We start from the raw sequence: 144,179 nt of genomic DNA on the forward strand, positions 1-144,179 counted from the left end.
GAAGCCTTATTATATCTTGTGAATCGGCCATGTACCACAAGCCGGATCACTCAATGGCTTCTACTGGTATAAGAATTCAATTTCAAAATCGTGGTGAGAAAAGGAGCTCAACATTTCATTGTCAATCACATGTCACGATTAAGGATAGGAGAAGAGCTGAGAGGAATAGAAGATGACCTACTAGATGCCCCATTATTTTAAATAGACGCTATGCCAGACTGGTGTGCAAACATCATTGGGTACTTAATGGCAAGAAGACCACCTCCAAAAATGAAGGCAGTGGATGCCAGAAAACTAATTCTAAAAGTTGCACCCTATCAACTCATTGCAAGGCAACTATACAAGATGGGCAAGGACAAGGTTTTAAGGAGATGTGTGATGCCACATGAGATCATGCCAATCCTTAGCGAAGCACATCAAGGCATTGCAAGTGGACATTTCCAAGGTGAAGCAACAACAAGAAAAGTCCTCGTAGGATACGGTGGTCGACACTCTGGGCAAATGCCTATGAATATGTCTAAAGCTATGATGTATGCCAATGGACAACTAAAGCACAACACAAGAACTTAAATCCCCTAACAACAATTGTTTCACAAAAACCATTTGAAAAATGGGGGATTGATTTTGTGGGTCCCATCCATCTAGCAGCAAAGGGAACATAGGCACGCTACATCATTGTGGCCACCACTGATTACTTTAACAAATGGATTGAAGTAGTTAGAAAGGCAGATGCCAGAAGCATAGCAAGATTCTTGTACGAGAACGTGATTACCCGATTTGGATGTCCCATTGAAATTGTGTTAGATAAAGGCACACATTTTGTCAATGAGGTCATCCAAGAACTCTTGTTTGGCTTTATGTGGTGATCCACAGAAAGAGCACACCTTACTACCCCCAAGGGAATGGACAAGATGAATCCACCAACAAAATATTATGCATTGTCCTCAGTAAGGTAGTAGAACCAAAGCATTCTAATTGGGTAGAGAAACTAAATGCAGCCTTATGGGCATTCCGAACCACACTCAAGGTTAGCACAAGAAATACACCTTTTCAATTGGTGTATGGCCTTGAAGTTGTGGTTCCATTGGAATTTGTAATACCCAATCTACGCATTGCAGTACTAGAATATATGGGAGATCATGCATTGTTGAAAGAAAGGCTCTACCAATTAGAGAAGCATACAGAGACCATATTAGTTGCCTACCATGCCATAACAACAAAAAAATGAAGAAGGAAGGCATGGTTTGCTAGAAACCTCAAAGGCAAAGACATCAAGGAAGGTGACCTAGTTTTGTTGTACAATACCAAAGTCCATAAGGGCAAGCTTAAATTTCTAGGTCAAGGACCTTATACAATCAAAAAAATGAGCCCCATCAGAGGTGTGCTACTAGAAACACTAGATGGAGTCCCACACAACAATAAACAAGAGCCGACTGAAGTGCTACTACATCAACATGCAAGCCATCCCCAAAAATAATGAATATTTAGGGGCCCCAAGTCTTCCATAGTTATGACCAGATTGTATCAGGAGCACTCACTAGCATATGTACAACTTTGCACATATAGGTAGTATCAATTGATTTCAACCTAGGGCTTAGAGGTGATGACTGAGTCCTAGCTACCTTATGATTCCCTTAGTGAATTAAGCATATAGGAGGAATGCTCACCTCACTAGCCATGTATAGTGCACCCACACGTTTTGAGCACCACGAATAAATTTCACAAATAAAAGCCCCAAGAGATACTTGTTTTGATCCACACACAAGGAAGACTCATCACAAAAATAGTAAAATGCATTAGCAACTCACAAAAGAAACAGGCGCTCTTAGCACATGCCACTATATTGGCATTATCAAACTGAGACCTGATTCATGTGTGCAATGCCAGGGTGAAGACAGTCCAATAAGATGGCAAAAAGGCCTACAACACCATCAACAAAGCAGCACCATGCTAAACAACCCAAGCCTCAACCTCAATAGCCCTTCTCAAATCACTATCCCAAAGAAGGACACGATCCAGAATCACCAACCTAGAGGTCAGCACCAAAACGGCCACAGCTAGTGGTTATGGACAGTGATACTAATGAGCAAATAAATCCAACATGCCAAGAAGATATGCCACAGAACCTAAGGATCCTAGAATGAGGAGAAATTGAGGCAAAGCAATCGACTATGCAGAATGCAGGTGCAAAACACCTTGATGACCAAACCAACAAAGAGCTAGCAACAGATGACACAATATAGTTTATATGGCCATGAGTCTCAGCGTTCGCCATGTCACCCGATGCTTATAACTTCTTGTAGTCAAAGTGTCTAGGAATTCTTTTTGAGAAGCTAAAATACTTCTTACCAACACCTGCTATGACAGAATACATTTGTCAATTCATAACATCATATAAAAGCAGAGCATTGGAGAAAGATAAGTACGGCACAATAACATATAAAGAAAAGCCCTTATAGATCTACCTCAGTAGATCGACTATGTAGGAGGCTTTCTCATTTCTAGAGGCACAAGAAGAATATCCAAAGAAACATTTGGATGCAAGATTGTTGTCTTAGATTCAGGATTTATTCCCGCCTAACACAAAGTCACAAAGTAAGGGAGTACGCCATGATATGATTTTGGATCCATATGCAAAGAGGCAACTAAGTTTTTGGTTGACATTTTCAATCATACGGGAGTTAGAAAAAATTATATGTCAAAACTACAAGACTGTGGGCTCAACAAATATCCTTATTGCTAGCCAATTATGTATTAACTACACATAATGGCAAAAGCTACATTTCCCATCTATTAGCCATAATAATTGGGTTTGCAATAGAGCAAGAGGAATACTCTATAGCCCTCTCAACACAAGATATAGAGGACTTTGAAACATTAATATTATCTCCAGAATGGGAATTAGGCCCTCCACCTACTCTCAATGCAAATAACATAAATGGGCAACAATCTGAACAGATTCCAGAGAATGACAATGTGGAACTCTACCAAAGAATCCTGCAACTCAGTTCAATCCTACTCTCACAACAAAACGAGCCGAGCGTGGAAATCCAAGAGGATACCATGCCACATAATGACTTTGCAAGTGAGCTAAATGGTATGTCTTTCTCTAAGAATCAAAAGTCACCAACATTGATGACTCCATGACTCTAGAGTCACAACCCCCAAATGTCTCCAGTGGCACCATACAACAGACTGCTATTCAAGAAATAGATCAAAATTGGGCACATGGGAGTCGATTGTATGTCCAATACAAGCAAGGCCATAGCACATTCCAGATCATACAACATCACAACCAAGAGTTACAACAATGGTCTCAATTATTTGCTACCATGGCATCAGATGAGCAAGTAAGAGAAATGGAAAGGCAAATGCTCCCATCACTCCAAACCAAGTTGCAAGTGCTGAGCCTGAAATTATTAAGCTTAAGGAAAGCATTGTAGAACAAATACAGTAATAGCTCCTTGTGCAAAATGCTCTAGCAGAAAGTAGAAAGGATGCCCTACAAGCCATGGTTTCTCTCCAAGAAAAACACCTACAACTATCTGATGCCTTAAACAAAAAGGAAAAGGTCGAGTTATCCCTCTCCCAAATGCAAGTCACTTATGATGATATCAAGAAGAAAATGGTGCACTTAAATGAAAGATTTAAAGAGGATCAACTCCATCCCACAATAGACACAAACAATAAGTTGCAGAACAGCCTCAAAGAAGGTAAACGTCAAATTCAAGCACTAGAGAAGGAATGCATGGCATCAAGAGAGATACTTGTGAACACCAAAGTAGAACTGGATGCTCAAGAGCAAGAGATACTCCAACTCCACGTGCTTTATGATCAATTTCCAAGGCATCCAAAAGTAGCTCAACAATTCAATAGTCTAAAGCTTGCATAAACCTCCACTAGGTAAGTATAAAGACAAGTTCATAAAGTGGCAAAATCAAAAGGCAATAATTTCCAAGTTGGAACTTCAACTACTAGGTCAAGCCAATGACGATGTGGAGGGGTTAGCACATGATCTTTTGCTACAGGGCATCACTACATTATCCCAAGAGTTTGTTGTAGTCCTCCAGCAAGGGTATCACCTTGAAGAAAGAATATGCATACAGTGGAAACACTTGCAAATCAAGTTGTTACATGCAATATCTAGTCTTGATTAGACCAAACCAATAAGCACAAAGACTCTTTGAGATCTATGCCAGCAGATGGATGAAGATGAGAAGAATGTGTTCTGTCTCTCAGTGCATGCAAATCTCATACGGTTAAAGGTTGATGCAATACTACTATATGAATGCTTGATGGGAAGCCCCCCTTTTCGAGTAGTAGCCGACCTCCTACCCTTCAACAATCACCAGCAACTTCCATGAGATATAACTCCTCAAAAAAATACAACATTAAAGTTGTCAATGCCTACCAAAAGCGACAAAGATCTACCAAAGGAATATGTGGTCTACCTTTAATCTAATCTCCCCTATCTTGCCACTCTCCACCTCCCTAATTCCAGTACTATCCTCCACACCTTCCCTAGAAATCCATGCTAACCCATATTCCTTGCCATGCTTCTTTGCCCATGCCTCTCAACACTATCGCTAATCCAAGAATCTAACTCCTATCATCGAGTTACACCTAACTTTTTTCCAACACTTGACAATCCATCCCTTCAAGACGATCGAGTTGCTACATCCATTTGCCCTGTGCTCCCTCCAAGTTACACCAACATCCATACTTCTACCTTCTCAAATTCACTACTTGCTTTGACCTCAAGCTTTTCCTCTATGACCTCTTCCTCTCCCCCACGACCACATATTCCTCCGATCTCCCTTGAGTTTTCAATGGTAGACACCATTAATGATTCCATCAACGAGCTTCAAGAATTGGATAATCCAATTTGCACACCCACACGAGAGTTGCAACAAGATACAGATAGGATTCCCATGCCTAGTAATCCCAGTGGTTATTTTTGGAGGAAATACCCAAACATGCAGTCAAGAGGAGGATGGGACCTCTCTAGAATTTCAATGAGTATCCACTAAGCACAAATCACTCCAGACATCAGCATCAAACTGGAGCCACAACCTGTGCTTGGCATAGACCAAAGCTACTCAATGAAAAGTACCTCCTTGAATACTTACAAGCTCCACCTTCCTTTTGCATGCATCCCACTTTTGATGCAGTACCCCATCGCTATTGGTGGGATGCCAATCATCATGATCCAGATAGTGCAGATGCTCCTCGGAATTGGTTGTTAATTAATAGAAACTCTAAAATCAAATGAATAAGCCATGAAACACTCATCAGAGCCTTGGACAAACATGCATCAATTATGCAAGGAAGTTATGACAAAACACTCAACGAATGTACAAAATATAGTGAAGCCTTAGCAGTAATCTTGGAGGTATCCCTCACATTAATGACCATTTTTCCAACCTCAGCTTCAATCCAAATCAACAGATAGATGCTCAAACAACAAGTCACCTATTTCAAAGGCCATATCTCTTCAAGGGTGTTATGTGTGTTTGTTTGAAGAAACGGTTGACACTAACTTCTTAAAAACTGAGCAAGCAATCTATGGTGTTTATAGATTACAAGGAAAAAATCAACAACAAGCTCGCTCCATCTATCACCGCTGCTATCTTTACCATACTCATTGGTAAATACAACCACACCACAACATTGTCTGTAGACTTATCTAGCACTTGATGATGGGTAATCAAATCGGTCCAAGGGAGTCGACCCTATGGAAACAAGGGCCAGAAGTGCAGTCTAGATCAACAACTATGAGAGCATTGTGTGTGTAGACTAGTGGCAAAGCTCTGCTTGTAATATCTTGAGCCTGAAAGATGGTATGATGAATCTTAAAGGATCAGGATAGCCAAAATCCTTTCTAGAAAAGATCCAATCATACTTGCAAATTTAGGATCTAGAGAGAGAAATACTAAATATAGAGAGAGAAAGACAAAAAGCCTACATGTTTTGAGGTCCCTCCACTATGTGTAGAGACCCAAAAGGTCCCCCCACTTTGTGTAGAGACCCAAAAGGTCCCCCCACTTTGTGTACAAACCCAAAAGGTTCCCCCCAAATGTGGAGGGACTCCTATCCAAAAGGTCTCCTACAAAAGAGGTCCCACCACGAAGGTACCTACGAATTGTGACCAACTTGTATAAATATGTCTCAACAGAATAAAGCTCCCACTCTTTGGGGTTCAGTGTTCAAGCTCACTATTGTGTTCATGTGATTGATCTCCATTTCATCCATGCTCTCTTACACTATCGTGTTCTAGCATGCCCTTACCCTTGCAATCCCTACCCTTGTACTCCCTCCTCCTGCTCCCTCCTTCTCCATCTCCTCCTCCCTCTTGCTCCACCCTCCTCCTCCATCCTCCTCTCTCCTCATCCACCCTCCTCCCTCCTTCTCCATCTCCTCCTCCCTCCTCCTCCCTCTTGCTCCATCCTCCTCCTCCATCCTCCTCCTCCCTCCTCCCTCCTCCTCCCTCTTCCTCCACCCTCCTCCTCCACCCTACTCCTCCTCCCTCCTCCTTCTCCTCCTTCTCCCTCTCCTCCTCCCTCCTCCTCCTCCTCCTTCTCCCTCTCCTCCTCCCTCCTCCACCCTCTTCCCTCCTCATCCTCCATCGTCTCTCCTCCCTCCTCCTTTCTCCTCCCTCCTCCTCCCCCCTCCTCTCTCCCCCCTCTTCCTCCTTCTTCCTTGTCCCTCCTCCTCAACCCTTACCCCTTGAAACCACAAAGGAGACTAGCTCTCCACTCCTCAACCTTCGACTCCTCCTAAACCCTGCAACCCCGTCTGAACCATGGAGCTCCTAGATAGCTCCCTCAACCCTGTCCCCTTTTCGAACCCTAAAATCCCCTTCTAAACCCTTGAACTCCCATGGAGGCAATAGCCTCCATCAATCATTATGATCGAGCCCTCTTTCTCATCCACACGTGCATGAGATCTACTTTCCATGCTTTAGCCTACACCTCTCGCCGAAACATGACCCGAGGACCTATGCTACTCTTGTGAACACCTATGATAGAATGAGCAACGACACGACTGTAGGTGACCAACACCCTCAGAACTTGCACTTGAGAGAAACAGTGGCAAATAGAGGGCATGATGTTGACGGTGACCAACTTGCTCATGGTCGGTAGTAGGCTAGATTTGGCTTGTTTCATTGGAGAAGGAAGGGGGCTTGCCCATTCTTGCTCTTGTAGCTCCATAACTTGGTTGTACTCGGGAACCAAACCTATTGAAGATCCCCGTTAATAAGTTGGGCTAATATTTTGACAGTGATGATGCCAATGCAATGCTCCCAATTACCTACCAAAGTAAGAATGCCACAATAATGCTGGATGGAGGAGATGTCATGTTAGCATTATCACTAAACAATGCTAGGCTAAATGAGAAAGGCTTGTGATTGAAAACACTAACCTGGTTGTCAAATTAGCTAATGAAGAAACAACCCAACCAGTATGGGTTTAAGGGACATTAAGATTAAAACCTGTGGCCTCACCTACCATGTTTGGTTTGTTCTAATGGATTTCCATGGGTAGCTAGATGGTTCTGATGTCATTTTGAGAAGACCCTTCATGTGTGCTACTAGTAGGTCTAGCTCATGATTGGTCATCAAATAGGATCTATTTTCATAAGGATGATCAAATTGTTCGAGTCAACCTCCAAACATGGAAGGCCCACCCCCTAACCAACAACTTATTTTTCGTTGGCTGAGTTGGATACTACCCATAAAACTACCTCCCTGAATGTATTCCAAGCATGCAACGAGAAGGACTTGGGTGAGGATCTGAGACCGAACACTGGTATGCTCTGCTACCAGAGCCTAAGTTCTCACAGAACTAGATGCATCCTCGCTACAATAGATTTGGTTGAGAGGGCAAGGAAGAAAATGGCGGCCCACGATCCCTAGGTGCCTAGGATCACAGTTCCTTTATATATGATTAACATCCTCAGGGCAGCAAAAGAGGTCCATGGGATATGGAAAGTGAAAATGGATCTTCATTGGTTGAGGTATGTGGGTGCCATCACTCATTGCACACCATGAGTTCTCGACTAAATTGGGGAGCCAAGACGGATAGAATTAAGGCTCCCCTAGGATCCTTAAAATAAGAGGAAATGTTCCTACATATAGCTGAGCCCCTATTGGAAGTTGATTCTCCACCACAATAGGATAAGGCTCCAAAAGCCAAAACCCCCAAGACTCCTTCTCCAAAGAAGCAGCCCTCACTGAAGGTCTTGGAAGGCGAAGAATAAGAGGAGGTTGATTTTTGTCAGGTTCCCAACCACTTCAAGGCATATACAATCCAACACGGCAAGATACTCATGAGCAAGCCAAGCAAGCTTCAAAAGAAGGGAAGCATCAAGGGTATGATGGTTTGGTTAAGGTCAAGGAAGTGGACCTTGCCTCAGATAGCAAAGACCCTAAACCAGTCTATATAGCCAATGACCTCTCCCCCAATTAGTGGATGAAGCTATTATTACCCTCCTACAGAAGTTGTAGGATTGCTTTGCTTGGAAACATATTGACATGAAGGGTGTGCTGCTCGAGGTCGTACAACACACAATCCCCATGATGGATGACGTAAGATCAGTGTGGCAGAGATCCTACCTGATGAATATGAAGTACATGACGATCATTCAGGAAGATATTCAAAAATTTATTGATGCAGGATTCATCTATGAGATTGAGCATATAGACTGGGTATCCCCAATAGTCAAAGCTGAAAAAAGAATGGAAAGGTTAGGGTATACATAGATCTCCAAAAAGTGAACATCGTGACTCATAAATACCACTACCCACTACCCTTTATAGAGCATATCCTGGAGAGAGTCACTCTATCAAGGCAGCCTGTAGCTTCCTAGATGGGTTCTCAAGATATAACCAAGTGTCCATCGTGCCACAAGATTAGCATAAAACTACCTTCGGCATGGAATGGAGAGTCTATGCTCCAAAGGTGATAAGGTAGATGCCAGAAGCACAATAAGGTTCTTGTACAAGAATGTGATCACCTGATTCGAATGTCCCATGGAAATTGTGTTAGATAGAGGCACACATTTTTTCAATGCGGTCATCCAAGCACTCTTGTCTAGCTTATGGTGATCCATAGAAAGACCTAGTATAACCCATTTTGGCATCTTTTAGTTTGCCCTTGCAAAGTATATCGGCTAGTCCAAGTTGGACTCATCTGGCTGTTCCGATACACACCCTATTGCGAGCTTTGAAGCATAAATATGGACATGAAAGATCAGGTACCAATTAGGTGCTCGCAAGCTAGGGGTTGAGGCCAAGACAAATTTGAGGGTTTCATAGGAGGTTCGACACTCTTCCGTCCAATAGAAGATGACCAGTAGTTTGTACAATGGGCAAGCAATCTCGAAATAATTGTAAATCTATGATAGTAGACCGTGTGCCTGGTGAAACATTGTACACAGTTTGCATTAGTGGGTGGGGGTGACTCGAGGATAAGTTTTATATTATTATAATCTGTGGAGATCCCATTCTTGGACACATGTCCTAAGATGACCCCGTGTTTAACCCAAAACTGTCACTTCAAGGGATTGAGGAAATCTGGTAGAGACAACAACTTTTGAACACCAGTCTCAGGTACTTGAGGTGATCATCCCAGTGGGAATGGACACACGGGTCATCTAGGAAAACCTCAAGGAAATCCCTTAGGTGTTCCTTGAATGCCATAATCACAAGGCTTTGGAATGTCACGGGAGCATTAGTGAACCCAAAAAGCTCGGCTTATTAATGCTCAAAAGTGTATCTTCTCCTCACTCACTGGCCTCATTGCTTCAGGACTCAAAGAAATAAAAAGCTGGAAATGCTAGTATTTATGGCAAGTGTCGAGTGGGACAATGACCCTGAAGAGGCCATAATAGAAGGTTACGGTGCAAACTTTGATTCGGATCTAGAAAAAAAAGCTGATAATGCCACATTGGAAAGCCAAGTATTTGAAAATGACTTGGCAATCTTGTAGCCACTCATGGCCATAGAATACCCCAAGATAGACCCTCCAGCACTAGCCAATAGCAATTGATCTAGGAAAAGAAGGAGGGTATGCAATGCCAGAAGGCCAAGATACAGCACTTTAATGAATTCAAAAGAATGCAAACCAAAATGGTGGAATTGTATCTGACTAAGCCACCTAAGTACCCAAATTTTGAATGGGATCCTAAAGGGCTTGAAGGTGCTTGTATGGCTAAAGAACCGCTCCTTAGGGGTGAAACTCCTATTGAAAATCCATCACTAGTGTCACAAAGCAAAAAACTTTGAAAGTTCAAACCCAATGTGAAAATGAAGAGTGAAATTGTGAATACTAACAAAAAAGAAGAGCAAGGGAACATAGCTGAATTGGACCAAACATCTTCCACCACATCCAGTGGAGCTAGTAGCAGCCACCCACAAGAAAGCACCTCAAATTGCCATAAAGCCCAAAGGGAAGTTCCTGATGATTACTTAAAAAACTACACCAGTGGAGAAGCAACAATATCAATGCCTAGGCGAGTCAAGGAATCAGAGCTCATAGAAACAGAAAATATTAAGGATACCCCAGTTTATGAAGGACTAGCCAAGACAAGGAAACTGAATCTTGCCTTGGACAAAGAAGAAGAAAATCATGTATACATAGGCAAACAACTCACTCTAGAAGAAAGAAAAGAATTAAAAGCATTGTTGATGGAATATAGAGATTGCATGGCTTGGTCCTACAAATAAATGAAAGGGATTTCCCTGAAGGTGTAGTAAATACCATACCAATAAGGGAAGGATCCAAACCGAAAGTATGCGGACCCTACAGGACAAATCCCAAGTATGGCACCTATGTCTATGAAAAACTAGAAAAATTACTAGATGCTGGTTTCATTTATGAGATCAAGCGTACCAATTGGGTGTCACCAATTGTGATTGTTCCTAAAAAAGACAAGAAGCTCAGAATATGTGTGAATCTCAAGAATGTCAATGCAACAACAATAAGAGATCACTATCCTTTAAAATTGACTAAAACAATTTTAGAAAGGGTAGTGGCGTTTGAAGTGTATAGCTTCTTGGATGTGTTCAATGGCTACAACCAAGTACAAATCGCACCTCAAGATCGAGAAAAGATAGCATTTGCCATGGACTGGGGCATTTCTGCATACAGAGTCATGCCATTCAGCTTATGCAATGCCCCATTTACTTTTCAAAGAGTCACGTACACTGCCTTTAAGGAATTTCTCAACAAGTTCCTACAAGTCGTACTCGACAACTTGTGCATACACTCAAGAAAAAGGATCACTTGAAATGCCTTGAAGAAGTACTAAAATAATACACGGAGTATGGAATCTCTTTGAATCCTCTAAAATGCCAATTCTTGGTCATACACGGGTTAGTCTTGGGACACGTAATCTCTCGACATGGGATTGCAACTGACATGAACAAAATAAAGATCACCATGGAACTTCCCCCCCCACTAAATGCCAAGGGAGTCCAAGTCTTCATGGGCCATGCCGAATACTATAGAAGGTTCATACTTACATATGCCATGATTGCAAGACCCCTATATAAGCTCCTAGTCAACTTTATTTGGACAAATGAATGCGAACAAGCATTCGAAACCCTCAAGTGGAGATTGATCATAACCCCTGTTCTAATGGCACCAAATTGGGACATAGAATTTCATGTACATACTGATGGTTCCAATTATGTAGTAGGGAGTGTGTTACGTCAACCTTGCAAACACAACAAAGACTACCCAATACACTTTGCAAGTAGACAGGTAAATGATACAGAGGTAAATTACACCACAACAGAAAGAGAAGCCTTGGCAATGATCTACAGCATGAAGAGATATTGACACTATCTATTGCCTACTGACTTTATCTCCTACTCAAATTGTCAAGCCTTATTATATCTTGTGAATTGGCCATGTACCACAGGCCAGATCACTCGATGGCTTCTACTACTACAAGAATCCAATTTCAAAATAATGGTGAGAAAAGGAGCTCAACATTTCATTGTCAAGCACATGTCATGGACATGAGAAGAGCCAGAATGAATAGAAGATGACCTACCAGATGCCGCATTATTTCAAATAGACATTGTGCTTGATTGCTGTGCAAACAGCATTGGGTACTTAATGGCAGGAACACCACCTCTTGAAATGAAAGTAGTGGATGCCAGAAAACTAATTCTAAAAGTTGCACCCTATCAACTCATTGCAGGGAAACTATACAAGATGGGCAAGGACTAGGTTTTAAGGAGATTTGTAATGCCACATGAGATCATGCCAGTCCTCAATGAAGCCCATGAGGGCATTGCGAGTGGACATTTTCAAAGGGAAGCAATAGCAAGAAAAGTCCTTTTCATAGGATACTGGTGGCAAGCTTTTGGGCCTATGAATATGTCAAAAGCTATGATCATCACAAGGACTTCAATCCCCTAACAACAGTCGTTGCAAAAAAACCATTTGAAAAATGGGAGATTGATTTTGTGGGTCCCATCCATCTAGCATCAAAGGGAACATAGGCACGCTACATCACATCAATTTTTGTTGACACATTGCCAACGATACCCAATGGCTTCATTTTAGTGTGCTCAGCTAGGCAGATGTTGAATGTGCACTTTTGCATTGGAGGCAGGACCCGTTTTTTATAAAGCTCTTTTGCTAAAATGTTTACACCGGCTCTGCGATCCACTATTGCAAGGTATTGGCCAAAGGCTTTATGCTCCAGTGGGATGGTTACATTTTTTATGTCATCCCTAGCACCAAATTTTACCGAAATAACCATTTCTTCATCTTTAGGTGGGGGGAACTATTGTGAAGATTCTATCCATCCCTTGAAACTCTCCCACATTATAGGGCAATTTCTCAGTAAGGTTCCAATTGGCATCGTGATGGAGCAGCTTATCAAACTAGCTAGTGCGGTACCATCCAATTGGGGATGTTTTGCATGTTGCTCCATTACCCTTTGGAAGTTGTTGGGATTAATCATTGTGTCAATGTTGGGTGATGAAGGTGCTCTAACCTTTGCCATTGCCATCGAGTCTGTCTCAAATTTCTCTTGCTCCTATTGTACCCATTACTTTAAGGCTTGATAACGAGCCTTCTTAGTTTCAACATTGGGGTATGCTTCCTTGGCTTCTTGGATGGCACTTTCCGTAGATGTGCTAGGCATCGTTTCACTGAGTTGTGGGATTGGCATGGTTTGTTTTGCATGGCTGTGATACCACACTTTGTATTGCCACATTGTGATTTTCCACACTTATCATCCCTAGGGGTACATTAGGTTTTACTTCCTTGGTTGGTGGAGGCTTTGCTCTTAGCAAGAAGTCCATGCAAGCATGCCCAACTCCGCATTCCCTGCACATAGGTTGGAATGTAACAGGGTTACCCTTGTGTGGGCATTACACTATGCAATGGTTTTCTCCACAACCAAAACACTTGATGGTGTTCAATATGTGGTGGTCGTTACTTGATTATCATACACCGGAATGAGTCCTCCTTTGGCACCATCCATGTAGTACATAGGGTATCATGTTTCATACTCATACTGTGGTTCTAGGTCTTCAGGTTGGGATTGTTGCAGCGGAACTACTGGAGCAAGATTGGGAGCTCGAGGTTTGTGGAGGATTGGGATTGTAAGAAACAATACAACGTCTGTGCTCAACAGATAATAGGATCTCATACGCAAGAGAGAAAAGCAGATAGTATGGAGAATCAAAAAATTTGATTACTATAGAATTGACACAATAGATGGTGCTGCCTCCCAGCCATGCACTCCTGTGAAAGAAGCTTCGATGGTGAGCTGGAAATAGTAGAAGACGGAGGCTGGATGCTAAGGAATCAGGGTTGCTGTAGCTAGTGATGAAATGGGCTTCACGGGCTTGCACTTACATAGCCACTAGTCATAGTCGGTTAGACCCAATGTGGTGACCGACCTAGTCCGTCCAAAACAATCGACTGGGGGTCGGTCCCGAAATAGGCCAGCGACCACACGATAGAACCGGTGCACAAAATAGAGCAACTAACCTATGGTCTCTGTTCGGCCCACAGCCATCCGAGATCATCTGGGACTCCAAACGGACCCCGCAACCTGAGAGTGGGTTGCCCCGGGAAATGCTCCGTCTACCCTCAGTGCGGTCAGTCAAGGGATGCCTTCCCACACTTGCATGTAGCCTAGTTGGCAGTGTGCCAAATCCATCTAGCCATCAGGCCACACATGGTCCCCATCTGGTGTGTAAACCAGGACCTACCAGATAACCGAGCTACTCAAATGCCTTCTCCTCGTATGGGGGGCTTACACGTAGAGTTAGCTGGTTCCCGTGTAGTTAAACAAGAGTGGAGCATTGATATCTAACAGGGATTCCTCATTAGTTAAGGCACTTGTGTCCTTTCACTTTGCTGGGAGGGGGTTGAGACGTGTCACTTGTGCATTAGGTGCTAGTGCTGGTTACACTGGGATTGGCGGTTGTTGGTATTGTTGGGGCCAAGGTTGTGCTACCCTCATATTATAGAAATAGGTATTTACATCATGCCCTACAACATTGCAAATGGGACACCATAACCATGGGGGCTAAGCCACTTCTGGTGGGTTTAGTCAATTCCTCAGGATTGGGCATTCATTGGTTGTATGCTTGTCCAATACAGTGTGGGCACCAAACATTTTCTCTCCATGGATATTGTTGTGCTGAGAGACACGCAACTTTTGCTCAATGGCCTATATCATTTCATCTTTTACTCTTAGGGCCATGGCTTCCACTCTGTCCTCGATAGTGCGATCCTTGTTGGAAGTGCTTATGTTCTTTGAAGATTTCTTGTCGTGATGACTTGATTTATAGCCATCACTATCACTATCAGAATAGGTCATGCCATCCTCAATGTCAATGTAGCTTCATGAGCGTCACTAAAATGTGCATAGCTGCTGACTTTTTCCATGTCCTTGCGAATCCATTTGAGATCCATTTACACTAGGCTCATTCTTAGCTCGCAAAAAGCATAACAGCTCGCCACCATGTATGGGAGACCTCCACACCTCCCATATACTATCTTCACAAGCAACCCAAGAAAAAGGGCTCAATAACCACAGAAGATCATTGAGCCCATTGCATTTGATTGCAAGCTCCATTCTTTGCTCAATTGTAGCCTCTTATATACCTCGGTTAGTAGCTAGCTATCTTGCTTAGGTTAGCAACTCATTGTAGCAAGTTTTCATGCCCAATTAACAACCCGTCAATTGTTGGCATAACTTGTTGCCAACTTCCATGCAAAGTTTTGTAGCCAACTTCCATGCTCAAGTAGTAGCAATTAATTATAGCTAGCTATCATGTTCAATTAAAACTAAGATATAGCCAACTATCCCACTCAACTAGTAGCCAATTGTAACCTCAGTGTAGCTAGCATGCATCTCGAGATAGCCTATCACAACTATCTTTCAAGATTTCATACTAAAATTTGTAGGGAACTTCCATGCTCACTTAGCAGTCTACCTATGGCTACTTGCAACCTCCTTATGTAGCCAGTAGAAGATTCAATTTGCAAGCCCAAAAAGGGATAAGATATGATTAAGAATATGAAAAAAGGGAACCTTAAAAAACATAACAATTATAAAAAGCTGCGTTAACATTCAAGACCTTCATAAAGAAATTTGCTTTAAGCTAGCTCAACATCAACTAAAAGTATCCTTCTAAATAAAGATTTGCTTATCAATATGGAATATATAGAATTTCTAGCAGGTATGTTTCTCACATTAGAACTTATAAATACTAATAATAATGCCATCAAAGCAACACTATATATAAACACTAAGTCACATTAACATAGATGTAAATCATTAAGCAAACACACATGCTCTATGTGTGTGTGTGTGTGTGTGTGTGCACTTTGTGTAGATATAAACACCATTACATACCCATTCTATATCTAGTAGAGACCACTTTGGAGAGAATTATCATGGACATGTTCCATAACAATTCTAAACTATCACTGTAATGACCATTTTCATAGATCTATGCAAAATTTCCTTATTACTAGACTACTTTAATGTCTAAGGAATTTTCAAGGCACTCAAACTATAATCATGCTAAAAACTTCAGGATCTTGTAAGACTCAGTCATAGCCACCTCTCGTCCCCAGTTAGGAGTGGTTGAAGTCAACTTTTATCCTTAGCTAGCAATCAATCATAGGTAGCTTTCATGGTTAGTCACCTCTTGTCCACAATTAGCTTTCATCCTCAGCTACTAGCAACCAATCTCAAGTAGCTTTCATGGTCAGTTTACTGCCAAGCTAGCAGTTAGTTGTTGCCAACTTTCATGCTAAGTTTTGCAACCAGCTTCCATGCTCAATTCATCCTTACCTCTCATCCTTTAGTTATTAGCAACCAATCGTGATGAGCTTAAATGGTCACTTAGCAACCAAGTTAGCAGTCAGTTGTTGCCAACTTTCATGCTAAGCTTTGTAGCCACCTTCCATGCTCAATTACAAATCTACCTATAGCCACTTGTTGGCTCCTTAACATTTAAAGGATGCAACATGGAACTTGATGTGAGTAAACTCGCACTATGTTTGTCTCTCTTTACAATGATAGACATTAGGAGTTGGGGGTCCATGTAGCTATTCAGATGTCAAATCTAAGAAGCAACATTGTGAAGATTTTTAGGCTCTTTAAAAAAATGAATCGTGAGTCTATGAGGTATGGCTTGATCGAAGGTGGATGAGGTGATATGTGAGACACTTTCTTGGGATTTGTGCCCAGGCTCAATGGAATGTGCTTTTTGCATGCTAAGGCTATGTTGAAGAGTCCAGCCAAGGAGCCTGAGAAAGAGAAGTCTCAGAAGGAGGAGTAGTAATCTTAGGTGGAGTAGTAATCTTAGCAGTCACCAAAAAGTCATTAGGGTTATTTTTAGCTTTGTCCAAGGAGGAGGCATGGAAAATCTTATGTGCGAATGTTGCTAGATGAGAGAACGACCTGACTAGGATGGATTTGAGGGAGAATATAAAGAAGCATAAGTCACTGTATGGCCTATAGCTTGGTGCCATTAAGCCAGAGATTGAGAAGTTGGTTAGGGGAGGTGTGTATCTTTCTTTTACTAGAAGAGTTCCTACAGTTGCAAGTTTTTTGGCATATGAATGTGAGGTAATTGCAAAATGAATGTTGGAATATTTTTGGGCAAAGGTTTCTTCTTGTCATGTTGTGTTTCCAAGGCTATTAGAGATGATATTCTTGGTCGTTCTTACATGTTCTAAAGGGAAAACATTGTCGGCAATTTTGTGGAGTCCTTCCTTTAGTATTGACAAACTTATATTTTGAGAATGTCTAGTTTGGATTGATTTTCTAGGGATGTTTGCATGGATGGGGATTCCATTGGAAATGGTGGTCAGTTCATTGGGGAGAGTGTTTGTTATTCCTTCATATCATCGAAAGGAGTTTAGTGCGAAATGTGCTTGGATACTCTGGGATCATGGGGAGGATACACCTGATTATGTTAATGTGCATATTTTTGAAGTGGTGGTGGTCACACAGAAGGTTAGTTTTGGTCATTCCTAGATGCTTCTTACTTCAACAAGAAGACAAGGCATTTTGCAAGTAGTTGTCCAACTCATGATGAGACTAAGAAGCTTGCAAGGAGAGATAAGATGGATGATGTGAGAGTGGAATTTTCGATGGCTTTAGCATCTATATTGACAACATGCAATCGATACGTTAGGTCTAAGGGGCCTCTACTACTGCTACTAATAAGAAGTTGCATGCTGCAGGAAATTCTCTAAGGACTGCAGAAAAGATGGGTGACAAGGGGAAACATGATCCATCGGAAAAGGCTATTGTATTATGGATGCTGGTTGGGAAGGATGATGTAGGTCGAAGTTCAGGATAAGTTGCTTATCAATTTGGGGCCTAAGTTTAATGTTGCCAAAAGATCCAAAAGAGGCTGGTAGTGTGGAATCAATGGTTCATTGTTTGCATGTTGAAAACCATGCGGAACTAATATCCAATGATATGGAAGAGGATGAACTTCCTGAGGCAAGTCATAGGAAAAGATTTTTGGAAGGAAAATCAAAGAATAAAAAGCCTTTTGAGGAGGGCAATGTCAATAGTCAAGTGGCCAAAGGTATGTTGAAAAGACTCAATAACGTGGTAAGGAATGCAAGGAGTGGAAAGGAGAATCGTTCTAACTTTCTTTGAGATGCATGCAAAGCATTGGCACAACGAAAAAGGCTCGTTAGTAGCAATGCCATTGTGTTCATGGAACTTAAAGGGTTGTTGCAATGGAAGCAAGCAAAAAGGCTGAATTTCAAACTTAAAAAAGATGTTCTCTGGATGTTTTACTACTTCAAGAGGTAAAATGTGGGAAGAATGACTCCCTCTAGTTTTTCTTCGTCATCTTGGATTTAGTGTCTTTGTGAATTCTCTTGTGGGAGGCAAATGTGGGGTGGCCATGTTAGTTAAAGGACCTCATTAATTGCCAGAGAGTTGTTTAGGGATCAGGTTAGAGTCTTTCTAAAGGTTACAATTGTTGTAGCGGGATTTAAAAATTCAAGGTGGTAAATGTCTATGTGACAAACTCTACAAGTGAGAGGGGGGATTGTTGGAGGGATCTGAAATTTTTTGCTTGTAGGTAATAAACTAACTTTGAGGAGGGGATTGAAACATGTAGAATCTTGTGAGCACAGGTCTCATCTTTGACAAGGGTTGGTTGGGATGGAGAAGCAATGGTCATAGATGGGAGGAGCTATGCTTAGATAAGGGGTTAGTTGATTGTGCGGAGTTAGACCTTGATTGTCTGAGCAATTTCTTTGGAATAATAGGAGAAAAGGGGGTGAATTTAGAGCAGGAAATATTGATTGGTCTACACATCCAAATAGGGGTGGTGGATGGCTCCTTCATTATATATATATATATAGGTTTTTGTGGTCTAATGACTTTTGCTTTAAAGTTTAGGCAATTTGGAAGGAGTGTAGGGAGGCGTTAGTTGACCCTTGTGATAGCTCATATGCTACTATAAGGGGTGTGTGTAAGCTTGCTAAGAAATGGGATTGGTAGTGGAAGTCAAAAAAGAAAGAATTGGAGGGCAGCTACCTAGTTTAGGGCCTCTTTGAAAGCTATTGTTGAAATGTCATCAGGAGATTGTAATTTCTTGCTGCAGCAGATTTTGAGGAAGCTGAATGGTTGGTGCAGGTTGAAGAGTCAAAATTGTGGCTGCATGTAGGTGATTATCATTTTGAGTTATTTTTGGAGTCCATTAGAAAGAAATATGTTCATGGATCTATGGAGTTGAATTGTGAGAGGTAGTAAGGGGTATGAAGAATATGAATTGTGGGAGGCACTAAGAAATATGAAGAAGAGTCTCCCAACCGGATGGTCTAACTATTGAGTTCTTTCTTTACTTTAAGCACTTGCATTTAGTTACTATGGCAAATACTACTGTGCAAAAAGGAAGATTCTTTGTTTGAGGATGTCAATGTCAACTCAAGAGAGAGAATAGATAGTGGATTGGGGACTAGATGCCCATTACCATTCTTAACATCTTGTATAAGGCGATTGCAAAAGCCCTTGCCATTAGGATAAGAGATACATGTATGAGAGTTCTGGATAGAAAGCAGAGTGGCGTCATCAGGTGGAGGGATATGTTGGAAAATAGATTAGTGTAAATGCACACGTGTTGAAGTGAGATACAGTGAGTGTTGTTTCTTGGCATATCCTATGCACTAAGATGTCTCATGTTCTCAGTTGGTGATTGCAAGTACATTGCGTTATTTATATAAGTTGTGTTATGCTATAGATAAACGTAGGTCTGTTTTTCGGCCCCATACCTTGGGCTAGACTATGGTGTTGTAGTGGCAAGGAGGATGAGATTATTTGGTTGTGACATTGGATAGGAACCGGCTAAAACGTGTGGGTGAGAATGTGCAGGGAAGGGGCAGCCGGGTATCTTGGCAGTGCGCCCAAGCTTGGGAGCAAACCAAAAAAATACAAACTGATGATGTGAGGAATCAGGGGAGCATAAGGGGATGATGATCAGAAGGTGGACAAATATATATATACGTGTGAAACTGAAGAGCCAAGGGAGCTGCAGTTGACTGGTGGCTATGGCGATGCCAATGGCAATGGCTATGGCGGCTGTAGCTCTTCCTTCGAATCCTCAATCCGCTACGCCCCCCCACTTCAACCATCTTCTTCCTCACCACCATTGCCTCATTCGTTGCTCTAACAATGGCGGCCCTTCCCTTCCTGATAAATCCGGCGCTGGTAAATCCTGGGTCAGCCCCGACTGGCTCACTTCCCTCTCCCGCTTGCTCCGCCCCCCTCTCGACAACTCTGGCATCCCCCTCGCCTCCGCCAACCTCGACGACGTCCAGGACTTGCTCGGTGGTGCCCTCTTCCTTCCCCTCTTCAAATGGATGCTCGATACCGGCCCCGTTTATCGCCTCGCCGCTGGTCCTCGAAACTTTGTCGTCATCGGTGATCCCGCCGCAGCGAAGCATGTGCTCAAAAATTACGGTAAATATGCCAAGGGCCTTGTTGCCGAGGTCTCAGAGTTCCTCTTCGGCTCCGGCTTTGCGATTGCCGAAGGACAGTTGTGGACGGTGCCTACTCTTTCCCAGCGCACACTATTGTGTGTTTTATCCATTCATTTTCGATGCTATCGCTAACCTTTCTTGCTTTGTCACATTAAGAAAGGAACTTAGAAAATGACGATCGGGATAGTTTATCAAACATTACTGCAACGTGAGAGGCATGCTCATGAAAACGTTCCCTCGATAAACTTTGGGTACATTTTGCGCCATGTCTAAGAGTCAAAGTTGTGCGATAAGTCAAGCTTGAGGTAGAGAGTCGAATACCTTCTAGAAGTCTTTGAAAAGCAACAATGTACTCTTTGTTTCTGGAATTTGGTCACCTCAATGATGGCCCTCAGGGTGAAGATGTGATCGAGTGTGGAAGGATTCTATTTCAAATATGCCTATCCCCTCACGCACAATCCCATGCTCTTAGCTTGGTCACGGATGCGTATCTCAAGAGATGGCCCATAAACTTTGGCCATTAAATATCCCACCATGATTGGTATTTACTTGTGTCCATGTGATCCCCTACCTTGTGAATGGGTATGATGGTGCTTGTGGTCCAAGAGGTCTTATGGCCTTTGCCAAAAGCTTCATTGAACAACATTGGAGCAAGTGTTTCCCACCGATGGTTTAGGAAGTTTGGTTGGACGCCCTCCCGATGTTGGAGAATAGGAGGGAATGAATCACTCAACCCTCCATCCAAGATCTCTCCCACTCTTCCACACACTCAACTCCGATAATTGATCACAGATGCAATAAACACTCACTCAGAGATAACTTAAACGGAGAGAGAGAAAGAGTGTATTCATCCACCGGATGGTGGGTAGAAACTGGCTCCAAGGGAGCAATACAAAACTCAGCCAAGTGCTGAGGAGAACTGATGGAACTCTCTCTGTCAAACTGAACGAGCTCTGAGTGCACAGCACAGCCTAGGAAGAAGGCTTTCTGTCCTGCACTGGATGCTGGAATGAAACAAGGAGTGGGCCTTTTATAGGCACTGCCCAGGCCCTCTAGGTTGGCCGACCAGCAGGGTCGGTACCCTGTCTGGTGGCCGACCAGACTGCCCTGGAAATCCGACCAGGGTTGGCCCTGGTCGGTGGCCCTGCCACAGGCCCCTATAAAAGGGTGCCCTGTGCAGCCAGTCCATGGGACTGTAGACGCCTCCAAGGATGCGTCAATTTTACGAGCAAAAACCTATGAGCAGGTTTATCCGAGCGTGTTTTTCAAGAGATTTTTAAAAATGTTTTTCTTTAGGAAACATGGTTTTTACACTTTTATTTTCACTAGAACTAGATCCCTTTATCATAAAAATATACAGACTAGTCACTCATTCATTTTTACACAACATAATTTTCTTATTTAGAGACATCCCTTTGTACCCCTGTTATTACCTTAAAAAAGTGTTGATTCCTTTAAGAAACATTCCTCATAATCACTCTCAATGTAATAATACTATGCATATATAATTACTTATTAACACATTTATATCATATGGCAATATCTTTTTAGTGTTTTTATAGCATATTTATGGACATGTTTCTAAAGAAGTTTAAATTACTATAAATAAGTATTAGCTTGGGCTTATATATCACTCTCATAAAATACATGTAATATTTAATACTATATATGGAAGATTTTCCAAAATATAACTTCATAGATGTGCTCAAATGGGGTGTTCCGATCAATTTGAGTGGTTGAATGACTATATTTGGACATTGGATATGAAAGTTATGTCACTTTTAAAAGTGTTGTCCTTGGGAGACTTGCTTCAAAGGGGTTTCGCTGGCGAAACTACCTGGATGGCTTGCTTCAATGAGTTTTCTTTGAAGAAACTCTTTCATGAAGATAGGTTGAGAGAGGGTTTTCAATGTCACCCCCTATTAAGTAAAAGTTGTAAGAAGGATCATAAGGGAATTTTCATAGAGAAGTCTACTCTACATGTGGGTTTCTTCAAAAGCCATCCCATTATGCTCTCACCATTCCTACAGATTCACCTAAAGATTATTGTATAAAATAGGCATTGCTATAGTACTTTGCATATTTCTAAGTGAAAGTATGTTTTCTTCTGATCGATTTTTGCCATATTTATGCATAGTTGGAAGCTTTTTTTTTCCTTCGCTCGGACGCTCGGAAGTTTTCGCTCAGAAAATGCTCGTCCCCCGCCTCCAAGGGAGGCACATGGCCCCCCAATTTCTCTGCTGTTGCAGGCAGCAACCAGCCCGTGTGTTGGTTGCCTATGATGTCAGCCCAGGTCTCTCTTTCCCAGCCCTCCTACCTCTCACTGCCCCTTGTCCCCTCAAATCGGGGGCTCACAGCCTCAATGTCACAATTGTGGGCCAATCCCCATGCGTTTGATGAGGTGCTCCATCTAAAATAGGGCAGCAAACCATGAGTACATGTGAGAAGCGCTGCTCCTTCCTCTGTCCTCTAGGGAAGGGAAGTTGCTGATGATATAATGGGGTTATATAGCCTTTGGTGTGCTAGTAGACTGTCCTAGAGCTGCACCAAATAGCTGATGAGGGATGGCATAGCCTATCCCTTGGTCTGTCCGAACCTAACCATCAAGTTGTGTGGAGTGACCTAGGTCAGACCGGCCTTGTCTAGGTTGGTTGTTCGGCTAGGCTGACCAGCATGACCCCAAAGGTCCCTGAAGTTTTGCTTGTATTACCTAAGATTTTGGCTTTAATATGCTGTCCAAAATAGCCCAAGATTTAAATATTTTGGAGATCTTCCACCTGGTGGACTTTGTGTTAAGCTTGGAGGGAGGTGGTTGGTGTGCCCACAATGCAGCATTGCCAGAGTCAAGTCAACATTTATCACTTAGGGACCCATTGCCTAACTTACATAATGAGGATCACAAATTTCTTATGGCTTGGATTTTGCACTCTTGATTTAGAGAAGCCCTCCCAAGCCATTGGGTTGGACTTGGTACCACTCAACCTTTAGACTGTTAGGAAAACCTAGCCTTTGTGGCTAGTCTAACATAGAGTTAGTCATCTCTATCAGCTAGATTTAGATTTAGATGCTCGTTTGGGAGAGACTAAAATGAAATCTTTTAAACTTCACAAGCAGCTGTAGCTTGAATGAAGGGATTTGGACTACTTTTTGATTAGCCTTCTCCTTAAGTGCTAGCCTTCGTCATGGCTGAGTTTACCCTTCACCTCCGGAGTGCCGACAGAAACTCAGTACGAAAACTTTGTATAAATGGATGCTCAAGTATGTGTGGGTGTGTGGATTGGTATGTGTGAGAGCATACTTTTATACCATGGTCTACACCCACTGTTGGGTGTTGATGACGTCAGTGGGGATGTCATAGTAGCTAGTCCCTGCTATGCGTGATGGAGTTTATGGTTTTCAATCTTATGAGTGACTATCGTGAGATTGAAACTGCACTATGTTGTGTTTTTAGAGGATGAGTTTGGGAATGTTCTTGGATTCATCTAGGTATATAACATAGAGTTAGTCATCTCTTGTATGTGCAGTATTAAGTGAGGGCTGCAATTTGGGTGTGCCTGCCCAGAGAGAGGAGTAGGATATTCATCCTTTCTCAGTGTATTTTCGCAAGTTAGGAGGGAGACGAGCTAGGGCACATATGTGAGGATTCCCTGCTGGAGTTCGGGCTTCGCGAGGCCAGGTTTGGAGGCTGGTAAGGGCTGCATTTGGCTGCCTCACCAGCCGGGGTTGGGGGCCACGCTTGGCCACCCAACTAGGCTGGGTACCATGACCAGCCTGGTCAGGTAGAGCCAATGGTCAACCAGAGCCAACCCATGTGGGTCAGGTGAGGTCAATCGTAGTCTAGGCAGGCAGGAGATCTCTTCCGAGGACATGGCCATCACGCATTTCATCCTAGTATTCAGCTTTCTACTCTTCTCTTATCACCACTGGGAGGTTGAACACTCTCACTTGGAAAGAGGTTGTGCCCATGGTGCTTGATCAAGAGGAATGTTTTGGGACCCTCTATAGGGCGGAGGTGCGGAGGCTTTGGCTGCCCTATAGAACAACCGATGGACCAGGAAGTGGAACTCTTCTTGATGGATTCTTCATCTTCTTTAGGAGGAGATGGGGTTGCCCTCAAAGTTGGTGACTCAAGGCAATAGATCCTTGACAGTGGTGCCTCTAGGCACACGGCTTTGTCCTTGGCAGAGTTCCAAGACTTTCGGTTGACCTTGGGCGACATGTTCATCAATGACAGGTCCACAATTCCAGCTCGTGAGAGGGAAGGCTCGAGATTCTGGATGGCAGAGGGGGGAAGCATTCCTCTAAGGAACCCTTATCGGTGACTTGTGGCATTTCAGATTTGGTCACTTGAACGTGGATGCACTTCAGTGAGCTGTCGGGGAGAACATGGTGGATGGCTTGCCTGATGTGGGCAGCAAGCAAGGGCATTGTAGTTCTTGTATCTGAGGGAAGCAACACACAGAGGCCGTTCTGAAGCAGGTTGATAGGCGGACTTCGAAACCACTAGAGATGGTTACACACGGATCTTTGTGGACCTATGCAGATTCAGACTCTATGTGGAGCTCTTTTCTACATGTTGCTGATTGATGATCTGAGCAGGTTCACATGGGTATATTTCTGGGCTCAGAAAGATTAGGCTTTTCCCCAGTTTTGAGAGTGGTGTTCTCTAGTTAAGAGAGAATACAGGCTGCTCGTGAAAGCACTCTGGCTGACTAAGGAGGTGAGTTCTGTTCACATGCTTTTGAAAGATTTTGTGCTGGAAAAAGCATCAGAAGGGAGCTTGCAAACACAGGTGCTCCATCTGAAAATGGAGTGGTTGAAAGGAGAAATAGGACCGTGGTGGAGATGGCACGAACAATAATGGAGCACCTTGATGTCTCGCATTCTCTTTAGGGGGAAGCATTGGCAATGGCAGTCCACACCATTAATCCTTCTCCAACGACTACTGTCTTGAAGGTAACTCCTTTTGAGGAATATTTTGGAAAAAAGTCTGATGGGTCTTATTTTATAGTGTTTGGTTGTGATGCTTATGTCCATATTCCCAACAATTAGAGGGGGAAGATGGATGCACATCCCAAAAGCAGGTATGTTGGGTGCAACTTGCAATCTACCGGTTACAGGTTATATGACCCAGTGAGGAGACAGATTGTGGTCAGCAGAGACCTGAACCTTTGATGAGTAGGTAACCAACTTCCATGGTTGAGGAGCCACAAGTTTCTTGGAGAGCCAAGTGATTATGAAGACCAAGCTATTGTTCCTGCCCCTTAGTGAGAGCGAGTACCAGAAGATGATCCAGAAGTTGATGTTGAGCCTTGAAGGAGGAGGCTCTCGGCTCCCTGGGTGGTTTACGTAGACCTTGCCTGATTTTGGAGTGATGGATATCCCTCCTGAGTGGCTCTAGGAGGGAGACACTGTGGATCACAATGTGGTAAAGAAAAGCCTCGGAGGAGACACCCGTGCAGGTGAACTATGCCTTGATGTCTCAGATCATGTGAGACAAGGAACAATTCTCGGCGGTGAATGTAGCGCTCTCTCAGGAGACATGGAAGAGAGCCATGCAGGTGGAGGTTGAGTCCATTGAGAAGAACAGGAACTGGTTCCACAACTTTTGCGACACACTGTAATAGGTGTCAAGTGGGTCTATAAGACCAAGAACACATCAAATGTAGCTGTTGACAAACACAAAGCACGAATTTGGGGCTAAAGGGTACGCACAATGCCAGATCTATCAGATTGACATTAAATCAGCCTTTTTGAATGGCAACCTTCACGAGACGGTATGTGGAATAGCCCCCAGGATTTGAAGTTCCAACTCAGAGGTGATGGTCTACAAGTTGAGGAAGGCAATGGCCTGAAGCAGGCACCTCGGGCACGGAATTAAAAGATTGATGCATTCTTTCTTCTGAAGGGTTTTACAGGTTAGTGCCAAATCCAAACTTGTATATCTTCCGGAAGATATGTCTGGTGGTCCTCATCATCTTGTATATTCCAACAGACTGGTCACCTCCCCACTTGTGAGCTCCCATATGTGGAGTGCATCGGGGGGGTGGACCATAGAGTAGTAATAGGCATGGGGCTGCCACATGGGCAGTACATGAGCTGTCATTTGGGCAGCAGAAAGAAAGAAAGAAAGTTTATTAAAGTCTTCGGGAGACCGTGAAGGTCTACGAGACTAAAGATAACTGATACAATGAGCATAACGGTGGCGGTCTCAAAACGGGCCAGCCAACCGTTTCTACAAAAAAGAGGTTATGAAAGATGGTGTGTCTAGTCCTGATACAAAAAATATGTGTCAACCTCCAGATGATACAAAAAAGAAGGGGGGGCACCAAACATGGGGCAGAGGGGGGAGATACGAAATATATGTGCAGGTGGTGATCGTCAGAGACCAATCATAGGGGGCCCGTCAAATGGGAGGCCGGAAAAAACCCTGCGATAGATGATTGGCCTCTGACGTCACGCGGCCTAGTCGAGCTCGATCGTCGGGGGCGCGGGTGGCCCTGTGGATGAGGGCAACGGTAACCTCGGTGGGGCGGGCAGAGAGCAGAGACGAGATGTCATGGACCCGGATGTGTGAGTTTGTCCGCTGGCGCAGCTGTCGTGGCTCTGGCTCTCGCTCACGTCTGCGTCGTCGGCTAGACTGAGGAGAGGTATCTTGTGATTGGAAGAAATCAGTGATGGGCCACTGGGTGTCCTCATGCTGTGTGCGCTGCACGTGTTGCCGTGCTCGGAGAGAGGTATCTCGGTGGCGAGTCATCTCATGTAAGAAAGCGGCTAGGCATCGCTGATCTGGGAACTGCAGCATGTGTGGGAGGGGGCCGAATCCGTCGCGGAAGAGGCAGTGGTACCGGCCTCGGATGGCATAATAGATAGGACATCTGAAAGCAAAGTGCTCCTCCGACTCGATCTCCTGCAAGTCGCAAAGTGGGCAAAGGCGGCCCTCTCATGGGATACCCTCTGTGCGTCCTCTCTCGATCCGTAATCGGTGTGACAAAACCCTAAACTGACCAAGGGAGATCCGGAGCGCATGTGGTAGATGAAGCTGTGTGTAACCCGGAGGTGTGATGAAGCCCTCCTGTGAGATCTGGAGGCAGTGTCGGTGGTAGAAGTCGAGCTTCACAAGAAGCTCGGAGTGAAGAAACCATGTCCGCCAGGTGTGGAGCTGGAGCAGATCCGCTCGAATGAGCCGGTTGACCTCCTGGTCAGTGGGGGAGAGGGGAGATGGTGGAGCGTCGAGGCTGTACTGAAAAGGAGGCAACCGGTCTAAGTCGAGGCCCAGTCGGGTGAACCAACTGGAAAGACGACTATACCAGCATCGCTGGTCCCCATCAACGGATAAGGCCATAGAGGAGGATAGGGCTAGCCAAGGTCGGCGGAGGAGCTGAAATCCCTGACTCTGTGGAGAGAAGTGATAGCTTGAAAAGCCGCATCAAGCTGTAGGGGTGAGGCGCCGAACATTGCTAGAATGATCTGGTGTGGTACCGATGGTTTGCTACGGATCATCCGAGCAAACATCAGTATCTGTAGGCACTCGACTCGAGCCCACTCTGTGTCTGAAAGGTCGGCTCCCCACCACGGGCTACCATACATGCCTGTTGGGCGGACCAAAGAATCAAAAGGGAGAGACTTGGTCCGTGGGTCCTGGAAGTGGGAGTGGTAGCACTGTCGCTCTAGCCTGGCAAGAGCGACGTAGCCCCGGCTGATCCTGGCCTACATGGCCGGGTGCATCGTGAAGATCGGGCTTGAGAAGACAACGCCCAAGTATGTGTAAGAGTCAACTATCTCAACAGGGTCGCCGGCGAAGAGGAACTGCTCTCGGTGCATAGTGGGTCTGGAAGTGTTGAAGATCATCACCTTGGTTTTCCCAAGGTTGACCTTCAAGTCATGTGTATCACAGAAGACCTGAAGTCCATCCAGGTGTCGCTGAAGACCAGTAGCAGAAGAGGATAGTAGTACTACATCGTCTGCGTATAGGAGAATCTGGATGACAGCCTCCGCAAGAGAGCAGCCTGCACCTCCGAGTGTCCTGATGGTGGTCTCGAGCTCGTCGATGTAGAGGCCAAATAGAGTCGGTGACAAGTGACATCCTTGTTTGACTCCGATAGTGCTCGTGATCTCTGGGGTCCAGCTGGTGCCAATCCTAACCTGGCCCGTCACCCACTCATAGAGAGCTACTACTGCCCAGATAACCTCCGAGTCATAGTCTAACTCCTGCAGGCGTCTGACGAGTCGGGCGCGGGGAACGGTGTCGAATGCCTTGCGGAAATCCACAAAGCAACAATATACTCTTCGTCTCCTGTGTCTGGCCTCCTCAATGATCCCTCTAAGTGTAAAAATGTGATCGTAAGTCGAGTGATCCGCCCTGAAGCCGGCCTGTCCGGATGCCTTGAGCCCCTGTACCTCTGCGTGAGCACTGACCTCGCCATCTAACACTGATGCATAGATCTTGGACATAACATGTCCAATCATGATGGTCCTGTAATTCCCTGGATCCATGGGATCTCCTGCTTTGTGGATGGGTGTGATAGTGTTCAGGATCCAGGCTCTGGGGAACCCGTGGCAGACAGCTTCATTGAATAGCGTTGCTAGGATGGGGGCTAGAGTTTTGATGCCATAGGCAACAAACTCTGTGCATAGGCCCTCATGATCCTTAGCTCAGCCGTTGTGAAGCTTAAGCATGGCGTGGGTGACTCCCTGGGTTGTGAAGAGGGTGCAAGAGGTGGGGCGGGGGGTGGCTGAGAGGTCGGGAGGAGGCTGATTAGGGATATCATAGAGTGTACGTGCGTAGGAGTGCTAGAGGGAAGTGTCTGTGAGGGGGGAGGGGGATCGGTGTTCTAGGAATTTCCTCTAGAAATCCTTGGAGTTGCTACTAAACAGAATGTTTAGTAGCGTATCCTCATTCTGGCGCAGAAAGGCTAGCTTCTTGCGACGGACTAGTCGACGATAATCCCTGATGAGACGTGGGTTGGCCCTAGCGTTTCGTTGGGTCGTGAGTCGGAGTGTGCGGCGTAATGCTTTACACTCGTCATCATACCAGCTATTGCAAGGGGTGGAGCCAGCGGGTGGAGGGCGGGTGGACCGAGTAGTGGAAGGAAAAATATGGCGGGCTGCATTGTGAAGGGAGTGGGTGATAAGGGTGGCTCGGTGATCTAGAGAGGGTATGGTGTCTATGTGTCTGAGGAGGGAGGCTAGGTGGGCTGAGTAATCAGGTGAGAGGTTATGATCAAAGTGTATATCATGATAGGTAGTGTAGTGCGGGGTGTGGCTGGGGGGGCCTCGGGGCGCAAGGATATGGAAGAACAGGTAAGTGTGGTCGGCTCCTGTGTTGGTAAGCTGAAAGGAAAGGAAAGAGTGGACACAAACTTGGAATACTTGCATTATAGAATGAAGAAGAGTGAGGTCCTTAAGTAGGCACCTCATACATGCTCACTGACATCACTGATGACTTCAGAGCTCCACAATCATCTCCTCAATCTGCTCCTAGATTCTCTCAATCATCCTATGTGGCTCTCCACCACCTAACTGTGCTTGTGGGCACCTAACTGTGCCTCTAGCACTCACACATACAAACCAAGGTGTGCCTAAGGCATACACCTTGAGATATCCCAACAAATCCCCCCTCAAGGGAATGCCTCAGGCTATGTCAAGGATACATCTAGTCTCATAGTTTCTCATGCCATCTCATGGTGGTCAAGGATAAATCTATGGCTAGGTTCTCATGCTAGCAAGGGTTCCCTTGGGTGTAAGGTAAACAAAAGGGATACAAAAAGACCTTCCAATGGTTATCTCCCCTGCATGTACATGCACACAATGTCTGCAGGAGGTACCATGGAACAAAACATACACATGGCCTACATCATAAGGTGACCAGAGGTGTTTACAAAGCACACAAAAAACACAATAGTTTATTTCATTCATTTTGGAGGACTATCCAAGCTGAGTACCTTGACATAAAAAGAGAGATCTGGAGCATACATAGAGATGTTTTAAAATGCATAATCTTCAAAGGATGCCTCATCTTGTGGAGGCTCATCAACTGAAAGTAGATTTGCATTTTCTGTCTTTGCTTTGGCTCTGCAAAACTTCTCATTATGGTTGTTCTTGCCACAGTGCTTGCATGGATTAATTTTGAAGCAGTCCTTTGAAAGGTGATTTGTCTTTCCACAGTGATTGCAAGGGGTATACTTGCCCTTATGGACTTTTACAGCATAAACAGTGTCATTGCCTTTCCTGAGCTCCATATGCCTTTCTTCTTCTTGGAGAGCAGAGATAATACCTTCAAGATTAGGATTAGGAAGATTTTTCAAAGTGGTAACTATGTGATCATAATCTTCAGGCATACTCTTAAGTAACACTGCCATAGCATCATCTGGAGTAATAGGAGAGTTGATAGAAGCTAATTGAGTCATAAGACTCCGCATATAGTTGACATGAGATGCTAAAGTAGTACCACTAGCCATCTTCAATTCAAAGAAAGAGATTTTAAGTGATAGTTTAGAGATGTGAGAGCTAGCACCAAAAATCATGTCAAGCTTCTGCCAAGCTTCTGAAGGAGACTCCAAGTCAGAGATATGGTGAATATAATCATCTCCTAAAGCAAGAGCAATGATACCATATGCTTTTTCTTCTCTAGCTGGATCCCTTGCCGGTCGTGTCGGAGTTGAGGATTCTCCAGCATTGGAGGCGGTAGAAGAAGCGGTAGGAGTCGGTTTGACAAGTCCCCATAAGTTCTCCCTCATTAATGCAAATTTCACCTTCATCTGCCATGTGTGGAAGCCCTTTCCATTGAACTTCTCTAGATTCAATAGGGTAGCCATGAGAGGGTCTAACCCAGATATTGGGCAGTGTCTATCTCTCTTACAAGGTAAAAAATAACTGAAAGGCTTCCAAAATATGAGCACTTGATGTAGCAAAGACTAGTGACCAATATTCAATCAATGATGCTTCTTCTTACATGCTTCATAATAGTGGCTAAAATGAATACTTTCCAATTAAAACCAGGTCTAGTAATTCAAAACAAAACTGAAGCCACACTTGTAGTGAAGTTATTGAAAGTTTCAAAAAAACAGAAATGCTAGAGTAGCAGTTTATGTAGCATCATCTTCAAAAACTTGTCCAAAATTGTCAAAACCAAAAGGCTGAACTTGGAGGGCTTGTAGCTCACTCTTCAAAGCAAGGAAAAGAGGGCTTTCTGAAGCAAAAGAAAGCTCATATACCAGAGAGGGTCCAGCACAGAGGTTGGACGAAATGGTGCGCACTTTTGCCCGGGGGAGTTGCTACAGGCTGAACTTGAGTTTTGACGATTTCTCCCTGATTTTGAGCTGAAAAATGGCTCAAAATCTTCGTCTTGAGGTCGCCCATCTACTCCTAAGAGGGCTCAGGCAATGGCGGAGCAGGCAGGGAGTATTGAGCAATAGAAGAAATGGCGAAAAATGCGCTGTTTGGGGAATGGCAGCCAACACAGACGTTTTTTCTTCAATTGCTTGCAGGTGGAAGTTCGCCCATACTAGAGGAGTTTCCAGCTGAGAGGGGTTGGGCAATGGTCGTTTGTAGGTGGAGAACCAAGCTCTCAAAGATTTTGGGAAGAAAGAGGAAAATGGAGAAGAAGAAGATGAAGAAGATGATGATGATGTGGCAGAAATGGGCTCAAGGGGGATCAAAGGGCTCTGATTCCATATTGGTAAGCTGAAAGGAAAGGAAAGAGTGGACACAAACTTGGAATACTTGCATTATAGAATGAAGAAGAGTGAGGTCCTTAAGTAGGCACGTCATACATGCTCACTGACATCACTGATGACTTCAGAGCTCCACAATCATCTCCTCAATCTACTCCTAGATTCTCTCAATCATCCTATGTGGCTCTCCACCACCTAATTGTGCTTGTGGGCACCTAACTGTGCCTCTAGCACTCACACATAGAAACCAAGGTGTGCCTGAGGCATACACCTTGAGATATCCCAACATCCTGGGGGTAAGATGCTGGAATATGGAAGCAAGAACTAGAAACTAGAAAACTAGAAGTGAAATAATAACAAGATTGAAAGACAAGAAGTACCTTGAGAAGAGTGTAGACAAGACACAAGCTAGATAGATAGATTGCAATGATGTGACCCATGAATATATGGGCCAAAGTACAAGACATAAAGCAAGAGTGCTTATGGGATAATTGTAGAGGTGTCACATGGCACACACAACTAGACTAGACTTAGACAAATGTAGACTAGGGAAATAGTACACTTAGTGTGCACTTATCTCCAACACCCTCCTTAAGTGGACACTAGGAGTAAGAAAGACAAGACTAGAAGACATGCATAAAGACTGATAGACTAAGAGACAAGATAGAAGACATGACAGACAAAGATCCTGAGACACCCCTCCTCAAGTGATATCCTCATATGGGTCCACAAGGGTAGGGACAAGATGGATCTAAAACAAAACACAGTTAGATTGATAGACAAATAGACAGACAGACAAGACTAGATAGACAGAAGACTGATTGTAGTCAAACAGAAAGACCAAGACACTAGAACCCTTTGACCTACATCATTGGTGGTCAAAGTGGTAGACAAGAAATAGAAGTAATCAGAAAGCCCACTTCTCATCATATGAGGAAGGAATAGCAGGATCAGCTGATGGAGATGTTGCAGCAACATGGGCTGAGGTAGATGCAGGGGTTGATGTAGAGGGTTTGGAGTAGCAGTCCCTCTCCCGGTGATTATCACGGCCACAAATGTGCATGGATGAGCCTTGAAATAGTCCTTCTCCATATGATTAGTTTTGCCACAATGGGTGCAAGGCTTTCTTACCTTAGAACTTCCTTTCTTTGCTAAAAATGCAGTGTCAGTTACCTTTCGTTGTTGAGTTCTTTCTTCCTCTTGGAGAGCATTGATGATACCTTCAAGAGAAGGATTATTGTGATACTTGAAGGTAGTGACAAGAGTATCATAGGTGTCAGGTAAGCTTTTGAGAAGCACAGCAATAGCAATATCTTCGGGGATGGGAGACTTTACTGATGCAAGCTGAACCATAAGACTGCGAAGATAATTGACATGAGAGGCTATAGTAGCTCCTTCTTGCATATGTAGATCAAAGAATGAGATCATAAGTGCAATCTTAGAGTTTTTAGATCGGGGTCCAAAAAGGGTATCCAAAGTGATCCATGCTTGAGGAGCAGACTGTATGTCGGAGATGTGATGAATGTAATCATCTCCAAGACCGAGCAAGATGATAGCATAGGCTTTGTCGCTCTTGGTAGTGACAGCTTGCTCAATGTCGGGATCTTTGGGAGCAGCATGGTGAACAATGTCCCAAAGACCTTCTTTCATAAGATGGCACTTAATTTTGATTTGCCAAGTATGAAAGTTGGACCCATTGAATTTGTCGATAGACATGAGAGAATGAGAGGAAGATGCCATGTGGGAAGGTCTTACCTCTTGCTAAGATGCAAGGGCAGTGTCTATTCCCTTACAATATTGCAAAAATAAATGAAAGGAGAGATCCAAGAAGCTGGTTCTCTCACCACTTTGTCAAGGCCATAGCATGTGACAGCCCATCGAAGCAGGAGGAACCAGCAAAAAAAAAGGAACTGCTCAGCAAACTGAAAGAGGCAATGCACAGTACCTTAATCCTAGGCAGAGGCAGAGGCGCAAAAAGGAGTGCGGTCCAGGAGGTGCAGGCAGCGCGAGCTCCAAGGCAATGCCGTAGGGAAGACGTGGGCAGCTCTCAGGCGATCTCCGTGCAGTCACGAACAGATGGCGCAGATCTCCGTGAAGATGGTGCAGATCGCGAACAGCAGCTGGAGAGGTGCGGCCTGTGCAGGTACGGATTCTGTACAGTCGTACGGACAGTCTTGACTGTACTTCGAAATGTTCATTCGTTGATGCAGGTGCAGGAGCGACAGCAAGAGCGGGAGCTACAGCAGTGCCAGATCTGTGCAGATCTGACGCGCAGATCTGGCAGAGAGCGGAACTGCGCAGCAGATCTGGCAGCGCAATGGCATGCAGATCTGGTGCGCAGATCTGGCAGAGAGCTGGCGGGCAGATCTGCAGCGGCAGCAGGAACGGCAGCAGCATGGCAGAGAGATGGCGGGCAGATCTGCAGCGGCAGCAGGAACGGCAGCAGCGTGGAGAAGACGGGCAGAAGATGAAGATGGCGACCAGCTGAGCGAGGGAGAAATCTGAGAAGAGGCAGCTATGGCTACAGCAGACTGAGGGGAGAGAAGAGGGATCAACCTTGCTCTGATACCATGCTGGAATATGGAAGCAAGAACTAGAAACTAGAAAACTAGAAGTGAAATAATAACAAGATTGAAAGACAAGAAGTACCTTGAGAAGAGTGTAGACAAGACACAAGCTAGATAGATAGATTGCAATGATGTGACCCATGAATATATGGGCCAAAGTACAAGACATAAAGCAAGAGTGCTTATGGGATAATTGTAGAGGTGCCACATGGCACACACTCAAGACACAAAGACTAGACTAGACTTAGACAAATGTAGACTAGGGAAATAGTACACTTAGTGTGCAGTTATCTCCAACATAAGAGTGCAGTGCGGAAGTCAGTGATTTGTGGAGCTAAAGCAGGAGATCCTAGAATGTAGTCGATGACACTGGCTCCTCCGCCATGTGGGAAACATGTGAAACCTGAGGAGACAGGCCACTGGTCTAGTCCATTGTAGATGACCAAATCATGTATATGTCCAAGGTCCAAAAGAGCTTGCCCATACGCAGTAACGGGAGCGCGACTGTCAGCCGAGGAGCGGGGGAAGCCTGAGTCCTCTGTGTCCACCTCAGGTAATAGGACCGGATCTGAGTGGAAGTCCAGGAGTGATGTTTGATGTGCACCTGTCCTTGCGTTGAAATCCCCAACTAGGAGGACCTCTCCGCGTCTGGAGAACTCCACAATGTCTGAGTAGAGATCTAGATAGGGGGATACCCCCGTATCCTCACGTAGCATCCGTGCGAAATGTGACTTCTCAGGAGGAAAGTAGCAGACTGCAATAAAGAGGTCGTGTGTGGAGGGGCGTCGAAATCGGAGCCATAGGTAACGGGCATGGACATCCTGTCTAACCATGGATATCAAGCTCGTGAGCGTTGAACGAAAGAGTACTGCAACTCCGCCTGATCCTCAGACCCCCCTAGTATATCTGGTCTCCTCACGGAATACTGACTCCTAGGTATAGCCACTGACCGAGGGGAGAGGGCGCTTGGGACTCTGATGTGTCTCTGTATAGAAAACGATGCCGCGTCCTGTGTATGACTCTGAGAAGTTCCCAGGGTCAGACCATAGGGTACCATTACAGTTCCATATGGTGCATGCCAAGGGTACTGTGTGCTGAGTCTGAATCTCATAGACCATGTCTCCCTATTTGGGGGGGGGAGTTTGCTACCGTGTTTGGAGTACCTAGTGGGGCTCGGTGGCGGGGACCAACTAATTGGCGGCCATCTCGGACGACAGCCCACTTCCCCTCTTGACGGGCTACATCTCGCTGCTGAAGCAAGGTGCGCCGCTCTTCCACCTGCATAGGTGTGAGATCCTCATCCATGAAGATAGTAGGGTGATCCCGTAGTGTAGCACGCTGCCTGAGTGTTGCAAGTCGAGCCTGAGTATCCCTGAATCGGATGATGAGTGGCTGTGGGCGCGTGGGGTCCCGTCTTGTGCGCCATGCATGCTCGATCCCATGCTCGGCGAGGCCGAGGGTAGAGGTCACGAACGTAGTCGTGTCCGCTAAGGGGTCCGCTAAGGGGGTGAGTGAATTTGCGCGGGGGATACCGCGTAATCGGATGTTGAGAGCCTTACTGGCCCTCTGTTCCTGCTCGGCGATGGTGGCTGAGATTGCTGCTTTGGGTGCCCGTCTCGCAACGTCCACCCATCTGGTAGCAAAGAGAAAGGTCAAGTACCTGGCATTGAAGATCCACCGTGGAGGGCACATTTGGCAAAAGGGCATCCGGCACATCTGGCAAAAGAGCATCCAGAAGCTGTCCATACATGGAAAGGACAGAAAAGCACAGGTCAGCAAATGTTTTGGGACTCTAGGGGCATGGAAATAAGGCAGGATCATGTCCAGGCCTGTCTGGGCCAGTGGCAGCCAGCCACGTGGCCAGGCAGGGGCAGCAAAAGGCCTGCGAATGAGCCCCCAGAGGGGATTAATAGGCAGCAGCAGGAAGTCGGCTGGTTGGGTCGGCCATAGGCAGGCTGCTGGGTCAATTGAGTTGGCGGAGGCCATTTGGGCGTCATAACATATACTTGGAGTAGCAAACCAAGAGTAGGAAGGAGCAGCAGGAGGACCATCCTTGGGTCTATACACAGGAGTTGAAGGAGACCTACAAGGGCTGTAGACTTAGCTCAAGGTGTTGCACACCTAGGCTGGCTTTCCGGACAGCAAGGTGGAAGAGATCCTTTCGACAAAGAGTCTACATGAGCTCAGTGGAGCACGCGGGCTCAGAGATCTAGAGGTGCCAGGCATATAGTAGGAGAACCTTTTGGTATTGTATCTTGTAAAGTTTGTGGACAGACGGAAATATATAAGAGTTGCTTCTATATTGTCTTTGAGCATAGTCTATTTGCTAGTCCGCACACACATGAATGTACACACATGGTTATGAAGCTTGATTCTACAGTGAAACGCTTCTGTTTGTAATTCTTGGGCTAATCTATTAGTGTTCCGCTTTTGCGGGATATCCTTCGGTGGGATTTCATTTTCTAACATATTTACGATCTCATATGTGGTAGGCAACCACGTGGCCCACATTGCCAGATGGGCTGCTTTGTCGTAGGAATTTGAGATGATAGATTTAGGTTTGCTCCACTTCTTCTTGGGTTTGGAGATTTGGCAAACCAAGTGGGGGTTCTTTGGATCACAACAGCTATACGTTTATGAGCTGTTGGCAGCCATACAAAAATGGAGAATTGTAACCCATCTCTTGTCCCATGGATCCCAACACTACACCATCCCAGCATGATCCTAGTGAGCAGGTGGCTGCTGCAATGTACAATAAACTTGTCGTGTTCCTTGATCTGGCTCCTTAACACCAGGGTGGACCTCAACTTTTCAGTGGGGCTGCTAAGATCCTTTATGCAAACACCACCGAAGACACATTGAGATGCGGGTGTGTGGATCCTTGGTATCTACAGGGTACGAGGGATCGTGGATTGTTTTATGTGGGAGGAACGGGAGTAAAACCCCATGATCCAGCTACAGGGACGGAGCGGTTTCAATTGGGGGGAGATCCAGAGACACACAAATCGACAACCAGCCACTGTTTTCCCCTTGGTTCAGCAGCCATTATGTGGAGCAGTAAGAAGCAGCCCACTGTGGCCTTGTCTTCCACAGAGGCAGAGTACTGGGCTGCATGTTTAGCAACCTGTGAGGTGGTCTGGCTTTGGAGACTACTAGGAGAAGTTGGGTTCCACACTGAGATCTGACTGCGACAATTAGAGGTGTATATCTATTGCGAGGAATGCGATGTTCCATGCCCGAACGAAGCACATTTAGATGCAGTTCACTTTGTCCATGAAAAGATTTTTGATGGGGATATCTTGCTAGACTTTAGTTCGATGAAGGACAATGCAGCGGACCTGTTTACCAAGCCTCTACCACAATAGCTGCTCTGTGAACATTCCAGCTCCCTTGGGCTGATTCAACATCCAGGAGCTGTTAGAGTTAGTCATCTCCTATATGTATCGTAGTGAGTGAGGGCTGCTGTGTTAGTCATCTCTTGTATGTGTACTAAGTGAGGGCTGCTATGTGGATGTATGCCCGCCTAGAGAGAGGCGTAGGATATTCATCCTTTCTCAGTGTATTTTCAAAGGGAGACGAGGCAGGGCATGTACGCGAGGATTTCCCGCTGGGCTTCACCAGGCCATGTTTGGAGGCTGCCGCCTCACGCCGGTGTTGGGGGCCACATGTGGCCACCCAATCAGGTTGGGTAACCCTGACCAACCTGGTCGGTAGAGACGCGACCCGACCCGACCCATGTGGGTCTGGTTAGGCCGACCAGCAAGTCAGCTAGTTGGCTGCATAAGTAGGCCGACCAGCAAGGGGACCCTGTTAGAAAATAACCCAACAGAGGGTACACGCAGCGGAAATAATGCCCAGGAGCTCACACAGTGTGCGGTGTGGGTGTGGAATCACAAACTTCTTTACTTATGTGCATTCAATAGGTGTGCAGACTCATCAATAGACAATGAACCAAACTAGATAGAGAAACCACCAAATAATATATTTCCGTCCACAAATATGGACACAATACAAAATAGACAGATCCAGAGTCCCACCAATGGTGTGGTCCTCTGATCTTACCACAAGGTCCTTCTCCTATCTGCTGGCTATCTCTAGACTAGAGTCCGCGTGCTCCACCTTGAGCGTAAGTAAACTTTTAGTCTAGAATGATGTTCTCCACCTTGCTGTCTGGAAACCAGTCTAGGTGGGCAGCTTCCTGCAAGCTAAGTCTGCAGCACAAGGTACTTCTTTCTCCTCCTGGCTGTAGGCCCAAAGGTAGCCCTGCTGCTGCTCCTTCTGCTGGTGGAATTGCTGCCCCAGATGATGATAAAATGAGGCCTGAATGGCCTCCTTATATAGGCCCCAAGGGGGGGCTGATAAAAACCGACCAGCCTGTTACAGACTGGCCGACCAGACTGGCCGACCAGTCTGTAGCTGGTCCAGCCCTATAAGGCACACAAGTCAGGCTTTTTATGGCCCAAACTTTCCAGGGCTTTTGGCCCTCCATTCAAGGCAAATATGCAGCCTATAAAAGGCCTGCCACCTGCCCACTGACAGTCACATTCCTTGCTGCAGATCTGAGCCTGCACTCCCTGCCATGTCTGCACCTCTGCAAACAGTGCGCCTCCATGTCCTAGATCCTTCGCAATCTGTCCCAGATTGTCTTGCTTCTGCTCCGGGCTTGTTCCAGCTCTAAGGCTCCTGCCTGAGCTCCGTACGCCAGCCGTACAGCAGGCATCTGTATTCTGCCATCCTTCCGTACTTTCCTGGCCCTCTGTCCTGCCCTTAGCAGTTCTAGATGTGCTGCCCTCATGCCAGCCATGATGCTGTCTATGTGGCAGCCCCTTTCTCTCTTTTCCTGTTGGGTACTGCCCTAGGTCTCCCTCCCCCATGCTCTCCTCATATGGGGGCTTACAGATGGGGAGGTGACCTTTCCAACAGACCCTCCCCTATATATATCCCTCCTTGCGCCCTTGTTGTATCATTCACGTGGAGTTTTTTCTCAGCATTATCAGCAGAGTTTTTTTCCTGACTCCTGTGTCGAGTCTTTCCACGCTACGGGATTTTAGATTGTTAAGGTGTGCAAAATGGAAGGATCTAGAGAGGTGAAGGAATGCTGTAATTCAAAGGTTTTGACTATGTGTCCACAAGATAGAACTCACAAAACACCAAACTCAGAGATAGACAATGGTAGAGCAGTTCCCAAAATGCCTCAGAATATATTGCAGAAATCTGAGTCGAACAAGCTTCACCTGGAGCCCTTTGCTGCCCTAGATTCTCTGTGGTGAGCACAAAATTTGCTCCTACTTCAGCCTCTTGTATTGTCAAGTGTCCCAAAGTCTGCTCTCGTATCAGGTGAGATCAAACCATGGATTATGGGGCATCTTTTCAGATGGGGAGCGGGCTGTAGAGCGACTCGTTGGAAAAGTCCTAGTGGCGGCATCCTAGACCACCGAGACCAAAGTGTTTGAAACATATGCAAGGTTTGCGTCATCTCCAAGGTGGGTTAGGAGCTCATGTGACAAGTGGCTCATATACACTGCATCCAAGGCATGATCAAAGTGTATTTGGACATGGGTGGGAACCGACTGATCCTGTCTACTGGCGTGGTGGTCAATATGCTAAATGCCAAATAGGAGTGGTCCGCGCCAATTGTGGGATAAGGGACCATGAGGTCTTGTACATGTGTCACAAAGGCTGGGGAGCCCATTAGGTAATCCACTGTGCTCGTCCGCGTCCATGTGGAAAGCAGTGAGTCCCAGATGATGGTCGTCTGAGAAGGCCGTTATATATGATCAGGTCGTTCACTACTCCCATCTCCAGTAGGTGTCAGCCATATACCGCGACGTGTGCATCCTTTGAATGTCTCACTATCCCGAGCTTTGTTGGGTCAATCTCCGGCAGTCTAAGAGGGCCATCTCCAAAGTCAAGCAGATTAACTTGTCTGCTCCCCGTTTGTGCATTGAAGTCACCTAATTGGAGGATCTCCCCTTGCCTAGAGAACTCCGTGATGTCATCATCATATTGTGCACTTCTGTGGTGACCTCAATGGCACATGATGATTTATTTGGAGGAAAGTAGCATACCACAATGAAAATTGCCCTTGCTTGTTGTGGTTGTAGCCGGACCAACATGTGTTGTGTGTGCTTCTCTCTATGCATCATAGATATGAGCGATTGCAGATGTGATTTGAAGAGGAAAGCTACTCCCCTAGACCTCGGACTCTAGCTTCTCTCCTCAATGTCTTGCTATATGCTGACTCCCATGTGTGTCCTGTTACTGTAGGTACCCCTCTCTCTGGACTCTCGTATGTCTCTTTCTAAAAAATGATATCTCTATCAGTGTATGTCTCTGAAAAGCCTCCCGGATCAGACCAAAGGGTGCCATTACAATTCCACATATCTATCGTTACTCTGCTTTGTGGCACAATCCTATCAGTCCAACACCGTCATATGCTGCCAGCATCTCTATCTTCCCTTTCCTCCCTTTCTGCCCTCTTCCTTATGATGACTTTGCATCTATATAAACATTTCCCTTCTTGTCTTGTTGGAAATAGAGGATAGAATCACTCACACCTCACTTCCTCTCTAGATCATACAACACTCAGAAAAGTGAAAGAGAGAGAGGCCAAAACTCAGATATATTCCCCCACAACGGTGGGCAACAAAAGATCAAGAGAGAGCGTGTACAAACAGCCTGAGTGCTGTCCAAAAGATGCCGAGTCTCTTCCTCTCCTTGTGCGCTTGCCTGTGTGCAAGGCTTGATTTGGCCGACCAGGGAGTCAGCTCCCTGCCCTAGATCCCGACCTGCCAGCCTACCAACCGACATGACAGGTCGGCCTTTGCTGGCTGGTCAGGCCGGCTCAGGTCTTCTGGCCTATAAAAGGGTCCATAAGCAGGGCTTATGGGCTGCTGCCGCAGCTGCCTAGTCTGCCCGTGCGCAGGTCCAGGGGCGCCTTGAACAGCGCGCCATCTTGCTGCTGCTGCACGGGCTGCCAAACAGGTCTGTCTTGTTTCCTTTTCTTCTTCCCTACCCCCCACGGTCTCCTGCTCCCTTGTCCCCTCAAATCGGGGGTTCACAGGTGGGGCAGTGACCTTCTAACACCCCCTCTCAATGTCACAACTCTGGGCCAATCCCCATGCGTCGAATGAGGTGCTCCAGCTGCTCCCTGGGAAGCGTCTTCGTGAAGACATCTGAGATGATGTCGGAGGTTGGGTAGTATATCAACTCTATGACTTCTTCGTCGATGAGTTCTTGAACAAAGTGGTAGTGGACCTCGATGTGCTTCGTCCGTGTGTGGAACACCGGATTGTTGGCGATCGCTATGCAACTATGGTTGTGGCACATAACTGGAGTTGCATCTTCTTGGGCCACATTCATGTCCTCCAAGATCCACCTGAGCCACAATGCTTCATTGCCGCTGTAGAGGCAGCCCTGTACTCCGTCTCTATAGATGAAAGGGCGACAGTAGGTTGTTTCTTACTCAGCCATGACACGGCTCATGATGAGAGTAAGAAACAATATCCAGAGGTCGATCTTCGGGTATCAATGTCCCCTGCCCAATCACTATCACGGAAACCTCCCAACTCGATGCCTTTGGTTTAAGTTATGCCGTAGGTGTTGGTACCCTTCAAATACCTTAGCACCCTCATACCTGCGTCCCAATGAGCCTTCTTGGGTGTGGCGGAGAACTGACAGAGAAATCCAACTGCGAAGGAGATGTCAGGTCGAGTATTGGTGAGGTAAAGCAAACTCCCCACCAAGCGTCGATATAGTAATGAATGAGTTGGCTCAGATGGATCACGCACACTCAGCTTCAAACCAGTCTCCATGGGAGTCACTGCAGCTTTGCAATTTTCCATCTCAAAGCGTTTGAGCAGTTTAGTGCAATACTTCTCTTGTGAAATAAAGATATTGCTCTTTCCTTGTTTCACCTTAATTCCAAGGAAGTAGTGAAGTATGCCTAAGTCAGTCATCTCGAACTCCTCCATAAGAAGTCTATTGACTTGAGCAATCTTCTTCCTACGATCCCAATAATGATGAGGTCATCCACATATAGAATCAATACCAGCCGCAAATCCCCCTCTGTGTCGAGATAGAGATTTGACTTTGATGGACTCCGTTGAAGCCCCATCTTTAGGAAGAAGACATCTATCCGTTGGTACCAAGCTCGGTGGCTTGTTTCAGCCCGTATAAGGCCTTCTTCAGTTTGCAGACTTTTGATGGGGATCGTGAAGTCTGAAATCCTGGTGGCTGTGCCACATATACGTCCTCCAAGTTACCATTCAAAAATGTGGACTTGACGTCCATCTAAAAAATAGGCAACCTATGATGAGCAGCCAAGGCAATGACTGTCCGAATAGTCACCATCCTAGCTGTGGGAGCAAAGGTCTCGTGGAAGTCAAGCCCTTACCAATCTTGCTTTGTATTTGTCCAAGCTCCCATCTGACTTGAACTTAAGCTTGTACACCCATTTAGTCCTGATGACCTTCCGCTTGGTTGGTTTGGGAACTAAATCCCAGGTGTCATTTTTCAAAATGGCTTCCATCTCAACCTTCATGGCTTCCTGCCATTTTGGTATATCCTTCGCTTCCAGGAAGGAACGGGGCTCAGCAAGTTGAGCTACTAAAGCGAAGTTCACGGAGGGAGTTTGCATGTTTCTTTGAGACCGCTGCACTCCGGAACTGCTCTTGGGTATGTCCGTGACGAAGGTACTTTGGATGAAGTTGACTTGGGAGCTGGCTCTAGAATGGCATGCTCCTCCTCCTCTTCCTCCTCCTCCGGATCTTCAGTTTGCTCCATCTCGCGGATGGTGACTTTGGGTGGGGGTAACGCTAGAAGTTCTGGAACCTCCTTGGCAGGCTGTGGCTCGGTTTCTTCAAAGATACACATCCCTGTTGATAAAAATCTTCTTGTCTGGGTCGAGTAGGCGGTAGGCCTTGGACTCTTCGCTATATCCCATAAAGATACATCTCCGGCTGTGGGGATTCAGCTTTGTTCGCTCATCTTTGTGTACATGCACAAATGCTTTAGAACCAAAAACCCTCAGATGAGAAATGATGGGCTTCTTACCATAATAAGCTTCGTATGGAGTCTTGCCGTCAACAGCCTTGGTCTTGGTTCTGTTGAGGATGTGAATGGCAGTATTCACGGCTTCACCCCAATAGGCTTTCGAGAGATTCCGCCCTCGCAACATGGTCAACCCTGTCTTTGTGACGGTCCTGTGTTTCCTCTCAGCAACTCCATTCTGTTGAGATGTGCGAGCTGTCTCTTGATCCCTTGCTTCTTGCAGAATCCATTGAACTCGGTCGAAGTGAACTCCCCCCCTCTGTCGTTGCGGAAGGCTTTGATTACCTCCATGCTCTCCTCTACCTGGGCCTTTCAGACTTTGAATTTCTCGAAAGTGTGAGATTTCTAGGCCAGGCAAAATACCCATGTTATGCGTCTGAAATCATCAACAAGTAAGAGAGAATACCGCGAACCTGCGAATGAATTTGTCGACATTGGGCCGCAGATGTCGGCGTGAACCAACTTGAGCAGCTTCTTGGCCCGTGATGAGGCCTCCTGTGGGAACCTATCCCTATGTTGCTTGCCTTCCACGCAAGCCCTATAGACATGATCATTGCCTGCTATTGGTGGAAGTTCATCCAACATCTTTGTCTTCTGCATCTCGGAGAGAGTGCCATAGTTGACATGACCGAACCACTCGTGCCATAATATGGATCTTCCATGGTCCTCGTGCACCACCAGAGCATTGAGCCGATATAGCCCATGCTCGTTGACACCTTGAGCCACCACCTATTCGTTTGCCTTGGATGTGACAGTGACCTTGCCATTGTCGAATAATACTGACATATTGTGCTTGTCCATCTGACAGACAGAAAATAGGTTCTTGCACAAATTCAGTACGCATAGTACACTGGAAATCAGCTCCTTGTTTCCAGCAGTCGTAATCAACGGAATACTATCGACACCCTTCACAGGGAATGACCAGTTATCCCCAACAGTAACTTTGGAATTGGGATGCGTATCTTCCATGGTTTTGAACCATTCCTTCTTGTTGGACATGTGCTTTGAAGCTCCACTGTCCACATACCAACCTTCCTCTCCCTCATTGACTGCATATGCGGAGCAATACTCAGTGATGAGTCAGAGAGCACCGGTCATGACATTTGCTGATTCATGTTGGAAAGGTGACCTCCCCATCTGTAAGCCCCCAAATGAGGAGTGCGTGGGGGAGGGAGACCTAGGGCAGGATGTGCCCAAGAGAGAAGAAAGAGAGGGGGCTGCCACATGGGCAGCACCTCACAGGATTGCGACCTGTAGATTGCGTCAGCATGGTGAGGGTAGTGGGCAGGTGAAGGGCCTGCAACAGACCCTGATGATGGCGCGGTACAGGCAGGTCAGGACAGCAGGATGTATGGGGCAGTATGGTGCAGGACATGTGGCTGGAAGGGCCTGGCAGAGGTGCTTGCATGACGGGGTCCTTGGCAAAGTATATGGGCAGGTCTATGGCCTGCAAGCAGGGCTGGCAGGTGGCAGGACAGGAGCGGCAAAGGGGCTGGACCCTGTATGGAACAAAGGGCCAGCAAAGGGCCCTAAATAGGGCTGGATAGGCAGCCAACCAGCCAACCAACTGGTCGGTTGGTTAGGGCTGCTACAGACCAGCCAGTTGGCCCATTTAGGGCTGGCTGGTCGGTTGGTTCAAGGGGGCTTTGAGCCGTATAAAAGGAGAGGCCTCAGGCCTCATTTTATCATCCAGCAGGGCAGCTTCCAGCAGAGCAGAAAGGAGCAGCAGAGCACAACCCTTGGGGCCTACATCCAAAAGCTGAAGGAGTACTAGTGTTGCTGCAGACTTAGCTCAGTGTGAGGCTGAGACCTTGGCTGTCTTCTAGGGCAGCAAGGAGCTAAGGTCAAAGGACGGAAAGTCTACAGAAGCTCCAGGTGGAGCACACGGACTCGAGTCTAGAGATAGCCAGCAGATAGGAGAAGGACCTTGTGGTAAGATCAGAGGACCACATCATTGGTGGGACTCTGGATCTGTCTCTTTTGTATTGTGTCCATAGTTTTGGACGGAAATATATATATTTTGGTGGTTTCTCTATCTGGTTGGTTCATTGTCTATTGACAAGTCTGCACACCTATTGTATGCACATAAGTAAAGAAGTTTGTGATTCCACACCCACCGCACACTGTGTGAGCTCCTAGGCATTACTATAAGTCTTCCGCTGTGCGTACCCTTTGTTGGGTCATTTTCTAACAATTCAGTCTTTGGCTCCTCCTTGGACTCCTTTTTCTTGAGGTCCGCCTTCTTCTTGCGGCACTCTTTAGCGGAATGACCAAGCTTCTCACAGTAGAAGCACTTCATCTGCCTCTTTTTCTCTGTATCCTCAGTCTTGTTCTTGTTTTTGGAGTCTTTGAACTTACCCTTGTCGGGCTTGTGCCTCGCCATGAGAGCCTTGTCATCCGATTGCGAAAATAGCTTTTCCCGAGCCTCTTCCTGCAATAATAAAGGCCCAAGCTCCTCGAAGGTGAGAGGCTTGTTCCTCTGTCCTACAGTGACCATAGTCACAAAACTCTTAAAGCTTCTAGGTAGCTTGTGTAAGGTCAACAGTGCCAGTTGACTTGACTCTACCTTCTGACCAACTGCCGCGAGCTGATCCCTCACTATCTTGACTTTCGTCAATTGGTCATGAACATTGTCACCTTCATTCATGTCCAGGTTGTACAGTTGGTGTTAAAGCATCATAATCTAAGATGTATTGTCCGTTTCATACAAATCCTTCAGGATAGCCCATGCCTCTACAGATGTCTCGGCTACCTGCATGTGCGGAAGAACAGAGTCCACCCTGGTTCCTATGATTAATGCTAGGGAGTGGGCATCTCTCTCTTCCCAATTCTCAAGTTCTTCACCATCCACTGGAATGAGAATCTTCCCCTTGTTATCCAACAATTCTTCCTAGCAGAGGTACTCTGATCTAGAGCTGTGAACCTAGCTCCTGATACCACGTTGGAATAGAGGATAGAATCACTCACACCATACTTCCTCTCTAGCTCAATACAACACTCAGAAAACTGAAAGAGAGAGAGGCGGAAACTCAGATATATTCCCCCACAATGGTGGGCAACAAAAGCTCAAGACAGAACGTGTACAAACAGCCTGAGTGCTGTCCAAAAGATGCTGAGTCTCTTCCTCTCCTTGTGCGCTTGCCTGTGTGCAAGGCTTGTTAGTGCAAGTGATGGGGAATGAGGGGGGAAGGGGGGGCTATTTATAGGAGGGGCTAGGCCCCTTGATTTGGCTGACCAGGGAGTCGGCTCCGTGCCCTAGAAACCGACCTGCCAGCCTACCAACCGACCTGACTGGTCGGCTTTTGCTTGCTGGTCAGGCGGCTCAGGTCTGGCCTATAAAAAGGCCCATAAATAGGGTTTGAAGTTGACTTGGGAGCTAGCTTTGGAATGGCATGCTCCTCCTCCGGATCTTCAGTCGGCTCCATCTTGCGGATGGTGACTTTGGGTGGGGGTAACGCTAGAAGTTCTAGAATCTCCTCGGTAGGCTGTGGCTCGGTTTCTTCAAAGGTCACATCCTTGCTAATAAAGATCTTCTTCTTGTTCGGGTCGAATAGGCGGTAGGCCTTGGACTCTTCGCTATATCCCAGAAAGATACAGCTCCGGTTATGGGGATCCAGCTTTGTTCGCTCATCTTTGTGTACATGCACAAATGCTTTAGAACCAAAAACCCTCAGATGAGAAATGATGGGCTTCTTACCATAATAAGCTTCGTATGGAGTCTTGCCATCAACAGCCTTGGTCTTGGTTCTGTTGAGGATGTGAATGGCAGTGTTCACGGCTTCACCCCAATAGGCTTTCGAGAGTCTGCCGTCGCAACATGGTCAAATTTGTCTTTGTGACGGTCTTGTGTTTCGTCTCAGCAACTCAATTTTGCTGAGATGTGGGAGCTGTCTCTTGGTCCCTTGCTTCTTGCATAATCCATTGAACTCGGTTGAAGTGAACTCCCCCCCTGTGTTGGTGCGGAAGGCTTTGATTACCTCCCCGTTCTTCTTCTCTACCTGGGCATTCCAGACTTTGAATTTCTCGAAAGCATGAAATTTCTTGGCAAGGCAAAATACCCATGTCATGTGACTGAAATCATCAACAAGTAAGAGAGAATACCGCGAACATACGAATGAATTTGTCGACATTGTGCTGCAGATTTTGGTGTGAACCAACTCGAGAGCTTCTTGGCCCGTGATGAGGCGTCTTGTGGGAACTTGTCCCTATGTTGCTTGCCTTCCACGCAAGCCTTACAGACATGATCATTGCCTGCTATTGGTGGAAGTCCATCGACCATTTTTGTCTTCTGTATCTCAGAGCTGTATCTCAGAGAGAGTGCCATAGTGTACATGACCAAACCGCTCGTGCCATAATATGGATCTTCCATGGTCCCCGTGCACCACCATAGCATTGAGCCGATATAGCCCATGCTCGTCGACACCTTGAGCCACCACCTGTTCGTTTGCCTTGGATGTGACAGTGACATTGCCATTGTCGAATAATACCGACATATTGTGCTTGTCCATCTGACTGACAGACAACAGGTTCTTGCACAAATTCAGTACGCATAGTACTCCGGAAATCAGCTCCTGGTTTCCAGCAGTGGTAATGAATGGAATACTACTGACACCCCTCACAGGGCATGACCGGTTATCCCCAACAGTAACTTTGGAATTCGGATGCGTACCGTCCATGGTTTTGAACCATCCCTTCTTGTTGGACATGTGCTGTGAAGCTCATGTCCAACATACCAACCTCCATTGTCCATGTAGCAACCTTCCTCTCCCTCAATGATTGCATACACGGAGCAGTACTCAGTGATGATGAAGAGAGCACTGGTCGTGACTCTGCTGATTCAGTCTTATGCTCGTCCTTGGACTTGGACTCCTTTTTTTTGAGGTCCGCCTTCTTCTTGCGGCACTCTTTAGCGGAATGACCAAGCTTCTCACTAGAATTACTTCATCTGCCTCTTTTTCTATGTATCCTCCCCCCGCCTCTACCTTCCGCTCCTCCGCTCCGCTCAGCCTCCCTTCGCTCAGCCTACCTACCCACCCTGCTCTGCCCCTTTGTTGGCACTGCTCCTCCCTAGGCGCTGCTGCAGCTACCCGCACCCCCCTTCTCGCTCCCGCTCAGCCCGCCTAGCCCCTCGCTCCCCTCAGCCACCCCTCGCCCCCCTCAGCCCGCTCAGCCCCCCGCCCGTCGCTCCCGCTCAGCCCCCCTTCTCGCTACCCGCACCCCCCCTTCTCGCCCCTCGCTCCCACTCAGCCCCTCGCTCCTCGCTCTTGCTTAGCCCCCGTTCTCGCTACCCGCACCCCCCCTTCTCGCTTCTTGCTCCCGCTCAGCCCCTCGCTCCTCGCTCCCCTCAACCACCCCTCACTCCCCTCAACCACCCCTTGCTCCCCGCTACCCCCCGCTCAGCCCCTCGCTCCCCGCTACCCCCTCACTCAGCCACCTCCCTTCCTCCTTTTCTGCTCATCCCCCCCCCGGCTCCCCTCGCTACTTTTTTTTTTTTCGGGAAAAAGAAAAGGGAAACCACAACCACCTTAAAAAAAAAAAAAATCATCGCCATCTTAGCCTCTCCTCCTTCTCCACCTCTTGGCTGCCTCTCCACTTCAGGCTTCCGCACTACCTCTCCACCACCTCGCACTAGACGTGCCTCCCATTATGGGGGGGGAATCGGTGCTCCCGCTCCCGGCTGAACATTAACACTAAGATCTGCACCCGCACCCCAAGAGAATGGGGGACAAAGCCAAGAAAGACGAAAATAACAACAACAAAAAAAAGCAAACGACACAACTGAATTTGGAGGATGTGAACACACGTTACAACTGAAGTGAACTCGGGCTAAATAGCAAGGCAAAGGTAGGACCCGCCTCAACTTCTTCAGCATCTATCTCTACCTCAACCTCAACTCCTGCTACAATGTCAGTTTCGTTTTCAACTCCAACCTCAGCTCCCTCTATCTCTATCTCTATCTCTACTTTGACTTCAGTCCCCGCTTCAGGCCTCGCTCTAGTTCTAGTCTCAGCTCCATCTACATCTACGATCAGTGACATACTCCTGCCCATGGCGCCAGTTGTTGTTCCCTTTCCCTCTTCTACTGTTATAGCTCTCGCACAGCTTATGACCCCTACTTCGGAGGTGTCATACACTGTGCCGCATTATGCTTCACTCTCCCCTCTCCCTCTGCCCAGCCTCCCACACCCCGTTGGGACTACCTCATCCATTCCATTGTCATCTCCGTTCCTCACTCAACCACCGTCCAGTTTTCGGACTCAGTCCCACTCTTTCATGCCACAGTCACCACAGTTTTAGCATGGACATGGGTGGATTGACACACCAGAGGCCCGTGAGACCCTACTCACGGAGATACATAGTTTTTGTGAGCGTGAGATGGAGCTGGCTCGCTTTGGGTCCGCTTCAATCATGAGCAGAGCCGCATCATACAGGAGCAGGCTAGGGCCATTTGGGAGCAGGCGCGTCTTATTCAGGGACTCAGACAGGATATCATGCAGCTCTGACAGGAGGTCACAGCCATACACACTGTCCCAAGGAGTACCCCGGTGGTCGAGGCACAGATTGCGAGCATGCAATTTGCTATTGAGGAGACTTTCAAATGGGTTGACGTGGCCAAACAAGAACCCGCAAGGGTCACCGTTTCGGCTACCCTCATGGAGCAACAACAGAGAGTCAGCAAGGCTCTCAACATCAGAGTATGCGGGATCCCACGCACTAAGGCTGGTACGATGATGAGTGTAAGGCCTTACGCTGTCAGCTCAAATTCGAAACAAAAAACAGTCTTTCGAGTGCACCAGATACGCTACGTGAATACTGTAGACTGGTACGGAGGAAGAAACTAGACTTCGTTCGTCAAAACGAGGAGGAGCTGCTGAACATTTTGTTTAGTAACAACTCTAAGGACTTCTTGCGGAGATTTCTAGGATGGTTCCCTCTGCCACTCACTGACACCTAGATTTGGTTTGATTATGCACGCACACTTTATGACATCCCAAATCAGCCAGTCCTCAGCCTCTCACACATGCCTCGTCCCACATCCTGCACCCTCTTCACTAGAGGAGGGGTAAAGGATGCTGTAATGAAACTTCATAATGGCCGAGCGAAGGATCATGAGGGACTATGCACTGAGTTCATTGCATATGGGATTAACCTCCTAGCCCTGATCTTAGCAAAGCTTTTTAATGAAGCGGTTTGTTTGGGATTTCCACACACTTGGACCATTAACACTATCTCCCCCATCCACAAGGCAGGGGATCCGGAGCCTGGAGAACTACAGGACCATTATGATTGGACATGTCATGTCTAAGATTTATGCATCAGTACTTGATTCCGAGGTTAGCAGACTTGCAGAGTGTCGAGGACTCAGAGTAGCAGGACACGCCGGATTTTGATGTGATCATGGAACCATGGACCACCTTCTGACGCTCAGATGTATCATCGAGGAGGCGAGGTCATGGAAGCAGAGGGTTTATTGTTGCTTTGTGAATTTTCGCAAGGCATTTGACACGGTCCTGAGAGCCCGCCTCATACGGCGTCTACAAGACTTGGGTTATGACCAGGAGATCATTTGGGCTGTCATGGCACTTTACGAGAGAGTTTCTGGTTAGAGTTCGGGTAGGATCCGGGTGGATAGACGAGATCATGAGTACCATCGGGGTCAAACAAGGGTGTCCTTTGTCGCCTACCTTATTTGGCCTCTACATTGACGAGCTTGAGACAATGATGTAGACACAGGGGGGTGTAGGTTGCTCTCTTACGGGCACATTGATCCAGATTTTGCTCTATGCAGAGGGGCTTCAGAGACACCTAGACGCACTACAGTCCTTTTGTGAGTCTCATGATTTGAAGATCAATCTGGGTAAAACCAAGGTCATGATCTTCAATCCATCTCGAGCCATCATGCGTCAGGAGCAGTTTACATTTGCGGGGTCATCTGTTGAGATAGTTTCATCATACACTTATCTTGGGGTTATCTTCTCCGGACCGAGCTTCACTATGAGACCTGCAATGCAGGCACGCTTGAGTAGAGGTTATGCCTCATTGGCCAGGCTAGAGAGGCAGTGCTTCCGCTCACACTTTCAAGATCCACGCACCAAGGGGTTGCTTTTTGACTCCTTGGCTCGCCCAGCGGGGATGTATGGCAGTCCTTGTTGGAGGCCATACTTGTCGGATACAGAGTGGGCCCGTGTGGAGCGGCTACAGGTTCTCATGCTATCACGGATGATTCGTGGTAAGTCATCCGTTTCTCACCAGATCATTCAGGCTGAGTTTGGGTCACCCCCTTTACAGCTAGATGCTGCATTTCAGGTCATCACATATCTGTACCGAGTTAGGGAATATGGGGATTATACCTCGGGCCGTAGCAGGTTACTATGGATAGCTCTATCCTCTTCTATGGCACTTGCAGTAGGAGCAGATCAAAGGTGCTGGTATGCACGTACAGAGAGATGGTTTGAGCGACTGGGGCTCCACATGGATAGACTACCTCTCTTCCAGTATAGCATGGATGCTTCGTTCTCTCCCCTCTTATGACATGAGGTCAACCAGGTTATCCGTGAGGATCTACTACAACTACACACTTTTCAAACTTGGTTGGAACCGAGTGAACTCCTAGTGAAGCTTAGCTTCTACAAAGATCACTTCTTACATATCATAGCGGAGGGTTTCATTGACCCACTAGGATACACATAGATTCACCTACCCCACTCGATGAGGATCTCTCTTGGGCAGTTTCGGGTCTCTTTACACAGACTTTGCATCGAGAGCGGCAGAGCAGAGCGACTACCCAGGGAGTGGCGCATATGCACACTATGTGACATATAGGAGGTTGAGACAGAGGAGCATTTCATCTTCAGGTGTCCTGTGTACTATGAGATCCGAGGACGTTTCCATTGCCTCTTCAGAGATAGTTATGGGATTTCAGCCCATTTCCTCTCCTACCCAGACCAGCGGTGTTTGGCAGGTTTCATTCATGAGGCACTTAGACACCGTGAGAGGATACTCCGAGCACGGAGACAGGAGCAGACTTCTTCCGCGGTTGATCCCTCTTTGAGCTCTATCACGGAGTTCTTTCAGCTAGATCACATGGAGCCCAACGAGACGAGGCCTTGACATGACCGTGACTCGGAGCTCGTGACTCGACAGCTCAGACAGAGGGTCGACACACAGATCACACTTGGAGACATCCCCTCCTTGTTTAGAGTTGGAGCCCGACCGACGAGGGTCATAGTAGCCCTGGTTAGACGTAGAGCTACGACCAGGAGACGTGCCAGGACCGCACCTCTGAGTGGCCGACAACACTCTATTGCCGACTTCATGTCTCCATTGCCTCATCCATCCTGATATCTTGCTGTTGCTGGGGATGATGATGATATTGATGATGATGCTGAGATTGATATATAGTCGACCATCGACATGACTATGTTGTACTTAGGACTTAGTACCGCCATTCTGCATTTTTTGCATTTTTTGCATTTTGCATTTTGCATTAGTATGGACGCTCGTTTAGTAGCTTCACTATCACAGCTCGTTGTATCAGGATTTTCACAGTCTCATAGACCCATCGGTCTTCCGAAGACTTTAATAAACTTTCTTTCTTTCTTTCTTGTTTTTGGAGTCTTTGAACTTACCCTTGCTGGGTTTGTCCCTCGCCACGAGAGCCTTCTCATCTGATTACGAAAACAGCTTTTCTCGATCCTCTTCTTGCAATAATAAAGGGCCAAGCTCCTCGAAGGTGAGAGGCTTGGTCCTTTGTCCTGCAGTGACGGTAGTCACAAAACTCTTAAAGCTTTTACCGTCTGACCAACTGCCATGAGTTGATCCCTCACCATCTTGACTTTCGTGAGATGGTCATGAACATTGTCACCTTCATTCATGTCCATGTTGTATAGTTGGTGTTGAAGCATCAGAATCCGAGATGTATTGTCCGTTTAATTCAAATCCTTCACGATAGCCCACGCCTCCATAGACGTCTCGGCTACCTAGATGTGCGGAAGAACAGAGTCCACCGTGGTCCCTATGATTAATGCTAGGGAGTGGGCATCTCTCTCTTCCCAATTCTCAAGTTCTTCACCATCCGTTGGAATGAGAATCTTCCCCTTGTTATTCAACAAGTCTTCCGGTTTTGCCTCCATCCCCATTGTGAGGTTCCACAACTTCAGGGTCACAAGATGGCTCTGGATCTTCATTTTCCAGATCGGGTAGCTCGACCCGTCTAGCTTCCTTGACTCTTTGAAGTTCGGGATAGTAAATGAGAGGAATCTGGAGGAGGAGGAAGGAAGAGAATGGGCTGAAGAGGCAATAGTAGAATCTTTGTCCTCCATCCTGTAATAAAGAACAGTAAACTGAATATACAGCGGAGAACTTGACCACGCACCTAAACCTGAGTGTCGATTGGAGTCGCCTTCTAGTAGAGGTACTCCGATCTAGAGCTTTGAACCTAGCTCTGATACCATGTTGGAATAGAGGACAGAATCACTGACACCTCACTTCCTCTCTAGCTCATACAACACTCAGAAAACTGAAAGAGAGATAGGCGAAAAATCAGATATATTCCCCCACAATGGTGGGCAACAAAAGCTTAAGAGAGAGTGTGTACAAACAGCCGGAGTGCTGTCCAAAAGATGGTGAGTCTCTCCTCTCCCTGTGCGCTTGCCTGTGTGCAAGGCTTGTTAGTGCAGGTGATGAGGAATAAGGGGGGAAGGGGGGGCTATTTATAGGAGGGGCTAGGCCCCTTGATTTGGCTGACCAGGGAGTCGGCTCCGTGCCCTAGAAACCGACCTGCCAGCCTACCAACCGACCTGACTGTTGGCCTCTGCTGGCTGGTCAGGCCGGCTCAGGTCTGGTCTATAAAAGGGCCCATAAGCAGGGCTTATGGGCTGCTGCTGCAGCTGCCTAGTCTGCCCGTGCGCAGGTCCGGGGGCGCCTTGAACAGCGCGCCATCTTGCTGCTGCTGCACGGGCTGCCAGACAGGTCTGTCTTCTTTCCTTTTCTTCTTCCCTACCCCTTACGGTCTCCTGCCCCCTTGTCCCCTCAAATCGGGGGCTCACAGGTGGCGCAGTGACCTTCTAACATGTCTTGCTGCCATAACTTGAACTATCCCTTCTCTGCGATGTTCTGACTGTAAAAGCGTGAGATCATCATCTAGAGATGTCGTTGTTCCCTTCAGCGGTGCTCTCATGCTCATAAAAATGGTCGCATTTGCTGCTGTCCTGAACCTCACAATCATTGGTCTCGATGGTGGATCATCCTTGCCTTCTCTCCATGCCCCTTCAAAGGTGAGGTTGATGCCCATTTTGTTATCAATGCCTTGGTATCTGCCATCGGCGTGTTTCCCATTGGTAGGTATCTAACAAGGACATTCAGTGATTTATGGTACTCCTTTATTGTTGCTTTTCCTTCACTTATTTGCTGAGAGATTTCTTCATGTTTCGCTTGCATGGTGACTTGTAGATCTGCCATATCCTTCTGTGAGTTTTGCATTCTCTGCTTTGAATTCCTCTAGTGCCTTGCATGCATTAGTCCCCTTTCCCCTCTAGCGCTTGTAAGATTTGCACTTGTTCCTTAAGCATATTCAATTCCTCATTCTAGAGCCTTATCTTCCAACTCCTTTATCCGTAGGGCATGTTGGCTCGTCTGAATATCTAGCATCCGAGTCATTTGTTCCTGCATTTTACATATTTGTATTTCCAGCTGTAGTTGCATTTCAGTTTTCCACTTGCTCATCTCCTCTTCCATGGAGGCACGCAATCTACACATGGTGTCTTTTGTTTTCCCTCATCTTTTTCTGCAAGTACTCAATATCTACATTTTGCATTTTTGACACTTCTTTCATGGTGGTAAGGCATGATTTGGTGTGCTGGTCACTACCCTTCTAAAACTCATCCATATAGAAGAAAAGGCCCAAGATGGGGGTTTAGGGTCGATTTGAGGAATGCATGCATTCAAGGCATTTGGTGCTGCCTGTAACTCCTCTGATAATTTCAAATCATTTAAATATAACAAACTAGAAAATTTCCATGAGGAATTGATGCATTGGTCCTTTGTTGTAGATACTACGTTTTTTACCAACACCAATCCCTCCCTCCCCCTCCCTCGCATCGGGCCTTTCGACGCTTATTGACTCTATTGTTAGGCTTCAACTATGACCTTTCTCCTTCTCACATTTCCACGAGGCTGAGTGTGCATTTCCTGAACGGATCAATGAAGTTTATCTTGAATTCAATCTAAACGGTGTATAGTTCATCCAAACAGGTCACACAACTTGAGATATGAGGCAAGACATTGGCACTTGGGGTGCCAATACCATGCTATTTAAATTATGCAATCAAGAAGTGGTTCCTTTGGAGTGTGCAGCATTGTCCTTTGTATGAGGCATGCTTCATTGTAGAAGAACAGGACACCTTCTGTTCATTTCCATTCACAGCAGCGTTGCAACAGAGGCTACATGATTGCCTGGGATATCCAAAAACCAATATCTTTAAGCGGCCTTATGGCACCTCGTATTAGAAGCTCATAGCAACCACTGGGGCTCCTATCACACCATGTTTTGCTGCCTTTGTAATGCCATATATTGTTCTCTCTTCAGCCTCAAGCAGACATCAATTCGATCGTCATCAACATTTCTCTTATTTATCTCTTCCTCCCTCTCTGTCTGTGTATGTTCGAAGACTTTCATTTCACATAAATGAAACCTTGTATTTTTGAAATGCTAGAATCTTCAGGAACCTGCATTTGCAGTCCATGGGCACAAACCAAAGCGTTTAATTATTCGTTTAGATCACAGAAATGTTATATGTGAGTGATTGGTGATTGATGTGTTTAAGTGACAGCAAATGTCATTTATACCGCTGTGTGTGCTTATGGAGACAAACATCCTTAGAGCCATTTTCTAGACACTTTCAGATAACTCACATATTTTAGAATTGAAGTGTATCTAATTAGACCAAAATTTTCTTCCTCCAGGCAGAAGCATCTCATGCTGAGCTCCTTTTCTGCTGCTGATTTTGTAGATCAGACGAAGAGCAGTATTGCCATCATTGCATCGCAAATATCTGTCAACAATGGTGGACAAAGTTTTTTGCACGTGCACGGAACAGTTGGTGAAGAGGTTGAAAATAGATATGGAAAAGGGCATTGCTGTAAATATGGAGGAGAAATTTTCCCAACTGACCTTGGATGTAATTGGTCTTTCAGTGTTCAATTACAACTTTGATTCTTTAACTTCTGATAGCCCAGTCATACAAGCAGTTTACACTGCACTTAAGGAGGCAGAATCTCGGTCAACTGACATCCTTCCTTATTGGCAGGTACGCAAGTGTCTATGTTCGTTTATCAGCTTATATCACTTCGTTTGGATACTGTAGATAGACATTAGAGATGTGCAAATGCAATCCAACATTTCCTTTGTCTGATACATTCAAAGTGTAAGAAAACTTGGACACATGGCTATGACTTATCTTTGTGTTATCGGTAGTAATTGAAGTTTGCAACTGTCCATCAAGTGGGAAAATGATGCATTAGCACTGCAGGCACTCGTTGATGTACAGAATGGTTGCTTTTTAGATGCAACATTTTGTGCTTGTTGTGTGAATAGGTGTTACATTCCAGTTAGGATTTAATAAGACCTTGGTAGGATCAGTAGACATTAAGTCCTTTAGAGAGACTGTTGAAATGTGTATAAATGAAAAGGAACGTTGCTATGTGAATTGATTTAGTTGCGGTCAAGGAGTTATTTTTCAAGGTTCATAGTGATGAGTGCTGAGACAACTAGAAGGTTGATGAGACTGACGTGCATGTTCATGTCTAGGGTGAATTGATAAGGCATGTGCCTAAGGCAAAGAAATGACTTTGATGATCATTGAGGATACCCTAGATGACTTGAAAAAAGATCTGATGCACATGCAATTGGCATGCAGACCGCGGCAAGCAGCCATGTTTGGGTTATGAACCTTCTAGGGGTAAGGGGGTATCTAGGTCTCCATCTACGCAGAAGATTGTCGATCATTCTAACATCTGTATAGAGGTGTCTTCGCACAGGCTGGGTGGTGAAAGTGTCTCAGATGCCTGTGGTATTTTATGGTTTTACGATTTTCCTGTGATAGTGCCTCCTACAAGTTCTGCTTGAGATAGGTGATTGGATTTACATAGTTTGGTATCAAAGTGAGGTGTGGGAAGTTTGGGAAGACGCTTCAGCTAGGCGACTCATTTTTTGAAATTGTGATGGCCTACATGAAGGGGAAAAATGGGTATGTTAGTGGTCCTTTAGGTGGGAATTGAGGAGGGACTATATAAGTCCCCATCCACCCCTCATTTTGCCTTTTGATGTGACATCTAATCCTATTTACTCCCTCCTCCTCCCTCCTACTTGTTGCTTACACTTTCTCTCCCAATCTCTCTCTATCTCTCTCTCTTCAAAGTGGAAGAGCCCAAGCAATGGGTAGAGATTGCCTCCAAGTTCCCCCCTACGGAACCTGCAAGTGAGCCTAAAGCCCAACCTCAAACACGCAGTAACACCCCATCAAAGGAGGACATGCAGGAGCAAAAGGAAAGAGAAAAGTGCGCCCAAAATCTAGTGATTTGTGGACTCCCAGAAGTGGAAAAGGAAAGCCCCCTCACCTTGGCAAAGGAGGTGGCGGGTTTCTTTGCTCAACACTTTGCGATCCCAAATGTGGCAGTCTATGGAGCCCATCGGGTTGGGAGGATGCAAGAGGGCATGCCCGACAAGAGAGCCATTGTATGCACTATGATGGATGCTAGGAAGAGGGCTATCATTCTTGACAGTAGCAGGATTTATCTCAAAGGTTCCCCCTATTATGTCAGCGAAGATCGCACCCCGAAACGACAAGAAGCTAGAAGGAAGCAATATGGAGAAAGACAAATGAGACAAGGCAAGATGTCCCCTACTCAAGAAAGCAACCAGGATGCCAAATAGGGGTACGAGACCCATGGGACATACACGTCATTACAAGTGATGTTTTGGAATTGTAGAGGTTTCCCTTGGAATAAGGGAGTCAGTGTTAATGCATTCATACAGAGAGTAGATATAGTTTTCTTGGGGGAAACTTGGGAAAGCGAGCTTTGTAGAATCCCAGAAATACGGGGATATGTGGTACATATAGTCTACCAAAAACAAATTGGAAAGAGAGGCCAAGGAGGAGTGGCATGCATGATCAAGGAACACTTAGCAGACAAAATTGGCATGTATAGAGCTGATAAGCACAAGAGGTTTATATGGCTGAAACTGGAATTTGGTGACTACCCTCTCTTCTTGGCAGGATGTTATATACCTCACCATGAGTCCCCTTTCTATGCTCGGAATGGAATAGATTCAAGTGATGCATTTGAATCACTATGCCTAGACATTGCAGAACTGAAAGACGTTGGCAAGGTAATAGTCATGGGAGACCTCAATGCTAGAATTGCACAGTCGCAATTCCAATCTATTATGCACGATGAATTGGATAAAGAAGTTGCAATTGAAATAGATGCCTTGTGGCACTGGACATGAGAAGATGATATTGTAAATGCGCAAGGAAGAGCACTCAGGTGTATGATGAATGGGCTCCATATGCCAATTTTGAATGGGATGCAACGCTTTCCAAGGACCAACAAGATGATATGCTTCTTTGCCAGTAGGGTACATAGTGTCCTTGATTATGTGCTGGCCCATATCAATGCTCTACATGATATAGAAACTTTCAGGATAGGAGAGAAGTACCCTGAGTCAGACCATCTCCCACTATGGTTGATTCTTGGTATTCCAACTGAAAGAGAAGTGCAGAAATTTGCAGCCACTTCAAGAGGCTTCTGTATAGATCAAGACAAGCAGAAATACTATGCCATCATGTTAGATGAAAAACTGAATGCAATGGCAATCATACCCACATGGGAAGCCCTCAAAAAAGCTGTCCTTGACATCGCAACGCAGGTTTTTGGAGAAATTTCCCAGGACAGAAAGAAGAGACATAAAGGGCTGCCCCACAAGAAATGGTATGATGATGAATGCAAGCAACTACGCAGTGAGCTGAAACATATTTCTGATATTAACCTCTAGAGACTGAAGGAAAATCAATACAATGCCCTCACGAGGAAGAAGAAAAGAAATTACATTTTAGAAAGGGAAAAATCTGATCTGCTTACATTCATCAAGAATCCCAGAAAGGGGTGGAAATAGGTTAAGGGCCATAAGAAAAAGGTCATGAGCAATATCTCTGACGAGGAAATGCTGGAGTATGTCACCAAGCTCTATAATCATGCCAATGCCACAGAAATGGGAAATGAAACAATGTCATATGCTTCAGCCAGCCCTTTCACTTTTGAGGATGTTGAAGCAGGGTTGAAAAAGATGGCAAATGGCAAGGCCTCTGACCACATCGAATGACTTGGTGGACCTCATGGCCTTTGAGCGGGACGGACGGATCATCTAAGTTGTACTGAAAGGGAGGCAATCTGTCTATGTGGAGCCCCAATCTCTCGAACCACTTGTGTGTCTGTGCATACCAACCTCTTTGATCTCCTCCATCTACCAAACCCATACACGAAGATAGTGCCAACCATGGCAGCCTGCGTCGCCCTGATGTGTAATCCCCATACCCTTTGACGCGGTATAGATAGATGATGATTTGGAATGCCGCATCTAACTATAGTCAGGTAGACCCAAACTTGGTGTGAATGATATGGTGTGGGATGGATGGCTTGCCCCGGATCATCCGAGAGAGCAAGAGAATTTGGAGCCTCTCTACCCTAGCCCACTCCGTGTCTAAGAGGTCCTAGTCCCCAACAAGGGTACCGTATATGCCTGCTGGTCGAACCAAGGAGTAAAAAAGAACCTTGGTCCGAGGGTCCTGAAAATGTGAGTGGAAACACTGTCTCTCTAGTTGGGCAAGTGAGGCATAACCCTTGCTCAAATGAGCCTGCATCGATGGTCGCATCGTGAAGATCGGGCCAGAGAAAACAACACCTAAGTATGTGTTTGAGGAGACGATCTCGATTGGTGAGCCATCAAAAGTGAACTGTTCCCTATGCACGGCTGCCCGAGATGTGTTGAAGATCATAACCTTGGTCTTGCCAAGGCTGACCTTCAAGTCATGGGACTCGCAAAAAGCCAGTAGCGTGTCCAAGTGTCTTTGGAGGCCCTCGGGAGAAGAAGACATCAGCACTACGTCATCTGCGTATAAGAGAATCTGAAGTAGGGTACCGGCGGCGAGAGAGCAACCTGCCCCATGAAGTGCCTCCATGAAAGTCTCAAGCTCATCAATGTAGAGGCCAAACAAGGTTGGTGATAGCGGGCAGCCTTGTTTGACCCCAATGGTGCTCATGATCTCCTCAATCCACTTGGCGGCTGTCCGAACTCTGGCTGAGGTGGCTATGGAAGAAGACCTAATGGGTTGAGAAGGCTGAAAGGTGGAGGTAGAATGAGGCAGAGCTCAGGCAGCTGCAAGAGGGAAGAGGTTGAGTAGAATTAGGGTTAGGGTTGGAGATGATGATGTGGCAGGGCAGCTATGGCAGGATTGACCTGCTCTGATACCATGTTAGAAACATGGTGTGTGAGAGAGAGAGAGAGAGAGAGAGGTCTAGGAGTGAAGAAGTGGTACACAAATGTAGAATCCATGAAGGCTTTAATTCATACACCATCATCACTAAATGAGACAAGTGAAGTACAAGCCTTATAGGCCACACACTCACACACTTGCACCAAGTGCATATGGGATAAGGCCCATAGTGACATGTGGCACTCGCACATGACTCACACATCAACTAGTACTAGATCTCCTAGTACAACACATCACATATCACATCTCACACACGCTCTTTGGCTAAGAATATCTCCAACACATTTGGTTTATAGGGCAGCCCACACCCTTGGGAGAGAGGTCAACCTTCCCAACCTTTTGGCATGCCATCATTTCAGAGGGATGCGTTTGGTAGACAGACACAACCGGGGGCTCTGCTTCTTTTGCTTCATCAGTGAGCACATACAACCACACAGAGCTTGTTAATGAGATAGGAGGTTCTACTTTTCAATAGGGTGTTGGTGTTGGGCAATAGGTCGCTATTGATGATATGCTTTCCGATGCCTTGCAATCATACTGGGCCTTGCCTAACGACTGTGATGCGATGCCTTTCCACCAGTATGTCAATCTTAAGCATGATGGCGCCCGTTCCTCTGGTGTTTACAATCATAAGGACTACACAGCCAAGGATGTAAAAGATAAGATGACAGTGCATAAGTCCAAAGGGGACACTTGTAGACCTAATAAGCTTGAGGAGTGGCTCACGAAGCTAGAAGATTACTTCCGCTGCTACCCCAAGGCTGATGAGGATCGCATCATCCTTGTTGGCATGCATATGCAAGATTATGCTCACACGTGGTGGCGTTTTCACCTCAGAAGCCTACCACATGGAAGGGATTCAAAGAACTCATGGTCACCACCTTCGTATCTTCGCTGATTTTAGAGTAGTACCTGGCTGAGTTCTATGCATTTACACAGACTGGAACAGTCCAGGAGTATCTGCAGTGTTTTGGGAGGCTTTCTTTGTTTGTGCATGACATATTTAAAAGGAGCAAATCGCTGCATTTTAGATAGGGACTGCACCGTCCTTTGGCTGCAGATTTGAGGTCACATAACCCTCAGACCTTTGAGTGAGCTGCCCAACTTGCAGAAGTCTTTGAACCTAAGTATGCCAACAGATTTAAGAATGCAACGGGCAGCACACAGGGGACTATGCATGAGGCTGAGAAGAAGCCTAAATTGGCTGATAAGAAATCGGCAGCAGCACCATTCCCAGATTTCCTACTGTATCAGGCAGTAAGATGCCGTATGCCAAGCCATATATATACATATATATATATATATCCTGATACAAAGCCAGGAGGCAGACTCCACAGAGGATCAGGATGCTTCCAGAGGATCAGAGAGCTCGTTCAGGTAGTCACCTCAGAGGAAGTGCAGCCAGGATGCAGCCACACCAGTGGAGTGGATGGATAGAGACCATTTGCCTATTTCTGAGTCCACCTGGTTGGGGGTGTCATGACAAGAGAAATCACTAATCTGTGATTAGTAGACATTAAAACATTTTTATTATGTTATATGCCAATGGTGTAACATGTATTTGTATTTATGATGGACACCGACCGATTTATTATGGCGGTGGATCATCAGAGTAGATAGGACTAGTCGAGCTGGTGCCACAGCTTCAGATAGCATCGAATTTGGACATGTGATACTTATTCTATTAATAAAAATGTGCACATTCGTGTCTAGGTCCTAGGGGCAATAGGAAGGGAAGGGTGCATTAAGGTGCATTGAATGGTAGATGCATGGGTCATAGGCTAAGGGTAGGTGTAAATGGGAAGGTGGAACTTGAGTGATCTCAAGGGACATTAATGAAAGGGTATCACCCTTTCATTGTGAATCTCACTTTGCATTCTCTCTACCACATTGCATTCATCCGTCATCTCTTTCCCACCTTGCATGTGGGTTGAAATAGAAAGAAGTACTCTCACGAGGGCGCTCTTCCCCATTGGAGGGCCAATCGGCATTCAAATTCTGCATGCATTGCACACACACATGCATTCGCGAAGAGTGTGGTTTTTCACATTTGGTATCAGAGCGGTGACGATCCATGAGCAGGACGAGAAGAGGGCGACAGTTGCGGACGACGGAAGTCGCAAGAGAAGTTACAGAAGAGGATCACGACCGACCGATCTCCGAGGTTCTGAGACAAGGGGTTTTTCTGAAAATTTTTGGTCTTGAACGGTGAACGGGGTGTCCTCACGAGGTGATTTTCCCCCATGTGAATGTACCCTTAAAAGCCTTAAACCGTGAGGAAAAGGGATCCCCCATTCTCCTCAACGGAAAGTCGGATCGGAATAATATTTTAAGGGGGGATCCACCCATCAAGTACCCCTTATAACGGTATCTAGAGCTTCAATCCGCTCAAAACAAGTAGCCCAAACAGAACGTACCAGTTTACAGCAGAAATACAAGAAGAAAAGCTTGAAAGAGAAGGGAAAGGAGGTCATTTTAAGTGTCTTCTCAACACAAACGAAGTGGGAGTCGGATAAGTACCACCAACTCTACAACACTTGACTTTTGCTGTAAAATAAACCTCTTTTTTTGAAATTACAGCAAGACATTTTCTCTCTTGTATTACTAGAAGGAAAGAATGGAAGGGGAAGGGACATATAACAATGAACTTATTCCTTTTCCTCCATTACCCCAAGGAGAGAGAGAAAGAACACCTTCACCTCCTCTTGAAGAGGATGGATTAGGTGAGAGTTTTACAGATCTTAATATGATAACCCACAAATAGATTTACAGCAGTCTCTCCTGCAAGAACCTCTTGATAGGGAGTTCTCCTTTCGTAATGAAAGAAGAAATGAGACCAGCCAAGAACAAGGTGATGAGTTCACGCCTTCAACTCAAAGCCTAGTATACATGGATTATAATCCAAGTGCAAGAGGAAGAGAGGAGACTCGTGTTGATAAGCTGATTTTCTAGCTTAGCAATATGATTGAGCAGTCCATTATGACAAGATTAGGGACTAAGAGGACTTTAGACTTCGGGGATGAAGAGTTGAGTACCCCTTCTAAGAGGTCCAAATTCCAACCGCGAGAGAGAATTTAGTTCCCAAAATATGATGGGGCAAGGAAGGCTGACAAAATCCTCAATCGGATTCGTCATTTTGAGCTATACTTTGCCCATCAAGACAAGACCGAGCAAGAGAAGCTTGCTCTTGCCACATTGCATCTGCAGAAGGATGCTCTAATGTGGTGGTCCTTGTCACAAACAGGAAAAGAGCCTATTCATGAATGGGCTAAATTCGTGGAGCAACTGAAAGCCACTTTCATGCCACCGAGGCATGAAGAGAACCTAACCTTTCGTTGGGAGAGGTTTAGGCAGTTCGATAATGAGAGTAATGCAGGTTTTACAGCCAGATTTTGGAAACTCTCTCTAGAGTTATCCGAAAAGAGTGGAAGATAGGAGAGAAAAGTATTTAGCAGTCTTAAGCCCAAAAGTAAGGTACGAGGTTGAAATGTTTAACCCGACCACGCTTAAGGACCTCACTATAGTCGAGAGGAAATTGAATCCGTGTAAACCCTTCAACAAAGGAAATGAGAAAGCTATTGTACAAAATGTTAACAGCCAATCACGTCTTGGATGGATACCATTTCCTTCCATGACTGACGATGAGAAGAAAAAGCTAATTAAGGAGGGAAAATGTTTTGGATGTAAGAAACATAAGCCAGGGCATCCATGGCATAAATGTCCTACTCTATTAGCCAAAATTGTCAAGAACCAATTCTGTAAAAGGGAAAGGCAAAGCATCCAAGCAGGAGGGTGAGGCTTCTACCTCCTCATCCCAAGATTCTACGATGAACATAGAACCAAGAGTAAATGCTATCCATTCAGCCAACACTGGTGTATGGATGTGTGAACTGAATAGAGAGTAGGCATATTCATTGTAGAGTATGGACAGAGATTAAATACTTTTCTCCTCCGTGTAGAGCGTCTGATAAGATAAATAGGGCTGAAATAGAAGAGTTGGAAAAAGAGATTGAAGGTCTATAGTTTCTATAGACTAAGTAGCTCTCCATCGCAAAATCATTCATAGCCAAGGTCTACCTAGTTCAATGAAAACATTTGGGTGAGAGAATCGTTTTAATATTGACCAATTTGTTGAGAATGTGTTTAAGCTTATCGAGCAAGTTACTGCAAAGAGATTTCAGCAGCTAAGTATTCATAAGAGGATTCTGAGCATGAAGAGATACTGAAGAGGCACTGCAGTGGTACTTTTGCATTTTGAATATTCAGCATCGAGAGGAACCAGAACTTGAAGATGAGATTTAAGCTCGGATTCAGAAGAGATCGTGTACTACCAGGAGAAGATTATTTGCAGATTATGAAGAGATGCAAATGCAGAAGTAAAACAGAAGCGTATGCAAGAGAAAGAGACGAGAGGATCCAGAAGAGGACTTCTGCCCATTCAAGTAGGAGGGAGTGTCATGACAAGAGAAATCACTAATCTGTGATTAGTAGACATTAAAACATTTTTATTATGTTATATGCCAATGGTGTAACATGTATTTGTATTTATGATGGACACCGACCGATTTGTTATGGCGGTGGATCATCTGAGTAGATAGGACCAGTCGAGTTGGAGCCACATTGGAGCCACAGCTTCAGACGGCATCGAATTTGGACATGTGATACTTGTTCTATTAATAAAAATGTGCACACACGTGTCTAGGTCCTAAGGGCAATAGGAAGGGAAGGGTGTATTAAGGTGCATTGAATGGTAGATGCATGGGTCATAGGCTAAGGGTAGGTGTAAATGGGAAGATGGAACTTCAGTGATCTCAAGGGACATTAATGAAAGGGTATCACCCTTTCATTGTGAATCTCACGTTGCATTCTCTCTACCACATTGCATTCATCCGTCATCTCTCTCCCACCTTGCATGTGGGTTGAAATAGAAAGAAGTACTCTCACGAGGGCGCTCTTTCCCATTGGAGGGCCAATTGGCATTCAAATTCTGCATGCATTGCACGCATGCATTCTCGAAGAGTGTGGTTTTTCACAGGGGGCTTTTTCAAGGACAGGTATCCCTTTGCAGGTTATAGCCTTGCGGGATGTACATGAGGATACCCTTGTCTTTCAGGTTCATGTAGGAGGCAGACTCCACAGATCTTCAGAGGACATTCTTGTGGAGGCTCCTTTTCAGCGTGTCAGGATTGCAGGATACATGGAGATGGGTAGAGACTCACAGTAGTATCTTGATCCAGACCTCGTTCTCCTGGCTATTGGATCTTGGAGGCTTTGGTTGTATGGAGGTTCCCCTATTAGATCCTTGCAGTGGGATCCAGGGGAATGGGAGTGGATACTTGCAGGGCACTGAGAGAAGAGCATCCCCTTCTTTCGTTACGCGGTCAGAAATGCCAGGAGATTCCAGCTCAGTTGTAGAGGTTGGAGGCCCTCTAGAGCTCCTCATTAGGATACTTTTCAGATTTCTGCAGAGATGCAGAAAATTTTTTGGAGGAGACTTTGGAAATCCCTCAGGAATAGGAAGTCACGTTATTCATTTGGCTTACTATTCATGGAGGGACTGCAGTGAACTTGTGGAGATCCAAGTTCAAGGTTAACCCTACTTGTCCTCGATGCCACTGAGCAGTTGAGTCAGTGCAACAATGCCTTTGGGAGTGCACTCAGGCGAGGATGGTTTGGAAGGGTGTTGCTAGGATACTTTGCACTTTTCATAGAGCACCCTTCTTCATGACTTGGGGATCAATTGCTTGGTTGTCACTCACTGGTCCACAGGCTTTCTTTTAGGACAACGGACACAACTTTCTTTGTTCGATGACATCTTGTGAAGTCATGCTCCCTCCAAGATGTTCCGTCTACTCCCAGGTTCACCCTTCTCAGACTATGGCCAGTATCTGGGCAGATACTATACACATTTTGATGGCCATTTGGGCGAACATACAGGGAACATCCAGGACTGCTACTGCTGGGAGGGTTGCTTTCCTCAGAGTCTGGAAGGATTGTCCTTTCTTCTCTGACTCTCCTTTAGGGATGAGCTGGCATTTTCAGCCACCACCTAGGTTTTTTGTTTGCTCATTCTGAGCTGTTTTTTCTCATGCTTGACATGATGTACTCCCGCACTTGGTGCCATGATAGCCCGTGTGGGGGACATCGAGATGTCGAGAAGACGTTTGCGCTTGTAAAACGAGATTTCTTTTGGCCAAAGATGAAAAAGCATATTCATGAGTGTGTTACATGATGTTTCTAGTGTTAAACAAGTAAAGTAGGACGGGTGAAACCACCTGGATTTTACAGCCATAGGAATGCAATCAGGTGGATGGGAAAGCATTTCCTTTGGATTTTATAGTTGATCTGTTGCTGCAGACACATGGAGGATGTAATTCTATTCAGTTTTGACTGTCTTACCACCAAGATGGCTCACTTCATACAACGAGGGAGTCAATAAACCCCATAAGTAGTTTTGTTTTGAGTAATATATATATTTTTGCATGGATGGCTAAAATCATAATATCAGATAGAGATACTGGATCCGTTAGTCATTTTGGGATTGCTATAGTTGCTGCTCATAGGTTTAAGTTGGGATGAGTAGTGGGGACCATCCAGTAAGCAGATGGTCAGACAAGGAGAGTCAATTGAATTCTCATCGAGCTGTGAACAGGGCTAAGGCTTACACATATGAGAATAGAACTTTTAGCGAAGTTGATGAAGGAGAGCCACGCTAAGTCCTTAGCTATGGGGCAATGCATTAAGCTATCACCCCGATATTGTGGGCTATGGTTAGTTCTTAAGAGAATAGGCAAAGGTAACCTATAGATTAGAATTACCGCAGGGTTGCGAGGTGTATCCATTATTTCATGTATCTTCATTAAGACAATTTTCACAGCCAACTGATTCACTAATTGATGGAGTTGTTATGCTGGAGGAGCTAGAGGAAAGTGCAAGATGCAATCCGAACTGAAGGAAAGATACCTACAGTGTTGATTGCTTTGCATGCACGTCCTCTAACTGAGGCTAGTTGAGAATCTGTTTGCTAGATACGAAGAGCATGCCCAGATTTTATCAAGAAGGATGCTGATGTCTCAAGAGGGAAGAAATGTTACATTTCAGTAAGGATATAATAAGACCTTGGATGAATCGGGGGACAGTAAGTCCTTAGAGAGACAGTTGAAATGTATATGAATGAAAAGGGATGTTTGTTGTATGTGTATTTAATTAATTGGGGTCAAGCATCTATATGGCAAGGTCTGTGGTGACAGGTATTGAGAAGACCAGAACGTTTATTAGACCTATGTGCATGTTCATGGCTAGTGTGAATTGATAAGTCATGTGCCTAGGGGCAAAGAAGTTACTTTTGGGTTTATTGAGGATACCCTAGAGGACTTGAAAATATATGATGCATGTGTGATTGACATGTTGCAAGCAGCCATGTTTGGGTTATGACTAGGCAGAACAGGGCCGGCCAGGTCTTTATCTATGCAAGGAGAGAGCAAGGCTTTGAAAGATAATCTTAATCAGTGGGTTGCTTGATGATGTATTGGAAACCATTGGACAATCTGATGTTAGTAGAACAGCAAAGGCAATCCTCTTAGAAATGAACCTATGCAGGGGGTATCCCGCAGCAGAAGACTTAAGAGCGTCCCAGCAGCAGAAGACTTAAGAGCGTCCCAGGAATAACATGCAGAAGTTGTTTAAGTATGGGATCCAAAAGTTCATTCCTTATGTGTACTTCACGATCATGTGTGTGTGCAAGCCAGTAAATAGACAATGCTCCAAGAAAAATATAGAATCCACCAAAGGTATATTTCTGTCCAAAGTCGGACACAATACAAAAGAGAAATCCAGAGTCCCACCAAACTGTGGTCAACTGTGGTCCTCTGATCTTACCAAAAGCTCTCCTACTATCTGCTTGGCACTTCTAGATCCCTGAGCCCGCGTGCTCCTCTCTGAGCTTCTGTAGATTCTCCGTATGTGATCTCCGTACCTTACTGCCTAGGTGTGCAGCCCCCCTTCTGAGCTAAGTCTGCAGCTCTTTAGCATTGTGTAGATTTCCTGAAGTAGGCCCTTATTGGGCTGAAAGCCCCCAACCTGGCTGACCTGGTAGGGGCCAAATAGCCGACCCAAACAGCCCTACCAGACGACCAAGGTAGGTCTGTAAACCGACCAGTAGGGTCCTCAATTTGAGGCAATTTTCTGGCCCGCATGGACGCGTGGCATCCAGCCACTGGCCCAGGCTGTTCCAGCCCATAATAGGGGCCCATATCTGCCCCAAAACTGGCAGTGTGCCTCCATGCTGTGTACATTCCGCACCTGTTCAGGTCTCCTCCACTCTCCAGACTTGCAGCAAAATCCTCTGTACAGCCTGCTGTACCTGCCTGTATACCTGCTGATGTCATTGCCTGATGTCAGTGCCTGTTTTCCTGCTGGATTCCCTGCACAATCAGGCCCTCTCCAATCATGGACAGCCACATGGCATGGTTGCCTAAGATCTGCCCTCCATGGTGGCTTCCAACTGCCGGGTACTCCTTCTGTTGTGCTGCCCACATGGCAGGCTTTTTGCTGTCCATGTGGCAGCCCCCTCTGTCTGTTTTTCCATGTCTGAATGCTGCCGACATGACAGCCACTATGCTGCCCATGTGGCAATCCCTCAAACCCTAGGTACCCCCCCCCTCCAACAACAACAACACACACACACACACACACACACACACACACACACACACACATTTCTTTTGTAAAATAAATTTTGCATTAAGAAAACAGTTTTATTTTTAGCTGTCCCAGAGTGGTACAGCTACTACTAAGAACAAAATACTGAAAGAAAGCTGGAAAAGCTGCTCCAGTGAAGAACAGCTAATACAAAAAGACTAAAAGCACTAATAAAACACTTCTAGCTGGTCCGCTGAAAGATCTCCCATGCTATGTGGATCCTGCAGAGTACAAAGCAGGGAGGAACGGAAGAGATCTGCCCCCCCCGACACACACAAGGCTCTCCTCATCTGGGGGATCACAGAGGGGGAGGTGAGCAACCCTATTCCAACAAATCCCCCCTACCCCTAGTGACCTGCACCCGTACCCCAGCCTGCCCTTGCCTCTTAAGACACACGTTAACCATGTCAGGTTGTTATGAAAAGTACAGCCAGTGATCTCCTTCACCCACTTCCACTCTGTGTACTGGTCTCTCTAGTGTAAGGTTATTGAAATGGATCCTGTGGTGGTTTCTTAACTGGATATTACTTTGAAATTGCGCTAGAGAATCATGGCTGGTAGGGTTTAGATCTGTCTTAAATAGCAATTAGAATGCCTCTTTGTGGTCTTTCGTTTGATATGTACTTTGTTTGTGTTAATGTTCTTTGGAACGGGAATTAGTGAGGGTGATCAGAGCTGTACTTGCAATATTCGTAAGTGAGAGCTAGCATCCTGTTATAAATCCTTCTATATTTGTAAATTACAACCTTTATTTTATCTCGCTGCGATAGTTGCAAACCTGTGTATGTTTTTGTCTTTGTAGGTTCCCTTGTTATGCAAGCTAGTTCCAAGGCAATTGAAAGCAGCCAAAGCAGTGACACTAATTCGAGAAACAGTGGAAGAACTTGTTGCTCAGTGTAAGGCTATTGTTGAAGCTGAAGGAGAGAGGCTAAAAGATGAAGAATATATCAACGAGGCCGATCCCAGTATTCTCCGTTTTCTTCTGGCTAGCCGGGAGGAGGTGCTTTATGTGCTTCCAATTCTCTTTTGTTCATCATCAAACCCTTAACTGTATGGTGGTGAAATGGGAGCAGTTTTATTTACTACGTGCAGGTCTCCAGTACTCAATTGCGGGATGATTTATTATCGATGCTTGTGGCAGGCCATGAAACCACAGCCTCTGTCTTGACATGGACTGTGTATCTTTTAAGCAAGGTCCGTATCATTCTTTTCTTTACATGCATCATGGATTTCCTATTCTTTTATTTTCGTCCAGGGGCTACCAAGACATGTATCCGGAAAATAAAATATATAGGTTGCTTAAATTAATGTGAACCGTATCTTGTTACTTGCATTTGCAGGCTTAGGAGGGGCTATTGTTGTCATTCTGCTATGAGGGAATTCTAATCATATGTTTTTGGAATTGTAATTGCGGTTAATCCAGCTTATTCCTCTCTTCCCAGCTTTCATCAGTTTTCTTAAATGTTTGTGCACATCATGCATCCTGCCTGTTTTTTGGAACACTGATCTTATGCCTTGAACCTTGTGTAATCTGATATTCAGTGCTTTCAATAAGCATGCTCTCTTGGAACTGGAACACTGCAAGTTTAACTACAACCAAACTTCCATTGACTCATCTTGTCTGCTTCCACATCCACACTCTCAATGTCTTGCACTGCTCTTTAGGAGGGGTGTATGCATAAATAGATAGTCATTTCATGTCTCTATTATGGATGGACTAATACTTTACCTTTGCTTCTCCCGTCTTCCTGCTGTGGCTGCCTTGGCAATGAGTCTTTTTTTCCCATGCCTTCTATCCTCTGTCTTTTCTGGATGAGGAACATGTTAGCGCAACCCCATACTTTGTCTAGAGTCAATTGGAGCCTGAGTGACATGGTCATTTTTTTTTCAATTGAATTCCCTTGCTATATTGGCGTATCAGGTACCTCAATGCTTTGTCAACTGTGAAGGGCTTTATTGTTTCAAGATGAATAATTGTGAATTTGGCATTGACATTGGAGGCAAGGAGTTATTTTCTTTCTAGATGGAATAAGCCCATAAATTCGTATCATGCTGAGCCTAAGTAATACACTATTGATGAAAATGACACGTAGTAATTTATAAGTTGAGACTTTAATTGACCTCTGTGCTGCCTCGTTGGAGAATGTCTGGAAGGCTGGTCCATGCCTCCTTTTGAGGATCTACAAAAAGAAAAAATTGTTAGAAGCATAAGAGCCCCAACCACCCTTGTTTCATTTGAGTCATAAACACAATTGGAGGGGAGGTCTTATGCCACATTGCTTCTAGGGGTGAGTGTTTAATTATACATGCACGATACCGATATTTTTAGGCACAAAATACACATTTGGAACAGCATAACTTTTCTTCAATCTCCTTGAGAAATTGTTTGTCTCTCTTGGCATACCAGGCCTTATTATGCTCCTTTTAAGCCATGTGATGCCTTTTGGAACTTGTTCATCATGATCTTTGCCTTTCTGCACAAGACCTATAGCTGTTCAACATCTACCTCATCCTCTTGATAACCGTCCTAAATTCTAGATTTGGCATCCATTTGGACCAGAGGCTGACCATGATATGCTGAAGAGAGTTGACAATTCTAATTGTATCCAAAATTGATGGAGTAGCCATATGAGCTAGTTCCTGCTATGTATGGTCTGATTCATGGCTTGTAAACTGGACTCTGTATAGTTGAATGCTCTCATGTTATCAATTTTTTGGCAATTCTGACTATTTCCAAGTTTAATTATTCATACGGCACCATACTCATCTTCCATAGTATTGATGGCAGCTTCTTTTTAAGTTTGAGATTCTTGCCTCTCATAAGTCACTCACATTGATGCAACATTGCATATTTTTTTGATTAATACTTAAACCCTTTGTGACCGTCTTGGTGCTTCCTACTTGGATGAGACATCCTTCTGAGTCTTTGAGCGTCCAACTACCATTATGCGAAGTTTGTCAGTGTAGTAGATGGAGTTTCATCTTCCACAAATTGTTACCCTTTTCATTTTCTTTGCCTTTATCATTAGCTCCATAAGGCTGCTTTGTATCTTCAATTTTAGGTTGGGTGCTGTTGTTTTTTTAGCTTCTTTGTTTCCATCTATTCGTAAAAACTGACTCTGCTGAATATTAATTTTCTATTTTGCAAGTTATACACACTTTTTTGTGTTTTCTAAACTTGTACAGTATCAACAAAGATCCATTTTATGATTTTGTGTCCAGTTTTTGTCTTTTGACATCTAGCACATGTATACTCTCAAAAACTCAGAATATTTAGTTGTATGCTCGATGCCTGTAGACATTTCTTTGGGTGAGGTGACATCTTTGACAGCTTTTGATGGGCTCCTTGTCATCAGATACATAGCTATACTCAGAATTTCATCCCAAAGAGCATTGGAACATTTTTGAATCTTAACATGGCCCTGGATTGGTCTAGCATTAGCTATTCTGTTTTATGAAGGAAAAGCAGTTGTTTATTGCCTCTTAATCCTGCATTGTTTGTAGAACTGAATGAAAACACATGATTTGTACTGTCCACCACTACCATATCTGAGGAGTTGGTTTCTCTTGCATGCCTTATTTTCCACCTTTACTTGAACATGACAGAGCATCTGACTAGTGTGCCATCATACAACACCAAGTCTTTCTAACCATCATTCAAATTGATGAAGTATCATACACGATCAAGAGTTCTACTTTCATTTGGTGCAACTATGTCCATGTGTTGGAATGGTGACCTCCCCATCTGTGAGCCCCCAAATGAGGAGTGCATCAGGGGGGTGGACCAGAGATGGAATGGCCTGCCACATGGACAGTATCTTGGCTGTCATGTGGGCAGGAGACCCATGGTGGAGAGGGGGCTGCCACATGGGCAGCACTCCACAGAAAAAAGGCAGAAGGGCTGCCATGGGGCCAGCACACAGCAGCCTGGCAGAGGTGCTTCAAGGCGTGCGTGTACGGGCTGGAACAGGCCCCTAACAGAGGCGCACCAGAGGCGGGACAGAGGCTGCATGTGGCGCAGCAAAAGGCGCCTGCGGAGCTGGCACATGGCACAACAAAGGCACGGGGGGGGGCATTGGGCAGGCAAAGGGCCTGCAAGAGGCTCCTACAGTGCCAAACGCAGCAGCCCAAAAGGGCACCGCAAAGGCCCTTATATAGGGCTGGTTGGACCAGCCAACCAAGTCGGCTAGCAAGCCAACCAGGTCGGCCAGCATGCCAGTCGGCCATTAGGCTGACTGGGTCGGTTTTTGCAAGCAGGCTCTGGGTCTATAAAAGAGGGCCATGCAGCCCTCATTCTATATCTTCTGGAGCAGCAGTTTAGGGAACAGGAAGGAGCAGCAGAGCAGCACCAGTTGGGCCTATGACCAGGAGGTGAATTGGGCTGAGGAGCTGCAGACTTAGCTCACAGAGGGATGCCTACCTAGGCTGACACACAGGGCAGCAAGGTTGTGAGAGGATCATTGTGGACGGAAAGTGTACAGACGCTCGAGGTGGAGCACATGGGCTCGAGTCTAGAGATAGCTGGTAGATAGGAGAAGGACCTTGTGGTAAGATCGGAGGACCACACCATTGGTGGGACTCTGGATCTATCTCTTTTGTCTTGTGTCCATAGCTTTGGATGGAAATATATTATTTTGGTGGTTTCTCTATTTGGTTGGTTCATTGTCTATTGATGAGTCTGTACATCTATTCTATGCACATAAGTTTAAGAAGTTTGTGATTCCACACCCCACACGACACTGTGTGAGCTCGTGGGCTATACTATTAGTCTTCCGCTGTGGGTACCCTCTGTTGGGTCATTTCTAACATGGTATCAGAGCCCAAGTAGGAGGCTCACAGGTGTGGGAGCGTGAAGGCAGGGACCTTGCTGAAGGACGACCTTGATTCAGAAGCTTTGGGAATCGACTTCCACAACTAGAGGACAACGCCTTGGCAAGAAGGAGGGTGACTTAGGTTCAGTCAGGTGCGTTCAGAGTTCTGGTTTACTGAAGGTTGAATTTGGTTGACTTTGCTGTGTGGTTGAGCAGCAAAGATGTCAACCTCTTCAGCCTCTTCAGTCCCTGCTCTCCCTTCCTCCTCCCCTCGATTTCTTTCTTTTACCATCCCTAACTTTGGAGAGTCTCGGAAACTGGACAGGACAAACTACTTGATCTAGAAGGTGAAGATATGGAGTCATTTAGTGGCTCGGAAGCTGTGGAAATTGACAATGGGAGTGGAGGCGAAGCCGGAGGAGATGGTGGACTGACAGGGGAATATACTCATGGCAGTAGACGGAGAGGAGCTCTGAGCGGACTTTGTGTTTTCTCACATCCAGATGGCCGAGACGTCAGTAGAGGCGTGGGTCATTTTGAAGGATCTGTACGAGATAGACAACACATCCCGGATCTTGCTTCTTGAGCATCAGCTCCACAACCTTGATATGGATGAGGGAGATTCGGTACATGACCACTTGACGTAGGTCAAGGTGGTGAGGGATCAACTGGCATTAGTTGGTTAGAAGGTGGACTCGTGCCATTTGGCCTTGATGGTACTAAGGAGGCGATCTCGGAGTTTCAAAAGCTTTGTTACGACTATGACAGCATGACAGAGGACCAAATTGGGGTCCATTATTGCTACAGGAAGAAGCTAGGGAGAAGCTCTACAACGACATAGATGACAAGGCGCTGTTGGCGAAGGATTACACTGGCAAAGGAAAGGGCAAGCCTAACGGTGGCAAGTCCAAGAAGGTTGACTCTGATGACGAGGACATTTCCAAGACAAAGCAGAAGAAGAAGTGCTTCTATTGCGACACGCCAGGTCATTTTGCGAAGGACTGTAGAAAAAAGAAGGCGGATCAGAAAAACAAGAGGAAGGAGTCTGACTCAGATTCAGAGGGTGACACGAAAGCCAAAGCAAATGGGGTGATCAAAGAGCTGTTCTTGGTGACATCTCCATGTGTTACTGAGGTCAGATATGGTGACCTAGAAACCACAGTGATGATGTTTGACATTGAGATGTGGATTGACGAGGAGTCTGAGACCTTTGGGAAGGTGAAGGACAACATGGAGTGCTTGGAATCTTCCAAATGCGTGGCTGTTGATATTGACACGAGGGTGGATTCCATGGAGTGCCCTGGGGTTTCATGTTCATATGGATGCTGTACTTCAGAAGGGACAATACAGGATTACAAAGGCTATTGGTATGTGCCTCGATGAGGTGTATGGTTTGCTTTCAGAGTAAGCACACATGCAGTACGACGATCAGGTATGTACTTGATGTTCTTCATTTGAGCCTTTATAGCATGCTGTGGAGAGACTCTGCTCTTCATTTGTCTCAGGTAATGCGAGATTAGAAAGAATTGGCCTTCTTCGAAGGCTGAAGGTGCTTCTTCAAATCTCGGACACAGATTGTTGGAAGGTGATGGACAAGGTGTACTGAAGCCAGAAGAGTACCTGCTTGAGAGCTCAATGAGAGTTCGTAGTCCAGGTTATCTGGAAATATTCATTTGTTGCGGACCTTGCCAAAGGAAGGATGGGTTGAGACAGACCCTCAGAGCATGGTGCTTGGAAGACTTCAGGTTGTTCACTAATTATGAGGGGGACAACTGGAAGATCGTGGTGGCTGGATTGCTCGAGTTCGAAGGCGAGAACGTGATTGAAGGTGGTTGTGCCAGGAGGTGCTACCAGATATGGACCTGTGTACTAGGATGGTGTGTGGAAGCGGAACCAGACTTGGTGGAACAGGAGCCATTGGATGAAAAGCGAGGAAAAGATTTTGACATCGAAATGTTCCAGAGGACTAGGACCAGGGAGTTACTGGAGCATTGTCATCGACGTGTTGGCATTGGGCCCAGATGTGTCAGTGAGAGGGGGTGTTGGAATGGTCACCTCCCCATGGTGGACTAGAGATGGAATGGTGTGCCACATGGACAGCATCCTGGCTGTCATGTAGGCAGGAGACCTGTGGTGGAGAGGGGTTTGCCACATGGGCAGCACCTCACAGAAAAAAAGCCATGTGGACAGCACACAGCAGAGGCGCTTCAAGGCGTGCGTGTACGGGCTGGAACAGGCCCCTAAAGAGGTGCACAGGAGGCGGGACAGAGGCTGCATGTGGTGCAGTAAAAGGCACCTGCAGAGCTGGCACATGGTGCAGCATCGCGGGCCAAAGGAAGCCTGCAGAGGGCAGCACAAGGGCTGCAAGAAGGCGGGGGGGGGGGGGGGGCATTGGGCAGGCAAGAGGTTCCTACAGTGCCAAAGGCAGCAGCCCAAAAGGGCACCACAAAGGCCCTTATTTAGGGCTGGGTTGGCCGTTAGGCTGATTGGGTTGGTTTTTGCAAGCAGGCCCTGGGCCTATAAAAGAGGACCATTCAGCCCTTATTCCATATCTTCTGGAGCAGCACTTCAGGGAGCAGGAAGGAGCAGCAGAGCAGCATCAGTTGGGCCTATGACCAGGAGGTGAACTGGGCTGAGGAGCTGCAGAATTAGCCCACAGAGGGCTGCCTACCTAGGCTGGCACACAGGGCAGCAAGGTTGAGAGGATCATTGTGGACAAAAAGTGTACAGACGCTTGAGATGGAGCACGTGGGCTCGAGTCTAGAGATAGCCGGCAGATAGGAGGAGGACCTTGTGGTAAGATTAGAGGACCATACCATTGGTGGGACTCTGGATCTCTCTCTTTTGTATTGTGTCCATAGCTCTGGATGGAAATATATTATTTTGGTGGTTTCTCTATCTGGCTGGTTCATTGTCTTTTGATGAGTCTGCACATCTATTCTATGCACATAAGTTTAAGAAGTTTGTGATTCCACACCCCACACCACACTGTGTGAGCTCCTGGGCTATCCGCTGTGTGTACCCTCTGTTGGGTCATTTATAACATGTGCACAAGCTTCAACGTATATATAATGTTACAAAACGTAGGGGCAAGTTGCTTGCTTAGGGCCAACACTACTCCGTAATAGAAGATGGACCCGAGATCACATGCTACTATGCGTGGAACACAACTCAAACACACATGCTTTACTTGAGGACAATCGAGATCGGAAAGAGTACTCAAGTGTATAGCCTGACACACACACACACACACACACACACACACATTTTGTTTTTGGTGAAACTAAGAACATTATATTATGAAATAACCATTTTACAATAGGGCAAGGCTCCAGAAAAGAGCCTATTTATTAGAAAAGAAAAGATCAATGCAAGAGACATCCAAATCCTCATGCAAGGCATCATATAAGGACTGCTGCAATGAGGCCTGGGAGAACTCATAAGGGTGTTGAAGAGATGAATTCAGAAATGCATGATTTCGCTGAACCCAGAGGGTCCACAACGCCCAGTATCCGATCCAATGGAAGAAAAGAGAGTATTGGGACAAAGGAGGTGGTAATCTGCTAAACATCCAGAAAAACCTCGAGAACCTGTGTGCCGAAAATAGGCAATCCTGTGCAGAAGGTCTTTGGAATATGAACAAAACCACAATAAGTGCCGAATGCTCTCAGGAGCATGATGACATCTTGGACAAAGAGGAGAGGCAATCCTTCTTTGAGCCAAGTTCACTCCCACTTGAAAAATACCAACAATGCATTTCCATAAAAGGAGTCTCTGCTTTAATGTCATTTTCAGCTTCCATATTAATTTCAAGTTTGCTTTCCACCAAGATAAAGACTTATTCAGATGCCAAAGAGAATTGGCATGATGAGCAATCCATGGAGGAGGTAAAATCAATCTATATGTCTGTATGGAAGTGAGTAAATGCAAAGGTTGAGAGGATAAGCCTGGACTTGAAGACTGAAGATGCCAATCTTGAAGCCTGTCTCTTACTGCCAATGGTGGAATTGGAACAAAAGGGAGTAAGAGATCTGTAATAACTTTCCTTATGGGTCTATGATGCATCACAAGATTGTATTGTTGAGAAGCTGCCGGAAAAGAGAGAATATGCCCATGAATATCCACCACATCATCAATGAACCGAATGCCCAACTTCATGAGATTGTGAGCCCTGATTGGTTGTTGTTCACCAAGAGGAGAGTAAAAAACAGCACTCCACTGAAGGCTTTCCAGTCGAAGAGATGAAGCTATAGAAGAAGGATATGGGGAGACCATTTGATGTGAGAGAGCACTTGCTTTCAATCGTGAATCAAGGCAGTAGTAAATGGACAGCCAGGTATTTTGCCTTGAAACTTGCCAAGTACTACTTCCCATGGATTAGTGAGCCAATGCCCATACTCATTTGTGCACATCTGGCCACAAATAATTGCCAACATAGTAGACCATGGCTGCTCTTGCTGAAAAAAAGTCATGAGCATAGTGACCTTTGTTGCCAGCACATGAAATTTAATGTTTAGAATATTCAAACCTCCATGCATCTATGGAGAGCAAAGCAGGTCCATTTTGAGCAAATTCAAAGCTTTTTTATGAAGCTTAGTTTTCCAAAAAATCTCCATGGCTTGAGACATAAAAGAAAAGAGATCTCGAGCTGACCAATGCAGTAAAGGCAAGTAAAACTGGACATAAGGCAAAACAATGGATTGGACAATTCAAAGCCGAACATGCAAAGGCCAAGTGGAGATCTTCCAATATTCTAATTTGTCCTGAATTTTCTTGAATACCCAAGACATTTGCTGCTTATTGTTGATTTTCCAGCCAATTGGATAACCCAAATGCCTTAGTATGTGCTCAGGATGAACAATTTGACCTGGCGTAAGAAGAGCATGCCAGTCACAAAGCTTGAGAGGCAAGAGTTTTGATTTCTGAAAATTAATATTTAGACCAGCTGCCAAACCAAAATTAGAAAGGGTATCCATCAATAAGCGAAGCTCCAGAGGACAATTCTTTGGCATGAAGAAAGAATCATCTGCATAAGCCTGTGCAATAAAAGGCCGTGAGCCAAGAATTTGTAGCCCCACAAGCTGTCCAGTATCAACCAGATGATCCATATAAAGAAGCAAAGGATGAGAAGCAATAGCATAGAGCAAAGCACTGAGAGGGCATCCCTGTCGGACTGACCGTCCCAGAGTCCAAGACTCAGACAAATGATTCCCTATAAAGCATTGAGAAGTGGAATCAGAGTAAAGCCAATAAATGACATTAACTAGCTTTGGGTCTAAACATAGTTTGAGAGACATAATCCCACTGTACGGTATCAAATGCCTTTGCCACATCCACCTGCATGACTAAAACATCTTGATTTGAATATTTAGCATATTCCATTGCAGTGAGAGTATTGGAGATATTATCATGTATATTAGAGGATGAGTTTGGGAATGTTTCTGGATTCATCTAGGTATATTATCATGTATATGCCTTCTTGAAATAAAACCATATTGTCTGGGATGAAGACCATCATGAAGAATATCCTTTATCCGGTGAACCAACATTTTGGCAATAAGTTTATATATAATAGGCATCAAAGTGATGGGTCTCCAGTCAGCCATAGTCTCACAGAGGAGTTTTTTGGGCACAAGCTTGACTAGATCATGCTTTCAAGTAGAAGGAAGATGTTGTTGTTGTTAGGCTATATTAATGAGCTGCAAGATTGGACCCTTAAATTCAGCCCAGAAGGCAACAAAAAATTCAATTGTCAAACCATCCCAGTTAGGGGACTTATGTTTACCCAAATGCTTGAGGGCATCATGCAATTCAATATCTGAGAAATACATTTCCAGCAATGAAGCTTTTTGCAAAGAAACAATAGGAGAGACAAGATCAATAAATTTACTCTGAGCCAATTCAACCTGAGGATTAGAAGAAGATGGCTGAGAAAAGAGAAGCTGAAAATGATCCAGACATTATTTTTCAAGCTGAGATAAAGTCTGGGTCCAAGTACCATCTGGTTTTCTAACTCTCATGATAGATTGACTTTGTCTATGTGCATGCAAATTCCGAAAAAAAGATTTTGAGGAACATCCCTTATCTAGCAAAGGCTTAACTCTAGCCCTTGTCTGCCATTTGGAAAGCTTGCGTTTATAATTGGCATCAATAATGGAAGAAGCACAAGACACAAGTACAAAAAACTTGCCCACAACACCTCCTTAAACAACTTCTGAGGTAACGGGCTCTGTTTTGCTGCACATGCCTGTGTGTAGGCTTCAATAGCTGCTCACGGCTGAGCACTCCTGCAAAGCTCTGCTTCGATGGTGTACTGCAGTCAAAGCTCCTTTGCTGCACCCTTATGCTCTCCCACAGTGTGTATGTGTGCACATAGGGATGCTGCAGACGTTCTGGACGTCTGCCGTGCAGGAACACTTCTGTGTAGATGGTAGTTCCTGTGCTCTTCACTCATGCAAGGTGGTCTGCAGGTTGAGTAGTGTCTCTAAGCTTCTCCCGGCTGCTCTGGATGCAGCCCAATACAAGCTCCAAAGAATGATTCAAAAGACTCTTGAAGAGGCCTTTATATAGCCCCTGAGCCGGCCGGCCCAGTCTGGATAGACTGACTGACCCCGACCTGACAGACTGGCCAACGAGTCTGTCAACCAACCAGATGTGTTCCTTTGCAGACTTGGTCTGTTCCATAGCTGACTGCCTTTGCCTATAAATAAGCTTGTTTGCAGGACCTGCAGCTCTGCTGTTCCTGCGCAGCCTGCTGCAGACTGCTAGGCCTCAATCTGTACGTGCTGCTGCTGTCCAGTACCTGCTGCCGTTGCTACTGCAGATCAGCTGCATAGTTGCAGCCCTTCTTCTCTTTTGGTGCTGCGCACTTGCTTCAGCTCATGGTTCCCTGGCAATGGATCTAGGTGCTGCCCATGTGGCAGCCACATTACCGCCCACATGGGAGCCTTATCCCTTACCCCTATAGGGTGAGGTGTCATCCCCTTGAGCTCCCCTCATTTGGGGACTCATAGGTGGGGCATTGACCCATTTTCTCCAACACCGCCTCTCAATGGCACATTGCGGCCCAACACCAACTCTATCAAAGAAATGCTCCATCAGCTCCTTTGCAGAAGCACTCAGGAACACGTTGAGGATGTCTTCTTCCTCTGGTTCTGAATCCCGTAGTTCAATATTCCCAGGAGCTTCCTTGCACCACTCTCAAATAACCGGATCCAGTTGGGAACACTATTAGATTCTCTAGTCCAAGCTATGAACACTCTGGTCTCTTCAGTAACCCAAGAAGATAGGAACCGACCAAACTCTGCAAGGTACCAAAGATCCTGGGTTTATTTCAACCTTATAGCAAAGATCTTGGGTTTTTTTCAACCCGACATACACTAGTGCCATCCGCATCCACTTCCATGATTCCCCTCACAGTGAGATTCTAATGGCTGGTTCAGGTAGATGCCCATTGGGTGGAATCCCTCCAACGGTCAACCAAATCTAAAAAGAAAGAAAGAAAGAAAGAAAGTTTATTAAAGTCTTTGGAAGACTGATGGGTCAATGAGACTGTGAAAAACCTGGTACAAACGAGCTGTGGTGGTGGAGCTACTAAACAAGCATCCACACCAATGCAAATGCTAAAAATGCAGAATGTCAGTACTAAATCCTAAGTACAACATAGTCATGTCATGTCGGTAGTCGACTATTTGATGATGATGATCATCATCATTACCATCAGGACATCAGGGTGGATGAGGCAATGGGGGCATGAAATCGGCGATAGAGTGTTGTCGATCACTAAAAAATGCAGCCCTGGCATGTCTCCTGGTCATAGCTCTGCGTCTAACTAGGGCTATTGTGACCCCGTCGGGCGGGACCCGACTCTAAACATGGAGGGGATGCCCCCAATTGTGATCTGTGTGTCAACCCTCTGTCTGAGCTGTCGGGTCACAGGCTCCGGGTCACGGTCATGTCGAGGCCTCGTCCCGTGGGTGTCCATGCGATCTAGCTGGAAAAACTCTGTGATAGAGCTTTGAGAGGGATCAGTTAAGGAAAAAGTCTACCATTGTCTCCGTGCTTGAAGTATCCTCTCGCTGTGTCTGAGTGCCTCATGAATGAAACCTGTTAGACATCGTTGGTCTGGGTAGGAGATGAATCGGGCCAAAATCCCATAGAGTGAGTCTATCACCTGCAACGTGGAAGGTGTAAGAAAGATCCTCTTGGAACCAAGCACATTCGGGGGTAGTCTTAAGCATTGTGCTTGCGGCCCCAGGCCATTTGAAAGAAACCTCGTCTCAACAAATGAATATTAGAAACGTGGGCGGTGAGGTTTTTAGGTAAAGCAGCCAGCATCCCATGCCTAGCCTATGTCCTCAAAAGGTGGGACCCATGGATGCGTGTAAAGAGGGTGGTGGATCTCTTAAGCTCCACATCCTTTTGGAGCTTGAGCAACTCGTCTTTTGAAAAGGTGCAGGTTCTCGCAGCTGGTGGAAGAGAATTGGACGAATGGAAATCCATCTGTCAATCAAAGGTGGAAAGCTGACCCAAACAATTGGAAGATCCATCTGTCATTAGGAAGAGAAAGAGACTGAAAAGGAGAGGGAGGGGTTGAGAGGTAAGGGCTGAGAGAGAGAAGATGAGAAGGAGAAGCCAGGGCTGAGAGGAAATGCGAGGGTAGGGGCTTGAGAAGTGGGGAAAAGAGAAACAGCTGGCGAGGGTGGAAGAAGTAGGCTCGTGGGCTATAGACCAACTGCGGCCGGGGGGGAGGGGATGGGGGGGAAAGCAGCTAGGTTGGGACCTGCAAGGGGAGAGGAAGGAAGGCCGGGGGTGGAGAGGTAGATTTGCAATAGGGAAAGGCAGCTGTGGGAGGGAGGAGGCATGCAACACAAGCTACAGGTGAAGGAGAACAACCTACCGGGGGGAGGAAGGATTCGGGGGGGGGGGAGGCAGCTAGGAGAGTAGGGAGAAGAAGTTTGGGGGAGGCAACAGGGAGGGAGGAAGCACGACGTAGAGGAGCTGTAGCTTCTCACGTTGAAGCTCTCCTCATTTGGGGGCTCATAGGTGGGGCATTGACCATATATCTCCAACATGGTTTCCATTCCCACCATTATGTTCAGCTCCCAATGACCTACATTCCCCATTGTGCAGGCAATCAGTTGGCATCTTAGACTTGACATAGCTTATCCAGTCAGTGCAGTTTCATAATATATGGCTTATGCAAAAGAAATCCATCGAAAGGAAGTCAAAATAACTCTTAGTCTTATGGAACTGAGTATAAAGACAATGATAAAACTATCAGCGCTTGTTGGGCAGGTTACTTAGATGACAGAAGAAGCACTTTTGGATATTGCTTCGCTACTTGGAGTAGGCTAATATTGTGGAGCAATAAGAAACAAAGCACTATTGCTTTATCCTCCATAGAACATGCACTAAGGCAGCCTATGCGGCTATCTGTTGAAAAGGGGAGTACTGGAAAGTTAGTGATGAACCATGGAGGTAGTTCATCAAATCACTTTTCGGGTGATTTTGAGTTAATTTAATGGTAAAACGTAGTAATAGTAGACCCTAGGGCCTAGGTAGGCCACACATGATGTTATATCATGGGTAGTGGTTAGAGATTCTTAAGGGCCACATGATGTGACAAACCCCCATTTACATTCATCATGGATGAAGGAGATGAGTGCCACATGACACTATCGTACTGGTCTATCTCATAGCTTTGCCATATGTCACACATTGCATTCCACTCACTAGGTCATACATTCTAGGTCAGCCAACCAAATGCAAGTATTGCATCTAGTGCATGTGTGTGATACATCACATTGTGTTAGTGGGCATTATAGGATGGGGCTGGAACCTAGGCTTGTATGCCTTTGATATTCTTTTCTAGATCATCAAACCATTTTTTCCTATGATAAGTGTCTTCTTCTTTATGTCTGTCCACCTCCTTAATCCATAGTGGATCTTATTCCTCCACTGTTCTGGTTGCTTGTTTAGAATCTGTCACTGCTTTGAAGTCCTGGTCATAAGCGCTGTCCTCCGCCTGGTGTAGTCTCTCATGTCGGATTTACTATGCATGTAGGGATTGACCTTGAAAAGGCATCTACTGTTATTGCAGACAGGGAGTTGAGGTACAGATTAGTAAGCCACCATCAATTCTTTTTTAAACTTCTAACCTTAGGTATTGATTATCAGGGTCCTTCGTGGTTGTCATTGACTTTTCCACTCTTTCTCGACATAGATGTACTGTGGCCTCGCAATAGGCTGTCCTTGTGTCTCCTATCTCCTGTTGACAAGCAAGATAGGTTGCTAAACCCCTCTTGGAAAAGGGGATGGAATTGCTTTCTGATCTCATAGGGCCCACATGGTGAACCAATGCTCCTCAGGCTTGGTTTCATGGGAGGCACATAGCAGGCATATCCTCCAATCTGGAGGAGTCATCCTCGATCCCATGTGGATATATTTTGATGAAATATTGAAGCTGATCCAAGGCAATCCTACACGCATGTGACAAACAAGTGGGTCTGAAGATATATGGGTCTCCCAATGAGGCTTCTCTATGGTTTGAAGAAAACAATGCCTGTAAAGCTTATGCTTCATGGGAAGCCAACTAGAGGGCTCAATCTGAGACCAACGTTTGATGATCTGATTCCCGTTTTGTGAATCACATTGTGAGTTAGCACCAACACTTGTTGCTTCCAAATTATTCGAGTTAGGAGTGAGGAGGAGGAGGAGGATAACGCTAGCACAGGAGGATGGAGTAATGAGCTGCTGATATACCAGAAGATGCATGCAAAATCAGGGAGTTGGTGACACAGAATTATGGCAAGACCCAGGGGCAAAAATGCAGTTTAACAAACAGGAAATTAATCTGATGGACAGCTATGGAATGCAAACATACGTTAGGGAAGACATTTCAATGTTTAAAAGGCATCTAATGTGCAAAATGAGAACCAGCTCACATGATCCAGAGGTGGAGAGAGGAGGCGGGCAAGACCCAGGGTTCCCAAGAGAGGAAATAATCTGCAAAGTGTGCCCCACCGGGGAGATAGAAAATGAGCAGCATATACTTCTAAGGTATTGCGCCTATGCACACATTAGAGAAAGCTATGGGGACAGTAGAAGCAATCTGTAGGGTCAGCCAGCAAAAAGCGAGGAAGCTGCATACGAGAAGTCTTGGACACAGGCTAGCTCAACAAGTACTCACTACGTAGCAAGTGTGTAATATTTTCTTTCACTCTATGTATAAGATCACTATCTGTTAATAGTGGTCACCAGTCCCATAGATCCTGAAGAGTCTCTTGCAGACTTTAGTACAATCATATCATATCATATCATATTGTCATCCTTCTTGGTGTATGTATGGAATAGTCTAGATATGTGCATCCAGCCGCAAATGTGATACTCCATACTGAGCCTGTATAATGAGATGTTCAAAAACGAGGACTCGCTGCAAATGATGAAAAAATCATCATGATGTTTTAGTGGTTGCATCCTACTCAAGCCTCACGAAGGTTTCGTACAGACAGCAACCCTCCTACATGGCTGCTGTTTGCCAAAAGTAAAAAAAAACAAAAACCTGTTCTGTGCCTTCCTCCAAAGATTTTCAATGTGTAACTTTCATAGTGGAGATCTTGTAGCTGATGCTTATGTGGAAGTCCAATGGTGTTGGATCCATGAAGTCATCTTGGCAGGGGATATTCTTAAATATGTAATGTTGTCAACAATGCTTCTTATTTGATCCGGGGTCAAGTAGCTTGTTTGATTCATCAGCCAGCTGGTTTTGCGTATATTCATCAGTGAGACATGGTTTATATCGTTTGAGCTAACTAAATCAGCTAGGCTGAATACTAATACTAACCACCAGCTACATCGATCCTGGACATAGTCTTGAAAACACGGGCACTCTAGTCTTGCCAAGGAAATGCAAACCTTCATCAGTCTACGTGGGGCACTTCATGTAAAATTAAGGCCCTGAAAACATAATCACCGTGTATGCATATATGATGAGACTACCTTGACTGGCTCTCAACAGAATACAAAACTCTTCGTGTGCATGGCTGGCCTAGAAGCATTGAAGATCATAACCTAAGTTTTACAAAATTTGACTGTCAGATCCTTTTGGCCTTTTAAATCATCCTATAGAGGATGCAGGTGCTGTCTAAGGCCTTCAGCAGAGGACAACACGATGACCACATCATATGCAAAGCAAAACTGATACCACTGTGTGGCCTGTATAAGAAAGAAAGAAAGAAAGAAAGAAAGAAAGTGTATTAAAGTCTTCGGAAGACCGATGGGTCTATGAGACTGAAAATCCTGATACAACGAGCTGTGGTAGTGGAGCTACTAAACGAGCGTCCATACCAATGCAAAATGCAAAAATGCAGAATGGCAGTATTAAGTCCTAAGTACAACACAGTCATGTCGATGGTCGACTATATATCAATCTCAGCATCGTCATCAATATCATCATCTCATCGGCAGCAGCAAGATATCAGGATGGATGAGGTAGTGGAGGCATGAAGTCGGCAATAGAGTGCTGTCGGCCACTCATAGGTGCGGTTCTGGCACGTCTCTTGGTGGTAGCTCTGCGTTTGACGAGGGCTACTGTGACCCCCGTCGGTCGGGCTCCGACTCCAAACAAGGAGGAGATGTCCCCAAGTGTGATCTGTGTGTCGACCCTCTGTCTGAGCGTTGGGTCACAGGCTTCGGGTCATGGTCATGTCAAGGCCTCGTCTCGTGGGGGTTCATGTGATCTAGCTGAAAGAACTCCGTGATAGAGCTCTGAGAGGGATCAGCTGAGGAAGAAGTTTGCTCTTGTCTCCGTGCTCGGAGTATCCTCTCGCGGTGTCTAAGTGCCTCATGAATGAAATCTACCAAACACCGCTGGTCTAGGTAGGAGAAGAAACATGCCAAAATCCCATAACTATCCTTGAAGAGGCAGTGGAAACGCCCTCGGATCTCATAGTACACAGGACACTTGAAGATGAAATGCTCCTTTGTCTCAACCTCTTGCATGTCACAAAGTGTGCATATGTGCCTCTCCCTGGGTAGTCTTCTTGCTTTGCCGCTCTCGATGCGAAGTTTGTGTGAAGAGATCCGGAATTGCCTAAGAGAGATCCTCAGCTAGTGGGGTAGGTGAATCTGCGTGTATCCTGGTGGGTCAGTGAAACTCTCGGCTGTGATATGTAAGAAGTGATCTCTATAGAAGCTAAGCTTCACTGGGAGTTCACTCGGTCCCAACTAGGTCCGAAATGTGTGTAGCTGTAGTAGATCCTCATGGATAATTTGGTTGACCTCGTGTGATAGGAGGGGAGAAAATGGAGCATCCATGCTGTACTGGAAGGGAGGTAGTCTATCCATGTGGAGCCCCAGTCGCTCAAACCATCTCTCTGTACGTGCATACCAGCACCTCTGGTCTTCTCCTGCTGCAAGTGCCATAGAAGAGGATAGAGCTATCCATGGTAGCCTGCTACGCCCCGAGGTATAATCCCCATATTCCCTAACTCGGTACAGATACGTGATGACATGAAATGCAGCATCTAGTTGTCAAGGGGGTGACCCAAACTCAACCTAAATGATCTGGTGAGGAACGGATGACTTACCACGAATCATCCGTGATAACATGAGAACCTGTAGCCGCTCCACATGGGCCCACTTTGTATCCGACAAGTCTGGCCCCCAACAAGGGCTACCGTACATCCCCGCTGGGCGAACCAAGGAGTCAAAAAGCAACCCCTTGGTGCGTGGTTCCTGAAAGTGTGAGCAGAAGCACTGCCTCTCTAGTCTAGCCAATGAAGCATACCCTCTACTCAAGCGTGCCTGCATCGCGGGTCTCATAGTGAAGCTGGGTCACGGAGAAGATAACCCCAAGATAAGTACATGATGAAACTATCTCAACAGATGACCCCTCAAATGTGAACTGCTCTTGACGCATGATGGCTTTAGATGTATTGAAGATCATGACCTTGGTTTTACCTAGGTTGACCTTCAAATCATGAGACTCACAAAAGGACTGTAGTGCGTCTAAGTGTCTCTAAAGCCCCTTTGCTTAGGAAGACAAGAGAGCCACGTCATCTACGTAGAGCAAAATCTGGATCAGCGTAACCGCAAGAGAGCAACCTACATCCCCCTGTGTCTGCATCACTGTCTCAAGCGCGTCAATGTAGAGGCCAAACAAGGTAGGCGACAAAGGACACCCTTGTTTGATCTCGATGGTGCTCATGATCTCGTCTGTCCACTTGGATCCTGACCGAACTCTGCTTGAAACTCTCTCGTAAAGTGCCATGACAGCCCAAATGATCTCTTGGTCATAACCCAAGTCGTGTAGGCGCCGTATGAGGCGGGCTCTTGGAACCGTGTCAAATGCCTTGCGGAAATCCACAAAGCAACAATAAACCCTCTGCTTCCGTGACCTCGCCTCCTCGATGATACATCTGAGCGTGAGAATGTGGTCCATGATTCCATGATCACGCCGGAACCCGGCCTGTCCTACTGCTCTAAGTCCTCGACACTGTGCAAGTCTGCTAACCTTGGAGTCAAGTACTGATGCATAAATCTTTTACATGACATGTCCAATCATAATGGTCCTGTAGTTCTTCGGGTTCATGGGATCCCTTGCCTTGTGGATGGGTGAGATAGTGTTAATGGTCCAAGTGTGTGGAAATCACAAACAAACATCTTCATTAAAAAGCTTTGCTAAGATCGGGGTAGGAGGTTAATCCCATATGCAATGAATGCAGTGCATAGCTCCTCATGATCCCTCGCTCGGCCATTATGAAGTTTCATTACGGCATCCTTTACCCCTCCTCTAGTGAAGAGGGTGCAGGATGTGGGGTGAGGCATGTGTGAGAGATTAGGGACTGGTTGATTTGGGATGTTATAAGTGTGTGTGCATAATCAAACCAGATTTGAGTGTCAGTAAGTGGCGAAGGGGACCGTCCTTCTAGAAATCTCCACCAGAAGCCCTTAGAGTTGTTACTAAACAAAATGTTCAGTAGCTCCTCCTCGTTTCGACAAACGATGTCTAGTTTCTTCCTTCGTACCAGTCTATGGTATTCGCGTAGCATATTTGGTGCGCTTGGAAGACTGTTTTTGGTTTCGAATGCATAAAGCCGTACACTCATCATCGTACTAACTATTATAGGGTACGGTTTCAGGGGGTGGTGGGTGGATGGAGCGGGTGATGTGGGGTAAAGTGTGAATGGCAGCCTCGTGTAGCAAGTGGGTGACAAGGGCAGCACGATCCTCTAAAAGGGGTATGAAGTCAATGTAAGCGAGAAGTATGTACAGACAGCTAGAATAAGAAAGTGAGTGATCCTGATCAAAGCATATATCGTGGTAGGTGGAGTAAGCACTGAGTGGGATGGAAGGTGCTATGTGGTAGACTCCTATGTATATCCGCTGACTATTGGAAGAGGGTGCTCTGAACTCTGATGTGTCTTTGTATAAAAGACTATGTCGTGGCCTGTATAGGATTCCGAGAAGTTTCCTGGTTCTGACCATAAGGTACCATTACAGTTCCAAATGGTGCAGGACAGGGTCTCGGATATTTGAGTCTCATAGACCCCTCTTCCCTATGTAGGGGAGGGGGCAGGTGCCCTACGGGGGAGTGTAAGAAGTCGTCCCTCTCGTACCACTGTCCACTTCCCCTCCTTTCAGGCTTGATCCCGCTGCTGCAGCAAAGAGCGCCTCTCCTCAACCTGTAGAGGTGTGAGGCCCTCATCCATAGAGATCGCTGGCTGATCTTGAAGGATTGACCTACGTCGTAGAGCTGAAAGTCGTGCCTGAGTGTCATGGAACCGTATGAAGTGTCATGGAACCGTATGATCAGGGGTGGTTGCTTTCGGCTGGGATCTCTCCCCACCCACCATGCCCTCTCTATCCTGTGCTCAGCCACACCCAGGGTAGCGGCCACGAACGCAGTCGCATCTACCATCGGTGTAGCCTCAGTGCGTGGGATCCCGTGTACTCTGATGTTGAGAGCCTTACTGGCTCTCTGCTGTTGCTCCATGAGGGTAGCCGAAACGGTTACCCTTGCGGGTTCCCGTTTGGCCACGTCAACCCATCTGGAAGTCTCCTCAATAGCAAATTGCATGCTTGCAATATGTGCCTTGACCACCAGGGTACTCCCTGGGACAGTGTGTATGGCTGTGACTTCCTGTCGGAGTTGCATGATATCCTGTCTGAGTCCTTGAATAAGACCCGCCTGCTCGCGAATGGCACCAGCCTGCTCCTGTATGATGCGGTTTTGTGCTTCTAGTTGAAGCGGACCTGCTCCCATGCTAAGCAAGTCAGCTCCATCTCACGCTCACGGAAACTATGTATCTCCATGAGCAAGGTCTCACAAGCCTTTGGAGTCTGGTGTATCAGCCCACCCATGTCCATGCTGAAACTGTGATGACTGTGGCTTGAAAGTGTGGGACTGAGTCTGGAAACTGGATGGTGATCGAGTGAACTGGGTGAGGAACGGAGATGACAGTGGAGTGGATGAGGCAGTCCCAACGGGGTGTGGGAGCGTGGGCTGACTAAGAGGGAGAGGGGAGAGTGAAGCGTAATGCGGAACAATGTATGACACCTCCGAAGTAGGGGTCATAAGCGGTGCGAGAGGTTCCTAACTGGTCTCCAAAGATCGACAAACTGGGTAACGCCGTGAGTGCCAACCGCTGTTTTCTAGGAGTCAAACATTTGCTGAAAAAGTGATTTGATACTTGCTTCTCACTAAGCTATCGCCGCCGAATCGGCTATTCTCTATACATCGTAAAGGACAATCTGGTTTGTTGTGCCATATAGTAGTTGTGAGTTCTTACTGCATTAGATGTGTTTTTGAGTGGTATATGGCACAACAAGGTCACCTTGGCCTGAGTGCTGAGTGGTCATCAGTTTTATTATGGAATACAAGCGATCAACTCTCCAAGAGTGCATAAACAGTGAGGGGACTCCATAATGAAAACTGTTAGACAAATGTTGAAGTCTCTGATGACCCTTCACATCAAGGGATTGTGATTTTTAAAGTAGTTATATCTTTCCCTTTTGTGAAAAAACCAGAATCAAGAAGCATATTCAAAGGTCCAAGAGGAGCTAGATCAAGTTCTTCAAGGCCGCAACCCTCAATATGCAGACGTAAAGGAGCTGAAGTATTTGACACGTTGTATCAATGAATCCATGCGTCTCTATCCTCATCCTCCTGTACGTATCAAGTTACTTTCTTTATCACTATATGTTCAGTTTATCTCGCTCTGGAAGATCAATGTTTGCTATCAGACTTTTTTTTTGTTGTTGAGGAAAATTGATGTGACATAGGTCTTGATAAGAAGAGCTCAAGAGCCTGATGTTCTTCCTGGAGGATATAAACTTGAAGCCGGGCAAGATGTAATGATTTCAGTTTACAACATTCATCATTCTCCTGAGGTATAATAAATTGATCTTTTAAGTCGACTGAACCCCAATCCTCTCAATTCTTGCTTGAGCATGGTAGTTTCAGAACCTTCATCATTGAAGGAGTGGGGCTTTCTTGTTGTGCCACATTTTTTAAGCTCTTTGGGAAATGTTGAACCTTTTATGTAACCGACAATGAAAAACAGGTTTGGGAGAGGGCGGAGGAGTTTATACCAGAAAGGTTTGATTTGGATGGTCCAGTTCCAAATGAATCTAATACAGACTTCAGGTAATCCTCATCTATTACACTGGTTTTTACAAAGATGATAATGCAATGAAGGTGCACAACTGATGGGTTCGATGTACGGTAGGGGATTTCTGTGCTTGATTTGCAGTGGGTGCTCTCTGATTGCCAAATTAGGTACATTCCTTTCAGTGGTGGCCCTCGCAAATGTGTTGGTGACCAGTTTGCCATGTTGGAAGCCATTGCTGCATTGGCTATCCTTCTGCAAGAGTTCGACTTGCAGCTTGTTCCTGACCAGACCATAGGGATGACTACGGGTGCAACAATACATACAACTACAGTAAGTGATTGCAAATTCTCTGTATAGCAAGTGGATGCTTTGTATTGCAATAATACAAACAACTACAGTAAGTGATTGCAAATTCTTATAGAAACTGGAGGCTTTTGCTGGATGTTTTGTATCTCAACTAAAGCGAAAGAATAATCTGTCTTGCACTCATCCTTGATTAGATGGAATATCATACCTATAACAAGAATTTAGTATCAGTGTATCCTTGTGCATGCATGTGTGTGTGGTGGCTATATTTGCACTGGGAGAGCCCTTTATAGGATGGCATCCATCCACAGGGGGTACTGATGATGAAGTTGGTGGGTATGTCATTGTAGCTAGTTCCTGTTACACATGCTGAAGTTGTTGGCTTTTAAGCAGAATAGAAACTTTTTCGCACACAAGTAATAATCACAGGGTCTGCTAACAATGCCTGTTAAAAGAACAAAATGAAAGTGCCAGTGCCGTAAGATGTAGCATATAAAGAGTGAAACTTTCTAAACGATCTGTAAGTTCATCATCAGATGACAATCAATATCCAATTGATTGCCACTGAAAGAAGCAAGAGTACCCACTACATTTTTGGAAGACATTATAAAGCCTAAAAGATGGCCAAAAACTATACCCATTGCTTAGTGATTGTCTCCCATGATTTCTATCAGCATAGAACGTAGTACATTCATGCAGCACCTCCTATAAGATGCAACTTCATCTGAACAAAAGACTCGCAATGCCACATTTAAAGCTGGCAAGCCTTCTCGATGCCTCATCTCCAAGCCAAAAACCTGCTTCTGTGTTTCATTAGTAATGCAGTTGACTGTGGAAACAAGAAGTTGAAATAGGTATATGCTTCTGCCACATTAGCGGACATGCAAATTTCACCTTGTGAAGTTTTCGTCCAAGTTGCGGCCTGCTTATTGTGATAATTCTTTCTATCTTAAATGGTGCGTTGCCCTATCAGCTAGATTTAGATTTAGATGCTCGTTGGGGAGAGACTAAAATGAAAATGTTTAGACTTCACAAGCAGTTGTAGCTTGAATGAAGAGATTTTGGACTACCTTTTGATTAGCCTTCTCCTTTAGTGCTAGCCTTCATCATGGCTGAGTCTGCCCTTCATCTCCGGAGTGCCGATAGAAACTGAGTACGAAGACTTTGTATAAATGGATGCTCAAGTATGTGTGGATGTGTGGATTTGTATGTGTGAGAGCATATTTTTATACTATGGTCTACACCCACTGTTAGTGGGGATGTCATAGTAGCTAGTCCTTGCTATGCATGATGGAGTTTATGGTTTTCAACCTTGTGAGTGACTATCATGAGATTGAAACTGCACTATGTTGTGTTTTTAGAGGATGAGTTTGGGAATGTTCCTGGATTCATCTAGGTATATGCTTCTGCTGTATTAGCAGACATGCAAATTTCACCTTGTGAAGTTTTCGTCCAAGTTGCAGCCTGTTGGTATTGTGATAATTCTTTCTATCTTAAATGGTGCGTTGCCCTTTTAGCTAGATTTAGATTTAGATACTCGTTGGGGAGAGACTAAAATGAAAATGTTTAGACTTCACAAGTAGTTGTAGCTTGAATGAAGAGATTTTGGACTACCTTTTGATTAGCCTTCTCCTTTAGTGCTAGCCTTCATCATGGCTGAGTCTGCCCTTCATCTCCGGAGTGCCGACAGAAACTCAGTACGAAGACTTTGTATAAATGGATGCATGTGTGGGTGTGTGGATTTGTATGTGTGAGAGCATATTTTTATACTATGGTCTACACCCACTGTTAGGCGTTGATGACGTCAGTGGGGATGTCATAGTAGCTAGTCCCTGCTATGCATGATGGAGTTTATGGTTTTCAACCTTGTGAGTGACTATCATGAGATTGAAATTGCACTATGTTGTGTTTTTAGAGGATGAGTTTGGGAATGTTCCTGGATTCATCTAGGTATAGGTGTGCCTTAGATTCCCACATACTATGTTGATTTTAATCGGATCGATAAACCATGCCCAAATTAAGCATGCCGACACAACATCAGAAGTGCAATTCCTAACTGCATCATAGACTTCATGTCTCTTAAAACAAAAAAGGCATGAGTATGAGTAAACTACATGCAAAAGCGATGCGTCAAAGTGCCTTACAAACTGAGCCCTTGGACCCAGTGATGCATCATATGAGCCAGACTACTCGCCCTTGCAAAAGTGATGAATAGCTGAGTGGAGGCAATGCACTCAACAGGTGTGTTGGAGTGCATTACAAATTGGGCCCTTGGACCTAGCGATGTATCAGATGACCTAGACTACTCCCCCACCTCTTTTTGTCGGCATTGACAGTTTGAGCCTGCAAGATGGGCACTGACAAGGTGATTGAGGATGTGTTGTTTTTCCCACTGCTCTTTTTGAAAGCTCGTCGCAATGCAAGCAGGGTTTATCGACCAGCCTTTTTCGTGAGCAAGTCAGTTCCTAGCATCCTGCAACAACCCACACTGTTGAGGTGTGAGGACCTATGGGGTTTTCTCCTTTGGCTGAAACAGTTGATGGTAAAAGACCGTGGTCATCTCCAGAATTTCCTGAGCGTCCAAGTGAATCTGGCCACACTTGTTGTGTAGCCGCTTTAGTTAGGTCACTGGAGACTGTTGGCGAGTGGTCTAAAAAGTGCTCCTGGTCATCCTATCCCCTAGTTGGACCCTATGTACCCGGGAGGATTGGTAGAGAACTTTTCTCTGTAGATCTTTGTGGTTTGAAGATCAAGGTGCACACTTTGCAAACCACTGGGAAGCTGGGTCCTGCTCCTTGAGTCTCTCTATGGAATCCAAGTCACGTCCCAATGCTCTCTTCCTCTTATGAAGGGAATGGTGCCTTTGCAATGCTTGTGATTGTAGCTCGTTGGGACATGGCTTGTTGAACCTCCTCCTTTTGTAACAAGTCATTAGGGATCCGCACTCCCTTTTGGGGAGCCAACGACGAGATTGTAGCACTATTGGGGAATGATTTGACATCATTGTCTTGGCTAGCATACCTGTGGCTCCTTCCCTCTGTGCATCGCCCGTGCCCTAACATAGAAATGCTTGCTCCTCAGGTTCAATAGACGTGGTGTAAATATTCTTGAGCTTGTCCAGTGTCTCCTTGGCTGAAGTAGTGAGGTCAAGATGATGATGAAGTAGTTTGTTATTCTGTTCATCCCAAGCTGAGAGTTGTATTGATGGGTCTTCACCATGAGGACTAGGCTCCATAGTTTCCTAATTTTGCAGCAGCAAATGAAGAGACAACAAGCTGAAATGAATAACCAGCAAATAGAGGGGCTGGTCTAGGGCTCTGAAATGGATCAGCAGCCTTCACAAATGCAAGGCAGTTGAATAAATGCTTATATAAACATTTCCAGCAGCTGGTCGATGACCTCGGAGGCTCCAAAATGCAATCCCTAATGAAAACACAGCAAGAAAATGATTCGAAATGCAGAACTGAACCAGAAGAGGAGCTGTTGTAGTCATTATAACTGTTTGAAGTGCTGCAGCAGGTGTATAGTTGTTCCAAAGCGCAACAGCAGGTCGAAAGAAAAAAAAAACAGCTGCTGTAGGTGTGCTGGAAGGCCAGAAACAGCTCCAAAATGTCTCTGTTGAAGGCTGCTATGCGGCAGCAGGTTAGAAACCCTAATTTCTTCGATGGAGAGCTTCAAAACGTCCTTAGGTAACCACATGTGCAGATGCATGCTGAAGGAAACGCGGACAAGCAGGCTATCAGGCCGTCAAAGGTGCCTAGACCTCCAAGAGCTCCCGAATGGACGCAGAAAGATGTGGAGGAGGAGGCGACAGGCTGTGTAAAGGCAGTCACGATCCTAGCTCCTAGGCATGAGGCCAACAATACAGCCCAACAGTGCTGTCCTGAAGGGACTGAATGGCATTCTTAACTTGTTGTTTGTATCCAGGGAAAAGTGCAATCGGAACAGATGTGGGAGTGAAGGGAGATCCCATCAGAGCCCCTCTTGTCAGACCAAAAAGGAGTTCACCACCAAGATTCCTTCCCCAGTGCCAAAATGAATACGCTGCCCTTGCTAGCAGGGAGGCGGGTCCAGAAAAGAAAGGGGAAAAGGAGGGGGTTTTGAATGAAGTAAACCCCCCAAAAAGCCCAAAAACAAGGAGGAAGCAGAGCTTGCTTCAGTCCTGCTGTTCCAAAGAGAAATGTCAGGCTGTTCGAACCAGCCAGACCAGCTTCAGACAGGCCAAGGGAGGCTGGAGTCCCTGCACAGCTGCACCACAAGCATTGTGGGGTTGGGCTGCATTGGTGTAAGTATTGATGATAGTGTGTCAGGTGTTGAAGATAATGCATCTTTGCCCCGACAAGTGGGGAGAGGAAAGCTTCTTAGCAGGAAAAAAGGTTCTCCTGCGGCAGCCAAGAGCAATACCGAAGAGGAAAAGGGGTAGTTGTGAGAGAAAACAAGCAGAATGAAGCTTACAGTGGTTCTGACCTTAAAGAATAGAAGAAAGAACGAAAAGCGGGCCAGATGCTGCGCAAGGAGGAGCGAAGCAAGTGGCTAAGGAGGCAATAAGTTCGCAAAGCTAGGGAGGTTAGGGCACACGGGGAAAAAAGCTAGATGATGAGATAGGATACACGGCAAGGAGTTGAATCTGCTTATATCTCCTTGGCTATTTTGTGCTAGTCAGCTAATGTTCAATATGTATACTGGTTTATAACCTCATTTTACACATAAGAAACATTTGAGTTAAAGTATGTACTTGGTACAAGTATTATTGAATTTTATTAAGGAAGTTGCTTTGATGTTGCAAAATATGTAGTTGGTTCCTATTGAAATGCTTGAAACTTTCAAAACCGACAACTTTGTGCACTTGTTATTTTTTGGGGCAAAGCAGGAATTGAGGCCTAAATCATTTGGATTCTGAATCATTAATGCTAAATCATTAAAGGTCAAGCTTCTAATCATTAAAGGTCAAGCTTCTAAGTGTCTATATTGACATGTATATGCAAAATACAATTATTGGCTACTTTCTCTTCCAAACAGTTGCAAATGTTTGGATATTTTTCCAAAGGTTTGAAAAGGCATATTGAATGCCTGCATTTGAAAGCACATGGTAACACTGACTTGCTTGATGGAATCTTGTTGTGCTCATTTTTTATTGGCTTGCTTGTGGATAGGGCCTCTACATGACAGTGAGTCAAAGGCAGAGAAAAGAGACAGCGGAGCTTGTCCCTGTATGAATGTTCTCAAGAGTAACAGGTTTATTTTGACCATTTTCTACTTTTTACAATCTGTATTCTACGAGGAGATTCAATTCTTCTCGATGTGGGCATGGTTTTAATGCATCATGACACCACTTTGATTGTGAGAATGGCAAGAAAAAGAGAGCATGTGTTCAACAGCAACAGGTTTCTTGGACTCTTCTACAACAATAAGCGTAGCTTATTGTCTATTCAATTTTGAGATGTAATGATGTTTTTGGTGCATCGTACCATACCTATTATATAAAAGCCAAGGTGGAATCAAGAGACTATTGGTGCTATGGTGTAATATCTGAACGTGGCTGGATTTGACTGGCCGAAGTAGATCTTACAGATTCCTTGTCATTTTGCCTTACTGTTTGCTATCCCTGCTTTATGTCATTTTCCCATCATCAGAGCATTGATATAAATGGCCCATCATCAGAGCAGCTTGTGGAAAGCCAGGTACATGAACATTTTGTTCAGAGTGTACACAGCAAGAATACAAATCAGTAGTATTAAAGCTTATTGAATTGATGCCAAATTTTGTGTGTATATTGCTTGTGAGTCTACTTTGATGTAAGCGTCTTCTTTTGGGGGTGCAACATTATGCATCAATAAAGTCTGTGAATCTAGAGCAATCTGAAACGGAAAGAGCAGCCACATCTCGTCAGGGAACTGTTGCATATTTTTGTATTTACAAGCGTGCTAACCCGTATGATAGGAGCCACATAGCTTTGTAATGGCATGTCTGTATTTATGAGCATGCAAACCCTTATGGTGAGAATAGCAGTAACGGTCTTGTGTATTGGTTAGAATTAGTGTAGGAGTGTGAAGCATGTGTAAATATTCAGCATATGTGCACCTAAAGATCTCTAGGGATATTTTTATACAAGGGTCATGTGTGTTGTACATACGTGGTACAATTGCTATGGTGATCATCCGGGATTGAATATTTCGAGAGGTGATGATAAGACCTAGCCTTTAAGAACTAGTGGACACCACCCTACCTAGGTGTACTTTCAAGATTTAGAAGAGGGTTAATGGTTAAGAACAGTTTAGGATTTAGTAGGTGGGATGGGGTGAAGTATAGAAAGGATTAGAGATGATGCATAGCTTTTGTCATGGCTAGCCTTTGTCACGGCTGACTTTGCCCTTCACCTCTGAAGTCTGATAGAAACTCCGTACAAAGATTTTTGTATAATTGGACACTCAACTCTGCGTGGGCGTGGATATGTGTGAGTGTGAGCATTTGTTTATACTGGCCTACATTGAGCACTAATGATGTTGGTGGGGATGCCGTAGGAGCTAGTCCTTGTTATGCGTTATAGAGTTAATGGATTTTAACCTTGTGGCTATCATGAGATTGAAACTGCATTATATATCGTGTTTCCAAAAGATGTTCCTAGAGTCATCTACCAAGTAGACAAGGCTAGTTGACGGTTTAATAGTGGTTTGATTGTGTTTGCAGTTATAGGGTGTACAGGGAAGTAGGGCCGCATGAGGAGGATTAGAGAGTGCTAGAGAGTGTAGGATGAGAGAGAGAGAGAGAGAGAGAGAGAGAGAGAGATTAACGTCCATGAAAGGCCTCGTGTGCCCATGGGACAAAGTGCAAAACACACCAAAAAGGGAAAATAACTCATATACAAGCGACAAAGGGTTGGCGCTAAGGCCTTGCTTAGTAATATGTTGAAATAGAAAAGCACAATCGCTCAAGCAAAATCAAAGTACAAAATATATGACGTGCTATATGAGGTAGGATGAGATTGGAGATGTAACATAGAATCCATAACCCAACACCATGATGGCTTGTCTCGGTTTTTTGTCTGTCAGGCGGTCTCATGTTTTGCACGGGGGGATGTGGTTTCCTTGATCTTTGAACTGGTCGAGCTATGTTCAGAGTGATCCCTTATCTTGGTCGGTCTCCTTTGAGGAAAGTTGTAATAGGTCATGGAAGTGGATCAATCGTGATAGTGGGCGAAAGCCACCCCCATTGTGGTAGAGATAGTGGTATCGCCCTCGAATCTCGTAGTAGGTTGGGCATGCGCAAAGAAAGTGCTCCTTTGTCTCAATCACTCCCAGTGTCCATAGCATGTAGATCCGTGTCTGGGTATACATGTTGCTCTCTGTCTCAATCTTTAAATGATGGGATGGAATCCGCATTTGCCCAATAGCGATGCTCAATGCATGTGAGACTCCTTTGTCCTCCAGATACTTGATGAATTCATCCTCCGAGATGCTCAAGAAGTAATCATGGTAAAGCTGGGTCTTGGTGGGGAGCTCTTGATCATCCCTCGAAGTTCGAGATGTGTGGAGCTGGAGATCTAACTGTATGATACGGTTAATCTCATCTTGCAAGTTAAACTCAGGGGGTGCATCCATACTGTATTGAAAGGGAGGGAGCCTGTCCATTTGAATGTCGTGTCTGAAAAACGATGTGAATACATGCGCATATCTTGTGTCCGTGCCGCTCTCAGCTACTCTTTTGGATGACTCCAGGGCCAACCTCGATAATCTTCAGTGGGGTAGGGTCCAAACTCTATGAATGAATGCCACTATCTAGAAGATGGCATCAGCGTGTAGTGGTGTCATGGTGAATAGATCTAATGAGGAACTGAGGGCTTGCTCCGAATCATCCTAGATCCCATGGTCACCTGCAGCCACTCAAATCTCTAGTCCGTTGTTGGTAGATCACAACGCTAGAAGGGTGCTACATACATGGCAGTCGATCACACTAGTGTATCGAAGAGCTAGCTCTTTATTGGTGGATCTTGAAAGTGCACCTGAAAGCACCGTCTCTCCAATCATGCCAAAGCACTCTGCCCTCGCGTGAGTTGAGCATGGGCTGCATGTGTCATGGTGAAACGGGGTCCTGTGAAGATTGCTTCCAAATATGTGCAAGGACTGCACTATCTCCATTGGCTCATCTTGATAGGTGAAACTGAGTCGACGGAGTAATGCGTGTGAGGTGTTGAGGACCATAACCTTGGTCTTGCCAAGGACGACTGTTAGGTCTCTCTTTGCAAAACACCTCGAGGGACTTCAGATGTCTTTGCAGCCCCTCCATTGAGAATGAGATAAGGATTATGTCATCAACGTATAGCAATATCTGTATCATAAGTTTGGTCAGTGGCGATCCTTCACCTCCTAGGTGGTCTATGAAATAAGTGATCTCATCAATGTAAAGCCCAAAAAGGGTCGGTGAGAGGGGTTAGCCTCGCTTCACTCATATCCTACTCTCGACCCAATTCGATAGACCACCTGGGGCACGAACTCTGCCTCTGATTGACTCATATAGGCTCATCACTCCTCCATATCAGTGTCTGGAGGACCTTCATCTCCTGTAATCTCATGATCATGTGGTATCGTGGGACAATATCAAATGCCTTCTCAAAGTCTATAAAGCATGCGTAGACCTTTTGGTGTCTAGATCTCGCCTTCTCGATGATAGCTCTCAGAGTGAAGATGTGATCTAGGGTAGAATGCTGTCTCCAGAATCCTTCTTGTCCTAGTGCTCGTTGCCCCCTAGCCTCTGTATGACTGCTGAGCTCCCTCTCTAAAACTCATCCATAAATCTTGGCCATTGTATGGTCAATCATGAGGGTACAATAATTCCTAGTCTCCATACGGTCTTTGGCTTTGTGTATCGGCACAATAGTGGTGGTGATCCAAGCAGGTGGGGAAGTCGTGAACATCTATGCTAGGATCGGAGCTAGGACCTCTTGTCCATGTGCAAAGTGCTCAGTTCGTAGGCCCTCATGGTCTTGCGCTTTCCGATTGTGTAATTGGTGAAGTGCAGCTCATATGTTCTGTGTGGTGAACAAGTGACAGGTGGTGGGCATGGACATAGAGGACATATCTGGAAGTGTTTGCATCTGGGCATCATAGAGGGAACACAAATATGTGTGCCATATATCCGGGTCAGTGATGCGAATAGGTGGCTTCCCTTCCAATAGAAACCCCCACCCAGTGGTGGGGTCTCCTCCTTGAAAAGATATGACAATCTCATCCATTTTGTGTGAGCCTCTTATGATGTGTCAGTCGTCGGAAGATCCTATGTGCCTCAGATGACATCAGGTGACCCAAAGACCGCTCCTGTGTAAGGTAGGCTCTCGCCTCCTTGCACTTGTCATCGAACCAAGGGTTTGGAGGCATCTTCCCATCTTGGATCTGCATGGATCGGGTCGTGGGAAAGGATCTGGTAGTGGCATCTTGTACCATTGAGACAAGGGTGTTGGCAGCACTAGCGAGCTATATATAATCTCTCCAAGTAGGGTCGGGAGCTGCCTAGCTAGGTGACTCACGTGCATTGGGTCAAGGGCGTGGTCAAAGTGGATTTGAATGCCTCTCGAATCTCCGCCACTTGTCGCCAATAGGTCACTCCCCTAGAAGGGTGATGCATACATGGCCGTTTGCCTCACAAGTGTATCCAATAGCCACCCATTTGTTGGAGGTTCTTGGAAACAAGTGAGGCATCCAGGTAACAACCATCTATGAAGGCCATTATGAATGATCATGTCGTGTACTGCTCCCATCTCCAATAAGTGCTAGCCATACCTAGTGATGTGGAGTGCGTCCTCTGAGTGCCTCATTATCTCGGGCTTTGCTAGATGAATATCTAGTACTTTGAGGGGGTTAGCTTTGAAGTTAAGCAAGCCAACCTGTTTGCTCCCTGTATGCACATCCCTGTATGCACATTGCAATTGTCGAGGAGGAGAATCTCTCCCTGCCTAGAGAGCTCTGTGACATTGCCAAATATCATCTGGTATGGTGGGCTCTGGCCCTCTATGTTGACCTCATGTGCATATAATGAGGTGTCAGGAGGAAGTAGCATACTAGTATGAAGATTGGTCATATGTCAAGTGCTTGAACTTGTACCCACATGTGGCTTGCATGCTCTTCCTTCCGCATCATAGATATGAATGGTCTCATATGTGATCTAAATAGAACTAACACTCTTCCAGAGCCTCATATCCCATGTCTCTCCTCATCTGTCTCCTATTTCCATTTGTATTCAGATGACCGATGATCTGATGACGATGATGATAGTGATGATAATTTCAAAATTTATTTAATTATGGGGCGGAGGGTGGAGAGGGGGGGGTTGGCATTTTATAAACGTGTCACGTATCACATGAGTTAATGGATGCAAAATCAACATACCCTTTACACTGATAAGCATATTTGAAACATGCTTTACCCAATGTAATAATTTTTGTGAATATGTGGAGAGGAGCTTGGAATTCAACGTTGAGACATAAAAAGACATTCACAGTTCAGTTTACTTTGATGTTTTGATTGTTTTTCTTGGAAAATAGAAACCCCTTAATATAATATGGCTAAAAGACACTTTTTCCACAAGAATTGTTGTTGTTACTTTGCAAGCTACAAGATAAGGAGGGGCCCTACAATTCTCCATACCAATAATATCAATGAAATACAAAAAAAAGTATGATCATAATGATGAAAAATTAGGATTATAACATTGCAAAAGCTATGTTCTCCCATGTGACATGGAACTAATGGGTTAAATATCTTTGTATACTTAATATTCTCTATGTTTTCTCATGCTGAAGGGCTACTTGAAAAGTTTTTGAAACATTGGCTAGCTAGAGAGATATCAAGGACAAATTTGAAAGCAGTAAGTTAATGTGTTTCTATTTTCATAGAGAACACAAACTCTTTTGTTATATTTCTACAAAATGCAATACATATAACCATCACTAAGTTTCTATGGATGAGTTGAATGAGGGTGAAAATTTCTCAATTTTAAAATAGTATCTTATTGTCTTGGATATGACAAACAAAATGCATATAATGAATGTTGCTGCGATTTTTCCTCCATGTTCTGTTCCAAATTTTGAATGTTGCATAACTTGTCCAAAGAACACTAGATCTTCACATAGATATCCCTCCCAATAATGTGATATATTGCATGTATAGGTGTTAAGATTAATTGTATACATAAGATCAGATTAGTTCATTAGTCCGTATATGGTTTTATTTTCATTTTAGGCAACAAATGTTGATATTTAAAGAATGACTATAAAGGTTTCAACTTTTGACTAAGTCATACACTCTTCTAATCAAAACTCCAAACTCTCTCTCTCTCTCTCTTTGTGTGCAAACTTGGAATAACATATAATTCTTTTCTTATGTATCTAGATGATGTAGTGTTCTTTACATATATCCTAAAGGGTTACAAAAGATAATCCACATGTCGTTAACAATGTTAGCATAAGTTCTTAGGTCGAGTAGACACATGGGCGTAAACACTACTACCCCCTTACTCTATTCTTATGCGATGGGTGTACACACTAATACCTTTTTACTCTATGCTTATGCGACATGGGTGTACGCACTAAGGTTGATTAGGGAGACATGGTCCATAGAACAAAAGAATGTCAAAAGCAAGATGCTCATATCTAGATAGGTCTATGGACTTATGATCCTAGATAACATTGGTCTTAGGACTTACGAGCCTAGTTGAAGAGATGGGATGCATAATGTTTGTTGAATCTTCCCCCTCATGCTCCCTCATGACATGCAAAAAATGAATATAGATCTGTTGCACATGCAATGTAAATAATCTTTGAATAGGTCAAATTTTGGATATGACTACAGTTGATTACGTTAAAAATAATTATTGAGAGGCCTATTTTGCAACCTCTTGTTTACAACAACCTATTTTTTTACATTGATATTATTATAGGACATTCACACAATTGCCATAATTTGTACAAAATCACACCATATTGGTGTCGAAATAATGGCATGGATAGGACATCCACTTGAGGATAGGGCGGGCACTCTATATGACATATATTCCACTTGCCATAAACTTGCCAAGTTTTGATACACATATACACATGGTTTTGTGCATAGTACATGCCATGTGAACAGACATAGCATGTGGTGTGCACAAAATTTTATAATTGTGCAACACATATACATATGGTTTGTGTACATTACATGCCATGTGTACCACTCATTTAAATTATTTTATACTTGCCTTTTTTAGGTTGCATTAGAGAGCATATTTTGAAATGCTAATCATCTTTGTGTGTGGTTGCATGCCACACACATGCACAAGCTCCCAAAAGAGTGATACTGTTGTAAATTTAGTAAACGCATGAATATATTGAAGCATTTTAACTCATGGTAATAGTATGTGTTTTAAGGGGGAAATCTCACCAACAACTTGAGCATAAGAGACACATCTACTCTTCTCATTCACGATCCACATGATATCACCTATTTTGATGTTGTGTGCACACTTATAAATAATGCCATCCCCTATCAAATGATTCATTAGAGAGTAAGTTTCTATTCTAAAACAAAATGAAGAGAGAAAATGATGTTTTCATATGCAAAAGTAACAAAAGCACACTTGATATTATTGGAGCAAAATGTAGCTCACGGATATAGAAAGAGAGCAACACTATTACATCTTTGTCATTTTTCGATGCTTACCTCTCGATGCTTAGCACACGTAGGAACAAAAATCGTTGGTATGGACCGCATGCGAGTTTTGGTGTTGGTAAGTATTGACACTAAGTAGTGTTGGTGTATATCGATAGTAACACATAGTGTCAATATATATCGATGCTAAGTAGTGTTAATATATATTGACACTTTTAGAACATAAATTTTCCAGTGTTGGTATATACTGACATTGATACCAATTTTCTAGAATGGTATCTACCAAAGCGGAATTACAGAACGTTGTTTGGAATAGGATCAAAAATAAGTTTTTGGTACAAGTTTTATCATTTGAAAGATACAAAATATAAGAGTGTGTACACCAAGTTTGAGATCGAAATACTCACTTATTCATGGTGAATTCAATATACAAATGCACATAATGCCACTATAAGAGTGAAAGGGGCAATGATAAAAAGCCTTGTTAATGGAAAAAGAATCAATATGACTTGCATCAATGGATTCATCTTGAGCCAACACTCCAAATAAGTCAATCTCTAAATGTATAATCAATTGATCACCTATATCATCATCATCTATTGTACCTCTACCTTACACTTGATCCTCTGATTTATCTTCTTCAATAATATTGGGTGAAACATGATCCCCTTCTTCCCCAATTTCATGATCTCCACCTTCCTCCATGACGATGCCATTACATGCACTTCTTCTTGGCCCATATCATGATTTGCATCTTCTTCCCTAGATCCATCAGGATCAATTGATCCATTGGCCGCATCTTCGTATCCACATCCCTATCTTCGAAAGTATGTTTACTTTAAGGAGCAACTTGGATGACATACAACCATCGTTGATCAAAACGATCTGAATGGAAGACTACCTATGTTCAAGATGCAAATTAAATGCCATCAATTGTGTTAATGGATGCTTAATTATATATGAACATGTACCAATTATTTAAAAAAAAAAGGCATTATCCTAATAAATTCATTAGTACATACCTACTCACAATTCTCGAGAAGAGCAAAAGTATTCATTTCATTGGTAAACAGTTTGGTGGAGTGTATGGCAAATAAACCACTATTGTCTTTTTTGACTGTAGCATTGGGTCAGTTGTAGATAGTAGTAAACATTTTACTCCAGAATGAACATACTAAATTGTCTAAATCAACTTCATAGATTTTGTCTATGGTACCACACTAATCTAATTGTGAGGATAGAAGAGTAGTATAAGAAGTAATCGCTCGGCTATCTTGTATGAAGTTGGCCATGACTCCATAATCATATGTGACTCTCTTTGAATTGATGCATTCCACATAAAAATGGCATCCATATAATCATAATGCAATGTAAATTTTGTACTACAAAAGGACATAATTAAAACAATGAGGATGCATTGTATTAAATCAATTGTGACCATGAATAAATTAATTGAGTCAAAAGGTAAGAAGCATACATGTATCATACATTCTTGTGCAAACTCTCGCTCTCACTCGGTTACTATCTCCCCATCATTTTTTGGCTTTACAAAGAGCCTCTTGTAGCCAATCCATTAACATGTATTTAGGGAGAAGAGAAATATCGGGTGGATATGATAGCACTTGCATGTGCATGACTCTAAATCTTGGCTTCTCATTTACTCTTTTTGCTTTGGTTGCTTCATATCTCTCAATGCACTTTTGTATTTCCTTGCTATTGAGGACACAAAACTTCTTGAATTTCTCCCTTTGTTCTTTTTTTTAATCCCTTTTTCTTGGGGGACCTCAGTAATGATATGGTCATTGTCTTTGTTATGGCAAGCATGTGGCATATCAGAATCCATGGATGCAAGAAACTCCGTGATATATACTATTGACTCTTGCACAAGCTAGCCCTCTGCCATGCTTTCTTTGATTCTTGCTCTTTACCTTATAATCCTTCAAAGTTTTCATGAACCATTCAAAAACTATGAACAGTTCCTGCAATGGCGACCTCATTAACTATGTGTACAAGCAAGTGCACCTCAGTCACTCATCAAAGTGCTTCTCAAGCAAGCACACAGCTTTGATGGAGTCCACCCTAGCCTTCTTGTTGCTTGATACAGAGAACTCTTTTTGAGAGATCCACCTATTTCACATGCCCATGTAAGATTCACAATCTTCTATTGACCATTCAAATGTTTTTGAAATGTAGTCAAGGTAATATGATAGTAAGCATATATACCTCACAATGCCACTGATCTTGTAGATGGCTATCCTAACATGTTTTGATAGGCATCCTTTCATTGTAATTGGGAGGATATAATGTCCAAGCAACATAATAATTATAACAACGCAAACAAAGCTTGCTATACAAGCATGAGGATAATCATGGTTCTAGTAATCATTCAAGCATGTACAATACTTATAAGAACTTGTGACAATCATGGGACTTGAGGCCACTAAGCTTGTTGTCCTTAGAAAGCGCTCCGTTCAAGCAATGCATATTCATCGGTGTCCAAAAGGAGGCAATGTCCAACTTGACCATTGCCTCCTATCTCTTGGAGAGGATCCATGGTGCTTTTGGGAGAACCACTTTCGGACCATGCATTTGGGGCCACAACCTCTCCATGGATTGCAAGCCTTCTTGCACTCCTTTTGTGTATTTGTCACCAACCAATGTGCCCAGCCCCCACATTCTTGAAGATATGCATGGGATCCAAGAGATGATTGATTTGCAATTGACCCCAATATGGAATCTCATGAAATATTGACAGCCTCTTCATACCGTGATGAGGAGGCTCCTCTTCATTCTCCCTCCAAAGGGTAATCCAATCACTTGACTTAAAAGAGGGTGGTGGTGGATCAAGTTAACCTTCACATGCAAGATGGTCAAGCAGAAGGTATCAAGCATGAATTTTATAAACCATTTTTTTCATATGTCTAGAGTGTCGTGCAAGCTCATTCCAACCAATGCCACAAATAGCACAAGCATGGTACCCACTTATAGCAAGTCCTATATTCATGTAGAAATAAAAGGGTCATTACAAGGAATGCATAGATCACATCGCAAAGCACAAAATAATCAATAGGCATTGCTAGATGTACAAGCACGTACCTGAGCACTCCACATATCCCAAAAAGTCATGCATGGTATGCATAAAAATTCCCTTAATGTAATGTCTTCAGTACACCTTGGAGCTCTGGAAACATCAAAGACACGTATGCCTTTCCATAGGGTCTAGATCTCCTCTGTCACAGGTGCCATGTACACTTCCATATTCTTGGCCTTGTACTTCCCTGGCACAAATATGGCAAGCATGAGGTGTCCTTCTTTATTTTAGTCATGGTGGGATATTATAATTCACAAAGAATATGGGCAATGTTGACCAAGATGTCGAGCGTAATCCGAAAGAGTTCACGCCGTCCATTGTGAGCCCGAGATGTAAGTTGCGTGGCTCCCTTGTAAAGTCCAGCCACATGTTGTATGTGTCCTTCCAAGTAGTACAATCTGCATGAAACCTCAAAGTGTCATCAGTGGACTGGTGTGTAGCACGCAGCATCATCAAATCTACTATGGACTTACATCTGAACATGTGTTATATTTTGGCGTTGACAGAAAAGTGTCTCAAGACCTTTACTAGGATCATGGATGATTTTTTCAAGTTAGTTTCGTTAAGAAACTAAAATGTTATATTGGCTTTGAAAGTTTGTATGCCCTAATAAAAATAAACGTTTGAAACATTCGTCAGGATTTGAGACTTTTTGCAAAAAAATTTAAAGTTTCGCCAGGATTTACATTTTTTCCTTCAAAATTCAAAATAAAAAATATAAAAAAGTACTACATTCTACCAATATTGTGAAACTAAAAAAATGAGCTTGAAAACTTTCGCCAAGATTTTATGTTAATATATAGGCATAGCTTCAATAAAAACATCCTTGACTAAGATATTCTCACCCTACAAGTCTTGTCTATACCTCTATGCCCCACACTTGGGATAACTAACCAAAATCCCATGCTCATGGTGAAAGAGAATATAATAATTAGGATAAGTGTGGATGGTGTCATAATCCATCCCTATCGATGATCCACTAGGACAACCAACAATCGATGGTGGTACTTTTGGTGACTCTCATATGGTTGCACATGTCGTACGCGACAATACGGCATATATTCGAACCTCTTGCTGGCAACATGTGGAAGAACAAGGAAACTTCTCCCTAAGTCACTCCATGCTCCTGAGCCTTGGCCCCTCATCTTGAGAGCTTCCACTCACCATTGCCATCTACACACCTCCAAAAGCACAACACACAACCAAGTCAAGACCCAAAAAAGTAAAAAATCACCCAAGCATCCATCAATTTTAGGAAAGTGCCCTGTTTCATTGGTATTTTCTGGCATCAAAGCCTATTTCTATAGGTATGATCAAAACCCCCCTTTCCATCGACATACACTGATGCCAAGTGCTATTCCTAGGGGTATATACTGACACATAAGTGTTGATATATGTCGATGTAAAAGTGTCAAAATATACCAACACTGTGTTTGCAAATATGACCCAGCATGTGCCCGCGCTTTTCACTTCTACTAACCTCTCATTTTGTCGTTTCATTGTTTTCCCCATTTTACATCCTTGCAAACAAATCTCCCCCCCCATCTCCCACTTTCCACTTCCCATCCTCTCCACAAATCTCCCTTTCCACCTGTAGGTGTTGTAGCCCACCTCTTGTTCCCTTTCTTTCAAGGTATGTGTTTATTTTTTTTCAAAATTCATGCTATCTAAGTTATTCTCTTGTAATGTTTTCCTCTACTTTTCCTCAAGTTATTCTCCACTTTCCCTCACAATGACCTTTCTTTTTCTTCTAAGAAGAAGTACAAGAAATAGCAAAATGTAGTGAAGAATCATACCTATTGTTTTGGTTGTTTGGTTCCTTTTTTCTTTGGGGGTTTAGGGTTTGGGAGTTAGGGCATAGGGTTTGGGGTTAGGGGTTTACATTCAGGGTTTGGGTTTGAGGTTAGTGTTTAGGGGTTTAGTATTTGGGGGTTAGCGTTTAGGGTTTAGTGTTTAGGTTTTAGGGTTTCAGGCTTTAGGGTTTGGGGGTTTGGATTTAGGGTTTAGGGTTTGGGGGTTTGGGTTTAGGGTTTGGGAGTTTGAGGGTTTGGGTTTAGGGTCTGGGGTTTGGGTTTAGGGTTTGAGAGTTTGGGTTTAGGGTTTAGGGTTTAGGGTTTGGGGGTTTGGGTTTAGGTTTAGGATTTAGGGTTTAGGGTGTGAAGGTTTGGGTTTAGGGTTTAGGGTTTGGGAGCTAGGTTTTAGGATTTTAGGGTTTGGGGGTTAGGGTTTAGGGTTTAGGAGATTGGGTTTAGGGTTTGGAGTTTAAGATTTAAGGTTTAGGGTTTGGGGGTTTGGGTTTAGTGTTTAGGGTTAAGGGGTTAGGTTTTAGGATTTGAGGGTTTGGGGTTTAGGGTTTAGGGTTTAGAGTCAATTTAAATTTTTAGTTTTTATTATTTTTCATAAAGTCAAAATTAAATTTATTGAAAATTTAACTTCTTATTAATATGAATGTTAAATTCTTATGAGATGTAAGTTGCGTGGCTCCCTTGTAAAGTCCAGCCACATGTTGTATGTGTCCTTCCAAGTAGCACAATCTGCATGAATCCTCAAAGTGTCATCGGTGGACTGGTGTGTAGCATGCCACATCATCAAATCTACTATGGACTTACATTTGAACATGTCGTTATATTCTGCTGATGACGGAAAAGTGTCTCAAGACCTTTACTCGGATAGTCTTACCCTACAAATCTTGTCTATACCTCTGTGCCCCACACTTGAGATAACTAACCAAAATCCCATGCTCATGGTGAAAGAGAATACAATAATTAGGACAAGTGTGGATGGTGTCATAATCCATCCCTATCGATGATCCACTAGGACAACCAACAATCGGTGGTGGTACTTTTGGTGACTCTCATATGCTTGCGCATGTCGTACGACAATACGGCAAAGATTCGAACCTCTTGCTTGCAACATGTGGAAGAATAAGGAAACTTCTGCCTAAACCACTCCATGCTCCCGGGCTTTGGCCCTCATCCTGAGAGCTTCCACTCACCCTTGCTATCTACACACCTTTAAAAGCACAACACACAACCAAGTCAAGACCCAAAAAGTCAAAAATCACCCAAGCATCCATCAATTTTAGGAAAGTGCCTTGTTTCGTTGGTATTTTCTAGCATCAAAGCCTATTTCTATAGGTATGATCAAAACCCCCCTTTCCATCGACATATACTAATGCTAAATGCTATTCCTATGGGTATATACCAACACATAAGTGTTGATATATGCCGATGTAAAAGTGTCTAAATATACTGACACTGTGTGTCGCAAATATGACCCAGCATGTGCCTACGCTTTTCACTTCTACTCACCTCTCATTTCGTCGTTTCATTGTTTACATCCTTGCAAACAAAGTTCCCCCCCCATCTCCCACTTTCCACTTCGCATCCTCTCCACAAATCTCCCTTTCCACCTCGCAGCCCACCTCTTGTTCCCTTTCTTTCAAGGTATCAGTTTCTTTCTTTTCAAAATTCATGCTATCTAAGTTATTCGCTTGCAATGTTTTCCTCTACTTTTCCTCAAGTTATTCTCCACTTTCCCTCACAATGACCTTTCTTTTTCTTCTAAGCAAAAGTACAAGAAATAGCAAAATGTAGTGAAGAATCATACCTGTTGTTTTGGTTGTTTGCTTTCTTTTTTTCTTTGGTTGCTTGCTTGTAGTAGGGCTTTCCCTTGTAAACTTGGTCTGTTCCCTCGCTTTATTGCTCTCACTAGTTTTCACTACACCCACGTATTTTTAATACAAATGAGGTGTTTGCTTTGTTTTAAGGGGAGCTAGCCAAAACTCTTTTCTTGTGCATCGAGGTCGTCTCTCGTCATTGGGCTCCAGGTAAGGAACTTCTAATTTTCTATTATTTTTATGTTGCAACGGCCATTTGGTAGCATCTTAAGTGCTAGAAAATGTGATGGGCTTAGGACCCTTATCTCCCTTCTCTCTCTTCTCTTCTCTTCTCTTCTCCTACTATTCTCCTCTCTTTTCCTCTCTTTCTCGTACTCATTCTGTCTCTTCTCCTACTCTTTTCCTCATTTCTCCTACTCTTTCCCTCTCCTTCTCCTAGGGCGCCAAATCCCTTTAGTAAGAAAACCTGACAAAATCTTGAGTATGAGATGCATTTGACAATATGCCACGAGTAGAAATTATTCAAATTAACATGGTTGTGTTCTGCACTAAAAGAGCTTCAAATATGTCTTTACACCTTCAAATCTGGGTAACACATGAAAAAATTATATTAATTCGAAAGGAGATGGGTTTTTATATTTTAGTGTATTTCCTTGTTTTACCCCCCCTCATCCAAAAGACCCCCCCCTTGGCCTCACATATTATGAAAAATATGTACAAATCTTAAAATCTTGCATATTTTTCAAGGTATATACATTATATTTTGTGGGAGTGGGGACATGAAATTTTCTTATTTTTCCCTTACATATTTGAATTTTTAAAAGTAAATCCATGCATATTATATATGGACCTTGTCCCCCCATATCCTGGCTTTTGGACGAAGGTAGTAACATATTACATATTGAGTTGGCACCCCAGGCTCTTTCTCCTACTCTTTTCCTCTCTTCTCCTACTCTCTTACTCTTTCCATCTCTTTTCCTCTCTCCTCCTACTCTTTTCCTCTATTTTCCTCTCTTCTCCTATATTTTCCTCTCTTCTCCTACTCTTTTCCTCTTCTTGTACTCTTTCCCTCTTTTTCCTTCTCTTTGTCTTATTCTTTCCCTCTCTTTCCTTACTCTTTCCCTCTCTTTTCCTCTCTTTTCCGACTCTTCTCCTCTCTTTTCCTCTCTTCTCCTACTCTCTTACTCTTTCCCTCTTTTTTCCTCTCTGTTCCTCTCTTCTCCTAATCTTTTGCTCCTTTCTCCTACTCTTTCCCTCTCTCTCTCTCTCCTACTCTTTTCCTCTCTTTTCCTACTCTTTCCTCTCTTCTAGTCTTTGCCTCTCTTTCTTTTACTCTTTTCCTCTCTTTTCCTACTCTTTTCCTCTCTTCTCTCACTCTTTTCCTCTGTTTTTCTCTCTTCTCCTACTCTTTTCCTCTCTTCTCCTCTATTTTTCTCTTCTTTACTACTCTTTTCCTCCTTTCTCCTACTCTTTTTCTCTCTTTTCTCCTACTCTCTACCTCTCTTTTCTTCTTTAGCTCTCTTTTCTCTCTTTTCTCGTACTCATGTTTCTTTTCTCTCTTCCTCTCTTCCTACTCTCTTTCTCTTCCTACTTTTTTTCAAAAATCTTCTCCTACTCTTTTCCTTTGTTCTCTGTTCCTCTCTTCTTATGTTCACCTTAATTAGCTTTCTCTTTTCTACATATTTTTTTATTTGGCTTTGTTGTTATGGTTTAGGTTTGTGGTTTATTTGTATGTGTACCTGTTCACAATGCTTTAGAAGAACAAAGGTATCACTTTCATTGGTTTAGGGCCTGGTGGAGTCAATGGCAAAGAAACCACATTTGTCTCTCTTGACTATAGCATTGGGACCATTGTAGATAGTTCTAAACCATTTGACATCAAGAATGAAAATTCTAAATCTTTTAAAATCAACTTCATAGATGTCACGTATGGTCCCACAATAAACTAACAGTGAGGAGAGAAGATTGGTATCAGAAGCACTTGCTCGGCTATCTTGTACAAAGTTAGCTGTGACTCCACAATCATATGTGACTCTCCTTGAATTGATGCGTTCCACATGAAAATGCCGCCCATTTGACCACAATGCAATGTACTTTTTGTACTACAAAAGAACATGATTAAAATAATGAGGATAAATTTTGTAGCGATTGTGATCATAAATACCCAAATTAAGTAGAAAGGTGAAAAACTTACATGTGGCATACATCTAACTGCAAGCTCTCACTCTCGATTGGTGGTTATGTCCTCTCCATCACGTTTGGCTTCATGAAGAGCTTCTTGTAGCCAATCATGTGACATGTGTCTAGGGAGAAGAGCAAGGTCCGGTGGATATGGCACGCTCTACCTATGCATGACTCTAAATCTCGCCTTCTCATTTATTCTTTTTGCTTTGGCCTATTAATATCTCTCCACCCATCTTTGCATCTCGAAACTTTAACTTATTGAATTTCTCTCTTTACTCTTCGCTCATCTTTCTTTCAACCCCTTTACCTTGGGGAACGTCTGCAATGACAAAATCATCATCCTTGATGTTCCAAGCATTTGGCATATCGGGATCCATGGATGCAAGAAACTCTGTGATGTATACTGATGGCTCTTACACAGGCCATCCCTCCGCCATGATTGCTTTGGGTCTAGCTCTTTGCCTTACAAATCCCTTTAAGGTTTCATAAATCATTCAAGGAAAAACATCCAACAACAATGAACGGTTCTTGCAATGGTGACGTCATCAACTACGTGTACAAGTAAGTAAACCTGAGTCGTTATAATGATTGAGATAAAAAGATATATAAAGTAGATTCAATTAATTGTGAATGAGGTGTTGAACCCCTCACAATCATGATACATAGATATTGGTGTTGGCTTTAGCAGTTGTGGTCTCTCATGTTTTAGACACTCCACAGATCTTCTTGCATGGTGATCAAGATCTTACCTATGCCAACCATAAGAAATTCCTCCTCAACCAAAAATATCAACCAGACCCACAAGAAGATCATCACGAAGTCATTGGTAGTGTGGAAGGTGGGGCCCTCCATGCCACCCCATCCGCTAAAAACTTCATAAGAGAATCAAAGAAGTTGCTAGGTCCATTGGGTTAAGGATGGAGAAAATATTTAATTTTTTAAAAGATGCCTATAAAGTCTTTGCTCACTGATTGGGGTGAAGAGAGGAGCAAGGGTTTGGGTAGGAAAACACAAAGTTTTTATCATTGGAGTGAAGAATCAGAGACCTCAAGCTCTGGGCTTCAAGAATTGAATTGTGGCCTGGATGAGAATTCCTACATGCATCGTGAATAAGCTATTTCTACTTATATCAAAATACTCTTGGATAGATAGCCAATTGGATGTTATTGTTAATATTACATGGGAAGTTGATATAGGTAGAGAGACCTAGTGGGCTATTTCTACGGTTGACCTATCAAGCACCAGGTTGCTTTATGTAAATCTCATGTAAATACTTTAAGCTATATGCCTATGTTTATGTATGCCTATGTGAATTCCTAGGTCTATGCTTCTATGCTTCTATATGCTTGTACATATGTATGCCTATGTCTATGCTTCTACATTTCTATATGCATTATGATGTATGTTTATGCTATACGTGAATGCTAGCATATGGTTTATGCCCATTTAATGAATGCCTATCCTTCTATGTGCCTATGTGAGTGCATATCTTTCACATCTGCGACCTATAGAGTTTAGATAAACAATTATTATTATGTAATACGGTCGTCTTGTAACAATCCATCATCCTTCTATGGACCATATCATACGACTTCACACAAATGCAACCATATCTTCTCATCCATGGTTTGATCATGTAGACATTGCAACTCATGCAAAGGTCTCATTAAAATCCACCCCATCATGGATTTTTTTTTTTTGCAAAAGAGAAAAAAATTTATTATAAGAAAATATTTACATTGCAAAAGTTTTGTTCATGTAGGCATTGGAACTCATGCAAAGGTCTCAATAATTGTAAATCAAATTGAATAATTTGACAATAAACCATTACATATGGTATTATCAATACCACTTACGTATTTTAATCTTTGATATATGTAAACTAAAAAACATGAGCTATACGACTAAAATTTCTTAGTTCCTTTTTAAGCAATATGCATAAGCTATCCCACCACCTTGCATATAAGAAATATCCTATGTTGAATGAATTCATGAAGAATGAAAAATAATATAAGATGAAATGAATGCCATGCCACTATAAAATCAAGCATTTAGTTGCAATTCATCACATTAAATTAATCTCTTGGCACTCATCACATTAGTCTCCTAGTTGTTATAATTTCAAATCTTGTAGCATGCAATATCATCACTATCAGGATGTAATCTTTGATGAAGAAGGAGCTTATTACACACCACAACAAGATACGTCATTCTATCCTATCACTGGGCATGTGGTAGAAAGAGGGACCTCGAAAAGGGTTTGCTGTAGATTCGAGCTGGATGAGCACGTGAGTTAGAATGAAGAGACTTGGTTCTAGCCTCTTGGAAATGGGAGTAAAAGAACTAGTACTTTAGTATAGTTAGTGAAGCATATATGTGGTTGGTCTCATAATTAGATCGGGCAAGAGTCTTAGAGCCCTAGGTACATATAGGATGCGACTATTTCTAGTGTTTCCTCATCAAAGGTAAGGTGCCCTCAATGTGCAACTGCTCAAGATGTGTTGAAGATCATGACCTTGGTTTTACCGAGGTTGAACTTCAAATCGTGTGTCTCACAAAAAGTTTGAAGTGCATCCAAGTGCACCCTCGACCGATGAGGAGAGTAGAAACTTCACCCCTGAGGTCATGAATGAAGCTTATTATCGGTGTTTTTCATGCATAAGAGATTACAATTATGTAACTAGTGTCAATGAAGTAGTAATATCAGAGCCAATTCAGTGTCAAAACCTATTTTAACTACAACATATGCAAAGACTTCTATTCAGTGTCAAAATCTATTTTAACTATAAAGTATGCAACGACAATCAATCAATTCAGTGTGAGGTAAGCGGGTGAAAGTTAAAGGGAGGTTAAGGGGAGGGGGGACACAAAATGCATTTGGGGGAAAAATATCCCCCCCCTTGCTTCTCAAATGGCACATATCACAAGCCTTATCCAGCTCGCTCGCACTTGCCCACGAATCGTCACTTGTACTTGCCTTGTCGAGTCTCCATGTAGCCTTGTTGCCACATAGCCTTGCCCTGCTTTGTACTTGCCTTGCCTGGCCTCCTACATCTCCATGCTCCAGCCTATCATCTCCAGGCTCCAGCCTATCATTTCAATGCCATACGCAATGGTATCTACTATCAGTTGCATCCCGTTCTTATAGCGTGCAAAATTTTACGGCATCCCATTCCCATCAAAGAACTTGTGGAAACTATATTTGGTTCAATATTATCATCATTGCATCCTGTTTTGCTTTTTTCCATAGACTGTAAACATGACCACAGAGTTCTTTCGAGAGCCAAAGTCGACTTCAGGAAGTATCTGATTCGTAGTACATTGTATTGTGCAAAGTGGCTGCCCTTGACAAAACAAGGATTCTCCCTCTCGTGTTTCTGCCTCCCACATTAGTCCATCCCTAATTCCCATAGACTACCCCTCTACCCATCTCTATTTCCTTTTCTGCCCAGCTGTGTGTGAGAAGGTGGAGACATTTTCCCAACAAGCTTGTGGGTACATTTGTAATGATTAAATTCCCTTTTCCTTACGCTTGAATAATTTTAAACAGAGGTATTTTTTTAATTTAGGTTCCATATAGTAGTAATTCATTCTATTTTAGATTAAATCCCTTTCTATGTATTTAGCTTTCTTGAATTTTGTATATCTTGGACATTCAAATATTGTAAGGTTCCATACGGTGAACATAGATATTTTATATTCGAACATTACGGTATTATAAGGATCCATGTAGTAGTAATCTATGTTTATGAACTATGTTTATGAACTATGTTTATGTCATGCCTATTTATGCCTATGTATTGCATGATTCTATACTTATTTTTGCATATAATTGTGTCTATGTTTATGAGCATGCCTATTTATGTCTATATTTATGCTTATGTTTATGTCATGCACATTTATGCAGATGTATGGGATGATTCTATTCCTATTTATGCCTATATTTATGTCTATGTTTATGATCGTGCCTATTTATGTCTATAATGTCAAAGCCAGAATGCCTTTTCTTATTTTTTTAAAAGACCTTGACTTTGGGCCTAGTCTTCTTTCTGCTCTTTGTACTGCATTAATCATGTTGTTGAAATCATTTACTCCTTCAAGCTGGTCTCTATAAGTTACTGCCGTCCTCAATTCTTTGTTATTTAGTCCTTTACACAAATAATCTCCCAGCTTCTCATCAGTGGGTTGTTGATTGTTTGTCAATCTTTTATTCATATTTTTGAACATTTGGGCATAGTCTTCAACTAAGAGATGCTTTTGCTTCATATTTCAAAGCTTCTTGAGTATGTCTTATGGAGTTTTTTTCTTTATGAAAATGGCTTTAAAACGCAGTTTTCAATTCATCATAAGATGCAAAATGAGCTACACCATATTGCATAAGCCAAATCATTGCCTTACCATTAAAAGTTGATGCAAACTGCTCTTTCTTGGTGAGGCCTCGAAGTTGTCTAAATCCACTTGCAGCCCACCTTATTTCAAATTGTTCGACATATTTCTTGCCTATGAATTTGGCTGACTTTACCAAAGGATTCTGCATTCTTGGCTGGAGTTGTTGGCTTTGAGCTTGAGCTTGTAATTTCTTTTTTGGTTGAGGTGGAGGCAATGGATTGAAGTCGAGTTTTCTTTGAGCCTGAACAAATAGGCATGCTGCGAAATTTGTTGCAATACTCCTTTTGAGCAATTCTCCAGTAGGTGATTGCACCATCAATTTGCTAAGTTCAATTTGAACCTCGCTTATTTATGTGCTATGCACAGAATTATCAGAAGAGCTTGTTCTACTTGGTGTATAATCTGGATCGTGGAAAATGTTGTCTTGATCATCTGTTTGTGTGCCCACTTCCAATCTAGCACGATTTCTTGTAAAATAGGTGTAGGCAATTCGGTGAGGTGACATTTTCTCCTCAAAGTTATCCAACATGGACCAAGATACTTGCTATGTAAGAAAGGAATGGAGAACTATGGTCATTGGAAAATGTTGGGTTGCTTGTACTTCAGTTAATTTGATGAGTAATCTACTTGCAATTTGTTGGGGCTTGTCGCCTTAAATATTTAATCGTGCTATTGCACAATCAAAGACTGTTCGCTGGTGATTTGATGACTAACATAGTAGAAAGGGCACTGTAGTAGCTAACGGGCACCTGCTCACCTGCGCCCAGTGCGGACTGCGAAAAGACCACGCTTGACTGCGCGTGCGAGAGATCAGAGGTGCCACATGGCAAGGAGGAGGCAGACTACGTGGCAAGAATTGAAGCCAGAAGCACACGTGGCAGAGGAAGAGGGCAACCAACGGGGGACCAAGCGGCACAAAAATCGAAGCAGAAAGACGGCACGACTGGCAGAAGGTGGAGCAGAAGCAGACGTTGCCATGTGGCATCGTAGTCGCAGCAGAGGAGAGAGAACAAGAGAGAACTAGAGAGAGAGGGCCACTTGGCAGTAGCTGGCACGACGACGGATATGACGCACATGGCAAGATCCACAGAGAATGTGGCCGGCGGCCTCGTAGCAGACTGCAGCCTGAGAGCATTTATAGAGGCGGGGTTCCAGACTCTGCATAGCACCACATGGTGTGATAGATACAGAGTGCCAGACACTGTGCAGACTAGAGTGGGGGCACATTGGAGGGGGCATGACGTGAACTTCGGGAGCAACACTAGGTGGCATGGTGACATGGATGATAGGGAGGCTTCAAGTTGCCACATGGCGTGGGCCAGCGTGGGAGCACTGCATAGAGGGTGCACAGATCAGAGGGTTGGCTATGTGGTCATCATTGAGGACCCGAGGTTGGCAGCTATTGTGGGTGCACTGTGCAGTAAATGCATGGCAGCGGGGTTTTGAACGACCACGTGGTGTGCCAACCCATGTGGGCACTGCCTTCTCTCTAGAGTCTCCCCCCGCTCCACAGCCTCCTCCACTTTCGCTGCCCCCACTCTAACCTCCTCTCTCTCTCTCCTTGTCTGACTCTATCCATGGCCATTTCGACTCCTACCTCGCCTCCGTTCTAGCTCTGATTCGCCTCCCCTCTATTTCGCCTTACGCCTGACAACATGCGCGCCACCTCTGTTCTTCCGACACCTGCCTAACAATGATTTCTGGAGTTCCCTTCCACATCCTCATAGATTTTTGGACTCTCATCCAGCAGCTCTCCCTCCAACAGACAGAATCTTGCCTGGAACGGATGGAATCAATCGAGCTCTACTACGTTCCATTGGAATAAAGGCAGTCTTTTTTTTTACATCAGTGCATGCTCTCTCTCTCTCTCTCTACGTTTTTATCTTAAAAAATGTTATCCTAAAGAATATTACTAGTCCTTGAAGGTCTTTCTAGTCAAATATTTATTGAATGATATAACTCATTTGTGGAGTGTTTTGGTTTTTAATTGGAAAGTCATTATGTAAATGAGAAGGTCTAAGTTTATATTTACTTTATGATTATGCATATTTGTTATGTTTGAATAACTATTTAAACACTATAAGAAATTATATTTGAATTTTACTCTTTTGTTGTCTTAGCTCATAGCTTTGAAATCCATTACTTTGAGAATCCAGTCTTAGTATCTAACCAATCTAGCCTTAGGAGCACTCCGGTCTCTTGACATAGTTTGCAATTCCCCTGGCAGAATTCTTAGACAATCAAGTTATGTATGTAAGCAATTTAGCCTTAGGAGCACTCCGATAGGCTTGATACGGTCTACAATTCCCCTGACAGAATGCTTAGAGTCGGTCATGTAATGTATAGTATGTAAGCAATCTAGCCTCCAGAGCAATCAGGTCTCTTGACACGATTTGCAATTCCCTTGGCAGAATGCTTAGAGAAATAATTAATAAAGTAGATTATTGAGAAGAGACTAATGTTCTTTATAATGGTTATTACAGCTTGTTTGCAAAGGAAACTCACAAAGGAGATGGCTACAAAATTTATTGGGGATGGAGGTGATTCTATGTTGCAAAACAGAAGTAGTTGCATTTGCTACAATCCATGAAAATGATCCAAATTCTATTTGTCACTTTAGAAGACTTGGTGAAGATAAGGTGGCGGTTATCGTATCAAGGATGCTTAGTGCACATGTTGAGCTAAAGCATAAGTGTGGGGATATGGAAATCCTTGGAGATGTTATGCCCTATAATACTTCCAACAAAGCATGTATTGCATGGGACAGAGATGAGACTTATCCAACACATGTTATCAAGAATACAAAGTGCATATCTTTGGACTTTAGAGTGGGAGATATTTTACAAATGTTATCATTTGCAAATAAGAATGTAGCAGAAGGTCAAGTCTTGGGATTTGAACAAGTGGAACACTAGACATTTGCACAGATGAGAATTCAAAAAGTTACTGATGATAATATGGATGATAACTCAATCTCATTGGACGGTCCCTACTATGAGGTAGGTAAGGATTTGAGATGGAGCATGCAATTTTTAAAGATTGGAAAGACTCGTCATGTGGTTTTTAATGATAAACATAATGTATACTACAACATCAAAGAATTAAAAGAATATGCCAATATACTAAATCTAGATCTTGTTAAAAAAATTAATTAAACCCTAAACCCTAAACCCTAACCCCCAATCCCCAAACCCTAAACCCTAATTCAAGCCCTTGAAACCATAAACCCTAATCCCTAAACCTAAACCCTAAATCTTAAACACTAACCCCTAATTTCTAAACCCTAAATCTTAATCCTAGCCCTCAAAACCCTAAATTCTATACCCTAATCCCTAATTTCTAAACCCTAACCCCTAATTCCTAAACCCTAACCCTTAAACCCTAAGCCCTAAGTCCTAAACCCTAATCTCTAAATTTAAATCCTAAACCCCTAAATCCTAATCCGTAAGCCCTAACTCCTAATCCCTAATCCCAAAACCCTAATCCCAAAACCCTAATTCCTAAACCCTAAGCCTTAAACCCTAAACCCTAATACCATACCTAAATCCTAATCTATAAACCCTAACCCCTAATCCCTAATCTCAAAACCCTAAAGCTAAACCCTAACTCCTAATTCCTAAACCCTCAATCCTAATCCTAGACCTCCAAACCCCAAACCCCAAACCCTAAACCCTAAACCCTAAGCCCTAACCTCAAAACCCTAAACCTAAACCCTAACCCTTGATTCCTAAACCCTCAATCCTAATCCTAGACCTCTAACCCCTAAACCTTAAACCCTAAACCCTAAACCCTAAATCCTACACCCTAAACCCTAAACCCTAACCTCTAAACTCTAGTTCCTAGACCCTAATCCGTAAACCCTAACCCCTAATCCCTGCATCCTAATTCCTTACCCCTAAATCTTAAACCTCTAAACCCTAAATCCTAAAGCCTAATCCCTAAACCCTAACCCTTAATCCCTAAACCGTAAATGTTAATCTTGACCCTCCAAACCCTATCTCCTAACTAGTAAAAACTAATCCCTAATCTCTAAACCCTAAACCCTAACTCCCAAACCCAAAACCCAAAGCCCTAAGCCCCAAACCCTAAACCCTAATCCCTAAACCCCAACTTGCAAACACTAAATCCTAAACCCTAAAGCCTAACCCCTAAACCACCAAACCCTAAACGCTAACTCACAAACCCTAAACCCTAAAGCCTAACCCCCAAACCCTAAACCCAAACCACCAAACCCTAAACCTTAAATCCTATGAGTGTTTTCAGTAGTATCATTTATTTAAGTAATAGTTTTAATTAAGATTCATAAGTAGGAGTGGAATTGATAGTAGGAATGTGGGAATGGGAGTGGAAGGTGGGAGGGTGGGAGTGGGAGAAAGGGAGAGTGGGAGTGTGGAAGTGGGAGTGGGAGTAGGAGTAGGAGAGGGGAGGTGGGCGTGGGAGTTGGAGAGGGAGTGGGATTGGGGGAGGTGGGGGTGGGAGAATGGGAGTGGGAGAGGGAGAGGGAGTGGGAATGGGGGAGGTGGGGGTGGGGGTGGGAGAATGGGAGTGGGAGTGGGAGAGGGAGTGGGAATGGGGGAGATGGGGGTGGGGTGGCAGTGGGAGGATGGGCATGGGAGTGGGAGTGGGAATGGGGGAGGTGGCGGTGGGGTGGGGGTGGGGGTGGGAGGATGGCAATGGGAGTGGGAGGGGTGGGGTGGAAGGATGGGCATGCGAGTGGGAATGGGGGAGGTGGGGGAGGGGTGGGGGTGGGAGGATGGGCATAGGAGTGGGAGAGGGAGTGGGAATGGGGGAGATGGGGGTGGGATGATGGGAGTGGGACGATGGGAGCGGGAGTTGAAGGATGGGAGTGGGAGTGAGAGGTGGAGGTGGGAGTGGGAGTGGGTGGGAGAGGGAGAGTAGATAATGTGATGGAGAGGCCAATGGGAGAGCTGTGAATTGTGGTTACTCGAGTTGTGGGAGAAAAAGTATCTTGATAATCAAAACCATGTACTTGTGCAAATCCTTTTGCCACGAGCCAAGCCTTGTACTTATCCAACGTGCCGTCGAACTTGTACTTGGTCTTGTACACCCACTTGGTTTCGATTACCTTGCATTTGGTGGTCGATCCACAAGGTCCCAAGTGTTGTTCTTCATTATGGAGCCATACTCTGACTGCATAGCCTCCATCCACCTATCATCGCCCTGTGCCTCTTCAAGACACTTAGGTTCATCAGCACGGATCACTTTTGTCATCAAAGCATAGTTGACCAAGTGTTCCTGCGCTCTTCTTTGCTCCTCTAATCTCTTGTACCAGTGGTGTTCAGATGGTTCCTCCTCAATGGCTAGAGGTTCTCTACTGTCCAAAAGCTACTTTACCCACTTTGGGAATGGCCGTTGCCGTTGTGGTTCTGCAGGCTCTTCTTCATCTTCTTTGTCTTGAATCCTCCCAACACCGTTGGGGGAGTTCGGTCTGCTATTGGTGGCAGTACTGGATGGGGATCCTAGTCCTGGTTGTCTGGGAAGGAAGCATCCTCATCCAATTGATGCGGCTGTTCTAAGAAGACCACATCGTGACTTACAATTACCTTCTAAGTAATAGGGTTATAGAGATGGTAACCCTTTGCCTCTTCACTGTAGCCCAAGAAAATACACTTCCGGCTCTTTGGTTCCCATTTGGTCCTGGTAGCATTAGGGACATGCACAAAACAGCCACATCCAAAAACTCTGAAATGTACAGCTAAAGGTTTCTTACCAGAAAAGGCTTGCAATGGAGTCATCCTGTTCATAGCCTTCATGTAGCTACGATTCAGGATGTAAACTGCAGTGTTACATGCTTCAGCCCAGAAAGTCTTTGGCAAATCTTTCCCTTTCATCATACTCCAGCCCATTTTGCAGATGATGCACATCTTGCATTCCGCTACTCCATTTTGCTATGATGTATGTGGTGGGGGTTTTTGCCTCTTGATCCTGTGACTTTTGCAGTAACTTTCGAATTCAGTCGATGTGAACTCTCCACCTCTGTTTGATCTCAACTTCTTCACCTTCCTCCCCGATTCTTTCTTGACCGCTACATGCCATTCCTTGAACCTACTAAAAGCCTTGTCTTTCATCTTCAGGAAGTATATCCATATCCTTCTACTGTAGTCATCGAACTGTAGTCATCGATCAGTGTCATGAAGTAGTAGGAACCACCCAAAGCTTCCGTCTCCATCTTTCTGTAGAGGTCTATGTGAACGAGCTCTAGAGGAGCCTTTGCCCTGCTGGCCACTTTAGAAAAGGGCTGCTAATGCTGCTTGCCCATCATGCAAGCTTCACATACATCGAGCAGATCTGAAATTTTTAGTGGGTCTACAATCATTCCACTTTTATGCATCTCCTTCAAAGAACTAAGGTTTAGATGACCAAACCTCTCATGCCACAGCTTAGTGTTCTTCACATCTGCTCGAGCACTAAAAGCTGAGAGTTCATAAATGTTGTTGCACTATGTACCTTTACCAATGACCTTTCCTTAAAGATCCAGGATCTGTACACCATTCTTATCGAATTGAACTTTGAGGTCTCGATCTGTGATTGCAGAAACGGACAACAAGTTCCTCTTGATATCTGGCACATAAAGAACATCAGACAACTATTTTACAACTCCATTTGACTTGAGAGCAATCGTACCTTTTCCTTTTGCTGGACATTTTGCATCATTGCCAACTAATACCAGGATGTCATTCCCTACCGGTTGTAGAGAGGTATACCAATCCTTCCGACTAGTCATGTGGCGTGATGCACCACTGTCAATGATCCACGGTTCATCTGCAAGTACATGAACTGCCTCTATGCAAATCTCCTCAATTGCAACGAATAGCTCTACTAGTACTGCCTGCATGCTATTGTTGGACTCTTTCTTTACTCGGTTCTTCTCATCTGCAATCTTCTTTTGGCACTCATTCTACTTGTGCCCTACCTTGTTGCAATAGAAGCACTTGATCTTCTTCTTTCTCTTTTTATCATCAGAAGAAGATGGGTTACCAGAGTCCTTACCCTTATCTTTCTTTGATTCGATCTAGAAAGCTAACGAATCTTCTCCGGTCCTCGTCTTTTGACGCATCTCCCCCTCCAAAAGCATCGCGCTGAAATCCTCAAAGTTGAGGGGCGGATTTTTGTTTTGCATATTCAACACTATAACAAGACCGTCGTACTTTGATGGGAGAATCCGTATGCACCTTTGTGCTAGATTCTCGCTGGTGATGGTGATGCCAATCGTAGTCATCTGATTGCGCAGATTCTTCACCTTGGTGATGAACTTCTCTGCTACTTCAGACTCAGACAACTTCTCATTTATGAATTGAGTCTCCAGATTGTGAATCCGCAGTTGATTCGTGGTCTCGTACTGATTTTTCAAGACCGCCCATGCCTCCTCCGCTGTGGTGACATGTTGAATTAACGCCATGACGGAATCACTAAGACTGCAGACAATAGAACACAGCGCATCTGCATTTCTTCTTGTCCACGTGAGAATCTCATCCGCAGTTGCTACTATCTGTTGTCCTACATTGGCTAGATCCCGACCTCACGTCCACCCCAGTAGCAGTGTTCCAAAGCTTGTATGTGCTTAGGATGGTCTTCATCTTGAACTTCCAGAGTGGATAGTTAGAGCAATCCAACTTTCCGCTTTTGCCAAACGATAGGATTCGCAGCCTTGTGGGCTGGGCCATCTCTCACAATCTGCTCGCAAACAGAAACACACTACCAAATCTTCTTGCTAGAGTCCAGGCTCTGATACCATGTAAGAAAATAATACAACGTCTGTGCTCAACAGATAACAAGATCTCACAAGAGAGAAAACAAGATAGTATGGAGAATAAAAAATTTGATTACTGTAAAACTGATACAATAGATGGCACTCCCTCCCAACCGTGTGCTCCTGTGTGAGGAGCTTTGATGGCGTGCTGGAAACAATAGAGGACGGAGGCTGGATGCTAAGGAATCAGGGTTGCTATAGCCAGTGATGAAATGGGCTTCACGGGCTTGCTCTTATATAGCCACCAGTTGTAGTCGGTTAGGCTCAATTGGGTAACTGATCCAATCTGCCCAAAACGGTCGACTGGGGGTCGGTCTCGAAATAGGCCATCGACCATATGATAGGATCGGTGCGCAAAACAAAGCAACTTGCCTACGATCTCCGTTCGGCCCAAAGCCATCTGGGATTATTTAGGCTCCAAACAAGCCCCATAACTCGAGAGTGGGCTGCCTCGAGAAATGCTCCCTCTATCCTCAGTGGGGTTAATTAAAGGATGCCTTCCCGCACTTGCATGTAGCCTAGTTGGCAGTATGCCAACTCTATCTGAAGCCGTCTAGCCATCAGGCCACACATGGCCCCCATCTGGTGTCCAAACCAGGACCTACTAGATAACCGAGCTATTCAAATGCCTTCTCCTCATATGGGGGGCTTATAAGTAGAGTTAGCTGGTTCCCGCATAGTTACACATGAGTGGAGCATTGATATCTAACAAATTTTAAAATTTTCTTTTTTTTAAAATTTAAAATGAGTTTCACTTTCGTTTTTAATTTACTAGTTTAATTTCTCAATTAAAATTTTTGGAATATAGTAAAAAAAATGCATTTTGTGTTGAAATATAGAAAGTATAATTTCAAATTTATTACATTTTTGAAAATTTTAGAAGTAGTTTAACTTACATTCTTATATTATTAGTTTAATTTATTTCTTTTTAGGGAGAATTAACATATTCTTCTATGTAAATATTGAATTTTTTATTTGAAGTCTTATTTTCTTAGTTTTACGTTTAAATTTTTATATATTTTCATAAACTTTAAGTTAAATTAAATTTATTTATATTTCAAATTTTGTGATTCAAACTAATAAGAATTTACTTTGTTAAAATGTAAACTTCTCATGAATGTGAATTTTAAATTCTTATTAGTTTTGAGTTAAATTCATTTGAATTAAAAAAGGATTTGGGGGTTCGGGTTTAAGGTTTAGGGACTGGGGGTTTAGGGTTTGGGAGTTAGGGCTTAGGGTTTCGGGTTAGGGGTTGGGGGTCTACAACCAAGGTTTGGTTTGAGGTTAGTGTTTAGGGGGTTAGTATTTGGGGTTTAGGGTCTAGGGTTTAGGGTTTAGGTTTTGGGGTTTCAGGGTTTAGGTTTAAGGGTTGGGTTTGGGGTTTAGGGTTTAGGGTTTGGGAGTTTGGGTTTAGGGTTTAGGGCTTAGGGGTTTGGGTTTTGGGTTTGAAGGTTTGGGTTTAGGGTTTAGGGTTTGGGAGTTAGGTTTTAGGTTTTAGGGTTTGGGTTTAGGGTTTACAGGTCAGGGTTTAGGGTTTGGGAGTTAGGGTTTAGGGTTTAGGCTTAGGTTTAGGGTTTGGGGGTTTGGGTTTAGGGTTTAGGGTTTGGGGGTTAGGTTTTAGGATTTGAGGGTTTGGGGTTTAGGGTTTAGGGTTTGGAGTCAATTTAAATTTTTAGTTTTTACTATTTTTCATAAAGTCAAATTTAAATTTATTAAAATTTTAACTTCTTATTAATGTGAATGTTTAATTCTTATGAGTTGTGAGTAAATTAGTTTTTGTAAATAAAATATTTATCTTTTTTAAACTCGCAACTTAAGTATATTGAAAAGAAGAATGGAAAATAGATTATTTCTAGCTGTTAACTCGCAACCTAAGCATATTAATAAAAAGAACAATGGAAAAGAAATTATTTCTTGCTTTTCTTCGCTTTGATGGTTGGTGTAGTCTAGATTAGCATAGATTAGTTTGTCCTTAGAGGAAAGAACTCCAAAAAATCCAATCAAAGCCATGCTCAAAATTTCTCGAGTAGTTCCTAATTGGAGTTAGTCCATTCGTTTACATTCGGTTTCACACTCACAACAACCCTACCATTTAAGCAATGATCAAGGTTTTAAAACTTTCAAGATAATTGGAAGTTGTATCAGTGGACAAGATAGATTACAGTTGAATCAGTTATGGGACTGGACAGAGCAAATTATATTTGTACCAGTTGTGGGAGTTGACAGAGCATCTTGCACTTATATCAAACAGACTTCAGATTTGTATTTGATTGTACTTTATTTCATTTTACATTATCCACAAGTTCATTGTAAATCCTTATTTTTTTCACATTTATGCATGTATCTAAGCCTTGTAAAGCCTTTTAGGCTATTCCCAAAACATGAAATTGACACTTATACAATTGGGAAGAATGAAAACTTGAGGTGTATCAATGGGACTCATTGTACTTTTGATTTATCAAAGTAATTGTAGTTTTCATACAAAAGTATTATATTTTTTGTACCTAAAATTTTTGTTATGCTTTAATATAGGATGGATCTTGAGGCTACAACATTTGTCAATGGTATGACACTGAAATACAATGGAAGAATTTATGCCCCAAAGGACTTCACAAATTGGACCGTTGTTGACACAACAAAGAAAGCATGGTTCTTGGTACTGAGCAAAGGAAATCTCATTCTAGTGATGACAAAGAGAGAGTTGGAGAAAGATGAGTGGGCATCAGATGTATCTTTCTCAAAGAGCAATTTGATTCAAGGGGGCACCTTACTAGGAATAAAAATTGAAAAAGATAGCAATACAATGATGATTTACACAAAGTCAAGAATGAGCAACAGATTGTTTCTTCTTTCAAAGAAAGATGCAATGCACTTTGTGATGCCACTGCCAAAAGCATCTAGATTTCCTGAATTGGTTCCTGCATTGGAGATCCTCCAACATGTGTGGGAGGAATTTCCCATTGAGGAAGCAAGAAAAATGCAGTCAAAGATAATCATTGAATACTTTCAGGGTGTCATTGAACAAGGTTTAACTTCATTGGAGGGACCTAAGGTGCAAGAATCCACACATGAGAAAGGAAGCAATGAGACACACCATGTAGACCTGGTTCATGGTAATACAAATGAGAGAGGAACTGGAGTGGATGAGATAGAACACATTGTAGCATTGGATGAGGGTTTTGTACATGAGGATGCTTACAAGGGATCTACATCTGAGACAGGAATTGAATTGGCTAGAGACACGACATGCATCAGATGATACAAGACATACACATGCATCTCAGATAGGAATTGAATTGGCTGAGACACTACATGCATCAAATGAGAGAGGACATGCACATGCATCTCTCATTCATGGTATTACTCACTTATATGGTGTAACTCATGAAGTTGATGGAATAATAGAACAACTGCAGCCCTTGATTATACTTGAAGTTGAGGCAATAGAAGAAGAAATAGGGCAATCTAAAGTGGTTTACATAGAGCCCCTAAAAAATAAACCCCGACGTCAAATGCAAAAGGCGAGTACTTCACAAGCTACAGTTCCAAGTCCTATAACTCAAAAAAGAGGTCGTTCATATACAAAGAAAGGGCAAAGAAGAGAAGAGGAAGAACATGAAGAGGATGCGGAGGGTCTTGAAATGGAGACAGATTCAGGAGCAGAAATGTTATCAATGAAGAACCTAAATCTTCGCTTGTATGAGGCTATGACAGATGAGGATCTAGGATATAAATGGGGTCTAAAGACTCAAGTTATACATGCTTCAACGGTGGTCAAAGCAAGCATCTTCACCAACAGTAGGACCTTAGATATTGTCTATGCTGAAAAGATTTTTCAGGCTTTGATTGATGGAAAAAAACAAGTTGTTTCTAATTTGGTACTCTGTCCAAGGGCATTTTGGCCAGTCAAAGGAGATTCTAGTCAATCCATCAATTTCTTTCAGCCTATAAATTTTGAGATGCAATTCACTAAGTTCCTCGAAAACAAGTTCCCTCACTTCAAGAAGGATAGAGTTCAATGTATGATCCAGAATGACATATAAAGGATGCCAAGAGAAATTTCTTAGCTCATTGCACATTTGAGGCAATAGATGGTCAGCACTATGCTTATGCTTGTAATGAGTGTTCTAGAGAGGCATACAACAAAGGAGAAATTACTTATCAAACCTTCGCGAGTGTGCCTCAATTCCACTACTATTCTGCATGCATTTGCATCTTTAAGAACGAGAAAAAATATTTGATTGAGCCGGAAAGACTTAATCATGACTTTCATGCACTATGAAAGATCACCTCCACTTCAGAGATGTTGCTCAAAGCTAGGACCAAATGGAGAACTTTTCATTCTCCTGTGACCACTCTTAAAAGTACTGCAACCAAAGTGGAAGTGGATAATCTTGTTGACTTCTACACATGCTTGAGTGCCATTGTACTAAGGGGAAAGAAGGAAAGAACAGAGGTGATTACAAGCTTTAAGACAGTAAGGGACAGGTATCAAGACTACACAAGCATACTTTTTTGTAGTGATGAAGTTTTTCATCAGATCAAAGACATGTGTCTTGCATGTGATAAGGGAGATGTCACATATGAGGCTTCATCATTGATTAAAGACAAGGCAAAAAAGATTGAGAAAAAAGAGATGACGGCTCAGATGTGGAGGCCTTTAAGAAACTTGCTAGACAAATACGCAAGTCTTGCTGCAGAGAAATTAATGTCCAAAGAATGGTTTTTTGGCAAAAAGGATAAATATCATTGCATGGAAGATTGCATCATCCAACAGGTCAAGCATGATGCAGTAAAGAGTGCAATTGAATATTTGCTGGCAAAAAAAAAAAATCCAATTAGCCAATGTAAAATTGATCATAGCATTGTGAGGTAGATGGCATCAGCTTTACCGTTGGCTAAATAGAAGGCTTGGGCGCATAAATGGGTAAAGGTAGAAGATGATGGATCTAAAATTACTCCTTCTATGGCAAGTGACATTCCGGAAAATGTGTATGTATATGCACAAAAAGTCTTCAATAAGCACACTCTCAGAAAAGCAAAAACTTTGAACAAGGGCTTTTTTTTCATACATGAGATCATCTCAGAGTTTGGAAAGAGTGTTGAGTGGAATTAGTCTCAATCGCAAAAACCAACTAGCAACCAATCAGAGAATGGCAAAAGCACGAAAAAGCTTTGGACGGAAGTATATTTAATATTTGAGATGTGGGCCGATGGGAGCATGGATGTTTTTATCAAAGGTATATTTATATATTAATATAAAATCATGGCAAAAGTTTATCGAGCTACTTTTTTAGTTTTACAATATTGATAGCATATAGCTCAATTTTGTATATTTTCTTTCGACTTTTGGAGTAAATTATGTAAAACCTTGCAAAACTTCAAAATATTTCACATAAAAGCTTCAAATCCTGGCAAATGTTTCAAACATTGCTTGGACTCTTCCAAGTGCTTGGCTGGTAATACTAACATGAGGGTGGATTCCATGGTGACCTAGGGTTTCAAGTTCAAATGGATGCTATAATATAAAAGGTTGCATTGCAAGATTACACAGGTCATTGGTATGTGCCTCCATGAAGTGCACGGTTTGCTTCCAAAGCAAGCACACAGACAGGATGACGTTCTGGAATGTACTTGATGTCATTAATTTGAGTCTTTATTGCATGTTGTGAAGAGAATTTGCTCTTCATGTGTCTCAAGCATGCGAGATTGGAAGAAATGTGCCTACATGAAAGGCAGAAGGGGAAGCATGGATGCTTCTTAAAATCTCATATGTAGATTGTTCGAACGTGATTATCAAGGTGTACTAAAGCCAAAAGAGTACTTGCTTGAGAACTCAATGAGAGTTCATGGTCTAGATTATTTGGAGATACTCTTGGGGTTTCATTTCTCAAGATGATTCTTTTGTTGCGGACCTTGCCAGAGGGAGGATGGGTTGCAACAGGCCCTGAGAGCATGGTGTCTTGAAGACTCCAGGTTGTTCACTCATTATGAGGGGGACAACTGGAAGATGGTGGCATTTGGATTGCTCGAGTTCGGAGGCAAGATCATGACTGGTGGTGCCATCTCGTGCTACCTTGGATTCACCTGTATGCCAGGATGGTTTGTTTGTGCAGGACCAGACCTGGAGGAGCAGAAGCCACTGTTTGAAAAGCCAGGAATTGGAATTGTTCTAGAGGGTTTCATCATGAGAGCTGCTGGAGCAACGTCATTGACGAGTTGGCATTGGGTCGAGATGTGTCGGTGACAAGGGATGTTGGAAAGGGAGCCTCAATTCTGTCAACTCTTGTATATCTAACAGTGAGCAGAGACTGAAACATGAGGCTGTTTTGCACTTTAGGTCCGGAGATTAGGAGGGTTTCTCATTTATAAGAAGCCTTGATGCCAAAAACTCTTCTAGTGCTGGGGATCCTGTGAAAGCTTGTGAGAGGAAGGGGTCATCTTACCAAAAAGGTTCTCCTACGATCTGCCGGGTACCTCTAGATCTTTGAGCCCACGTGCTCCACCTCGAGCGTATCTGTCCAAAGATCTCAGCACCTTACTGCCCTGTTAGGCAACCTAGGGTTCAGCCCTATGTAGAGCTAAGTTTGCAGCACCCTGACCCCTCTTGTCCTCCCTAGATGTAGGCCCAAGAGTGGATCACCTGCCGCTCCTTTCTGCTGCTGGAAGGCTGCACTGTTGGATGCTGACATGAGGCCAAAAAACTCAGGACAATCCTGTCCCAAAACTGGCAGACTCCCTGCCCAAAACAGCCGACCCAGCAGCCCCCCCTATGTGTGCTCTTTTTTAAGCACCTCTGGGCCCTATGGTCCACTTGCCTGGCCGATTGGTGCCCTGCCTCCCCACCGACCTATGGGGCTATATATAGCTGTATATAGCTGGGCCTTTGGCCCTTCATTCCTTTAGGGGCCCAACCCCTTGGTCTGCTCGATCTCGGGCCTAGTTGGCTGGCTCCAACCAGCTCAACCAGCCCTCCTTCTGGCTGACTTCGGTGCTGTTCTCCCTACCTTGTTCTTGGGTCTATTGCAGGCCATAAGCCTGCCTACAATCCTTGTCACAATTGCGCCTTTGCCCTGGGACAATCCCGCCTTTGTTTGCTGTGAGGTGTTGCCCATGTGGCAGCCCCCTCTCCCTCTTTTCTTTGGGTAGATCTTGCCCTAGGTCTCCCTCCTCCATGCTCTCCTCATTTGGGGAGGTCCAGGAAGAGTTTACTCCATACTTGCCTTCACAACAAAAAAGAGGCCTCCTGCTATGAACAAGGTTGGTCGCATCTCCACCCTTCTCCGCATCATCGTCTACTCTATGACGGCTACCTCCTCTTGGGAGACTCCACAGCCTCCAACGTCCTCACTACCTTCGACAAGGATCTTGGCATACACTATAGTGCCCTTCTTAGTGGCATTCTCCGAGCGGGTTACGTCGTGCACCTCACACTCATCTTCCTGTCATCCATTTCTTGCTCTGCCAAACAGTCAATTTGTTTTTCTTCCCGCTATCTACCGAGAGTGATTTGCGGCTTCTCTATCTTACGTTGCTGCAGCTGGCACACACTTACTTGGGCTCAACATCAGGATCGAGTTCCAGATCACAGGAGCCACTACGGGCTGTCCCTAGGATATCTCTTCCCAGCTCTAGTGGGATTGAGGTGGTGGAGGGCTTCAAGTACAGGATCGCACGAGTGCTTGCTGATGCTTGTTGTGGGGTGTTGGGTTATGCTGACCATGTCTGTGACCGTGAGCATCACCAGGAATATCAGGCCACGAGCAGCTGGTGATCGAGGCCTCTTGGGCTCTGGCCTGCAGCCAAGCCCGACAACAAACATGGGATCCTTCCAGAACTAATCACAAAATGCGTTGGAGTAAGGGGGACAGATGGAATCAAAATATACATGGAAATTCACAGTAAAGGGTTTCAATCCTCCCAAATTGCACTGCCTCTACGAGGCAGTGCTAATTAGGAGGCTGGATAAGAGGGGGGGACCATCTTGGCCCCTTAATCATGTGTTCATCTTTTCTCGAGCCATATTTGTACATTTCAGTTTTTGTCTTGCATGGTAATATTCCACGATCTTATATAAAGCAAAATTTCCCCTTCCCCCTTGACAGAGCACTGAGAGGTTTCAAACACTCTTTACAGAAACTTCACAAGAGAACCCAGCAATTTGACTGCCCTGGATGCCACAAACCCTAAGTCCTTGCACTCCTCCGGTTGCATGCTCCTCAGTGAGCTTCAGTGATCATCTGTAGTGCGAGGTCCTTAGATAACACCTTCTTGCATACATGTGCTCTCCTATTGGCTGCAGGTATGCACCAAGATCTGCTCCAGAAGGTGAGGGCTGCTTCTAACAAGGCGGCCTTTATAATTTATAGACAGCTTTATGCCCTCCAGACTGGCCGACCAAGTCTGTAGGTCCAGCCAACCAGCCACAGACTGGGCAGACCCAGTCTGTGCTGACCTGACAGGACCAAGCCTATATAAGGCCACCCTCCCCTTTCACCGACCTGTCCAAGACTGCTGCCTGGCAGTCTGTAATACTCCAACCTGTTGCAGTCTTCTCTGGCCCATATGTCTGTGCAGCCTGCTGTAGCCATTTTCCGTACCTGTTGCTGCAGCGTCTGTACAGGTATGTCCTCTATGACATCCCCACTGATGTCATCAGCGCCCAACGGTGAGTGTAGACCATAGTATTAGTTTAACATATGCTCTCAAACATACAAATCCACACACCCGCACATACTTGAGCATCCATTTATACAAAGGTTTTTTACACTGAGTTTCTATGGGTGCTCCGGAGGTGAAGGGCAGACTCAGCAGTGACAAAGGCTAGCACTGAAGGAGAAGGCTAATAAAAAAGTAGTCCACATTCTCTTCACTTGAGCTACAACTGCTTGTAAAGACTATATGATTTCATTTTAGTCTCTCCCAAACGAGCATCTAAGTAAAAGAAATGCTTAGACAATCTAGCAGAATCTCTTGGGTTAAGTAAAGATTACAAATTAAAGATGGACCCAGCACTCAAGCTGTGTCCTGGTTACTAGTTAACCCCCTGTCAACTATCAGTTTTCGGACCGCTGCAGCATCATCCCATCTCCCCTCAGCTGAATATAGATTTGACAACAGCACAAAGAGTGTGGGATTCTGTGAATCCAGCTCAATTGCATGCTCTGCAGCGAGCTTTCCTCGCTCAACATCACCATGGACTCTACATGCACTGAGAAGTGTCTCCCAGACAACAGCATTAGGTTGGACTGGTATTTCGTAAATGACATTCTCTGCTTCTGTTAACAGTCCGGCCCTTCCAAGCAAGTCGATCATGCACCCAAAATGTTCCATTGTCGGATGGATGTCAACATTGTGACTCATGGACTTGAAGTAAGCACAACCCTCATCCACCAGGCCTGCATGACTACATGCAGATAAAACATTGACAAAGGTGATATCATTAGGTGCCACACCTTCATTCTGCATTTGCAAAAGAAGCCGAAAAGCCACCTTGACATGGCCAGCGTAGGCCTGCACTTCAATCATAGCAGTCCAGGATATCACATTTCGCACACGCATATTGTCAAACACCCATTGTGCATCTATGAGGCACCCACATTTCCCATACATGTTAATAAGTGCATTTCCCACAGCAACAGCTGACTCAAACTCTAATTTAATAACATTTGCATAGATCACTCGACCATGTATCAAAGCTGGCAGATTAGCACATGCACCAAGAATACATACAAAGGCGACCTTGTCTGGTTTCATGCCTTCCCGCTGCATCTGTAAAAAGAAATGTAGAGCCTTCTCATCCTTCCCATTATGGGTATATGCTGAAATCATAGCACTCCACGAGACGACATCATGATGGCAAAACCCATCAAAAACAATTTGGGCATCCTGCAGACTTCCACATTTGCTATACATGTTAACCAGAGCGGTGGCAACAACAATATCAGACTCAAATCCTCTGCCAATAATGCTAGAATGCATAATCTTTCCTTGTTCTAGGTCCGCCAGACCTGAACAAGCGCCTAGAGCAGTAATGAAGGTGACTGCTTCTAGTTTCACCCCTTCCTGCTCCATCTGTTGGTAGAGTCGAAGGGCCTTAGTTTCATGCCCGTGCTGAGCATACGCAGTCATCATGGCATTCCAAATGACCGCATCCCGACAGCGCAATTTATCAAATAGACCACGTGCATCTTCCAGGCTGCCGCATTTGCCATACATATTAACGAGGGCAGTTGCCAGGAAAATGTCCGACTCCAATCCGTCATCGACAATGCTAGCATGGATCTCCCTACCTTCCGATAGAGCTGTCAGACTTGAACACGCACCAAGTACGCTGCCAAAGGTAAACTTATCTGCTTTTACTCCTCCTTGCTGCATTTGTTCGAAAAGGTAGAGAGCTTCTTCGCTGTGCCGACGTTGCGAATAAGCTGCAATCATTATATTCCATGTGTACACATTACGTTCAGGCATCTTCTCAAAAGTTGAGCGTGCATCCTCCAGAGTCCCACACTGGCCATACATTTCGATAAGGAGATTTCCTAAGTATCGGTCTCTCTCGAGTCCACGAGCAATGATATGGTTGTGGACACGCTGGCCCTCTAAGAGAGCCTTGGCGCCCTTGCATTCTTTCAGGAGAGTGGGATAGGTGGAAAATTTTACCAGGTCACTCTGCCGGTCCAACCAAGCCAAGGCCTCCTTCAATCGACCCAGACGAGCCTCCTTCTTCCGAGCTGCAGAAGCGCCCAAACTCGCTGACGGAGCTCTCTGTTCTTTGCAAATGTCTCGCTTTGAAAGCGCCCCAGAAGTCACGTTTCCTTCATCACTCCCAACAGAGCTACGCACGACAACGAAAACTTGGCTATCCGAAGGTTCGCAATGAAATTTTTCGCTGAGAGCGGTCAGGAAATGCCTGCTCCGAACCCCTGCAAAGATCCAAAGCATTCGCGACCTCCCAGGGGATGGTAGAGCAAGCATTCCGCCATCGGAAATCGAAAGAGGCAGAAAAACAAGTTGATGTTGCCGCAGAGGGCCTGCCGTGGTGATTGGAAGTTGGTGTAGTTAATTTGTTGTTATGTTTGTATGGTTGTGTATAGTCGAACTTTGCTTCTTTGCTGTTTTTGTTAGTCCATATGTGATCTGGTTGTTGCATTCCATGTTGTTGAAACATTTTTTTAATGCTTGTTGCCTGCACTCTTGACGGAATTGTAGTCGATGTTGAATAACGTAAGTTCGTATTCCTTGGGGTATTTGTGCTAGCATTGTTTCTATTGTTTCGGTCATTGTAGTTGTTTTTGTCCTTGGCGACTTGTACGTGTTTAGGATTGCAATGTTGCCTTTATTTTGTGTTTTGAAAACTAGTAGTAGGCATTCACAACCATCATTAAATGCCTCGCTTTGTTGTATAGTTATAAGTTCTTGTTTCGAACAAGTTGCTAGGCCGTGCCCTTGCAGTGATAAAGCTTTATTGAAGAGTTGCAGTCCTTGCGTGTTTTGTGTGTGTTTCTTGCAAGCAAAGTATGGTTGCGGCATTGATGCTTCTGGAGCTTGCTATGTCTTCTTGATGGAGCCCGTATGATCTGGTGTTTAGGCTTTGCAACGTCTTGTACTGGTTGTCTTGTGAGCTGAAGTCCATTTGCTGCAACATCCAATTAGATTCTCGGCGTAACCTCTGTAGTTCTTTTAGAACGATTGCATTTGTCCTTATGTGTTTGTTTTGTAGTTCAGAAAGAAAGTAGAGGTTCCTTGGGTCCCGAACTCTTGACAGTGCTGTGTAGACTAGCCCATGATTATGTATACCTAATGGGTCGAAAGCTAGTGATTCTAGGGTCTCAGGCCCTGTGACCGGTGTATTGTTCTTCCTGCTGCTGCTTGTATCGGGAATGGTCTCCTTGTGATTGTGTTCAATGCGTTGTTTCCAACTTGGAACTCGCGAGATACACGTACAATCGGTGTCCAGGTTGCCGGTATGTTGTCGTTGTAAAGTTCCCTGTACTCGTAACGTGCACTTCGAGCTGCTCGTTTGTCATTTAGCTCTATCCAAATGATCGATGGTCTTCTGGAGATGTCCGATCCTTTGAAAATGCCATCAGCACCATTTACGATGCTGTCACTAATGTCAAGGTTTCCTGAGCATAGCTCGACCAGCATCCCGACCTTTAACTGCAGCTCCCTATGGAGACCTGCAGTCTTTCGTGGATCATCTGGGGTAATGATTTTTTTGCTGCATGTGCTTTGCATGCTGTCGGTTGCCTCAAGGATGTGTGTTGGCCCTTCTATGCTTTCGAAGACAACTGCGTTGTGCTCGTCCTTGGATATGTTTGTGTAAAATAAGTGTGGGGTCTTGTTTTTGTTCGGAGGCCCTTCGTAGTGGTTCTTATTCAAGTTGTGGATGTCGTCAATTGTTTGGGTGGCTCTCCTTGTGAAGTGCTAGAAATCCAAAGTTTTCTTGCCGCATTGGCTCATGCAACTCATAATATTTTATATGGTTTCTCCAGACCGAACCAAGCATGGATGTAGCTGTCGCTCACTCGTCGAAGATCCATGAGTCTTTCACTGGGCTTGTGTGGCAAAGGTCGCCACAGAGGATTATATCTACGTCCCCAAATGGTTTGTCGTGGTTGTGCTTTATCTCTCTCATTTGCTGTGCTTTATCTCTCTCATTTGCATGTCCGTTGCAAGGAATGTGTTGATTCCTACTAAAGATATCTCATCCACCAATATAGCCTCGACGTCGTTGTAATGTGCGGACAAAGCTTACAGTTTTTTTGCTGACAAGCATGTGTACGTGCTTGTCAGTAATGACAGGTGGAGGGTTGCATGTATGGTGTTGCCATCAATTCCGCGTGCTACCTTCTTGGTGTAAGCAAGTAGTAGCACTTTTGGCAAATCTATGTCCGTAGTGCTTCTGTGTAAGTAATGGCGACGCAAAGCCTCTGCTATTGCCAACGAAACGTATGTCTTGCCAGCCCCTACGTTCCACGAAATGAACAAGTGAATTTGTTCTTTTGGTTGTGTTCTTTTTTAAAGCATGATGTCGTCTAAAATGTTTCGCTGTTCCACATTCATTCCTTTAAGCATTTGGTTGTATATGTCTATAGCAATTGGTTTTTGGCCGCATTGTTGGAGCTTGTCGTTGTTCCTTGCCGCTTTGTTGTGACCCATGTCTACGTCAAAGTTGTATTTATCACTACATAGCAGGGGGCTGCCTTTGTCACGGTCATTAGAGGAGGGTGCGGTACTTGCACTCGATGCTGCCGTGGCAACGGGCAAGATATGGGAAGCCGATCGGTTTGAATTAATAACTTGTTGGTGTTGTTGGTACATGTCTTTCCATGTTTGTGTCGCACCTTGTAGGTCGTGCTCGTCTTCTTGGAATGACAAAGTATAACAGGCACAGCTCCCTGTAATGGTTTTTTGGGTCTTTTTGCTTGTTGTAATTGTTGAAACGTATTATCCTATCTCTTTTTCTTTTTTTGGTGCTTCCCTTTGCCATCATGTACTTGCTCCCGAAGCCAGCCAAGCACACGTCATGTAGAAGTGGCGATATTTTCGTGTACTTCATGATAATGTTATCAAAGAAGACACCAGTGCTTTCTGGTTGTAGCAGTTCTAGTTGTGTGTGGCGCTTGAGTAAAAGTGTCCTCTCCACGATTGGGTTTGTGTTTATGTACATGAACTCCCTTGTAGTGGTTGTTAAGGGTAGGGATAGGCACAGGTAGATGGCTTGCTGGGCAGTGATGTGTTGGGTGTTTAGAATTGTGTTCCCAACTTTGCGGCGGACACGCTCATCTACAGGAGCGTTTTGCCTCACACTTTGCTCCAACGCCATCTTGACTGCTATGTTTGTCTCCTTGTCGATCTTTGTCATGTAGGATGTGCAGTACGTTGCCGCACCGTGTGAGTTGAGAATGAATTGGATGTCTGTGTTCGCACCCCAAAGCTTCGTCAAAGCTTATTGAAGTTGTTTGTGTAGATGTCCTTTGGCTCTCTCTTCATGAAGACCTTTGGTTCAGAGAGGCTGCTCCTAAGTGCTAGTTCGTAGTCCGAGTTGGTTATTGGTGTTGCTTGGAGGAAGGCATCCATTGTGGAAGGGTCGAATGTTTTGTCACACAGTTGCTTTTTAATGGCTTGGAAGTGTGCGCTGTGACAGCAATCCTTGTCCATCTCCTTGGGAAAGGCTATAGTATTTTGGTGTTCTGCATGGGTGGGGCCTTGGGAAGCCAAACCTGCAGTCTCTCTTTCTCTTTCTACATGTTTGCCAATGCCGATGTGTTTGCATTATTTCAGATTGTTCAATGTCTAGTTTGGTGCTATCTGTTGTAATGTGCTTGTCGATGAAGTTTGCGATGCTGTCGACACTACTAGATCCGGGGATGGGAGCGTCGTCCAGCCAAATCAGGCCGTGATTGTGCTGGCTGCCCCTATTAAGGAACTCTGTTACAAAAAAAGAAATCGATTACCGGACCCAAAATGGTTTCATCTTGTCAAAGCAGAGTCCTCAGTGCATTATATGAATTAACTAAGAAAGATGCCAAGTTTGAATGGACTCCTTAGTTGTCCGATGTGTTTCATAACTTGAAAGCCAAGCTATAGCTACACCCATTTTGAGGCAACCTTGATGGGATGTCACTTTGCATGTGCATATTGATGCCTCTGGATATGCCTTAGGGATTATATTGGTGCAACCAGATGGTATATTGGATTACTCAGTGTACTATGCCAGTCGGTTGTTAACACCTACAAACTCTAACTATAGTACTATGCCATTGCAATCTAATCATCCTTGGGAAGCATTCCAAAGATGGGGATTGGATTTTGTTGGTCCTTTCAAGCCTGCTAGGTTTACATATAATAAGTATATTGTGGTTACCACTCATTATGCTACCAAATGGATAGAATCAAAGGTTACTCTGAGATAACTCAACTTGGAACATGACCAAATTTGTGTTTGAAAATATTACATGCAAGTATGGATGCTCTTCCAGCAGTAGTTGCAATCTCTTTGCATTCCCTCTTATATTGTTTTGTAAGGAGTGATCATTGTAAGGGCTCTTCATGCACAAGAAAAAGGTTTCTAGACTCTGTATCTTGAGACCGCATTCTCTCGTCCCTTTTTCTTGAGTATATACCATTGTAAATCTTAAGCTCATTGCCATATTGTTTTTCTAGGGTAGCAGACATTTGTTCCTTGTCATCTTTATCAGCAAATATGACTATGTTACAATGTACGCAGTACTGGGCTGTTGTGACGGGGTCAGCCCTGACCAGCTCCTGCAAGTTGTTGTTGCTGAGCTCATTCGCGCTGTTCCCTATATAGTTCATGGATGCTAGGTCTTGGAGGCACCGAACCAGTGGTTCCCACCGTTTCTCTACTGCCAGAAAGCGTAACAAATAGTGTTGGTGGCCCAAGCTGCCTCACCATGGCGAACATGTTTCTTTTCAAGCGTTGCTTGTAGTTGGCTGATGTCCTCATGCATATAAAGTCTCGGAAACCAATCCTGGATTGCAACAGTCTCTTAATGTTTGTATCTGCCGTTGCTGTTCTTGCATCGATATTCTTCTCTTGTAGTTGTGCCTTTCTCAAGCGGACCCATGTGGATGAAAGGACTTGACGCACCAAGACTTTCATTGTTTTGAAGAAGAGGTTCTCAATGGAGGGTGCAAAACGCCTGTCCTCATTGCAAAGCTCCCACTTGACTACGTCATGGTAACTTGCTCTAGTGCTTGTGTTGTATGCTCTTGGGCATCCGAAAAATAGTGATGGGAACACAAGCTCTTTGCGGGCTCGTCTTTGAAGAGTCCTAGTGAGCAGTAGCCCTCGAAAGGGGTAACCACAATGGGCTTGCTGTCATAGTTAATAACTTGCTGGGACGTGTAAATGCCATGTATAAGAGTGTCTGTTGCATCCTCATTTTGCATGTGCCCGCCTTCCTTGTCTGGTGCCACCTCGGTGATGTCTTCATGAGCATACTGAAGGTCATGTATATGCTGCAACCAAGTTCTGTTAACTTGCACTTTGTTTTGTAAATAAAGGGGTGTATCTAGCATTTCGCAAAGTGCATGCATCGTCAATGTTGGTCGAACCAGTCCACTAATGTAGTTGTGTGCATACTCCAAGCACTGCTTAATAGCAACCGTGACTGTTGCAGTAGCGGATAGAATCAAGGAAGGACACGTTGGGCCCTGTCCACATTAGCAAACACATTGACCACGCTGCCATGAAGGCCAAGCTGCCCCTCATACATAAGTTGCTTGATTTGTGCGAATGGAATACATATTGAAATGAGGCATTGCTAGACTTTATTTAGGGCAGTAGTATTGGGCTGTGGAAACGACATTTGCATATTTGTTTTCAAATGTTTAGGTATTTTGTTTTGCTTGATTTGCTCATAGCATAGTGCACAAATTAGCTCATTGACTGCTTTCGTGGGCATGGAGTCCACATTATTGCCTTCCTCCGTTGCAATGCCCAGTGTGTTGGACTGCAGCTTCGACTTGAATGTCATGTAGCTGCAAGAGCTACATGTGAAGCTTGGTGTGTCGTCAAGTTTTTCAAGGTATTTGCATCGCCACTTTGCCCTACTTTTTCCTGCTACGCATACGTGAAGCGAGTGGGACTTGCGCAAGTGGATCATGGGTACTGAGGGCCCTCCGAAAGTGTTTGGGTCCATTCGCTAGATAGATAAGTGCAGCCTGGGTCGCCTGCCCACCGATATTCCGTGGCCCTGAGCTTGTAGATCTTGTTACATGTAGCTTTGAAGTTGTGACATGCCCCCTTGTGCGTTTGGTTGAACATGTTGGCAATCTCTTTGGTTGGGGCATCCAGTTTTTCATGAAGAAGCCCTTTTAGGGCAGGCTGTTCTTCGACCGTCCAGATGTTGTATGCCCGTTTTGTCTTGGCTTGCGACAGGGGTGTGACGTTGCTTGGCAAGACCGAGTAGTCAATCAGGAGGGACTTGCGCTGCAGTCCATCTCCCAAGCCCAAGCGCAGTATTTCATTGAGTGTCATGCCGTCGTACAAGAAAACAGAGAATGGCACGTTGAACGTCCTATAAAGCGCTTCCATGCAGCGACAGACCAATGGTGTGCGAGCACCCCTATGCTGGAGCAGTGCATGGTTTCGTGTGATAATCAAATTGTTTGATGGCATGTGGACTTCCGCCGCTCCAGTGCCCTCTAAGTTGCTTTTACTCTCATAGTAGGCAGCCTCTTCATGAACTATGCCAAAAACTACGTGGCATGCATTTGGGTGGTGAAGAGCCAGCAAGCATGCAACCAAGTTTGTATTGCATGGGTATTCTTCTGAGAAGCTGGCACTCAGTTTCAGGTTCACGAACGCCAAGGCATCTATGATGCCCATCTTGGCAGGGCTAGGTCGTCGTGTTCCCAGAGCGCGAGCTATGAATGCATTGTGCAGAGAATAGATCGTGTCGACGCCACATAAGATCAATTCCAAGATTTCAAGGGGACTGAAGATGAAGATCCCCACAGTCACTTGCAAAGTTTCATATGGGTTTGTCACATCAATGGTGCAATGACAATGGAGGAATATATGAATTACTTCCCATGTACACTTGCAAAAATATCTCAATGCTGATTCAACCAATTTACTATTGTTGACTTTAAGGATTACAACATATGTCCACGGATTTCCTTAAAATATTCAAACAAGAGATCAACAAAGAGGATGTCCACACCAAAATCAGT

At 44.4% G+C, this 144,179-nt stretch overlaps 2 protein-coding genes across 2 annotated transcripts; one reads left to right on the forward strand and one right to left on the reverse strand.

Annotated features, from left to right (window-relative positions):
* The first annotated feature begins 20,015 nt into the window (after positions 1 to 20,015).
* LUT1 (Cytochrome P450 superfamily protein) lies at positions 20,016 to 98,530 on the forward strand. The gene is made up of 9 exons (XM_087396806.1): positions 20,016 to 20,570; positions 56,808 to 57,104; positions 70,852 to 71,049; positions 71,142 to 71,243; positions 91,892 to 92,032; positions 92,147 to 92,254; positions 92,428 to 92,510; positions 92,643 to 92,805; positions 97,935 to 98,530. Exons 1-9 carry the CDS (start codon positions 20,073 to 20,075, stop codon positions 97,995 to 97,997), a joined length of 1,653 nt encoding a protein of 550 aa, XP_087252932.1. The 5' UTR covers positions 20,016 to 20,072; the 3' UTR covers positions 97,998 to 98,530.
* A 36,436-nt stretch (positions 98,531 to 134,966) lies between these two features.
* LOC147886029 (pentatricopeptide repeat-containing protein At2g13600-like) lies at positions 134,967 to 137,498 on the reverse strand. Its single transcript, XM_087396723.1, has one exon. It carries the CDS (start codon positions 137,445 to 137,447, stop codon positions 135,489 to 135,491), a length of 1,959 nt encoding a protein of 652 aa, XP_087252849.1. The 5' UTR covers positions 137,448 to 137,498; the 3' UTR covers positions 134,967 to 135,488.
* Positions 137,499 to 144,179: the final 6,681 nt, after the last annotated feature.

Source organism: Dipteris shenzhenensis, chromosome 25, assembly GCF_047967505.1.
Source record: "Dipteris shenzhenensis isolate YYH24624 ecotype China chromosome 25, Dip_SZ_1.0, whole genome shotgun sequence".
Lineage (NCBI taxonomy): Eukaryota > Viridiplantae > Streptophyta > Polypodiopsida > Gleicheniales > Dipteridaceae > Dipteris > Dipteris shenzhenensis.

Coding starts and splice junctions, on each gene's coding strand:
- LUT1 (XM_087396806.1), top strand. CDS start 20,073: ATGGCGATGCCAATGGCAATGGCTATGGCGGCTGTAGCTCTTCCTTCG. Junction 92,033..92,146: donor GTCTCTATCCTCATCCTCCT/GTACGTATCAAG, acceptor GATGTGACATAG/GTCTTGATAAGAAGAGCTCA. Junction 92,255..92,427: donor ACATTCATCATTCTCCTGAG/GTATAATAAATT, acceptor AATGAAAAACAG/GTTTGGGAGAGGGCGGAGGA.
- LOC147886029 (XM_087396723.1), bottom strand. CDS start 137,447: ATGCTTGCTCTACCATCCCCTGGGAGGTCGCGAATGCTTTGGATCTTT.